We start from the raw sequence: 144,179 nt of genomic DNA, 5'->3' as shown, positions 1-144,179 counted from the left end.
GATGAGTGGATACAGCACCATAAATTCTTACCAGGGATAGCACCCACAACCCTCACATGGGCAGTCATTAATAAATGCAATTCTGGGTACTGACTAGGGTGTCTATGGTATGAAACAAATAGGCTTGAAATGGTCTCTTGGTTGATAGCCTAGTAATCTCCTATGATCCTATGTGTTGGCTACTATCAAGCCATTTGGCAAACAGAAGTCTAGAATGGCTAGTCCTTCTTTATTCCTGTTGCTCCATCCACATGGACCCAGGCAGTCCAGATATCCTGTTCTGTCTCTCCCGATATGTGCATTTAGGTCACCCATAATAGACACTATTTCCTGTTGTCCTGCTTTATCTAGTAGGTTCTGCAACTGCTATTTGAATGTACTCATCTCTTCACTATCACAACCATGCTGTGAGGCGTAAACAGAGATTATAAATGCTGTTCTGTTATTAGACTGGAGTCTGATTGCCATGAGTCTGTCACTAATTCTGATGACATCCCGTACTGCCTTCTGGAGCCTATCTCTCATCACAATTCCCACATAATTTTTACCCTGTTCTTCTCCTGAGTAGTAGACACTGGATCCCATGCCAAGCGGCTTCATTGCACTGCTCTTCCATTTTGTCTCTTGGATACTTAGGATGTCCATCATGTCATCCACTTCCAAGATCTGGTCTGCCAGTGAACTTACATTGAGTGTAACAGTTCATAGTTTTTGTTTGGTGCATTGAGTGGTTTTATGTCTAGCTTTTTCTCAACAGAGCTATCCCAGGTAACCCAGGCTGGACAACTGGACACTAGCTGGCCAGTAGGTTATTGATCCAGGGCTGCTGGGCTTTATGGGAGAAACACTGCCCAATAGGGGCACGTATACCCCTCCCACCATTGGCATGGGTCCATGGTGTAGGCTTGAGTAGGCCAGGTCCTCAACCCACTTATCACCAGCAAATACCCATGCCCATTTGGAGACATTAACCAACATGACAGAATCACCTAAAATCATATTTTACACCATTGAGTGTCAAGCCCTGCCACATGCATAGTCTGTGATCTATGTTCTCTTATTTTGAGGATACTGCACACCATAGTAGATGCCTCAAAGCAGTTGGTCTGCACAATTTATTTATTTATTTATTTGACATTTGTTGACTGGGTTAGTCCAGCTGGGACAAAGCCCTTTTTCAGTGGATACCCAGGGAGAAAAGCTCCACAGTAATTACATACAATATGCTGAATAATTATCAAGTTAATAAAACAAGAATAAAGTACATAGAATAAGTAAAGCAGATTAAGCATGCATGGCAATTAGAATCAACAGTATAGCACATGTAGTACCAAACCGTATCATATTACTCAGTAAAAACCAAGTTTGTGGTCCAAATAATGGGGTGCCATGATTCCCGAGTGGCACCCCTTAATTCCCAATTTCCTGGCACTTTTATTTTAAAAATGTAAATCCCAGCTTTTTGAGCTGACATCATTGCATACCCCAGCTTTTTTGAGCGGACATCATTGTACACATAATGATGTCAGCCAGCCTGTCAGAATCAAGCTCAAAGGCTCAACGTGCATCCATTTCTGGTTGCTCAACATGCATCCCTTTCCAAATAGTGGGAACGCCGTGCGAGTCTGGTGGTGGATATTATATGACCTTGAGCTGCAAGACTGGAATGGAGAGATGTGAGGCTGATTGGTGCTACTGCAGAAGGGTGTGTGTGAAGAGCTGCCTTTTCATATGTGAGGAATGGAAGCTGCCTTTTTCTTGTGTGTGTGTTCATATGTGAGAAATGGAAGCTGCTGTTTTTGTGTTCATATGCGAGGAATGGAAGCTGCCATTTTTGTGTGTTCATATGCGAGGAATGGAAGCTGCCATTTTTGTGTGTTCATGTGCAAGGAATGGAAGCTGGTGTGTGTGTGTGTGTGTGTGTGTGTGTGTGTGTGTGTGTGTGTGTGTGTGTGTGTGTGTGTGTGTGTGTGTGTGTGTGTGTGTGTGTGTGAGTATGTGTGTGTGTGTGTGTATGTGTGAAATGCCCCAGGTGAATATGTCTGGTGGCTAGAGAAGGTACTCAGGCTCAAACCTTGTACCTTTGGTACAAGTGACAAGAGCCTAAAGTCCCTACCCACCACCCATTGTGAAAACTCTCCAGATTTATGCCTCATATTGTTTTGTTCTGCTGTTGTTATGGCTTTTTGTGGCAACTCAGTGAAGGACTGAATTCAGTAAATGACAAACATTTGAATTTCAGACTTCACATTCTTAAGAAAATAAATGGTAACACAAAACCTTTTATTCTAACAATTTTCTAAGTTTATAAGGTCAGTATCTGAAATATGTCCCTATTTTGAGGCTGTAATGTATTCCCCTATTATTGGCTTTGTCCAGTTTTTTTGTGCTAAGAAGTTCAGAGCTATGGTGAGAAGTGAGAACTGAATTCTGTATTCCCCATTATTGGCATTGTCCATGTTTTTGTGCTAAGAGGTTGAAAGCTATGGTAAGAAGTGAGAACTGAATTCACTAAATAATAGCCATTTAAGTTCAGGAAACTGCTGATTTTGCATTGTGGTATGTTGCTCTGACTGTAGTGCACAGGGTCCTGGGTTCAAGACTTGGCAGTGAAAGGCATGGTGGTAACACAAAATTTTATTCTAGTAACCTTCCAAAATGATACAAGCAATGTTTCAAATGTGTCCCTAGTTTTGGGGCTTTTGTTCCTCCCTCAATAAATTTTTGCTTTTTCCAGATTCCTTGTGCTGCAAAGTTGAGAGATACAGTTGAGTGTCGAGTGGATTTTACATGGAGCTGATAGCTTCAGGGGAAGAGAAGTTTAGTGTTACTTATGCTGAATCTGCTTGCATTGTTAATAGCATAACAGGTTACATGCTTGCTTTTGATGCAGAAGTCTGTGGGTTCTACTCCCACAGTACGTAGATGCATTGCTAATATTATACTGTGTTGTTGCACTTTTAAAGGGGGTGGGTGTAACAAGTCAAGGGTGTAGCTACAGATACAGCAGAAGTGAAAAATGTCATGCACAAGGGCATTTGTGCCTCAGTGGAAAGCGTAAAAAATATTATTGACCCAAATTCAGGAACAGAAAATCACAATTATGTTCTGTGCTGCATTTAAACAAGTACAGTACATTTTGTAGCATTCAAGATAAAATGCACATTTTTCCAATGCAAACAGTGGAGAAGCAAGAGTGGCCATTTAACAGCACCTGGATTACAATTATAGTTTTGATGCTTCAGGATGAATGTAGGAGAGGGTCTGTCAGTACTTGGACTAAAAATTGGAAGTCTTAAAACTTGCAGTTCACCTAATTTATTTTGTTGTGCATTTACAGCTATTGAGTTGGTTTGATACAAATCAGAGTACTTCAAGCAAAAAACTGAAATTGAAAATAAGTTCGAGAAGCTGTGCAAGATGCCTGTGGCTTACACTACTGTTATATGTATGTGTGTGTGTGTGTGTGTGTGTGTGTGTGTGTGTGTGTGTGTGTGTGTGTGTGTGTGTGTGTGTATTAAACTAATGTCTTAATGTCTTTTGGCTTTTCCCGGTTAGGGGTCGCCACAGCGGAACTCCGATCCTCTAATGATTGGCAGTGGATTTTTACGGTGCCAAGTTGCCAGCCCGATGCCCAGCCTTCAAAGTAGGCACACCCATTTACGCACAGACCTACCTGCATGTCTTTAACATCACTCAACCACGGGGAGGACATGCAGACTCCACACAGAAGGCACTCCAGACGAGAATCAAATGGGAGAACCTCTTGCTGTGAGGTGACAACACTAACCGCTGCACCACTGTGGCTTGTGTGTGTGTGTGTGTGTGTGTGTGTATATATATATATATATATATATATATATATATATATATATATATATATGTGTGTGTGTGTGTGTGTGTGTGTGTGTGTGTGTGTGCGTGTGTGTGTAAGTAGACTTTTATGATTGAAATGTATTTAATAAAATCAGAAAGATGCATCAAAGAACACATGTATGTTTCTTGTTTTGTGTGCAAGGGGCTTATGATTTGAAAACAGCCCAAAGGTAATCTTTATCCACCGCTGACCAGATACAGTTTCTTTGGATGTGGTGTGGGTTTCAAAGATGTTTCAATGAATGTGAGTTTCAAGGGCAGAGTAGTTTTAATGCTAAGTCTGTTTTCATTGTGAGATAGTATTGCATTGTTTAGCAGATGTCTGTTAGTGTTTGTGCATTGTGCTATAAAATGTAAAAATAAAATCCAAATAATCATTGTAGAAGTAAAGCAGTATGCACATTAGTGTGTATGGTAAATGGGGTGAAATAGCCAGGTAATAGGACATTGGAATGGCTGCAAGGGGACTCTGGTGCCATATTTTGGCTGCCTGTTTTTCAATTTGCGTTTGAAAGTTGGTATCCCACAATTCCATTGGAGTGGGTGGGGTTACGTAATTGTGTTTGCAAATGTTATGTTAATCAGCATACAGATTTGTACCTATTTTTCATGGGCCTTGTCCAGATTTTTGATGTTTCCAGGTTGAGAGGTATGGTAGGTACAATGCAGAGTTCAGAAATACAAATGGTTATAATTATAAGGAATACAAGATTGTAGTTACAAATAAGAAAGTAAGAATTTCTAAGCTTAATATTTAACAAATCATATACAAAAACATAAAAGATATATATAGATAGATATAGATAGAGTTGTATGTGTGGGTGTGTGTGTGTGTGTGTGTGTATATATATATACACACACACACACACACACACACACACACACACACACACACACACATATATATATATATTTATGTATGGATTTGTATCACTTCACTGAAAGACCATTTCACTGAAACCCATTTCACTGAGACCAAATCACCTAAAGTTCATTTCACTGAAAGTTCATTTCACCTAAAACTCATTTCACTGACAAGTAGTACTGTAAGGCAAGTCAAAGGTATATGTCCTTTTCCCCACTGTAGTGCGGTCCTGGTGTTAGTATATATAGTTGGGGGGGCACAGCCCCCTACTTTGGTTTTCTGTTGTCTGGTTTTGTTTTACATTATTTGGTAAAACTGAACTAGGTGGGGGGCTGTGCCCCCCACATCCTCCCTAATTATATATACTAACACCAGGATCGCACTACAGTGTGGAAAAGGACATATACCTTTGACTTGCCTTACAGTACTTGTCAGTGAAATGAGTTTTAGGTGAAATGAACTTTGGGCGATTTGGTCTCAGTGAAATGGGTTTCAGTGAAATGGTCTTTCAGTGAAGTGATACGAATCTATATATATATAAAAGAATATTTGCAGCTGAAGAAACTACTTACCACATTGTGTTTAAAATATGACAAAGAAGACAAACCAGTGAATGTCAGTATAAGAAAGTATCACACTTAGTCCAGAGATTCTGAAGAAAAGCAGTTTTGTTGAGTACAGCATTCTAGGTAAATGCAGAGAATTTATACAAGAGTATAGGACTCAGCAATTCCATTTTTGAGGACACAATAAATATTACTAGAAAGAGAAAGCTCACTGGAAAAACAAAATCGTATCACTATGCCCTCTTCTATTTGGGCATTTTGGGTTTGAACAAAATAAAATTATCAATAATTACTTGTAGTGCCACAATGACATTAGTATGCCCTGAATAATCAATATAAAGTAAAAGTATATATTTTTAGTTAATGTCCGTATTTGTGCTATAAGCAGGCTCCCTGTTCAGTACATGAGAGTGCAAAGTAAAGTATGACTAGTAAAAAACAGCACATTCTGAAACTCACCCATTACAGCTTTAAAACGTTTTTTGTAGCGGGCAAACCTTGCATCACATGACATGAGGGACACAGGCCTTCACACCAGTGTTACTTATATATATATATATATATATATATATATATATATATATATTGTATAGAAGTACAAGGTTATTGCAAATTTGAGTAAGAGAATGCTTTGAGACAGTGCAGTGTTAAAGTCAGTATATATTCCCTCACTCACACCTAAATCACTACTAAAGATCACCGCTTCAGTCCTCAGGCATTCAAAAGGCACCCTTTAAGCAGCTGATGTTTAACATTTGCATACTGAGCTCTGGTTGGGAGAAGTTTGTTTAAATCTGAGTAACATTTGATTGTGTTTAGATCATATAAGTACTATAGGTGGTAAATGTGCAATTAAAAATGACAAACATAAGGGATGCCGAAATTGCCATGAATGTTGACTTTGCTATTAAAGAAATAGAAGGCTTCTCCAACAAAAGACACTTAAGGGAATGATGCATCAACTCATACAGCAGAAGAATCCAAACAGTTAATATATAAATGCTCTAATGCTTGGAAATAGATCTACATGTCTGCCATGGGCAAGAAAGTGTAGTGGAACAATGGGATGAAAAATATTTTGCATAGATTTCTTATAGCTGTATAAAGCATTTAGAACTGTTTTCCCCAAACTGATTTGCCCTTTGATATCATAGGACAGAGCACATCTGTATAACTACAACTTTTTTACTTTGACTAAAAGCAATGGACCTACTTATGACTTGTTCATTCTTATGGTGATTTTGGTACTCATATCCTAACTTACAATCTGAAGTTGTTAATCTTCTTCCATTCCTCACTGATGGGTATGGTTCCGAACCCGTGGAACCGAGTCGGCCAAATGCCAAGCTAGCGTACACCAAACTCTCGAGCCACACTACTACCCACAATGCCCTTCATCCCATACCCCAGATCTTGTTTGCTGCGCAGCCATATAGCAGTGTTTTCACCGAACTCTCCAGCTAAGTAGTTTTGAATTATTCAAAAGTGTATTTCTTTCAAAAATTTTTCTTATAGTGTCTTCTTATAGTCTAGCTCTACCCACTGGTATTCCTTTTCTTACCGTTGTTGGTATTTTCTTGCCTTTTTCTTTACTTTTACCACCCTCGTGGTAACTCTTCTTACCATTGCTGGTAGTCTGGCTCTTCTTCTTCTTCCTTTCTCCGTTTGAGCGAGTGTTAGTATGTCTGAGAAAAAGGGTACTTCAGGTTTTAAACATTGCACGTTGTACAGTGGTAAATTAACAGTGACTTGCATTTTAAATGCGTTTATTGTTTGGGCATCTTGCATCTTTCTGCGACTCCCCCATGTGATATTTGTGCGAGTTTTAATCAACAGACGTTGAATGAACAGCGCAACACATTGATTTTGAAAGGATTGCTTTCCCCTCCTTTCTCTGAGGCTATTTTTGTGGCGGTCTCAACCCCTCCAGGCAAGGATAAGAAGTGTCCTCACTCAGACCATTCTTCACCGGCTGGTGAGAGGGGCAAAAATCATCGATCTAAGACTGGTAGATCTTCCTCTGAGCATCGACTCGCTGTCTCGGTGCCACCGATTTCGGCACCTAGCACAGTTTCTGGGAAGTCTGAATTGTCGGTGCCGGGCTCGGCACCGACGACTACTGAGCCGATTGTTTCTTCGGTTCTGACCAGTCTGGTTCAGGACACTTGAGCACTGACCTCGCCTTTACAGGCTTCGGCTCTGATGACCTCGGATTCGATTTTGACTATTACCCCGATTGTGACTTCGGCTCCGAGTTCCATCTTGGTGCCGACTTTACCGTTTACGTATTGCAAATCAGAATCCTCGGCTCCATTGAGTTCATTACCATGGACCAGATATTTGTTTTCTGTGGACCCGTTTGCCGGGCAACCCTACAGTCCTTTTCTGGATTGGCCTGAATCCCCTTCTGGGATATCGATTAGGTCTGCCAGGGGCGTGTCCTAAATAGACATTGTCTGTCTTGTGGATCAGGTATTGACTGCAAGAGGAAACTCCAGACCCTATTCCATTATGGGTGTTGGGATTTTTCCTCCTTTGACTCCTTTGTATTCTCCTGATGGGGATCTTTTGGTCCCAAGGCTCCCTTGCCCATTGCTTTCTACGGGACCCCTTCCTTCGGTGCCAACTGCTTTGATGCCTGGAGCATCCAAGTCCTGGTGGACTTCAGTTCCAACGACAGCTCACCTTACTCAACCCCTTGCTTTGGGGTGGAATATTCAGTTCCGGCCCCAGCACCGACACCCTTCTCGGATCCGAGAGTTATTTCCGCACTGAACCCATCTCAAGCATCAGTCTTGGAGGTGGACCATTCAGAGTGGGGTGTGACCCCGGTTCCAATTCAGTCCTCTTCGGTTCCGGGCTCCCATCCCTCTTCGGGTGGGCCTGCCTTCTGGATTATGGAGAGGGCGCTGGCGGCTAACAATCCTCCTCCATCAGCTCCCCCTTTAGTTCCCCCCCTTACTCAGCCATCGCCAGCCCTTGGCAGGGGACTACTAATCCAAAGCACTCCCCTTTCTGAGGCTTCTTCGGACATTCCCACCGAAGAGCCCCCTCGGAAGAGGTTGTGCAAAAGAAAACACATGGACTCACCTGAAGAGTCCCTTACTGAGGATACGGATTATGATGATGGGGAAGGTTCCCCTAGATCACCCCCCTGACGATGTTTCCTTTGGGGACATCTTGGAGATTTTGAGTTAGCGGGGTGACTGGAAGTCTTCCACCCCTTCCCCGGAGGAATCCGTATTCTTACAAGCTTTCCGTTTCCGGCCCACTATGTCCTGGGTGACCCTGCCTGCAGATGAGTTGGTCAAATTCATCGTGCAGTGAGCATGGAAGAGTCTGAATTCAGTAGAAGCTATCCCCAGGAGATCAGCCAAAGTATTTTCTCCTCCAGAGGATCAACCCCATTGGTTGAAAGGCTTGCCAGTAGATGCTGTGGTGGTGGCGGCGGCCACAAAGAAGGACTTGGCAGAAGAGAGTCCAGCTGTTCACCCGCCCAACAGGGAGTCCTGCGTGGTGGACAGGCTAGGGAAGTGAGTCTTTGCTGCAGCGACCTTTGCCATGCATTTGCTGAATTTCTTGGCACACTTTACGAGACTCCAGAGAGATCTTATTTCTGAACTCTCTGGTAGCCTCGCAGGTCAAGTGTTGGATGGAGCACGTGACAGAGTGGCCTCCCAACTTGCCACCCTTGAAGCAATTTCGAATTCCTCCATAAGGTTGCTCTCCCACACAACCGAAGGAGCAGCTAGAGCAGCAGGTGCTGGTGTGGTTGTCCGATGTCATGCCTGGATGCGCATTTCTGACCTACTGGATCCATTCAAGTCTTCCTTTTTGAATGCCTCTATTGAGCCCTCTGCGCTCTTTGGTTCTAAGATCAAGGATACTTTGGCCAGGTGCGAGCAGGACGGAAAGACCTTGTCTGCCGTGGGCCTGCACTTCTCCAAACCTCAGCGTTCCTTCTCCAGGAATCAGAGGAGTGGGAAGTTGTGGCACAAGAAGTCGTAAGGTTTCTTTTGTGACGCAAGTGGCGAGGACTCCTCCAGAGACAGAGGAGGGTCCGATGGTGGAAGACATCTCTTTATGGGTAGAGGGGGTTTCTGGAATCAGGGCTCCAGAGATTATTTCTCCGGTAGGCCCTGTCAGCGCTTCTGAAGCGTTGCCCGATTGCTTTCCTCTGGAAGCAGTCGGGGCGCGTTTCTCTCTGCACCAAGCAGCCTGGTCCTCCGTTACCGACAATCTATGGGTGCAGAGAATTATCACCAGAGGCTATCACATTCCCCTCAAATCCTTTCCAAGACCTCAATTCTCCCTTCCCAATGTTCCACCCAGTCAAAGGGAGGAGGCAGCTTCTGAAATCAAGAAGCTTCTTTTAAAGCCAGTCATCCAAAAGGTTCCCCCAGATCAATGCGGATTAGGGTTCTACTCCAGACTCTTTTTGGTGCCAAAAAAGACAGGGGACTGGAGGCCCATTCTGGATCTCAGTCGTTTGAATGAGTCAGTTATACAGACCAAGTTCCGCATGGTCACTATTCAATCCATCCTTCCATGTCTTTGGGAGGGTGTGTGGATGTGCTCTCTAGATCTCCGGGATGCGTATTACCACATCAAAATGGACAAATGCTCCAGGAGGCTTTTGCACTTCTGGCTGGGAGCCAATCATTTTCAATTCAGAGCCCCACCTTTCAGTCTCTCGATGGCCCCCAGAGTGTTCACAAAATGTCTAGCAGTGGTGACAGCTCACTTGAGACTGCACGGATTCCAGGTGTTTCCTTATCTGGGTGATCGGCTCCCCTCTGCCCCCACCGAGCGTCTACTGACCAAGGCACTGCGACACACTCTGTCTCTGGTGGAGTCTCTGGGTATTACTATCAATTGGGAAAAATCAAACCTTCAGCCCTCACAACAATTGGAATTTATAGGGGCTATGTTTAACACTCAACTTGGTCTAATATCTCTTCCTCATCACAGGCTCTTAAGACTGATCACACAAGTGCAATTGATACTTGACCACAGGAAAGTGTCTGCAAGGGCAGTTCTGCAGGCTCTGGGTTCCATGGCGGCAGCCATTCCCATTGTTCCATTGGCCAGACTTCATATGCGCCTGTTACAGTGGCTTCTACAAACTCAATGGATATACAGTCATCATCCCTTGAATGCACTAATCCTCATCACTGATCTTCGCAAGCAAGATCTCCTCTGGTGAATGTGAATGGATGAAAGTCTGTGGTGTCACCCCTTTCAACCTTTTCAGCCCAGCGCCACTGTGACTACGGATGCTTCCCTGATAGGGTGGGAGGGCCATTTTCAGGGAAGATCTGTTCAAGGCACGCGGTCTCCTTTAGAAGTCGACTTACACATCAACGTTCTAGAGCTCAGAGCTGTGTTACAAGCTCTCCACCCTCTTCTTCCTCTCGGACCGATTGCTATCCAGTCCGACAACATGTCTGTGGTCTGGTACATCAACAAGCAGGGAAGGACCAGATCTTACCCCCTTTGCCGCGAAGCCATGAGAATTTGGCAGTGGGCGATAGCTACCAACCGTTTCCTGATTGCTACACACATCCCGGGGAGTTCCAGTATGATTGCGGACAGGCTGAGCAGATGCATCCTGCTTCCTCACAAATGGTCTCTCAACCCATAAGTGGTGGAGGAAATTTTCAGCCGCAGGGGCCGGCCTTGCTGCAATCTGTTTGCCTCCCCCTCCAATGTGAAGTGCAGCAGCTATTTTGCCCTTTTTCCTTTGCAGGGGGAGTCCACAAGAGATGCTCTGACTCTCGATTGGCCCACGGGTCTCCTGTACGCTTATCCTCCCATTCCCTTAATACCGTTGGTATTAAGGAAAGCTACTCAGTTGAGAAGCAGAATGATTCTCATTGCCCTGTTCTGGCCTCGTCAGGTTTGGTTTCCCTTCCTTCAGCCACACCTGCTCTGACACCCTTGGATTCTAGACTTCCATCAGGATCTCATATCTCACCCCCAAGGGTTGTCGTCTCCAAATCTGGCCACTCTCAAACTGACAGCTTGGTTGCTCCAGTTCTGTTAGTAGCCAGGCTTGAGTCGCTTCATTCTCCAGTACGGAATATTATTTTGGCCTCCCACAAGCCTTCTACCAGAAAACTTTATAAAGACAAGTGGAAACATTTTCCTTGTGGGCACAAGAACTGTCTCTGGATCCTGTTTCTGTTCCACTAGCTACGGTTCCTCAATACCTGACCAAGCTTTTCCTTAACGGAGCTTCTGCATCCACGATTCAGGTGCATCTTGCTGCCATCTCCAATTTCGATGATGGTTCAGACGGAATTCCTGTTATTTCTTCCCGTCTGTGTAAGACTTTCTTGAAGGGGATTTTTCATTCTAGACCTCCCATTAGGCAACCTGTGGAATCATGGTATCTGTCTAGGGTGCTTCAAACTTTGACACTACCTCCCTTCGAGCCGGCTGCAACCTGTGATGTGAAGTTTCTGCCCTGGAAGACTTTGTTTCTGGTGGCGGTTACTTAAGCCAGACATGTATCAGAGCTATCAGAGCTGCAAGCATTATGCATCAAACGTCCTTATTTGATTTTCCATAAGGATAGAGTATCACTTCGCACCAATCCCACTTTCTTTCCCACTTTCTTACCCAAGGTGGTTTCGGAATTCTCTATTAATCGGTCCATTGAGTTGCTCGTGTTTTTCCCTAATTATACCAACAAAGGGGAATACTGTCTCCATTCCTTGGATGTCCACAGACAGTTGCGGTTTTATTTGGACAGGACAAAGTCTTTTCGAAAGTCAGATCAGCTTTTTGTTGCCTTTGCGGGCTCTAGAAAGGGATCGGCAGTATCTAAGATTGCCTTGTTTAAATGGCTTAGGGATTGCAACTCCTTTGTTTATTCTCCTGGCCCTCATTCCACTAGAGCTGTAGCTGCTTCTGTCACCTTTCATGCTAGGGCTTCCATGGATGATATTTGTGCAGCTGCCACCTGGGCTAAACCCCATACCTTTACCAAGCATTACAAATTGGATCTGATCTCCAGGGTAGAGCTGCCTTTGGTTCTATGGTTCTCCGGAATGTTCTTCCATGAGGGCCACCCAGATTCTGTAGTAGCTAGGTACTCAGTCCCATCAGTGAGGAATGGAAGAAGATTAATAACTTCAGATAAAGAAGTTATGTCTTACCATAACTTTCCATCTGAGTTGTTGATTTTCTACCATTCATCACACCCTCCCACCTTCCCCCACCAAAGCTCCTGGTGGATCTTTGGGTCATTTTGGTGTGTTAGGGTGTTTGTGCAGAGATGGCCTCTGCCTCTGTTTCCTTTCTTTTTCTGTTCTTGTATATATATATATATATATATATATATATATATATATATATATATATATATATGTTGCTACTATGGTTCTGCAAACTCGATCTGAGGTATGGGATGAAGGGCATTGTGGGTGGTAGCATGGCTCGAGAGTTTGGTGTACGCTAGCTTGGCATTTGGCCGACTCGGTTCAGAGGGTTCGGAACCGTACCCATCAGTGATGAATGGAAGAAGATCAACAACTCAGATGGAATGTTATGGTAAGACATAACTTGTTTTTTTGTTTAAAGGGTGCTGAATTTAGTATAGCAGTAGCAGTATTTTTTTATCTGCTTATGCCAAAATTGTGTGGAACTTGTCAACAGTGGGCTATCCGTCTGGAATGAAATGACAGGAACATGGAACTAAAAAGAATGCTTCCAGGTATGTGATGTGACATGCATGGAACTTAATAATTTACACAGTACACTTGGTAAAGCATGCTATTAGGTAAGGGGTTGTGGGTAACCACACTGTAATTAGAAAGATCCAATTTGCTTCATGGAAAACAGGAAATTGTAAAATCTTTCACTGCTACCATTGCATTTTCTGACAAACTACTTCAGTGGAATCTTGATGAAATAGCAAGTATTTCTTACTTGCTTCCTTTTTTTAAAGTGACCCATGTTCAAAATATTAAAATACACTTTTTGATGGTGTGGGCCACATTCTTCAAGCAAAAACTTGGACTCAACCACACTAATTTTAGATGTGCTATTTTAATATCCCACAAATATGTAATATATTTTTCTAAACATCTTGTGGTGAGACTGTTTGTTGTAAACTTTAATTTAAAAGTAAATGTGATTTAATCTTATGACTGCAAAGTTGATTTGTCATTATTAGTTTAAACTGCACATGGAATTAGCATTTGTAAGCAAAACCAAGCAAAATGTAACTTTAATGAATTTTATTTTTATCAGATAAAAGTTTATGAGCTCATTGCCCTGTATGAAGAAGCAGATAAGAATGATCTGTTTCTTATAATAAATTGTTGGTTGTCTAACCTTCAGAGGTGTGCTGTGGGCAATACATTTTTATGACTCAGCAGAAGACTGAATATGTTTCCATTACGGTGAAACAAATAAGAAAAGGACAGGCAGCATGGGGAGAATTTGAAGACCAGAAGTCAAGTATAACTGATAACACACGTTGACATTTCTCACTTATTTTACATGGTCTGAAGAAAGTTAAGTGTAAAGCCAATAGCAATGAGCCATGTGAAGGTTCGTGTCAGCAAAGCATATGAAAGAAGGATGCTAGGTGATCTGAGAAGAAGAGCTCACAGTAAAAATGAAGCATTGAAAATGGTAATCCACATTAAATGGCTGAGGTAAATATAATGAAGAGGAGAAAAGTAATACATGTTTGCTAGGAAAAATCACATATTCATTTTCCAAGGGTCTGAAGTAACAGGTTAAGAAGCTGCCATGGTCCCAGAAAAAGGCTGACTTTTATGATCCAATTACTTTTTTGAAACTTGGACATCATAGACTCATAGGTTCATAGGTAGGTACTAGGCTATTGGCCCTAGGGCTTATATAAGCCTAGCCAAAAAGGTACCCTGGCTTTCTCCACCCAAGAAAATTATTTTCCTGTGCCCCTGTTGAGCAGAGCCACATAGGTGATCTTCGGGGTGAATTTCCTAACTCCCATCCAATCATCAAGATTTTTCTTGAAGAGTGCTAATGAGGAGCTTTGTTTGATATAGATAGGTAGTTTGTTCCAGAATATGAGAAGTCTCTGGGACAGGAATCTATCTGTCCAGCATGTTCTGTTTATTGTGGTGACAAGGTTTAGGTCCCTAGAGCATGTAGCTCGGAGGGACTGGGATTTCTTTAAGTGGAGCATGTCCAACAGCTCTGCTTTTGACATAGCTTTGTATGTTAGGTAGAGATCACCTCTGAGTAGGCGATATGCGACTGAGTAAAGCTGGAGTTTTTTGAGACGGTCTGCATAGGGCATCTGTTTGAAGCCAGTAATCCTCTTTGTGAGGTATTTCTGCGGCCATTCCAGTTGTTGTAGAGGTTTTGTGAGGTTCATACCAAAAGGAGCATTGCACTCTATAATGAGTCTAATGAGTGATGAGTAGAGGGGAACAATGACATCTTTTTTCCTGGATGAGAAATCTTTTGTGATGAGGGAAGGATTTCCTGACTACTGTGGCGATGTGATTATCAAAGGAGAGACTACTGTCCACCTGTGTCCCAAGGTCTGTTATCACACTTTCGGTGTTAAGTAGACTACCACCTATGTAGTAGCTCATGGGTACAGACATTTTACCAAAGGGGATGACAGTGCAATTTTTGGTATTGACCTTGAGGCCATGGCTTTGACACCAGGCATCTGTCTCAGTGAGGCCCTTTTGTAGGATGTCCACATCGTTAGGAGTTTCGATTATGGCTCCTAGTTTGCAGTCATCTGCAAACTTCATTAGCCAAAGACCTTCTGAATTAGCCTGTACTTCAATAAAGTAGATACCAAACAGGAGAGGACCCAGGACTGAACCCTGTGGTACTCCACTTGTCACTGGTCTGAAGTCAGATTTGGAGTCTGCTACTTTCACAGTGTGGGTTCTGTCAGTGAGCCAGTTGGCAACCCATCTTGTGACATAGGGATTTATACCTATTTTAGTGTGTTTATCTATAATTCCAGAGTGGAGAATGGTGTCAAATGCCTTGGCAAGTTCTAGATAGGCTGTGTGAACCACCTTACCCTTGTCTACAGCTTTGGTGACTGCTTCAAAGAAGTCTATCAGGTTTCGGAGACATGATCTACCTTTTACAAACCTGAACTGGGTGGGGTCCAGAGTTTGGAGATTACCAATGTCTTTGTTTATAAGTTCCATGATGATACTTTCCTTGGCCTTGCAGACCAGGCTCATTAGGCTAATGGGGTGGTAGTTCCTGGGGTCCATGGTGGCACCCCCTTTGTGGAGTGTGATAACCATCACTGTGCACCATTCAGTGGGAACAAAGCCTGAGGTGAGGCAATGATTGAACATGGTGCTTAGGTGGGGCACCAGTTCATTCTGTAGTTCATGTAGAATGCAGCCTGGGATGTTGTCAGATCCCATGGATGCTGTGTTCTTGGCTTTGTGAGCAGAGCTGTTGGACATGCTCCACATAAAGAAATACCAATCCCTCTGAGCTACACGCTCTAGAGACCTAAACCTTGTCACCACAATAAACAGAACATGCTGGAGGGGTAGATTCCTGTCTCAAGAGACTTCCCATACTCTGGAACAAACTACCTATCTATACCAAACAAAGCTCTTCATTCTTAATGATTGGATGGGAGATAGGAAATTCACCCCGGGCATCACTTTTGTGGCTCTGCTTGACAGGGGCACAGGAAAATAATTTTCTTGGGTGGCAAAAGCCAGGGTACCGTTTGGCTAGGCTTATATAGGCCCTAGGGCTAATAGCCTAGTACCTACCTATGAACCTATTTAATACTATATAACTCAATGGCAGTTTCCACAACAGACTTATTGGAGCCAACATATATAGTATCCCAGTTTTATTTTTTCATAAGGATGTCTTTTATTTTATATCATAATTTCCACTGATAAAATATAAGAATGATAATTTGTTTATGGCTTACTTTGATTTTACTCTTATGTGTGATGCATAAAAGAAAATGTACATGCCAAGTAACTTGTAAAAGGGCAAAAGTCACAATGTAGTGCCACAACACAACATAAAACAAAGTACTGATGAGCATACATGGCTTTTGAGTGCTGTACCCTTCTGCGGTACGGGGTAAGACACAGCACAGGGAGTAATACCTTGAAAAATAGTATGTTTGTTAACATGTTCCAGTTGAGTTTGTGCCGATCAAATATAGTTTTGAGTCCTCAGTGGTTTCACTGATCAGCAGAACCTGAAGTGGGCACTAAATACCAGCCAGAATGGCTTTGCTAATGCACAATACCCTCTTTTTGATGGATCAGGCAAAACCAGCATTCCTTACTGCTGCACACCAAGGGAATATTAATTGTTATGCATTGCACACCAATAGAGTATTAATTATTATGGCATTGCACACCAGGGGAGTATTAATTGTTATGGCAGTACACACCAAGGGAGTATCAATTGTTATTCCACATCAAGGGAGTATTAATTGCTATGGCATTTCACAGCAAGAGCATATTAATTGTTATGGCATTGCACACCAGGGGAGTATTAATTGTTATGGCATTGCACACCGAGAGAGTATTAATTGTCCTGATGGTGTTGCAGTTTTATCAATAAAAATATATTTATTGGTTTGTGTAAGGGATGGGTGAATACCCAGAGTTTAACAGTGGTCATTGAAACAGTGGTACATTTATTTATTTATTTTTATTTATTTAACATTTGTTTACTGGGAAAGTCTGACTGGGACAGAGCCCATTTTCAGCAGAAGCCCAAGGAGAAATGCTCCAGATGCATGTCTTTGGATGTGGGAGAAAACCGGAGCACCTAGAGGAAACCCATGCAAATGCAAACAAAGACTAACTAAAGTCTTGCAGTTACCTCAACACTGACTGGCATATTGTTCACATTATTTTATTTTTGTTTTTGCTTTGTTGCTATTTTATGTAATGTTGGTGTTTTTCACATTTGAAGAGATATTGGATTACATTTGCAGTAATTTGTTTTCTTATTTTACTAGGTTAACTAGTTGTTGTTGTATAATTTTATTTGGTTTACTCATAGCAATCTTCTTACTATAATTTTTATTTCTGTGGTTAATGCTTGATTCACAATGCAGCTGACTGCTGTGTCCAATCCAAATGTATGTTTTTAAATGTTAAGTAGCCTTTATTGTATTACTTGCCTTATCCTTCAGTCCATTAATTGATTTTTGTTTTATTTCAAAGAATCAAGCCTACAAAATAACCCTTCACCTTCTTCTTGTAGACAATTTGAAACTGTATAGCACCTCTGACAAATAACCGAAAGAGTAACTTCAAATGGTTAAAACTTTTTTCTGTAATATAATAATGACATTTGGCCTTGACAGATACATACATTAACATTTTTAGCAGGAAAACTGAAGCATTGGAAAAATATCAACCCAGGAGTAGAATAAAATATAAATCAACTGGAACAACTAATGTAGAAATATTTAGGGATACTTGAATGGTGATCGATACACCATGAGCAAATTTGAGTAAAGCCTTATGAGGACAATTTTAGAAGAAGAACTACATTGGCATTTATGAATAAAGTTCTGTCTTAAATCATCCTCCCTGTTCTAATGTATGGCTTTATAGTGGTTTATTTATTCATTAATTTGTAGTTTTGTACATGGACCTTTCTCAGATTCTGCCTGGGAACACTGTCTGGTTATGTGACTGGCTTAAAGTTACACAATATGGAAACTAAGGCTGTAGGAATTGAAATGTGGGATAAACAACTGGCTTATTAACAGCCCATTGCCTTAATCCTCTGTACTGACAGACTGATCAGCTGGATCCAAAAAGTGTATCATTTGGATGTAAAACAAGAAAACTGCTTTATGCCTATCAAATGATATGTAAAAAAAAAATATGATGTTCTCTTCTTATTGTAATTATTGTTACCATGTTCTACTTTATGTATTCTGAACTTTTCTCCCCGGGTCTCCGTTGAAAATGGGCCCCGTGCCCAGCCAGACATTACCCTGTTAACAAAAATAAATAAATAAAATAATAAATAAATAGAATCCAAAAATCCTTCCAGTTTTGTAATGTGAATGTCAAAGAAAATCCAAATTAACCATCAAACACTCCTTGGAGGAACCACTGGAGACACAACCTATTTAGTTCTTTCATCTTTTATTGTCATGACTTCTTCAGTGTGAACACCCATTAAAATATGTCTATTTATAGCTTAGCTTACAGTCACATGATCACATGCAAAACCAATAGGTGGGGTTTATAAAACCTGTCCTCAAAACAGGAGAAAAATGTATATCACTTTGATGACTTCTGGAGAAATATTAATCAGTGTGTTCTTAGGATAACCTTTGTCAATAAAACATTTCAATGATATTGCTAATTTTCTTTAAAAACTCAACATATTTACTTATAATCCTAGAACCCCAAATCATTTGGCTTTTGGCTACATTAAACTTCATAAAGTTTGAATGACAGCTAGAATGGACATAATTAGTGAAACTGCCCTTCCTTTGCAATGTGCTAGATTTTTTATTGTTATTTAAAGTAACTGCCACATCCAAACAAATTGACATGGGTACTAAAATCACCTACTGTAAACCACAATAAATTAAAAGTATTTTTAAGGTTGGTAGAATGGTTGTTAAAAGTATCACTGTCACTAGTTCTTTAAAAACATAAGTATCTTCAATAAATTGTGATAGATTGAAAGGGGGAGGGTTCATAGTAACTTTATGCATTTTGGGTATACCAAACAGACCCTTCATCCTCACTAATACATTAATGTCTTCTAAATTATCTATCTGGGGGCAATATCTCTGATTAGACTGAAGCTGTTAATGAATGACAAAGACACTTCACAATAACTACTGACATCATTCAAAAGCTCTTCTGTTTGAGAAATGTTTCCTGTTAGTGTTCATAACTACTATACTGTTCCCCTTATCTGCTTTATTGTATCTCAGATCAGACATTGCTCAAACTTCATTTAAAACTCTTTTTTTCTTTTACCTTTGGATTGAACACCCTCTTTTCTTGTTTATTGTTAAACAGTTCTCCTGACTCAGCTTCACAGACTTCTACAAATGTAACAAAGGTGGTAATAATTCATGATTGTAAATACTGCATTTTTAAACCTGTTTAAATAGATACCAAACAAAGCTCACTTTTGTAAGATTGAAAAGATTGAGTGTTTTTGATTTTTCTATGGTCTTAAATATTTCATTTTCTGGTACTTTTATCTGGTTATAATCATCTTTCTGTAGTAATCATAAGAGGTGACCTTATATCATTAAATAACTCAGTGCATTTGTTATATAATTGGTCACTAGTAGTTATACCAGTTGGAAATGTATACGTTTGTAATCCCGTTGGGACTTTACTGGCTCTTATGCATTTATAAAAATATACCCCGGGATTCATGAAGCTCGGCGCAAGGCCGGCGTAAGGCCTGCGCCGGCGGTGCATGGAATATCCGGCGCAGTAGCGCCATATACATAATAATGAGAGTGCACCGGAATCACAGACACGTGCATAGTGTACGTGAGCGAGCCCAGGTAGGATGCGTCTGGAGGCGTGTCTAAGCCAGCATGAGGTGAGCAACCTAATGTGCTGACAGCCATGGTCCGCCCACAATAGTAATGGCAGCAGCCAGGTCCTGTGCAGAATGAAACGCATGTACAGTATGCAACATAGTCCCGTCCCAAATTAATGGAGAAGCAAATAGAAGCCACGAAGGCATAACTGTACCCGTCCAAGGAGTAAAGGATACGCATAAGACCGCGTTAGTCCCGCAATGCACTGTCAGTGTTTACACTCAGAGAAGGCGTACAGCCGCATGTCAGCGCCGCACCGACATAGGAGCAGCGACTAAGGTCACCACCTGTCCCACTTTGGTTGGCGCAGTCACTCCATGGACAGTTGTGTCTCGAAAGAGCCTATTAGAAATTGCTGGCGTGCTACGATTGTAGGACACAATGATATCCCGTATTTAATGTAATGGTAGCATGAATTGGTTATTTCTGTAACAGAAATACCTAAATGACACAAAAACAGAATAAGCAAGGAAATTGCCACAATAATAAGCATATTATTTAGGCAAGCAAGTGAATTTCCATGCTATATAGTGACCGTTTGTATGTGTCGGCCTGTAAAGTCAGATGTGAGTCCCGGAAATATCCCATATCGGAAAATGGAAAAGGTGGAAACCCCAGTAGCGACATGGGCATGGTCACCAGGGTTACCTGCTGTCCCAATGTGCCATGGACAGTCCCTGATTGGACAGTCGTGTCCCTGCAACAATCGTAAAAATGGAAAATGACCTCCGATCCTGCCACGCAAATTCCGCAATATACATGGAAATAGTAGCATCAAACATATACATTACGATATGGGACACAGGCCTGGCATAACAAAATAAATAAGGAACCCAAGCGCTTACAGAATAAGCTCATAGTATGGCAAACAAGTGAAGTTCTGTCAACTGCACTAGCCCTGAGTATCTGTAGTCCTGCAAATTCGAAGTGCCCACATAACATGCCCCACTATGGGCATTGGAAAAGGTGCCAACCATAATGGTCACAAGCAGTAGTGACAGTACATAGCCGGGTAGCTGTGCTGACATAACAACAGTAAGGAAGCAAGATACCTCAAACACAGGCAAACATGTGCATAGCAACATATCCCAGACCCAGCAACGTCTCTGTTGCATACACTGGATGGTGTATGATGAAGTGTAATATCCAGAAACAGAACCCATGCATTCGGATGTACCACACAATAGCCTCATTGTACATGTCAGTCACACCCATGTATACCCCTGCACCCAAACCTGCTAGCATCCGTGTGCAGCTATACAACCACACACAATGTGCATACCTGAACTGTGTTAAGATGTTTGTGTTAGGCAATGCCACGCGGGCAAATCATTACCCACATGTCCCCAACCCACCGCAGGTACAGATATGTAAATGGCTGCATGTGAATGTGTCAGCAGAATGTGTACATCCGGCATGTAGTATGTACCCGTCCAAACCATCTAGGTTTGCATACGACACGGTGCACATAACTGTACACATGTGGACAAGTCGGTCGTTGGACCACCGCATCGATGATTATCTTTGCTGTGAAGTCGATCACATATAGCGGAACAGGTGCCTAACAAACAGGGCGTCCTAACAGGGTGCTACAGGCAAAGAAGGAAACTGGGACATCACATGTGGACATTAAGCGTAGCTGGACGGACAAATACACACGGTCAAGGTAAAGGGCGGAACAACATGCATATGGCGGATGGATGTTGTTAAGTAAAATATATAGAAACACATATGAAGTTCCAGTTTACACTCGAAATACTATATAATGTATTGAATTGTACCGTACAATATGGCAGTAGAACTAAGCCTGCATGTAATTGGTGAAGCTAAGCTGTACTGTGATGGAATTCTGAACCTGGCAGTAAGCAGTACAGCAGGCTCATGTCTGTCATCATTAATTATTTGCTGGGTTACAGAACAATAAATGTATGTACATGCATAACAGCACTCCTTCCCCAGAGGAGGATGGCCTTGTGAGCTCTACCGAAGATAGCAGTACAACTCCTTACCAGAGAGACAAAGCAACGTATTAAGAAATTAACTGTCCACTGTATCGTAACAGTCTAGGGTCCTTGAAACAGCTACAATCACAAAAGGATCCTGTAATGTACAAGGTGCCTTGCAAGGCTGTGTTATTCCCATGAGAAAACAAGTTAAGAGCACGACCCCAGCACCCACGTATGTATAGACTATTGCGGACCATAGTGATGGAAATGCCCTGTGACCGACCACGTCAGTAAGGTGGGCAAAAGCTGATTGTAAACACTATATAAAGAAACTGCTTACTGTATAGAGTCAGACAAAACTCACATACTTGGACTGTATATTATTTAGCCTGCCTGTGTACAGTACTAAAACTTTCGAACCCGAGCCTCCTGTGTTATCGGCTGTCACTTAGAAAAGCCTACTGATAACTACAGTCTGGTTTTAACAACTTATTTCACATTGTGATCCTTGTAATCCGAATTCCCTTGGTAAGCTACAGGTCAGAGTGCATGGCTGGTTAGACATATGCGCTGGAGAATATGCAGAAATGGTTCTTCTTGAATGAAAAGACCTCCGACTGAATTGTTGTGTGTAAAGAGGCTGTTTACTGTCTGATCTGTGGCTGAAAAGCGGAAAACTGGATCCCAAGAAGAAAACGTGCAGCCTTAAACAGGAGGCCCAGGTAAGGAGTGTCTGCCTTTTTGTGTCTATTGTAGATCAGGGACCAGACTACATTGTGTTTCTGTTAACAGTAGTGATATCGAGTCGAAGACCTACCCACATACTGTTAAATCTGAACATAGGTCAGGGGAACACACAGCAGAGTAAATAGTGATTATAGACACTACAGTGGATACAGGGAAGGAGACACACGTGTTATGACAGAAGGGTGCAGTAGCAGTCGTGTAGAGGATATGGGAGATTATTGAAGCAACAGATCATGTGATCCGCGTTTGACGGGTGGCGTGAAGAATATGCAATCGCAGAGAGCACATAATGTGAGTTACGCAGCAAAATGGGCTAATAAATATGACATTGATGGTATATTAGGCAACATATCGTTACTGAAACATTGTAATCCCTGAAAATTTGATGCATATGTTCCAAGGTAAACACCTGTTCCACCCTGAGAGGATATGCCCTCTCTGGCCAGCCGTGTCCTGTAAATAAACCGAACAAATGTCAAATGTCCTGATATCTCAGGACAAACATTTCCCAGATATATATCAAAATGGTAGCATAAAACAGTAAATTTGTATGTGGAACAGCAAAATATAATAATAAACAGAATAAGCAACTGAAATGCTACAACAATTGTTAAGCTCTCCTGGCAAAACGTGAATACCTGTCGTATGTACTGGCCGTGGGTATGCATTTCCCAGGCAAATTACACGTTCCGAACACTAATGTCCCACATTGTGCATTGGAAAAGGTGGCAGCCCTAAGATGTGCAGGCGACAAAACAGCGACAATTGGGTATCCGTCATGCACATCGGTGGACTGAGGTAGTGTACCGAAGGAAATAGAACACTACAAATGGCTAAGCATCATACATACACAGAGAAGATCATAATACAGTAGTACCGATCGCCCCCCCCCCACAACACCCTACCACCGCAGATACCACATGCAGGATATTAGCGGGAGGGCAGGCTAGTCCCCACACGGTATCCTGTGGCAACAGAGGTAGCACAACGAACAAATGTAATAGAAGCTATTGAAACCACATCCCGAACACGTAACATACCTAGGGACACCCGGTAAGAACACAGTACTAAAACAGAGTGAGGATATCTGTCAATTAATTGAAGTACCGAACCATCAGGCAGGACAGGAAGGCCAGGACCCAACCCCGTGGCGTATAGACCGTGGACACCAGAAGATATCTGCAAAGTCATAGAGAATTCCCCATCCACAAAGTAATCGCTATTCACCATGCAATACCCTGTATCTCCTGATCTGAAACCAAAAGGGAATGGCGGATGGTACAGTATGTATAAGCTGTAAATCATGTAAGAATCGTAGGGTAGCGTTGGTGCCAGACCCACACACTATATTCAATGCTATGAACATGCCACAGAAGTATCTTACCGTGGTACATATAAGCTATGCTTACTTTGCAATACCTATACATCCACATAGTCCGTATTGCTTTGCTTGTACAGTCAGGGTGACAGATACAGCCATACCCGGCTATCGCGGGGCTACTGTGAAAGTACAGCGATATTCTCACAGGGGATGGCCAGCTACAGGTCGGTGTCAACTCCACCCGGGGCCAGTCAAGCTCCACTTTAATTGGATGATATTCTGCTTGCGGCCCCTACCCAGCAGCAATGTAAGGAAGATACAATAGCATTAATGAGATTATCAGCAGAACAGGGACATAAAGTAAGCAAGCATAAATTGCAACTACAGAGAATACAGGTCAATTACCAAGTAGGGTAGAACATCACATGGCGATAGGAAGGTAGCAATATAATAAGCACCCAAGCCAACTAACAAGAAGGGAATGATGTAGGTGTCTGGCCCGACTAACACATGTTAAATCTGGATACCAAACAATGCTGTGGAATCCGCTGTATTGTTTGCCTTAACCTTTAATACACTTATGGCAGCACAACACATAGTACACGGATTACAGTAGCAGAAACAGTGTTATGCAGACTAGAGCGATTGATAGCCTCAACAGCTGTAGTAGGTCTCGTGAATAATCATAACACATGTTGTCAGACCGTAGATTGTAAGCGGAGATATATGACGTCAGTCGTGATGCAACAACAGGGAAGTAAGCAACGCTAAATAGCTGACTACTCACTGCAGTTGGACACTGTGGCATGGTCAGTGCCACATTGTGTACAGGCAGTTGTTGTAGCACCCATGGCAGTACAGGGCCCGGCCGTAATGTTACTACACCACCCTCTCACTGTGAGAATGTGTCATGCAGTTGCGATCAATCCGCTGCAAGAGAAGATAGAATTCCTGACTCGTGCTAGACATTTGTCATGTCTGACCATACCACTGAGTCAACCTCACATGGTGATTGACCGTTGTACAACATGAAACCTATCAACGTCACGTCTGACACCTGTGTATGGCACACCACACAGTTGCCTATACGATATGGATCAAATAACTACACACAGACATGATAACACTGGTATACCCTTAGATGATGCAGAGGTGACAGTTAATGTGTACGGATCATGTAGACAGAGTCCTACAGGAATGAATGAAGTAGTTTATGCAGTAGTTATTGATAATGACATTGTAGGCGGCCAAACCCTGCAGCATAACGTGTCTGCTCAAGCAGCAGAATAGATAGCTTTAACACGTGTTTGTACTGTAGCGGAAAAATGATGTGTGGACATATGTCCCAATAGTCATTCTGTTGTCTGTGCAGTGTATGTTTATGAGCAGCAGTGGAAGAATAGGTGAATGATAACATCCACGGTAAATCGATTAATCATGCGCATACGAACCTGAATGCATTAGACTACATGCAGTTACCCACTGAAGTAGGTAATTGTAAATGTGCAGGGCATAGAAAGCAACAGGATAACAGTAGGAAAGTTGAGGCATGAGCTCATGCACCTGCAAAACAAGCAGCGTCACAGTTGGAAAGTGTCTGTGTGAATGAGGAATGACAAACCTCAGACTGTTTAGATGTAGAAACTGTACAAACAATGCAAACAGCAACTACGAAAGCAGAAAAGCCGACGTGGTTATGACGAGGAGCAATCCTTGAACACGGACTGCACATATCCACACTGATAAAGCCAATATTAACGTCTAATATATTCAGATATGCGGCTTTGTGGAGCCATGGGTAGAGACATGTCTCAACAGGGGGGATGGTACATTTGGTTAACAGAATACCCCTAACATACGGAATTACGAACCACATACAAACCTCATCAGCAGCGTGTCACGTTTGCCGTAGATATCATGCACAGGGAGTATTAAAACCGAAGGGAGTGAGTTTACCCACACCACACTAACCGTTCCGTACTATTTGTATGGAATTCATACATCTGCATCAATGTGAAGGGAACAAATACTGTTTAGCGATTACACATATATATAATCAAAATGGGTAGAAGCATTCCCAACCAGTAATCCGGATGCAGCAGCAGTGGCAAAGGTGCCAGTAAAATTAAGTATCCCTAGATCTGGCATGCTGTAAAGAAGCTACAGTGACAATAGAACACATGTAGTTAACCAGACAATCACGCTACCTGGGGGATTACCCATTATATTACCATGAATGTCAATTGCATGTACAACCCACCCTCAACACGACTGCTGCCGCCGTAGAATGGGATCGAGAAATAAGTAGAGGAGTTTGGTGGGTGACATCCAGGCGAGTTACATGAGCTGTCTACCTCTAGCATTGCTGAGCATGACAACAGTTCCAAATGTAAAGTGCTGCACCCACTTGAAGTAGTATGTGGAATGGCATATCATGTGCCAGAGTGGAAAGCTGTCATGCCTGCAGAGCGGTCGATGACTCAGTAGTAGGTGACATGACAGGATTGTTAAGTAGTAACAGTGTTCATCAGATGAAGTCTGTTACAGATAAGAGCAAGCGAAGACGGAAGCATACCTGACACCAGTATCCTGTGTGTATGTAATTGTTATCCAATGAACATTATTGCCATGTGGACAGTCGCGAATGTCTGTACCGGGTACTGTTCGCAGCGCCTACCGCAGTAAAGTTTGCAGAGAGGTCGTCCTGGGTCCAGCTCACATTTCTCAAACTGGTAAAGGATATCAAGTCTGATTGACATCTTGTAGCTGATATACCAAAGAGCCCGAATCACCCGGCGAAGAATGTATAACAATACAAAGCAACCCCAAAGACATTTATGTTTGCTGTCCTAATGATTATACACCTATTAACCATGTTTGTGTTTACGTTACAATTTCCGGGACCTTACCTGCATATAACTACACGGATACAAATACTGATACGTGATGAACTGGCCACAGAGTGTCTTCCACACTTCAACAGATACCTAGGCATGATGCGTGTGCATATAGAGACTAGGAACACATGAAATTGCTGTGTTTGTACTGCCATACCTACATCATATGGAGGACTTCCGATGCATGTTGTCCCCTCGGGGATAGATTGAGACTTGTGAATATCTACACTTTGATACAGGTTCTGTGAGATCACAGGACAACGTGGCAATGTACTTACCTGTTACACAAAAAGGAATTGTATGTTATCATAAACATGGTACAGTTTCAGTTGGTGGGAGTATTTGTAACATAACTGTGTCTTACGAATGTCATATAACAGCCAAAGATCACAGTACTACTTGTAGCACCATTCCTAATTTGTATTGAAACATCATGAGAACAATGTTGAAGGATGTGCAGAAACATCCTGAATTGTAAAACAGTCCTCTGTTCGAGACAGGAATTTGTTACATGCAGAGGTAACCCGCATCAGTAATAAAGTAGAATATAGTAATGTTGTTTGTGGGAAATAAGCATAGCAATGGTTACCTGGGAATTGGTCCGGCAGTTGTTATTTGGGTTATCTGGCTCCAGTCACATGACATACTGTACAATTGCCTGTGGGTGCGAAAGGAACTATAACACATATAGCTGAAAGAACTGGGAACACAGTCGAGACACCTAGTAAGCCAGTGGGTGAAATGGAAGCTGTTCTGACATGTCAGTCCTCTGCAAGAGATAAAGGAATACCGATTCATATGGACTTCAGTGACAGCGTCACAACATGGGCTGGAACACCCCCAGCTTCTGGAGTAGTGAAATCAATCAGGGAACAGAGGAAGTTATCAAAAACTGTCGGAGGAAGGATGAATGTGACTTCACGCTCCTGAACATGTGACTGATGAACTGGATGCAATGAGAACTGTTGTGTCACAAAATGTAATAGTGCACGACTGCACCGTGGCGCTGAGAATTGAGTGCGTGGCGCTTACTGAAGAAGATCGCTGTGTCCAACTACCACATGAAGAGACCAAAAGCAACGCCCACCTACAGGTAATATAGCAGGTGTCATCCATGGCGGAACCAGGCCCAAACCCACTGCCGAACCATTTCCACAAACCATTGGGTGGATGGGGTCAGTCATACTGAATATCATGATTGCCATTTGTGTTGTTCTGCTCATATTGGGAGCATGTGTCTAGTCGGGATACTGTGCATGTAAGTATTAGTCAGGGACTCTGGCAACATACCTGTACCGAGACTATGTATCAAGACCTGTAGTGGTATTTGTCAATAGAAAATGCAATCCTACTTGGAATGAACATCAAATTAGTTGGCTACTTAAGCGTTCCACAGAGGAAGGCGCCAGTTAATGAAAGAATGTTGTATATGTCTCTGGATAGAGTAGAAGCAATCAAAGGAGGAGAATGTTAGCAAAATACATATTTAAACATAATATGACGTGCAAATTTAGAAGCTAATAGTGTATAATGCATATTATTCTACCTGACAATATAGCAGTACAGCTTCTCATGCATGTAATTGCTTGTAGTGTAGCTGCAGTGTGATTGAACCCAACCCTAGCAGTAACCAGTGCAGCAGGTGTATGTCAGTCAGCATTAGTCATCTGCTCGGTCAGAGAATAATACATGTATGTACAGGTATATCTGTCATCCCTCTACTGAGGAGGATAGGCTTGTGAGCTGTAACACAGAGTACAGCTGCTCAGCAGAGAGACACAGGAACCTAGTAGGACACGGGTGAGGACTGAATATGAACAGTGTTGGAACCGTGTCAGAGCAGAACTTACCAAAGTACAGTCTAACTGAATATGTGGCTTGCAAGGTTGGGCTATCCTCATGGGAAAACATGTAATAAGCATTACCTGAGCACTGTTGTAGGAATACAATGTTCTGTACTCTAGCAATGTAAATGCCTTGTGACTGACAACATCATTAATGTGTGCAAAGGATGATAGTATACAGAATGCTCATACAGATGTAACATGTATAGAGTTGAACAAATGTCTAAACTTTGACTGCATACTCCTTTGCCTCCTGCTGCACAGCAATAAAATGTTATTAATCCCAGCGTCCTGTGTTAATGAGTGTCATGTTGAAAATACGAATGAGTGTTACAGTTTGATTTAAAAGACGTAATTGACAGATGTTTACGTTCTAGCATTGGAATAGGTCAAGACAAACATCACAATGTCCATGTGTACCACATACACACAGCCAGTAACACGCAGTAGTAGTGCATGAAGGCATACACGACTGTGGGAATAGTACAGGACATATGGCACGTGCCAAGTGCAGATGCATGACACAAACACCAGGATGGGTGTCCCTGCAAAGAGGAACATGTGCCAACTACACCTCCCACAGATGTACTGGCAATAAAAACACATGGCAAACACACAGACACACTACTGTCCAACACATGACTGCAGCGGAGCCTGGTCAAACACCAACATGAAGCATGCACAAACAGGGACTTGAGTAATGTTTGCCTTAACACCCCCCCCATAGGCCAAAGAAGAATAGAATGGACATATGCATGTAATGCTGTGAAGGATGTGTGGTAGTCCTCAGTATCACAGTGTTAGGGACACAGATACACTGTCATCAACTGTGACGTATGTGCAGCGTACACAGCATACCTGCATGTAATACAGAGGACAATCATGTGCCACAGAAATATACAGTGGCGAAAGACTATAGTGGACAGACAATTGTACATGTGACAAACTATGAATATAGGTTCACACGGCCATATGTACAGGGTAGGCCATCGTCCCAGGCCCAGCCATAATACTACACCATAGTTAGGATGACTTTGCCAACCTTCTGTGCCTCAGATGAAATACCCATGATATTGCTGTATCTCCGTCAAGCAGTGATAATGATGTAATCCCTGGCCTATACCTGCAATTCTCCATCCAATGGACAACATAGCTGCGAACAAGGCTAGGAAGGATGTTTGTCTCACATGTACTGTGATGTAGATCCACAGCATAATGATTGTCTGGGTGATATATGTGTCACCCAAACACATCCCATGAATGACCGTGACAAGGTAAATGTCACCTGCCCTACTGATTCTGAGGGATGTGGATACAGTAGGTGAAGCATACACATGACATATGGGTTGACATGGCCTTGTATGTCAGGCACAGGTCAACACCAAACAGCAGGTATGTGACATGATGTGGCAGGGGTCCTACATGTGGGGCAGCATTACACAAAATGGTGTCATCCTGCATCTGTACAACGATCAACCTATGTGGGCTTCCCAGCTGCTGTAGGTGTATGGTCAGACACAGTCTGAATGGGGCAACGTAGTAGATCATAGGTGTAACACGTAATGGGTACAAGGGAACAATGACCTAGCCTGATGTAGATGTGAATCCCTGCACCAACAGGTGGGCAATGTAGAAGACCCACACAACCACGATAGCAGCGTGTGTGTGGAATGAATGGTGACCATCAACACTGTCCCCTGATTCCTGGTAAACACCCCTGTGCTGAGTGGACAGCCACCTATATGCTGGACAGGGGTGACCTAGTACTTCTCCACAGGTATGATGTTGCATGACGTTGCATTTAGCTGTGGGACATGTCCCTGACAGCAGATATGCATACCTGGGAGGCCCCTTCAAAGGATATCTGTGTCAGATGTCTGTCCCACTATGGCACCTGTTATGCAGTCATCTACAAACACTGTTGCCCATAGCACCCCTGTGTGTGCCTGTACCATGAAGATGTAGGTGTATGACAGGAGTGCACACATGGAAGGGCCCCATGGGACACCACTTCTGACAGGCAGTAGGTCTGATATGCTGCCAGCAACTATGACCGTGTGGGTTGTGTCACATAGACAGTTTACAACACATTCTGTGATGTGCGTGTTCACATCAGCCAATGGGTTTATCAGCGATACCTGAGGGGTAATGTGATGAAGGGCTTTGCCAGGTTGAGGTAGGCTGTATGGACTGCAACACCCCCATCAGTGGCCTCGGCGACTGTCCTGAAAATGTCAACCATGCTTTAAAGGCATGAACCGCCCCTGAACAAGACAAACCGTGTGTGAGGCAAAGTAAGTATGTCCCCTATGCAGTCAGGTACGAGCCACAGTATGATCCCTCCCCATGTCTTTGCAGATGGTTCCCCCAGGGTAATGAGACAGTAATAACCAGCCTCAGTGGAGGTATTGGCCTTCTGGCGTGGGACTACAGTTGCCATGTGACACAACCTGGGTACCCTACCTGAGGTGAGGCTACAAAGAAATAGCTGTCCTAACTGTGGGTCTAATTCATAACCGAGATAGTGGAGTACACAGCGGGGTCACCAGCTGGTCTCATCGATGCTATGTCCACTACCCTGGAGAGAGCATGTCCCACCTGTGTGTCACAGAACATTAGGTGACCACAAACCAGTGGTACACACATCTCCTCATGTGTGGGGAGGGTGTGGAGATGTCCTCACTGGACTTGTCAGCCTGTATGTTGGCAATGTGTGTATGTTGAGTAAACCCCACCTCTATGTGAACCCAGTCAGAGCATATGTGGGACTGAGCTCCCAGGTGTCCAGCATAGCAACTGAAGGTGGTATGATTGTTAGCCAGGTCCATGTAGGTATATCTGTGGAATGTGCCCTGGACTATTTCATGACAGTGTGTAAGTCTACACATATGATGACCAAGGGTGTCACACCTCACAAGGTGTCTGCTCCACCTTGTAGTAGCCACCTCCTCGTGTTGTACATTTTGTGTATGGCTGGGGTACACCACACTGGATGCTTGGCATTGGTACAGTGAACCACAGTTGGGTAAGTGAATGACTGGCTCATGCAGTCCTGTAGGTACTGGTAGATGGCAAATGTGATTTATGCAGTGGCTGCTGTACCATTGACCACTGGCTCAGGGTCCTTAAAGGAGACCACAGTACTGCGCAGTAGTGTGTAGTCTGCCTCTGAGCAAGCAATGTGTATGTTAACTGGCAACACTCACAGCAACGGATGCCAAAAGCAGAAGCCAATGTCCAAATAACATAGATCAACTTCTGCATGACAATATGTGTTATCATACATGTATTGACATGTGTCTGCCAATTACAATTGGAAATGGCGGTAAGACTGGCCTAAAGTTCCCATGATGTACACAGTCTGGGGGTGTTGTTCCGATAATAAAGTGGCAATACCTCCCAATCGTGACCTCTGGGTATGGTATGAAAGTGGTTGTTAACCTGCAACAATGGATGTATAGCATTGGTTTCTGGTGTCGGAAGACATGTTTCCTGTAGCACAACACAGTATGGGTAGTCAAGCACACATACACAATTGCTGAACACACAGCATCAGTGAAACCCACTGCTCACAAGGACACAGTCCGACAAGCTCTACACTTTACATATGCACAGTGGTGTCCATTGTAAGACCCAAAATTGTGGAAAGAATCGAATAATGTGTTATTCCACCGCGTACCTGAACTCATTGTCGTCACAGGTACACATATGCACATAAGCGTGTTTAATGTTGCTGATAGCTGTCCATGTAATGCAGCACAGATGCACAGAAATACCCAGGGTACCGGGTCCATACAACTGCATCCACATCACACCTCCGCACACATGACGGATGTGTAATGGGTACTCTCAATTCTTGCACTCAAGGGATTCTGGGTATGTAGACTCTGTGCTTTCGGTGTTGTTTCGCAGGCAATCCTTCCTCCGCCCTGTGGGAGGGATGTGTCGTAGCACCTGCCTTACTCCCGCTAATAATGCAAAACATACTCCGGAGAATGCTAAATGTAGGTGTGGAATGTGTACAGCCCTATACTAGTGTCCAGTAGGCAATTGTCATGGATGGACACCCGTATGTCAGGATGGCACCCACAACTGCAAACCGGGTAAATGACATAGCAGCGGTAAGGCATGACACAGGAAATACACATAGGGACCACAGTTGACATTCCACATACAGAGCGGACTCGTGCCAACACCGGCGTACACAGCACTCAGTCTGCCAGCAACAGACTGAGGAGCACCCGCTACCGTACAGCGGAACAGATGTACGACCTGTGGAACACATACTAATGGCACACACACAGCGTCAAGTAGGATATGTAAGCTATGGCATTCCCACCTATGAAGACAACATGGTTAAATGAATGCATAGGTAAGCAACATGTTCGGTGGTGTTATATTGGAAATACAGTGACGGATATGTCCCATTGGGATGTCTGCGGTTTATATGAAGCAGTTGGTAACCAGCATCTTTGGATGTATGTCAATTGTTCACAGTACTAAATCAGCTGGTTATGTAGCACCATGTGGAATGGGTAGTCAAACAGACATCCGCGATACCTGAACACACAGTATCAGTGAAATCCAATGCTCACAAGGACACAGTCCGACAAGCTCTACACTTTACATATGCACAGTGGTGTCCATTGTAGGACCCAAAAATTTGTCTAAAGACAGCTCTTCCGCCTTCTTTAATCACCTAACGGAACTCATTGTAGTCACAGGTACACATATGCACATAGCGTGTTTAATGTTGCTGATAGCTCTCCATGTAATGCAGCACAGATGCACAGAAATACCCAGGGTACCGGGTCCATAGAACTGCATCCACATCACACTTCCGCACACATGACGGATGTGTAATGGGTACTAGCAATTGTTGCGGTCAAGGGATTCTGGGTATGTAGACTCTGTGCTCGGTGTTGTTTCGCAGGCAATCATTCTACCCGCCCTGTGGGAGGGATTTCTGCGTAGCACCTGCCTTACTCTCCGCTAATAATGCAAACCATACTCCGGAGAATGCTAAATGTAGGTGTGGAATGTGTACAGCCCTATAGTAGTGTCCAGTAGGCAATTGTCATGGATGGACACCCGTATGGCCAGAATGGCACCCACAACTGCAGACACGGGTAAATGACATAGCTGCGGGAAGGCATAACACAGGAAATACACATAGGGACTACAGTTGACATTCCACATACAAAGCAGGACCGTCGTGCCAACACCGGCGTACACAGCACTCAATCTGCCAGCAACAGACTGAGGAGCACCCGCTACCGTGCAAGCGTAACAGATGTGCGACCTGTGGAACACATACTAATGGCACACACACAGCGTCAAGTAGGATATGTAAACTATGGCTTTCCCACCTATGAAGACAACATGGTTAAATGAATGCATAGGTAAGCAACATGTTCTGGTGGTGTTATAGTGGAAATACAGTGACGGATATGTCCCATTGGGGCGTCTGCGGTTTAAATTGAGTATTTGCTAACCAGCATCGTTGGATGTATGTAATTTGTCCACAGTACTACATCACCTGGTTATGTAGCACCATGTGGAATGGGTAGTCCAACAGACATCCGCGATTCCTGAACACACAGTATCAGTGAAACCCACTGCTCACAAGGACACAGTCCGACAAGCTCTACACTTTACATATGCACAGTGGTGTCCAATGTAGGACCCAGAATATTGTCTAAAGACATGAAAGCCGCATTCATTCAACACTTAAGTGAACTCATTGGCGTCACAGGTACACATATGCACATAAGCGTGTTTAATGTTGCTGATAGCTGTCCATGTAATGCAGCACAGATGCACAGAATTACACAGGGTACCGGGTCCATAGCACTGCATCCACATCACACTTCCGCACAGGACGGATGTGTAATGGGTACTGTCAATTATCGCGGTCAAGGGATTCTGGGTATGTAGACTCTGTGCTCGGTGTTGTTTCGCAGGCAATCCTTCCTCCCGCCCTGTGGGAGGGATGTGTCTTGTAACACCTGCCTTACTCCCGCTAATAATGCAAAACATACTCCGGAGAATGCTAAATGTAGGTGTGGAATGTGTACAGCCCTATACTAGTGTCCAGTAGGCAATTGTCATGGATGGACACCCGTATGGCCAGGATGGCACCCACAACTGCAAACCCGGGTAAATGACATAGCCGCGGTAAGGCATGACACAGGAAATACACATAGGGACCACAGTTGACATTCCACATACAGAGCTGGACTCTCGTGCCAACACCGGCGTACACAGCACTCAGTCTGCCAGCAACAGACTGAGGAGCACCCGCTACCGTACAGCGGAACAGATGTGCGACCTGTGGAACACATACTAATGGCACACACACATCGTCACGTAGGATGTGTAAACTATGGCATTCCCACCTACGAAGACAACATGGTTACATGAATGCATAGGTAAGCAACATGTTCTGGTGGTGTTATATTGGAAATATAGTGACGGATATGTCCCATTGGGATGTCTGAGGTTTATATGAAGCAGTTGGTAACCACCATCTTTGGATGTATGTCATTTGTTCACAGTACTAACGCAGGCGGTTATGTAGCACCATGTGGAATGGGTAGTCAAACAGACATCCGCGATTGGGGAACATACACCAGCAGTGAAAAGCACTGGGCAGGTGGACACAGTCCAGCAACATCTAACTTGACAAATGCACATCGGTGTCCATTGTAGGACCCAAAATTCTGTTCAGAGCATGCCTGCTAGCTTCCTGCATTACTCATGTGATCTAATTGTCGTCACCACGTCACAGGTACACATAGCGCATAGCGTGTTCAATGTTGATGATAGCTGTCCATGAACTGCAGCACACATGCACAGAAATACCCAGGGTATCGGGTCCATACAGCTGCGTCCACATCACACTGCAGCACACATGAAGGATGTGTAATGGGTACTGTCCACTGTTGCAGTCAAGGGAGTCTGGGTATGTAGAATCTGGCCTCGGTGTTGATTAGCAGGCATTCCTTTGTCCGCCCGTGGGAGGGGCGTGTCGTAACACATCGTCACTCTCCGCTAATAATGCACACCATACTCCGGGGAATGCAAAATGCAGGTGTGAAATGTGTACAGCCCCATACCAGTGTATAGTAGGCAATTCACATGGATGGACAAGCGTATGACTAAGATGGCACACATAAATGCAAACCGGTGGAATTACACTGCCGTAGTAAAGCATTACACAACTCATACACATAGGGACTACAGTTGACATTCTCCATACAAGAAACACAGACAACCAGCCGATGAAGTCCAAAGCAAAGGCGAGGTACTGTAGGGACCGTCAGTGACCAACCAGAGCACACCAAGAATTAAAGGCAGTCACCATAGTGTATTGGAGCACACTTCGTCTGCTTCATAAGCAGACTTATTCAGACTACATACAATGTAGTCCAACCTACTAAATTTACAAGCATTAATTGGTTGGTACATTAGATGTGCTAGGTACTAATTACATGCCTTAAAGGCAGACAAGCGAACAAACCTTACTTGGGTTACACATCCCACACAGTGAGGACAACAGACATTGCTTTGAAAGGTACAGTATTCATCGGAAAATGGAAATATATGTACATATATGAAACATGAACCAACATAAAATGTTTTCCAAATGTCTGACTGTGTAAGCTACATGTATATGTCCTACGGATTGTGCCAATATATTAACAGAACTGCAGACACCTAGTAATATGAATGAACCATAATATATACACATAAACCGTATGAATATGAGTACTGTAAAATAGACCAACGAAATGTAAAGATTCACAATGTGCTAATGTAACATTCATTTACAAGGTTACAGAAAGAAATCAATGCAGACATCCATGTGTAAATACTAACAGAAGGCCAGCGAGGTGCTTGCCCTCACATGTACTGGGATGTCGTTCCACAGCATAGTGAGTGTCTGGGTGATGAATCCGTCCCAACAACACGTTCGATTAATGACAGTGTCAAGGTGTCGTCAGCTGCCCTTGTGGTTCTGAGGATCTACCTTATTTCGTGAAGCATAGTCATCAGATCTGGGTTCGACCTAGCCGTGCATGCCAGGCACGGGTCACCTCTGGGCAAGTGGTATGCAACTGTATACAGCTGGAATCCTTTCAGTCGGTCAGTATAACACATATACCTGAGACCCTGCATCCGTTTGTCGAAGAACTGTTGGTGCCTTTCCAGCTGCTGCAGGTGTTGGGTCAGATACATTCTGAGCGGGGCATTGTACCCAATCATAGGTCTATTGAGTGATGAGTACAAGGGGACAATGACCTCCCTGATCTAGATGTGAATCCCTTCATGATGATGTGGCCAATGTGGAAGGTCTACCCAACTATGTTAGCAACATGTGTGTCTAACGAACGGTTAACAACAACACGTGTCCCCAGATCACTGGTAACCCCCTCCGTGTTCAGTGGACTGCCACCTATATGGTAGCTCGGGGTAACCTTGTTCATCCCGAAGGGTATGCCTATGCATTTCCTGGCATTTAGCTGTAGGACATGTCTCTGGTACCACTTATCCACATCTGTGAGGCACTCCTGAAGGATATCTGTGTCAGATGTGTGTCTGACCTTGGCATCCGGTTTGCAGTCGTATGCAAACATTGTCACCCATAACCCGACTCTGTGTGAGTGTACATTGGAAGCGTAGATGCTGGAAATAGTGGACCCAGGACTGAGCCCCATGGGACACCACCTGTGACTGGCTGTGAGTATGACATGGCGCCAGCAACTATGGCCATGTGTGTTCTGTGACCTAGCCCGTTTGCAACCCATAGGGCGATGTATGGATTTACATTCAAGATGACGGGTTTATCAAGTATACCCGAGGGGGGTATTGTGTCGGCGGCCTCTGCGGGTTGAGGTAGGCTGTATGGACTGGTTTACCCTCAGCAATGGCCTTGGTGACTGATTCTACAAAGTGAAACACGTGTAAAGGGCATGATCTGACTATGACCAAGCTAAACTGGGTTGTATCCAAAGTATGCGGGTCCCCTATGTCCTCATCTATGTGTCCCATTATGATCCATCTCCATGGCTTTGCAGATAAGGCTTGTCAAACTAATGGTATGGTAATACCCAGGGTCAGTGGAGGCACCATCTATGTGGAGTGTGACTACAGTCGCCCTGTGCTACTACTCAGGTTCGTATCCTGAGGTGAGGCTAGGATTACACAGCTGTCCGAAGTGTGGGTTAAATTCCCCATAGAGTTCCCGGAGTGCACAGCTGGGACACCATGTGGACCCATGGATGTTGTGTTAACTGCCTTGGGGCTGGATGTGGGTAATGCTGGACATACCAGCGGCAGGCGTGCCACGTTCGAGTCCGATGCCCAAGGGACCACACACATAGCCGGCCTTAGGCATAGGCCAAGTAGGTAGCCGTCTAGGGTGTTGCTCTACTCGGGGCACCTTTCCAGACTCTATTTGGTGTAGGTAGACCAGGAGGGTAGCGGGTGGCGTGTATCGGTGGCAACCTCTGCCTAGGTCACCACTTACCCTAAGGCCACTCTTCTGCGTGGGTAATACAGCAGTACCCACAGGCAGACGCGGGTGATGGCTAGGGTCATTGCTAGTATGGCACATCATCTACGTGGAAGGAAACCATATATCCCCACACATATTGGCACAGCATAATCGCTGTTCCCCGGCCAAAGGCAGACATCGTCACCAGCGTCGGTGCGGGCGTACTGCGCGAGATGTCCGTTAACAATGCCGACAATGTCGCTTTGTGAAACAAACTCCACAGAGACATTCAATAATAGACAGCGACGGACAACCCGATGTCCTCGTGTCTGAGCTATTCAACCTGTTACGCCATGTTAAATGTGTGTAGCACAGCGGAACCGGCCAAAAAAGCAGCGGACATGTCTGGGGCTCAGTGAGCGTCGTCACGCAATGTTAAACCCTTGTAATATTGCGACACAGCCCATACATACGGAGGGTTAGTAATGGCAGTAGGTTAGTTCGATCAGACCGTGTGCAATTAGTATAACTTGAGATCTACAGCGGATACACGGACAATCGGCGCACACGGTTAAGACTAATTGGGGGGCGTGACATGGTACCATGGACACGGACAAAAGCGTGCCCATGTGACTCATCTAACATTCGTACAGGGTCAGGGCGGTCCCGTACAGTGGGCGGACAAGACCAAACCCAAAGCACCACAGCAACACCCTGACAATCGAAGGCCTGTATGCATATGGGATATAAGCAGCTGTCATCTGAACAGCCCTGTGGTGACGACACATGCATCCTGGGCCATGAGCGAGGGAATTAGGAATGTTCAACATGCAGTACCGCCCCTCTCCCAGCAGGGGATTGATTGCCTGTGACGTGATGTTGTGCGGGGGGGGCGTGATATGTAAATGTACATAGGTACCACGGGTATGCATATTAATGACAACGAACAGCTAACGTGCACCGGTCACAGTAACTCTCAAACGTGACTGCAGTCACGTTGGAATCATGACTATAGAACATATAGATGTGCACGTGTACGTAAAGCGTCCATGCTGCAAAGACTGTTACATATATAAAGCTGTAAGTGCTTTCTGCACCGTCCGTCAACGGATCAGACATATGTTACGGAATAGTCACAAGTAGCATAAAACACGTAACCACACAGACACTGTAAACATATATAAGCGGAATACGGATATGCGTAATGCGGCGTGCGGCGTAACACACAATCCGGACATGCGGTGTGCGTGTGCGTGTGTGATCCAGTGGAACCAGGGAAGGTTACGGATGTCTCCTCCACACGTTTACATTCATAATTGTGAAATATATGCTTAAATAGTACCTATTGATTCCATGCTTTGTTATCGTAATGCTACTAATATACACATCGATATACAATAACCTGATCAACACACTACATCCTAAGGTGCACTCTCACCAATTATCAACTATGTGTCCGGATACTGATTGTATTTACCAATATTGTAGATATATTAACACATTGTTGCCGTATTATTGTTTCCATGAAGTAAGGCATGCAACACTGATATGTATATGTCACGTTATAATCAAGACTTGGAGCACTGTCCACCTAACTATGAGCAGGTTTATTGATTAATTCGCTTTAAACCGACCCTGAAGGAAGTGAATTAGGGGCGGCTATGTCATGACATCCGTACTCCGCCGGTGCCCCATGTTAGTAGTTGAGACAGCTCAGTATCCTTTCACTGTGGAGTCTATCGTATTTGACAGTGTCTGTTTCAGCCGATATATGTTCCATAATGTCGTTTATGAAGATGGGCAGGGCCAAGGTTTGCTGTATTTACGCATACTAACGCGTGGATATAGATAGGCCATGTCATACAAACGATGGGTAGTCAAGCAGACATCCACGACTGGGGAACATACAGCGGCAGTCAATACCACTGGCCAGATGGGGACAGTCAAACACGTTCTACACTTTACAAATGCACATCGGTGTCCATTGTAGGACTCCAAAAATTCTGACTGTTTTGCCAGTATGCCAGAAAAAGCCAATCCGGTACATACCGTGACTACGGCACCGCTGAACATATGCACCACCAGCGTGTTTAAGGTTGATGATACCTGCCCATGACATGCAGGACATATGAACAGAGGTCCCCAGACTGCCGTGTCCATACATGTGCGTCCATATCCCAGTTCCGCACACATGAAGGATGTGTCATGCGTGCCGTGGGGGTTGCAGCCCTGGTATCCTGGGTATGCAAAATGGGTCTCGGTGTTGTTTGGCTGATAATCCGTTGTCCGCCCGTGGGAGGGCTGCGGGTACAGGACGTGCCTTAGTCCCCAGTAAGGATGCAAAGCACCCATAGGGTAATGCTAAAGGCATGTGTGAAATGTGTTCAGCCCTACATCAGTGTCAGTAGGCATTTCCCAAGGATGGACAAGCGTCACGGACAAGCTGCCACGCATAATAGCAAGCCTGGTGGAATCACACAGCCGTAGTAGGGCATGACACAGGACATAAACATGGAAACAGCAGTACATACACGCCGTAGACATCCATCCTGCCATGCGAATCCCAGCGTACACAGCAGCGAAGGTGCTATCCAGTATGTGGGGATCACCCGCCTCCACTCGGCGGAACATACCTGCGACCTGCGGAACACATATTAATGGCACACCAACACCGTGAAGTAGGAAGGCCATACTATCGCTAAAATATGGAGTTCACACACATAACCGACATACTGTCATGAATTCATAGGTTCTACATGTACCGGCTGTGTTATACTGACAATTCAGTGGCGGATAGTTCACAATGGTACCTGTGAGGATTATGTAAAGCTGTTGCCAACCTGCAGGACTACAGTAACACCCTATGGGTAGATTGTGGAAGGACACGGGTTACGTAGCACTACATAATATGGGTAGGCGGACAGACATCCGGGAATGGGGAACATATGGCGGCAGTCAAACCCACTGGTGGAATGGACACAGTCCAACATGTGCTAAACTTTACATATGCACATCGGTGTCCATTGCAGGACCCAAATATAACTCCTTAAGTGAGTGTGAGCAACATAGTGTGAACCGGAAGAGGTGACAGCCGTTACTACGGCACAGGTAGATATGTGCACCACAGGTGTCTTCAAGGGTGATGACAGCCGTCCATGAAATGCAGGACATATGAATAGGACTCCCCAGGCTGCTGCATCCATACACGTACGTCCACATCCCATTTCTGCACACATGAAGGGTGTGCAAGGGTACTGTCGACGGTTGCAGACATGGGATCGTGGGTATGCATATATGGGTGTCGGTGTGGATTGGCAGATGATTCACCGTCCGCCCGTGTGCGGGGCGTGGCCATAACATATCGTTACTCCGCAATACTAATACCGATCATCCACGGAAATGGAGAATGCAGCTGTGAAATGTTGACAGCCCGATACTAGTGTCCAGTAGGCAGTTCCCATGGATGGACAAGCGTCGGCCAAGATGGCACCCATAGCTGCCAACCTGGGGTAATCCTACAGCTGTTGCAAGGCATAACCCAGGGAATACAGATACGGTGTACAGTACACACACCCCATTCAAAGAAAGACCGCTGGGCAGATACCGGCGTACACAACACACCATGTGCCAGCACATGTATGGGGATCCTGCGGCTTCCATACAGTGGAACAGATGGGTCACCTGTGTAAAGATACCAATGGCACAATCTCCACGTCTGCTGGGAATGACATAGGAAGGTCAAACTATGGCGTTGACACCAAAGAAACACATCCTTCGGTGAATTAATAGGATTGATGTCAATACAACATGGCAAACACCCAATGAACAGGGAAGACTTGCTGGCACCCTATGGCCCCAAACAATGTCACACATAGGTAGATGGAACAGTCAACATAAACATTTCGTCCACGACAGGTGCATATGGTATCCAAAGGTACTTCATAGACATGTATGCGCTATCACCCGTTGGCCCCGTGAGACTTACACATAACATGGAAGTATCCAGGCTTTAAATGTCCACCCTTACACTTCCATTTGTCACTTTCTATGCGAGCAATGGGGATGTAGCCACAGCATAGAAAGCAGAGACGTACTGCTAACGAAACACACACATGTCGCCATCACACAAAGCATACTATGAACACCGTATTACATGATATTGTACTATGCAACACAAACAAACCCGGAAACATGCAGCAAGAATAGTCACCGTAGTTCGACACAACCCAAGTCTTCGTAACATTTGAACAGTTCATGAAAACATGCAGCGTTTTCGTTGTTTCCACAATGTGTGCAGGACATATGCTATGTCTACGAATGTTCACAAACAACAATGTGAGTCCTAACATGATTTTAAATATCACACTGTTGATCGTGAACACTGTAACAATTTGCTTATTCAGATGTATGGTGAAAGCAGCGGAAACACACACACACACGGAAGGGACGGAGATGAACCTCGCCTATTTACATGAACTCAGTACAGTATGAATCAATTACACAGCGCTACCGAGTTAACTGGCGTGGCGCTGTCGAAGGCATACATGTAGGCTGCTGGCGTCACCCGCAAGACAATAGTTGGCAATAGCCAAGGCATGTGTTGCGGGCGTCTAAAAGCATAATCAGTCGCAGAGGCAGCTGGAAACACACACACACACGCACACGGAAGGGGCGGGGGCGAACCTACGACTATCTACATGAACACACTACTGTATGAAGCATTTACAGAGCAGCTACCGAGTTTGCTAAACAGAGCGCTGTCACAGGCATACTTGTAGGCTGCTGGCGTCAGCCGCAAGACAATAGTTGGCAATAGCCAAGGCATGTGTTGCGGGCGTCTAAAAGCATAATCAGTCGCAGAGGCAGCTGGAAACACACACACACACGCACACGGAAGGGACGGGGGCGAACCTCGACTATCTACATGAACACACTACTGTATGAAGCATTTACAGAGCAGCTACCGAGTTTGCTAAACAGGCGCTGTCACAGGCATACTTGTAGGCTGCTGGCGTCAGCCGCAAGACAATAGTTGGCAATAGCCAAGGCATGTGTTGCGGGCGTCTAAAAGCATAATCAGTCGCAGAGGCAGCTGGAAACACACACACACACACACGGAAGGGGCGGGGGCGAACCTACGACTATCTACATGAACACACTACTGTATGAAGCATTTACAGAGCAGCTACCGAGTTTGCTAAACAGAGCGCTGTCACAGGCATACTTGTAGGCTGCTGGCGTCAACCGCAAGACAATAGTTGGCAATAGCCAAGGCATGTGTTGCGGGCGTCTAAAAGCATAATCAGTCGCAGAGGCAGCTGGAAACACACACACACACACACACACGGAAGGGGCGGGGGCGAACCTCGACTATCTACATGAACACACTACTGTATGAAGCATTTACAGAGCAGCTACCGAGTTTGCTAAACAGAGCGCTGTCACAGGCATACTTGTAGGCTGCTGGCGTCAGCCGCCAAGACAATAGTTGGCAATAGCCAAGGCATGTGTTGCGGGCGTCTAAAAGCATAATCAGTCGCAGAGGCAGCTGGAAACACACACACACACACACACACGGAAGGGGCGGGGGCGAACCTCGACTATCTACATGAACACACTACTGTATGAAGCATTTACAGAGCAGCTACCGAGTTTGCTAAACAGAGCGCTGTCACAGGCATACTTGTAGGCTGCTGGCGTCAGCCGCAAGACAATAGTTGGCAATAGCCAAGGCATGTGTTGCGGGCGTCTAAAAGCATAATCAGTCGCAGAGGCAGCTGGAAACACACACACACACGCACCACGGAAGGGGCGGGGGCGAACCTCGACTATCTACATGAACACACTACTGTATGAAGCATTTACAGAGCAGCTACCGAGTTTGCTAAACAGAGCGCTGTCACAGGCATACTTGTAGGCTGCTGGCGTCAACCGCCAAGACAATAGTTGGCAATAGCCAAGGCATGTGTTGCGGGCGTCTAAAAGCATAATCAGTCGCAGAGGCAGCTGGAAACACACACACACACGCACACGGAAGGGGCGGGGGCGAACCTCGACTATCTACATGAACACACTACTGTATGAAGCATTTACAGAGCAGCTACCGTGTTTGCTAAACAGTGCGCTGTCACAGGCATACTTGTAGGCTGCTGGCGTCAGCCGCAAGACAATAGTTGGCAATAGCCAAGGCATGTGTTGCGGGCGTCTAAAAGCATAATCAGTCGCAGAGGCAGCTGGAAACACACACACACACGGAAGGGACGGGGGCGAACCTACGACTATCTACATGAACACACTACTGTATGAAGCATTTACAGAGCAGCTACGAGTTTGCTAAACAGAAGCTGTCACAGGCATACTTGTAGGCTGCTGGCGTCAGCCGCCAAGACAATAGTTGGCAATAGCCAAGGCATGTGTTGCGGAGCATCTAAAAGCATAATCAGTCGCAGAGGCAGCTGGAAACACACACACACACACACACACACGGAAGGGACGGGGGACGAACCTACGACTATCTACATGAACACACTACTGTATGAAGCATTTACAGAGCAGCTACCGAGTTTGCTAAACAGAGCGCTGTCACAGGCATACTTGTAGGCTGCTGGCGTCAGCCGCAAGACAATAGTTGGCAATAGCCAAGGCATGTGTTGCGGGCGTCTAAAAGCATAATCAGTCGCAGAGGCAGCTGGAAACACACACACACACGCTGCGGAAGGGACGGGGGCGAACCTCGACTATCTACATGAACACACTACTGTATGAAGCATTTACAGAGCAGCGCTACCGAGTTTGCTAAACAGAGCGCTGTCACAGGCATACTTGTAGGCTGCTGGCGTCAGCCGCCAAGACAATAGTTGGCAATAGCCAAGGCATGTGTTGCGGGCGTCTAAAAGCATAATCAGTCGCAGAGGCAGCTGGAAACACACACACACACACGGAAGGGACGGGGGCGAACCTACGACTATCTACATGAACACACTACTGTATGAAGCATTTACAGAGCAGCTACGAGTTTGCTAAACAGGCGCTGTCACAGGCATACTTGTAGGCTGCTGGCGTCAACCGCCAAGACAATAGTTGGCAATAGCCAAGGCATGTGTTGCGCGGGCGTCTAAAAGCATGATCAGTCGCAGAGGCAGATGGAAACACACACACACACACACACACACACACACACACACACACACACACACACACACACACGGAAAGGGCGGGGGCGAACCTCGCCTATCTACATGAACACACTACAGTATGAAGCATTTACAGAGCAGCTACCGAGTTTACTGAGCAGAGGCTGTCAGGAGGCATACCCCTCGTGAGTGGTATCATTTGCAAAGGCAATCGCCCGCTCGGGTGTTCGGACAGAGTCGCGATCACGCAGTCTGTTACCATCCCAAAGTCGCGTGTACACTAACACGTTAGTGCTGCAGTCGAGAATAACAAGTAACTACTGATCAGTACATCACTGCATACTGGGCATGCTCAGACACTTAGACTCGGCACAGGGCAGACATGCATACACATGTTGCGGCGGCATGGGTGGCGTCATGTGGACCGTCGTGTGTGTGCAGCCACACAACAGAAACCTGGCCATGCCACAGACGTGGCCGTAGCGTAGGGAATAGAGGCATGAAACCGGGGTATTACATCATACGGCTGCGGTGTGCACTGTGCTGTGTGTCTATCTACACAGCTGCCTACTGGGCATGCTCAGACACTTAGAGTCGGCACAGATCAGACATGCATACACATGGTGCGCCGGCATGGGTGGCGGAATCACGGACCATCCTGTGTGTCCGGCCCACAACAGTAACCGGTCATGCCACAGGCGTTGTTGTTGCTGCGGGGAATATGTAGGTGCAATTAACCATGTGTAGGACTGGCCTACAGTTTGTTGCATGCTACAGACAACCCTCACAAACACAGGATACCTTCACAGATGTCCTGAGGACACTGGTGAGTGGGCATGCTCTCACAACAGCACCGTTTGTGTGACATGAACCACCCATACATAGCCTGGGAACATTACCCATGGCGCAACACAATCGCCAGCAGTCCCAGGTGTTCACACACCTGGCCACTGTTAAACAGCCATGCACCATACATACCAGGGGGATGTCTGACAGTTCTGCCCATCACGCATGGTGAGGATAGGCCCCACACAGGATGTACAGCCCTCAATGGTGATGCAAGACCGTATAGTGGATCCACTGGTCATCCACTCACTGTAACCAACACCAGCATGGGGACCTCAGTGATGACCTCTCCACAGAAAACCACACACATCATATGACCGGTGTGGTACCCTACATGTCCTCCATGCCAATGTTGAACAGAGGCCAGACCGGAAAACGCCTACCGAATGCCTTGCCCGACCACCCACATGCATGTCTGCAACAGGCAAACATGATGACATCAGGACCTTGTCCACCACAGGTAGGCACATGGTGTGGTGGACCGCAGCCACTGACTACCTGTACATCAACAGTTGGAGCTACTACATGGCAGGGCAATGACAGTACCAGGAAACCATCACCCCTTCATACCGGCGTCACCATACGGCCCCACATACCAACATCCAGGTCCGCTCGTGGGAGTGGTACTGCAGAGGGCACATGAGACAACCACAGGGCCTTCCCTAACTGTGGTAAGGACATGGTTGGGGGCACACAGACCTGCCTGGAAATGGTCCAGAATGGTACAACAGTCACTGCACCCACAGACATTGTCTGCATACCACAGGACATGTTCCATGCATACATCCCCAACAGGGAACATATCCATCCGACCAGAGTGTATCCACCAAAACAAGTCAAAAGGCCAGGGGTGATCCCATATCTCTATGGCGTTTGACCGTCAGCAATGGGCACCGATGGTTTCCCTGGCTGTGTGCTACCCATCCTCTTTGAGGCCCTCGGCCCACACATGCGACCACTGTGTCATGTTAGCCTTACTATGGGCTATGTCCCCAATGGATGCCATATGGCATCTGTGGTCCCACTATGCCAGGGTAGTGCTCCTATGGACTGTCAACAGCCACACCCTATCGCTTGACAAGTGTTGTCTGCAAAGCTGTGTGGAGGTCCATACAGGTGGTCATGGTTACAGATAGCGGTGTACAGCCAATGCGGAACATACCCACAACTACATAGTCAAGGCGGATCCTGCCTCCCGAACCTGCTCGTCCAGTCTGGAGTGTTCACCAAGGCCATTGATGGGGATATGTGGGTTTGCACACAGTACCATGACCTGGTGGGGCGTTCAGAGCACACTACACATGGGACCCATGTAAAGGCTCGCCAGCATACATGTGGGGACATATGTCACCCGATGCTTCTCACACAGGTTGGAGGTCACACCACACAGGGTTGGTGCTGAAGGTGCTTTGTCACACTCATATCTGGACCCAGTGGAGGCCACAGGGCTCACTCCTGTGCACCCTGCCAGATGGCATCCGACCTTCCAATGTGCATGCAATCATAGGGGATTGTAGCAGACAAGGTATGCAGATGACTACGCACCGGCCGACATACCCAGCACACCATGTTACACGTACATCCACCTAGGGCGTCATAGACATGGCTGACTGGTGCCAGAGCCATGGCCTGCTAACAAATGCCAGAGAAGGTGCAGCCCTACCCAGTGTGAAGAACATGTTCGTCCCAATGTCACATGTAGGTGATGCGCCATTGAAGATGGTGGACATGTTCAGGGTAATGGCTACCACACCTGTTGGCAACCTCTGTCAACACACACAATGGCAATGTGGGTGTGAAGACATTCCATTGTGGCCTCCTGGTCTGGATGGAATGGCAACCACATCAGGGGTGTTCATTGTACCCCTGTACACATCACACACCAGTGCAATGACTGCGTACAATGGCACATGTGGCCTGTAGCTAACCTGACGCCTGCAGCACTCGGAAGGACCATAAGCGTTCCACAAGGCGGGGATGGCGCTGCTAGGACATGTGTCACAAGGTGCGGCCAAGGGGACACTGGCTGTGGATCTGCACAGCACAGCTGCTCCGTGGTGATCTGTGCCCGACATACCCGGCCATGTCTGACCTGGGTGACATGGGCACATTCCACCTCCCAGGCCCCATGCGAACACGGGCACAGAAGCGACTGTCAGACACCTCAACCCAAAGATGAGTGGGACGTGCTGGGGGAACAGGGTAACAGCCAGACACACACTACAACACGGGGAGGAGTGCCAGGCCATGTGAAGGAAGGCCCTGACTGCCTTTGTCCAGGACTGCTACTGACGTGTGGATGTGTGACTATAGTTATGTGCCAGTCAACCTCTGTGTGTCACTGCTAGACCAGGGACTGGGGACTGATGGATATGGCATCACCATCCTGAGGGGTGTTAGATGCCACACACAGTAATGCTAGGTCCACACATGTCGTAGGGCACATATCCTGTCACGTTCATGTGTGCCTATGTACCTATGTAGGGGTCCATGCCAGATGTGGGTAACTGTGCTATGCTGATTTTGCCAGACATGCCTGTGGGTACCACGACTACACGTGGGGAACTAATTACAGTGCTCCCAGTAGGCACGTGCAAGTACACCATCAGTATCATGCGGGTTAACTGCACCGACATGGTGCTACACATGTAACCACCACACATACTGTGTACACATATCAATGAATGGTGCACCTGTCCTGCATGGTATGTCTGCTGCATGATGTCCGTGCAGAACACACATCACATACACACCTGTCACCAGCCATACACACACACCACAACATACACAGCACGTACTATGCGGACACAGGTATCACATACACCTCTCACTATCGTGTCCACCCTGTGCATCATAATATGTCAGCTTAACCGTGCATTGATGGTGTGGCTCACAGTTATCGGCAGAGACTTAATCATTTGCACAGGGTGATATGTGTGCCACAGGCATGGGCTGTACCAATGGATGACATCATGTGTGTGTGTAAGGGCCAGTGCATTGAGTGGGCATGACTATGTAGATTGCATGTGGGTGTGGTGGAGCCCTACAGTTGTGTCTGCTGTGTGTGGGTGTGTGTGTACACAGTTCAGTCATCTGTGATGCCTACACGGGTATGCTTGGCAGCCCCTGACTGTACAGTGCAGGTGTTACGGCACACTGTGTCTGCCGGCGAAGTGACCAGCGCCTGCCTGGGGTCGCCGCAGACGCGACCGGGTGGAGGTACAGACTGTCCACTCTCCGATGTCACATGTCCGCTGGAAGCGTGCCCGACGGGGCCGTCCAGGGCCACGTCCACGTGGCCTGCTCTGTCAGGTGTGGATGGTGTGGTAGCAGCTGCAGTGCTACTGCTACCATCACTGTCTGTGTGGGCATGGGAGGTGGCGCACACGCTGACCTGCAGCAGGTGGTGTTGCTGGCACACGCCCACGTGCCCTATGCCTCACCCCTACCTGGTGTTCCTGCACGCAGTGCTGCGCTCAGGATGGCCAAGCCTCGGTCGATGAGACCAGCCATATCGCCCAATCTCCTATCCAGAACATCGGCAAGATGCTGTTGTGCATTCGCCAATGCCTGGATGCTGTCATTTAAGTGCGGATTGCAGACCTCTGCAGCCTCTGCCCCTCCTGGTTCTGCCGTTCGACGCGTGCCTGCGCCGCCATTACAGTCTGGAACATGCGTCTGGTTATACCAGCTGCTGCACCTGGGCGGCAGGTGTATGTCTAGCGGTGCTCCCCTACGGGCAGCACCTGCCACATGCCTGCGTGGCACTGCACCAGTCCTTACACTGGCAACATCGTGTGTCCCACACCTTCTGCAGCCACCACACATTCCTGCTCGGGGACAACAGACGCTGACTGACCGTCATCTATGGGCAACGGTGTTGGGGTATGTGTCGGCATCTGAACTGTGTGCAGGGATGAAAGGGACGTATGTGTGATGTTCTCCAGTGGCACAGTCTCTGCCTGTGACGACCCTGCCCGTGCCTCATGCACATGCTCATCACCACTAGTATCTGTGGGGACACTAGGATCAGATTGACCGCAGGAGGTAGCGCACCTACAGCACCTGTCAATACAAAGACATACCATCGGTTACAATACAGACACACACACACACACACACACACACACACACACACACACACACACACACACAAACACACACACAGACACACACACACACACACACACACACACAGCATGCATGTGATTATGCAGGTGGCATGCAGCATTCACACAACACAGACCAGTGAATGCAGACCAGACATTCTTAGTGGCAGTATGTACACTGCCCTGGTGGGGACAGTACAACAGGCAGGTGTCATTTAGTAGGCATGCAGTACACACATTCATGGTAGTTTGCATGCATCAGCGTGATACACCGTGTGGCCACGGGCAGGTTGGGAGTACACATGGCTGGCAACAGTATGTAATGTACACCGCAAACGTAATGCGGTATCATGTGGACGTGTGAAGATGGTGTCCCACCACATGCACCACATCATGATGGCTGTCATGGTGCAGTGTGATGTGTACAGTGTACAGATACAATGTATGTGTAACAGTGATGTCTGTGTAGATGCGTTGCTGTGGGCTGTGTGCATAGCTGTGCGGTGTGTGGTGCGGGCTCTGTGCCACTGCACAGTAGCAGGACACAGCTATGTGTCTGTGCGATGCGTGACCTGGGCGCATTACATTGCCATGTCTGTAAGCCAGTTCAGCTGCTCAGCAGCACATATATGGTGGACATTGGAGGCACCTGTAGTAGCTGTGGAGAGGAATGTCATGTCACTGGTGTACTACATCAGATGTCCAGGGGTCCACTACATTGATGAACCCACTATGTGTGTACAGGGTGCAATGGTGAGTACCCACTGTGGATGTGCTGTGTGGCAACACGCCTGTAGGTATCAACCATGGCCTTGTCTGTCTGACTCATTGACAATTGTGTGTGGTAGACATTGTGCACACGGCCCTGTGGTGGCCCATGTGACATACACCCATACTAGTGTGTCGTGTCACATTCTCTGGATATGCTGACAGTGTGTATGTCTGCTATGTTGTGCATAGGTCATATCATGGTGTGACAATGCTGCAGCCAGACATCCACGTGCATGGGACATGGCATGCGCCATGTCACAGCGTGTGCACCCGATGCAGGGGCATGGGTCACATTGGTAACACCTGTGCTCTGGCCAGATCACAGCTCACTCTGTGGTACTGTGTCCATACTGCACTGGCATACCAATGCATACTACACATGCAGCCATTGTGTAACACATACACCATTGTATGCATAGCTGAATGCACGTAACACACCAATTGGTTGTGTGGTGTCATACCACTCTGATAGCAGGTGTATCTACTGTACATGGGTGGTGTGTATGTCGGGTGGTGCGAGCTGTATACCGTGACGGGGGCACACACAGGTGAGCATGTCATGCCTAGACACATGGGGAATATCAATACAGCAGAACATGCGTTTGACTGGCAACAGACTTACCTGCAACAGACCCTTGGCCTTGCGACCGCCAGACGTACCTGTAAAGGCATTACACAAAGGTATACACATTAGCCATTACTATATCCACGGTCAGCACTGTGCATGACACATCATGCATGTGTGTGGTTGCATGTGCTATGCACATGTCTGCTAACACAACATAGCATACAATGGTTTGCATGTTGTGTGGCCATATACCTGGCATGTATTGCTATATCATGTGTTGTACTATGACACCCACACCCGTCGCCTATCATACAAACATGCAACACTGACTTACCATGCAGCTCCAGGCTCATAGCTCGGGAGACCCCCACCTCCACGATGGACGCAGGTGTTTCTGCGTGTTGTTCCGTGGGTGTCCCCAGACTAGCCAGGAGCTCCTCCGTAGCTGTGAGTGGGGGCTGTGTTGGTGGCCCACCACCTGTCCCACGTTGTTGCCTGGCGATTGCAGCGGCACGCTGTCTTGCATGCGGATCAGGTCTGTGCAGTGCCTGCGGTTGTTGGTAGCTGCGGTTGGTTCCGCCCACGCTGTTCACCCTCCTGCACAACTCATCCCACATCTCCTGCCGTTCTTGTGCCTGCTGTGGCACATGGCTAAACAGGGCGTTGTAGTTACTCTGGAGGTATGGTATGATGACCTCCTCCTCCTGTCGGCTAAATGGTGGAAGCCGGGAACGTGGCATTATCTGGAAGACATAATGATGGTGGCAGGTCACATTCACACTGCTGTGCTGGCATACTGTTGGAAATGCATTGCTATGACATGTAGTACATCTGCACAGTGATCTGTGAAGGGCATCATGGCGGTGACACAGCCGATGTTGTGGCTTCACACCATTGAGCACTGGGTGTCACATCATATCTGTGTGCCACCCCATCACACTGTGCACGCACCATGTAGATGTTAGCCTGCCATGGACATGTGTACCTGGCTGCACCTATGTCCATATCAGTTGGCATATGTCCCCATGTGACGTCTGTGCTACTGTTCACCTGTACACTGTGTATATGTCAGTACACATCACGTCTGTGTCCATTGTGAACGTCAGCAGCGGCACTGTACATACACATGGACACCTGCACATGCATGTGTTGTACCATGTACTTCCACACAGCACTGTACCGGTGCTGGACAACTTGCCCCAGCTCACCTGTGTTACGTATGTGATACACATGGAGCAATGTGTAACCATGACACATTGGCAGGAAAGGCCATGCATAAGCGTGTACCGCACACATTGTGCAGAGCATCACACAGCACCTGTAACATGACAGGGTGCATCGCCACCACATTACTACTGTGTATGGTTGATAGTGAGAGTGCCTTTTGTCCATTGCACCATGTGGGACCGTGATAGCTCATGCAGCCTTGCTGGCCATCTCTGCATGATATGGCAGGGTATGCCACATACATGGCAATGGGTGTGACCCACTCAGGGGCTGGCCGGTATTGGCAGGGTGGCTGTCCATTGCTTTTGTCATAGCTGTGTGAAAATGGACATTCCACATGTTTATCACCATGGTGTGGACACTGTCCTCCAGCGAGGTATGCTGTCCGCTGCTTGTTGAGGGTGTGTGTGGTGCATGCAGGTATCACACATCCATGCATACACTGTAGCCCTGGCAGGTGCTATGTGCTGGGATGTTGATCGACACAGTGCTGTATGTGTACACACACCGCTATCCCATGCACATGGATATCTGCCTGAACTGATGTGGGTAACACATATGTGTACATACATTGCCCGCTGCCACCCACATGTCTGCTGCTGCACTACACACTGCCATCCCTCCCTGTGTGAATGTGGTGTTGGCCTCAGCAGAGGTATCCGTGTATGGGGACATGGATGTTCACATAGCAGGCCCACTGATGGTATCGTCGATCTGACCATACACATATGATGCACCCCTCACATACGACCCATTCATATTGTAGTTCACAATGGTGACACGGCTATATTGCTATGCGGAGCCATTCACAGACATACATACACAGAGGCATGCACGCCCATCTGTGTCATTGGCTGGACTATTGGTGTGGTTTGGCACCTAACGTGTTTGACTGCAGGTGGCGCAGACCTACTGTGCACATGTCTACATGGTAGGCCTGTTCTCACGGTAGGCATCTGTGATGTGCTGTGCACATCTCATACCTGCACATTTGCTTGTTGTCCATCGGTCCACAGGCCAGTGGTGGGACATACAGGGATGTTGCGGAACATATGTACATGCGACCCTGTACAACTGTGGCGCTAGCCTCTCAGATGCTCATGTGTCGTGGGCGTGAACACCGTACACACACATGTGGTTGTGGCCGCCGTCCATACCCATCTCCACCTGTGGGTTGCTATCATCCCACACACTCCTTGTACTGTATGTTCGGGCTATGCAGCTATGTGGGGCTTGTGTGCATACAATACGATACTATGTGCCTTTGCACCCATCACGAACATTGTCACACAGGTACACGGCAGCCATACACATCGCAGATTGTTGTCAGCATGTCACATGTGGTACACACCTAACACATCTCCTGCGGGACATGGTACTCTGTATGGGCATGTCCAGTAGTGACATACCACAGCTACCCCTACATGCCGGCTATGCAGGACATGTCTGTGTACATCTACTGTGACATATACACAAGCAATGGCCCCCTACCGACATCACATGGTACTACCTGTGGAGTATGTGTGTCTGCATCCATGCTATGGCCATAGATGACAATTGTACATCTATATGTGCAACATACCTCAGTGGGGGTTGTCATGAGCACATGTTCCATGTGTCAATGCATTGTTTGTGTCTGTTGGGCAGTCATTGTTGTGCATGGTTTACATGGCTGACATAGTGTACTGTGTCTGATTCCAGGTACTTCATTGGGCTACCAGCATTGTACATTTCTACAGCACATTCCAGCCATCATGTAGCCAGCTTAGATGACAGTGGGAGGTGTTCCGCCATGTGCACATATGTCACACGGTGCAAGGGTGACTGACACACATTGTCGGGACTGGGTTCTGACTGCTGTGGATGTGTGTGCGGTGTTGACAACCATGACTGCACCAGATGGTGTCTTCTGCATGTGTGACATTCACAACAAACACCCACATTCACATAGCAGCACATCGTCCACGACAATTGACATTCCTGCCTGAACACTGTATGCGGTATGTTTGTATGACCACTGCATATATCACTGGTGGCCACCAGCATGGCTGCCTACAACAGCAGTGTGTATCCTGTGCAAACATGGGTTACACCAGTCACACCACACCTGTGCCAGCTGGCCCTGTAGTGGGTGACAGTGCAGTTCCATTCATCATGTAACAGTATACATCGTGCACCAGTATGTTGCAGACATGTGAGCGGCTGTGCTACTCAACATATGCACACATGACACATCACCTGGTACACCGTGTCTGCCTTGCCACCTGCTATTGTGACCACCCTGTGATGACATTATGCGGCCCACATGGGCGTGGACATGTGATGGCTCAATGGTGAATTAACCGTCCAGGTGTGTGTCTAGCCAGGTGTCCAGTAGCCACTGGTCTGCATGCAGGGATAGTCTACATTGGCCTACTCTGTCACTGGGACTGTTGACTATGGTCATACTGTTGTTATGCAGGCATGTGCTGTTTGTCCAGTCTGATAGTCGTGTTGAACCACACTACCGTGGCACACATGGCGTGTGGACATCTGGCTAAGGTGTGCAGCCCACATGTACATCTTCTCATGCTATGCTGCCTGTGCAGCGGTGTCACATGTCTGCCTCTGGCAGAGCTGTCACAGGTGGGCACAGCATGCAGTGATGTGTGACAATGCTTACACCCTCCACTGTGCTGTACAGTAGCACTGCACACACAGTACAGCACACATGTCATTTATCTACGGTGCCTGGGACATGCCTCCATGCCCTACACGGCACACCTGCCAGTCAGATTGTACACAGATCATACCTCCCAGTCACATACCTGGACTGCAACACACACAGGTGGGTGGTTCCCACACCACACCGTGATTTACACACATACTGTATTTTCCCATGACACATTGCATCATAGGTAGTCCATGTTCAGATACCCATGTTTGTGGCCAGTACACACATTGTGACAAGCGACAGTGCAGACACTGTACACCACAGGTTACATGCCAGTCGGGTTGGCATGCTGTACATTGCACCTGGGACAGTTGCTACTGCTATGTATTGCGGGCAACAGGACCTTCCCTAGTATGGACTCCCACGTGCCACACATGCTTGGCCATGCAGTCGCATAGCTGGGTGACACATTACGACACATACCATACCTGCAATACCCTCAGCATGCACCAAACCTCCATGTGTCTGTATGCTAGGCCTACACACCTCCCCTCTGTTTGCTGAACATCCATGCTTACCATCCCTGCTAGCCACACCTAAGCACACAACCATAGCAGCATGCATGGTACATACACACTACAGCCGGTATTACTGACATCCACTGACAGAGGTAGTTGAGGGCATGGCACCCGTCCGATGGACAGTCTATGTGCCTATGCCAACAGTGATCACAGTGCACTTCTGCTACATTTACACACTGGTAGGGACCATGCTATCCCACACTGAGACATGGTGGTGCTGGCACTTTCACAGGCGCCACAGTGGTATTCCTGTTCCATGCACACCGTGCTGTATGGGCACATGTGCAGGCTGTTGCACGGTAGTTTTGTTCACCTGTGTGTTGTGTGTCACTTGACAGTCATGGTGTGTCCTGCTGGTGCATGACATACTCCACAGCTAGCTACCTACACATGACTGCCAGACATTGCAGTGTGGGCCCTCACGCGGTGTGGTGGTATGTCTCTGCTGTTTGACTACATCCACATTCAATGCAGCATACCACGGTCATGCAGGCATTGGCGACACAGATGTTGCTGGCATCCTGCCTGCCAATGGGGTACCTACCAACAATACACACTCTCACTCACTACAGGGTTCCAATCCTTGGCTGGACATTGTATTAACCCTGTGGACACATACATAGTACTGTCATGCACATGTTATGTCTGGGAACACAGTCCCAATGTCACCTCCAACCGCCGTAGTTGTTGTATCCCGCCAACCTGGCTGTTACATGTCTCTGCAGCAGCACCGTCAGTGACTGCTAGCCCATTCATGTCGTTGTGCACCCTGACCACCACACTACCACATCTATCACACTACACATGGATGGTACTGCATTGCACGTATGGGGCTGCATCTCTACACCCATGACTGGGCCATTCAGTATGGCACTGGGCCACATCTTGACATACATGCTTCACACACTCAATGACTACCTGCATGCCTTTCCTGGCACCCTTGTTGGGCTTCTGTGCGCCACAGCACACCACATCCCATGCTGGCCACCTGTCATATTATTGCATGGGTGGTTGGGGTGCTACAGAGGGTATCACATCAGACATGATCCGCTCTTTGCCCTTCAGCACCATTCCACTTTATGCTATTGACAGTGTACACATCCTGCATCACATCGTGCCGTATGTTTCGGCATGTTCGCCATGTGCCTTCTGTACAGTTCACACAGTGGTGCAGGCATATCATGCTGCCTCCAACCTTTCAGGGGCGTGTGGCATTGCACATTCCCCAGACATGTGGCCCCTCATGCTCAGTATTTCTATACGTACACTACCTGCTGTCACACAGTACTGTACATGCCTACATGTACCACTTCTACATACCTGGCAGCATTCTAGCTCATCCTGCTCATGTTGCTGACACCCATACAGGTGTCAGTGTGGCAGATATATCATGTAGATATCATTGCATCAGTTACATCACACATAGTGCATACACATCACATTTGCATACTGACAGTCATGCGGTGTGTATCACATGGATACTGTCCGTATACAGGCATATCACGTTGTACATGGTTGATGTACACACACATCCCCCACATGGTGCTGTGGTTGCCATATTACACCATAAGCGTGGGTACACATGTGCAGGACTACACATTTCTGGACCGTATGTCTAGCTGATACCTTGGGTGCCCTTGTACCTGTGCCATACACACATGTACCGCAGGCCGTGTTACAATGACACATGTGTGGTGTACCTTACACAATGGATACAACGTTACATGTCTCAGTATAGTCATGCTGTGCTGTCTACCCAGCTCAGACAGTTGACATATGCAAATGACAGTCATGTAACACATCTGTGCTCACCTGCATGCCACGAACACAGGGGTGTAATGTACTCTGCCATGGGCCATGTTCTCCACAGTACTGATGCATGTAGTACTCCTACATGGCGTTTGCTGTGGGCAGGGGAGTAGCAGTCCTGCATGTGTGCACACATGCCACATTGCTCAGCCAGGCGTCTGTGTGACATCCACAGACTGGACACACACCATGCTGTGGGACATAGGTCCTGTGCACATCCCACAGGGGCACACTGTGTCACTAGTCGTGTGATAGCTGCCTTGCTGGTGGGTGACACACACCCATGGTACCACCACAGCGGACGTATTGTATAGACATGACAGTTGACATCCAGTTCTGCCGTTCAGTGGACACTACCATGGGGGGGGGTGTCAGTACTGTGTACATTGCACATGTGTTTACACACGGCCCTGCTGGACATCATTGTGGCACACATTGCACCTGCTATGGAGCGTTTGGACATGGTCACTTGCTGTTACCTCCATTTTGGGTACCTATTCTGCTACTACATTGTCCCATATGTGCAGGCCATACATATCTTGTGTATGTATATAACATTAGCCCATCGCTCCATCATGCATGCTATGCCTGTGATACTGTCTATGATTTGTGAACATATCCATCATGCCAGCTTTGCATTACACATAATTGACATAGTCGCCTACTGCGTGGGATAGGTGCACGTCGTGCGCACATTCCGTATGACATCGACGGTATATGCCCATGCACATGTGTGCTGTGACACTATACATAAATGTCCTATCCTGCTGTGGCACTTCAGTGTTGGATATCCACTGCCAACATCGGCGTGGGTGGTGGCATTGTTCTGTGTTTGCAACCCCTATGGCAGACCTGGGGTAGGGTTACCACCTGTGCCTCTTTGCAAGGGACAGTCCCTCCTTGGGCAGTTGTGTCCTGACAAATGTATCACAAATGGCAAATGTCCTGAGATTGTGGGACATCACTATATCCCATTCTTATGTAGGAGTTGCATAACATACTTGTTTATGTATGTACATTCCTAACTGTTACAAGACACACAATAAGCAACTGACCTGCTACAAGACTACACATTTCATTATGCAAAAGAGTAGAGTTCTAACCTTTGTACTGACCATGGGTATGTGTCCACCTGTAACATCTGAAGTGTGTCCCGATTTCCCACTTTGGCCTTTTGAAAGGGTGGCAAGCCGGCCCTGGGGTTATCGCGGGTGTTTACATGTTGTCCCACTGCTGTGCACACGTTGTCCACAGTTGTTGGTATGCTGCACGTTTAGCATTACATATCAACCTTAGCCTCTCTCTGCCTGATGGACAGGTATCTTTACCTACACACACCGTTCACATACTGTACAGATTCATCATCATACGTATCGCGTTACACACCAGTACATGTCGTGGGTTCGACATACCTTTCGACCTTTTGTTCTGCGTTCGTCTCTATTCCCTTGTTTCTCTTGTTTCTCTTTCTCTGTTTGGATTAGTTCGGTATGAACATACGGTTTGAATATCCAGGAGGTCTTCCTTATATTAAGTCGCGCCTGATGCATGTGGGTTAATCAAGCCAATAGCTGTTCCTCGGTGTGTACTTATGCGCATATCAGCGGTGATCCCCTTCCTTTCGTTAGATTCTGGCGTCGGCACTAGGCCATGGTTCTTTCCTCGTGTGGCCGTTGGTTATTTGCAATACCTTCGTGAGGATGGTATGTATTGTATCATGTTTGTGTGACTGCATCCGCTATGTGTGTTGTCGGGTACATTTCGCTGTGGTGTTAGCCGTGGATTGTGTGTGTTGGGTATGGTATTGTGTTCGACATGTGGGTCCCGTGTCCTGGCGGCGTCTGTCGATGGCGTTGTGCATTCAAATGTGTTACCTGGCTGTTATTTTCCTGTACATAGCGAATGCATGGATGCATGAGCCGCTGCTAGTGTTTCCCAGGAGCTTGTTGTGGGTATGCCGCTGTCATTCACTGCCTGTATGTGTTTGCTACTGTTTTAGCTGTTATCCCTTTGATATGTGCAATGGGGTATATCTGCGGATGTGGGTGAGGGGCGGTGTGAGTCTTGCATTTATACATACCAGATATGCTTGTGTGTGTGCTCCATCCGTGCTTAGGGAGCTGCGGGTTACCTGTGTGTTGTGCCGGGAATATTTGTTTTGTTGATGTCGTCTGCTGTCGGTATCGCCTGCATGTGTGCTTCCTGCACGTATTCCTCCTTCACATCGGTTATATATCTGCGGATGTTAGTCCGTGCCTACCATCCATTGGCATTTTGTCGCTGATAGTTCACGGTGATTGTGGTCCTATACTTGGGGCGGACTGTATGCTACCGGTAGCCTCCTATTCGTGTGCGCTTGCTTACGTCACGGTCGTGGAACACACCGCGGTATTTACGGACCGTGACTGTTCACGATCGGTGCGGGATGGCACATTCGTATTTTCGCCGTACATGCCTGATGCTGTGTAACGTTGCCGACGGACCGTGTGGAGTGTGCGTTATGGCGCCATACCTACGGTCGTGGTTTGTACATCGTCCTTTGCATCTCCTGTTTGCTATGGCCCTGTGGTACACTTTGGGACATTTGCACTTTGCATCATTTTACGTCGCCACGTGCATAGCCACTGAGGAGATGTCGGTACTACTTTGTGGGTACTGCTGTACATACGCCTATGGTTCCTGTACTGTATGCCTACGCCTATTATTACACTCCGGCTGTGACATGTCACCTTCATACACAGTTTACACTGGCACACACATTACACACACAGCGGAACACACGACAACCTCACCTCACACATACACATATTGCCGCCATGGCTGTCAACCTTCTATTGCGGTGGGGAACACACAGTAGTAATGTGAAACACATGGGCATAATGTGGAACACATAGTAATGGCATAGTGACAACTTCAGCTAAGTAGGTCATAGGTTGATTATGATATGATGATTTACTTACAGTGAAGAACCTTTACTAACTTACTATGAGTACATTGTATTTACCAGGGTGTCATTTATATACATTCCTAACAATGGTTGTTTGAGAGACATTTTCAATGTGGAACTTGGAGGAACTGCGAGGAACATGCACTGTTTTACACCCCAGATGAGGTACGTTCCTCATAATGTCGTACACTTCACTGGTATGCTTTCCGCTTTCGCACCGACGGTTGGACACAATACCTCGTTGGTCGCATCGGCGGTGGCGGCGTGTATCTCCGCACTCATGTCCTATGGATATGACACGCACATATGTAGGGTTGCCACCTTTTCAAATGGCCAAGGTGGGACATTTTAGTAATCGTCGTCAGGTTTTGCATGCCAACACATACCCACGGCCAGTACAGAGGACAGCGATTCACTTTTTGACGGAATACAAAGCTGTAGCATTACAGTTGCTTATTCTGTTTATTATCATATTTAGATGTTTCTTCTACAAAATAACTGTTTTCTGCAACTGATAGCGTAATTATGGGAAATGGTTTTGTCCTACAATCTCAGGACATTTGCCATTTTGTCATTGTTTTGCAGGACACAACTGCCCAGCGGTGGACTGTCCCTCACAACGTGGGACAGGTGGTGACCCTACACATATCCCGTTACTGTACCGTGGACGGTGACCATCCCGACAGCGGATATGTATTGCTGCAGGTTAACATTTCCATGGCTGGCGTTACCTGCCCTGCCCACCCTCCAGGATGATCGGGTTGTCGGTCACTATGTTTAATATGTGGTGATTTCGCGTCTTACTTATCTGTGACCTTGCATCCCTGGGTTCCATATTACCCTGTTGTCCTTTCTATCTGTGTATGCGTACATATGTTTCTACATGTGTACTGATATGTATTCGGTATCTGTGTATGCAAATGCGTACATGTGTGGTCGACTTGCGCCCGATAGTGGCAGCATATGGCTCGCCGTGTGCTGTTGAACCGGCGTGCGTTGAGGTGTTGGCGTTCCATGCTCTGCTGACTATTGGGTGTGCAGTGTTTGGCGGTGCCTTTGTTGGAGTCACACATCGTCCGCTATACGGTACACATTACGGGCGGACATGTTTGTGTGGCGTCCATTTTACTGTGTGTGCAGGTCAGGAGGTGTCAGTCCATGGGGCCTACACTGTCAAAGTATGTGCTATCGTTCCCTCTTTGCCAGGGCGTAGGCATATTGGATGCGCCTCTGTCTACCTACTGGGGCTGGCTCAGTGTGTCCGTGGCGGCGCACGCCCTGTGCCTGTGCTTGCCCTGGCAGTTGTGGCGGGCTTGGTGGCCCTCCGGCATTATGTCCCTGCAGCAGCTGTTTCCGCAGAATCATATTGTGTAGCATACAACATACTATGAATATGTGGGCACTTGTGCCTGGAGAGTACTGCAAGGCTCCACGGATGTATCCAAGCACGGAACCGTGATTTCAACATCGAACACACGCTCTATGATTATTCTCGTTTGTGCGTGTGCCTCATTATGGCGTTCTTGCATGTGTGTGTGTGCATTTCTGATGGGTGTCATCAACCACGGCTCCAGTTCGTAGCCAGCATCCCCCACAAGGTGACCTTGTGTGATGTCCCCACTGGCGAATACCTGATACAGCTGTGAGGCATGCCAGATATGGGAGTCGTGGTAGCTTCCAGGGCTGCCAGCACACACATCCATGATAATGCCCTGCGCATTGCACCCGACCTGGCAATTGATGGAGGAGTATCCCTTGCGGTTTATGTAGCGTCTACCCTGCTCCCCAGGTGGTGACTTGATTTCTATGTGCGTACAGTCTATCGCACCCAGGACCTCCGGGTATTGTGCCACCACGGTGGAAGCGGCGCATATTGCTAGCCAACTCCTCCTGAGATGTGGGGAACTTTATGTGCTCATGGGCATGTGGTAACATGGCATCCAGGAACTGGTGTAGTACCCTGGATGCTGATGCCTGTGAGATGCCCATTATTTCCAGGGTGGGCCTTTGAAAGGTACCTGTAGCCAGTATTCGCAAGCTCACACATACCTTTGTGTCCACTGTGATGGGCTCCCCTCTGTTGTCTCTTGTTCTCAGGCGGCGGCACAGCTCCACTATTTGCTGTAACGTGTCCCTGTCCACCCTGTAGCGCTCTACTATCTCCAGGTCTCGCAGCCCCTGGTAGGTCACCCTTGGTCTGAACACTCTCCTTCTCCTGTGAGGCCTATGGTAGTTTTTGGCACCATGCTCCGCAACTCCGTCTGTCTCTGCCACATACCTATGGATCACGCCACGGCGGCACCCAGCATATACATGTTAAAAGTTCCCCGTCTGTTTACACCCTACGGTGCGGCGTTTGGGAAATCGCGCTGTGTGTTGTGCGCATTCCCATTTAGTACTGTTGTGCTGTATACCCGGTGATGTCATTGGGTGTGTCTGTGCGGCCGTATCCATGGATTATTTCCGTGGTTTTACGCTTGCAGCTGCAGCGGTACTGCCTGTAGTGTAACATTACAGTTGCCTGCATTGCCTTCGCCTGGCATCTTACATTACTGCATCCTGCACGCATGGCATATGATGCATTTTATCTGCGACGCAGTTATGCTACATCTGTACTTGGCTGTGCTATTTCGGTTCTTTGCTCTTTGCATTTCTACTACATCCCTATTATCTTTGCTCTCATATGCCTCCCCTTTCCCGTTCTGCAGGAGTCTGCATGCAGACTTATCAGCTGCCGGCGTTTGCCCTTCCTGCATTGATTGGTGTTAATTGCTCGTTACGGATACATTTACACTGCTTCCGCATTTCCTCGTATTCTCAGCATTACCTTCCTATATCCCTGGTTGTTGCCGGTGAGGCCGTCACATGACTGGTTTCGGGAGCGTAGTCGTCCTCGTGCACATGCATTTGTCGCGCATTCGGTACTGTCAGCGCATCTATTTCCTAACACGCCAGTCATGATGCTGTAATATGCATTGTACAGCCCAGGTTTGCTGTCCTTCAATATCCTTCCTCCTACAGTGGCACACCCTGTGTGGTTGACATGTATCTGGTGTAGGCCACTCCTCGGTGTAGTACCGCTCGCGTTTGCTCCATCCTTACGCTGGCGCCGTTTTGCGATTCACTATTATCTGCCTCATTTGCATGGAATTGACTACTAATACCTGGTTACGGCGGACACCGCCTCCACTCCTTGACAACCATTGCGCTGGGGTTGCAGCTTTACATACATACTATGGTGTGTGGTGGCTGTGCAGCTGATTTGTGTTCTAATGCTCTTTTCGGACATTATCATATTATTTCATTGCTTTACAACTTCTGTGCACACATCCCGGGGTCTGCTGTTCTTTCTACGTCGTGCCATTTATGTCATTTTTACATTTTTGCATATTTTCTTTGGACATTCTCGGTGCCTTTCCACATTGGCATATTGCACCTATATGATACCTGACTTTGACAGCCTTCCGTTACTCCTCCGGTATGTTTGGGTAAATGTAAACCGTTTTTGGTTTACATTGCCGTGCCCTTACGCTACGCCTGCGCCACTTCGTGGATCGCTATTGCCCTCATTTGCATGGTGCAATACCACACACAGTGTGTTTTGCATACCTACGCCGGGGGCGGGGACCGTCCGGCGCACGCCGGTAGTGCACGTGGAATTCATTCATACCTGAATCGCTAAGCAGCCATATTTGGCGTTATAACGCCGACGCTATGCTGGCGCCTGGCGCAAGGTTCATGAATCCCGGGGATAGATTATCATAAAGAAAGGATGCATGCTAAGTAACTTCTCAAATTCACAAATAAGGTCCTTGATGTTATCATCATTAACTAGGGAGCTGCTAACAGAATTCTGGGAGTTGTAATCCCCTCCAGTGTCAAAAAATGTCTTACAATTCTAAAAAAAAAGACAGGTTCTTAGTGGCTGTTGCAGTGGGAATGAAATGTCCTTGATTTATTATTCTTGATTCATTGGTTTCTTAAGATGTACCTTCAAATAAATCAGTGCATATACTGACTTGTGAGGTTATTCCAAGTGCAGCAATGGAATAATGCACTTGATCAGTACATTTATTGTAATGCTGTAGAATACATCTGTAGTGATCCAAGAATGAATCCAGACAAATCTGCTGAAGAACTGTTTGCATCACATTGCATACTTTGCTGTGATGAAACTGAAAAAAATGCACTAAAACTCTAACAACTGTTTACAGCTCAGCTAAATGTTCAACACTAAATTTTCCCAAAAACAATGCATGCCTAAATCTGCCATGAAAACAGATATACAGATAATGCACTTTTAAGTATAGTTAAGATGCGTTAATATTAAGAACATTTACTCATCATGTTTGATTATTTGTATGATGAAGTGAGGAGAGGTGACTTCAAATTTAATTAAAAATAAGAGGTTAGATGGCAGTTGTCCGGGGCAGCAGACAAGTTTCTAGGGTTAAATGAATGTATAAATATTAAATAATATTTAAAGTCTTTACAAGCAATTTAGTTTGCATTGCTTGTGTGTCTAGTCGTTTAAAACAAGGTACTTATGTGAGTTCTTAAGATATGAAAGTCATGTTTTTTATCTTATTTGAATTTGTTAAATAGAGTAGAGCAATGCTTACAAAAGACCAATTTCAGTCTCAGCCTGGACGGTGTAAGTAAGGAAAGCAAAGAAACAAAAATATGTACGTACATTTCAGTAATTAATAATTAATAATAATTAGTAGTAAGGTAATTATGATGAGTATACACCGGAGACAGAAGTAACTATATGCAATATGGAGAGGAGCAATCACACAAGAGTAGGAATATACAAAAAGTGTATGTGTATGTCTGTGTGTGTGTGTGTGTGTGTGTGTGTGTGTGTGTGTGTGTGTGTGTGTGTGTATATATATATATATATATATATATATATATATATATATATATATATATATTTATTTATTTATTTCATAATATTAAAGTATTAATAAAGTGAACAGCAAAATATTGCTCCCAAAGGATCAAAACTCAAAATAATTAAACAATAGAAACACAACTCATATTTTTTTTTCCAGAGGAGAAGTCCCCTTGCACTCCCCATTTGTGGGGCAGTGCCTCCCATACGTCTTGATGATTATATATACCAACTCTGACATGGAACAAGAATGGGAAAAGGAAACATTCCCCCTCCCTGCTGTTCCGTGACCTCCTGTAAAATAATGCCGCCAAAAGCAATCATATGATTATTTGATCATTTCTGCTGGCATTAAAATGTTCAATTTCACAGTTGTGTGACTGTATGGAATATTTCCATATATTTCTATCTATATATCCATATTTATCTACCTATCTAAAGATTAAGATACAGATATAAACACATTTATATACAGTGTAATCAGAGTGACTCGAGTCAGCTTCATTTGCAAGTGATGTCATTACATTTGTAAATGATGTCATACAAACTTGTTTGGAAGTAGAGTGATGGAGAAGAACAAAACTCTTTTAGGTAATGTGTCCAGAGTGGTGACATTTGTAGGAAATGTTATTGTGAAGACAGTGTTTCAAAAGTATGTGGAATGTTGGGGAAAAATATGTTTCTTTGAGATCAGCAGAGATAGATTTTCATACTTTAAAGCAGAAGTAACGAAAAAGCAATGATTCATGCATTGTAGTTTAGTTACATTTTAACAACTATTTAAGGCAGGTTTGAATTTGATTGTTTTAGTTCTGAAGAAGTTACTTTAAATTTGGAAGAAATTTGTTTTTAGTTTATTGATGGATGCTTAGCAGGGCTGTAACGAGTTTTTTGAGTTAAATACAATATATATCTAAACAACAAGCTTTGAAAAATTGAGGAGACGCTATATTAAAAAAACATCCAAAATAAATTAGTCTACTGGATGGAACAATTGCAAGAATGAAAATATGCTAAAGTGGCTTACCTATCAGCTCACTATTATTGATACTATCAAACATACTACTAAAGTCATTTACATTCCTATGCTAACCAGCTCTCAACTACTACAAAATATAGTGTATGACATCATAAATATTACCAGGAAATGAAATCTCATAACCATGGGAAAATTTACATGGATCTTCTAGGCCTAAAAAAAGATTCACTCCCAGCAGTGTCCACCTTAACATTTTCTATCACAAAACCACCGCAGTCATAAGTAAAGTACAAGTGAATCCAAGGTAAAACCGACTATGCAAGACCTAAATGCCCCAATCACACCAATATTCTTCTCAATGTCCCACATATGCCTTAATAGTATTCAGATCAATGGACAGAGTCAGTATTAGATAAAACATGCTCCACTACAACAAACCATCTCTGAGGTAATACTTCTTTTTTAATTTCACCAAGTGTCTTGGGATTCTAAAACCATGGAACCCACATCATGAATACCAGGAATGGATCCCATTCCTAAATCAGGGTATGATTAGAGTTTATGAAATTAGTATAGTTTCAATCTTTGATGTTAGCCAAGAGGGCTCTTCTCACCACCCACAATGCGTCCAGAAAGGCCTCCTTCTGTAATTCATATGGGGTTACATGTATTAGTAATGTATTTATTGTGAATGTAAATTCTTTTTTATTGGTCCTGATGCTCCTACTGCTGGTGAAGCTGTCTGTGTAACTGTTATCCAAACTGCTTTCATTACTGTAGCAGTTTCAATGGTCAGTGCTACTATTGTTTTTTCCCCTTTGAACTGCTGTACATGGTTTGCTTGCATCTTTTTTTGAACTGTTGTTAATGGGTGATATCATATGATATAACCTTCATCATTCTGTATAATGCTTTGTTTGCCTTGTTTGCAGTGCTTCTCAGCTACTTCTGGATTGCAGTTTTTGCATGCTCCCCAGTGCAGCAGTCTGGCCACATTATTGTGTCTGTCACTCTACAGACTCTCAGCCATGTCTTTATTACACCAGGCAACAAGATGTGCAACTGTTTCCAGTTCTGTTTTACAGAACATATGTTTGTCTGGTTCAAATACTTGAGCTAAACACTTTGTAAACCAATGTGTACGTAGACCACTGTTTGGGGCAGCCATTATTAGCCTTTCACCTTTTTGCTTCAATTCACTTCTCCTTAGTAATTATTGCATCAAGTCTTTGTCAGCATGATGATGTTCCATAAGATATTCCAGGGTGACTGTCTGTCACCACTGCTAGTCTGCCTTGCCATTAACCCATTAAGCTGTCTACTTAACAGCTTAGGTCATGGCTATAATTTGGCTCCTAGAAAACAACAAAGTGCAAAGACTTCTCATCTTCTCTTTGTTGATGATTTGAAATTGTATAGCTCATCAGATGAGGAACTGAAAGCACAACTTCAAGTTGTCAAAACTTTTTCAGATGATATAAGAATGTCATTTGGTCTTGATAAATGTGCAAAAGCAACCTCATTACAGCCAAGTGCGCCTCCAGGCATTTCTGCAGTTACCTCCTGCTGCGCCTCTAGGGGTCAAATATTGCTTGCTCATATTTACATTAATAATTCCAAAACCGTGCTAAATACAAGATATCGGAATATTTTATCTTGAAGCATTAAAGATGGCAAACACAAGTGCATTGATATTTGATCTCTGTCAATGAATATTTGTTAGAACTGCAATGTGATAAGTTCATTTTTTTAAAGCCTCAAGCCACACCTACTGGGAGTTAAAGGTATACACTCAGTAGAGCTGTACTGGAGGGAATGATTTGAAGCAGGAAAACTGCAGCACCAGGAAAACATCAGTTTGGGACAAGAATGTGATATAAAAGAACTTGAGCAAGAGGGAGTGTATAAATATTTGGGAATTGATGAAGGATCAACAGTGAAACATGAACAAATGCGAATAAAACTTAGTAAGTAGTACTTCAGAAGACTTAAATTAATCCTGAAAACAGCATTGACATCTAGGAACAAAATCCAAGCTGTAAATCAATTTGCTGTTCCTGTCCTAACCTACAGTTTTGGAGTGATTGACTGGCCCTGAAAGGTGCTGGATAGTTTAGATAGGAAAACAAGAAGGATGCTTCATGCTTACCAAATGATTTATTAAAATCTGCATATCAAGATGATATATTCCCCGTTCTGATGGAGGGATGAACCTCCTTGAAATTGATTACATGCATAGATCTGCAATCGTGGGACTCCACACATATCTGCTGACCTAACAAGACCCAAATGTAGTGAAAGTTTTGAAACATGAGGAGAATAAATCTAAGATGACTTCTCTGCTTAATCTAGCAGAAGCATATCGGTGTCAAGCAGGAATGGAAATTAAACCAGAAGTAAATAAAAATCAGGCAGCAACTGAATGTGCCAAAAACAAAATAAAGAATATAATGTGAAGGAGCAGATGAGAAGGCACGTAATTTGGAAAAAAGTATAAATATTTGTGCAAGTATAGAAAGCTTCTGGAGGAACCTCATGTTGATCATGAACAAATGCAGGAATGGTTAAGGAGAGGTGAATTTAAATCAAGAGATGAACGGTTAACATTGGCGGCCCAAGATAGTGAGCTACATACACGTTGGTTTACAAAGTCTATTGAACATGTGGGAGAAACAGACAAATGTAGGATGTTCTTCATCCCACATTGCTGCAGTCCTAACACTTGGGTAGTCCGCTGTCCCAGTCGGCCCGAATACCAAAGTATAAGGCTGACGTCGGTCAAGGCGCATTAGTCTGACGTCAGGACGCCAGGGAACAAATGCGCATGACCGACGTCATATCCTCAGTCTTTTTTGCCGCATGGTCCGATGCAGAAGCAGTATTGCGAGTGCAGGTTGGCGTTCTGAAATTTTCTGAAGTCGGAGTTTCAGACCGAATCAAAGTTGGCTAAGTACCCGCTGGGGAATATTTTGGTTTTTCTTGCCTCAGTATTTAACCGGATGTCAGAAAAAGTGAATAACTGTATTTTGTGGGAAACAGATACCTCATAGGGATTACCATACCTTGTGTATACCTTGCTTAGGGCCTGAGCACGACGTTGTTGGATGTCGCCTTGTGCTAGATTTAACAAACGCACTATAAAGAGAAGATTAGACTGTGCCAGGTTAGTTTTGGGAAGCGTTGTAATTATAAAATGCCGCCGGATGCTCCGGCCCGCTTCGTGCCTAAAAAGCGCAAGGACAAAGCAGCAAAGTTTAGGTTGGAAGAACCGCCTGTCCCGGACGCCGGTTCTTTAGAGGGCTCGGTGGAGCCGGAGGTTCTGCCAGAAGTTTCTTTGGAGTCTCAGGGAGAGACTTTACTGTTACAAGATGTGTCCTCTCAGGAGGTAGGCCAGGCTGAGGGGGCTTCTCAGGTAGCTGTTCTCCCTCCCTTCCTAAGGTGGTTAGGCCCTCCTCTTCTGTTTCCAAGGCTTCTTCGAGAGGCAGGCCAGGTTTAACTTCAGTGGGTGTTTCTCCTAGTTCTTCAGGGTCTCTGCCTAAGAAACATATGCTTAAAATGGCAGAAGATTTGATTACTATGATTAGAGGTTCTATGCCCCCTCCTGATAAGAGGCCTAGGGTGGAACCTGAGCTTGAGAGTGTTGAGCAGTGTTCGAGGCTTCTGAGTCTTCGGTTGAAGACTTGCAGGAGTATCCTCCTTATTCTGATTCTGATGTAGATGATTCTACCCCTTCGGCTTCTCCTCCTGAGGATTTTTCTTTTCAGAGACTCTTCATTCCATGAGGGAGCATTTTAAATGGGAAGGTCAAGATTTCTCTGATTCCAGGAAAAGGCTTAGGGAATTTTTGTTTCTACCCCAGCATAGGCCTTTGGCTATACCTCCTGTTCTGGATGTGGTGGAAGATGTTTTTGCAGAGGCTTCCTGAACCCTGATTCTTTGCCTCCTGCCCCAGTTAAACCGGATAGGTATTATAGGGTGCCTGAAGCTCATAAGTATCTTTTAAGAGTCCTAGGGCAGACCCAGAAACTGTTTCTCAGGGGCCTAAAGGTGTTAAGGCTTCTGTTGTTAAAAATCCTGTTCCTCCTGATAAAGAGGCAAGGGCTTTGGATAGATGGGGAAAGAAGGTGTATACTTCTTCCACTTTAGCCATGAGGGCTTTGAATTGCCAGTTCCACATGTTAAAATACCAAAATTATCTCCTTTCACAATTGAAATCTAAGGTGGATGCTCTGGCGGAAGGTATTGAGTGTAAAGAGTTGCAGGATTTAGTTCATGTTTCTGAACAGGTGGGTAAGCATTCTTTGCAATGTGGTTTTGATGTTGTACAGGCCTCTTCGAGGGTGGCTGCCACTGGTTCTGTTCTTCGCAGGCACGCCTGGCTGAGGGATCAGAATTTGGCTGAGCATGTTAAGACAAGGATTTTAGATGCTCCGTTACAGTCTGATGTGTTGTTTGGTTCGCCTGTGGAAGCAGTTTTAAAGAAAATGGAGGACAAGGCTAAGTCTATGCAGACTGTTAAAGATTTTTGCAGGTTCAGCCTCCAAGTTTAGTAGAAATTGGCCTACTAAGGTGGACATATCCTTCTTATGATTCCCAGTCTAGGGGTAGGTCTAGACGTGGTAGGGGCAGAGCTCAAGGTTCTTTAGGCCTAGAACAGGGAGTTCACCTGCTCAGTCTTCTGGTGAGGGCAGGGGTCAGTCCTTTCAGAACAGACCCAATGACCTGCCTTTTCAGCTGCCAGAACCTTCTCGCCTGGCAGCACCTTTGGGAGGAAGGCTGGCACTTTTCAAAGAAAATTGGAGTTTAATTACCCAAGACAGATGGGTATTGGATATCATTCACCACGGTTACAGGTTTTATTTCCATACCTTGCCTCCTTTCAAAGGCATGCCAGACATTCCTCCTCTACAAAGAAAAGAGGCTCACAAGCAAATTTCTCTGTTACTCCAAATAGGGGCCATTCAGCCGGTTCCTGTGCCAGAAAGAGGCCTAGGATTTTATTCTCGCCTGTTCCTAGTACCAAAAAAGGGGAACACGTGGAGACCAATTTTGGATTTATCTATCCTCAACACTTATCTGGACATTCCCAAGTTCAAAATGTTGACGTTACAACAGCTTTTACCTCTGCTGGGAAAAGATCACTGGATGGTAACTTTAGATCTCAAGGAGGCTTACCTTCATGTGCCTATCAGACTAAGTTGCAGGAAGTATCTGCGCTTCGAGCTGGGAATTCCCATTATCAGTTCTCTGCATTGCCCTTTGGCTTATCTACTGCCCAGAGTATTCACAAAAGTTCTGGCTCCAGTGATAGCTTACTTCAGGCTAAAAGGAATACAAATCTATCCTTACTTGGACGACTGCCTGATTCTGGCTCAAGAAAAGGAAGACCTGTTTCAGCATTTGGAATATGTGATAGCAGTGCTAAGATGCCTAGGGTATTCTGTGAACGAAATAAAGTCCAGTCTAGTACCCTCTCAAGACATGTGCTTTCTGGGTGTGAGACTGAATACAGCAACCCAGATGGCCTTTTAACCCCGGACAAACAAAAGAATCTTTCCCTTTACTTTCATCAACTATCTCTTCAGTCCGGGCTGACTGCAAGGACAGTCCTTCAAGCCTTAGGGTTCATGGCATCTTGTATTCTGGTGCTTCCCAATGCCAAACTGCATATGAGGAAGCTACAATGGTATCTCAAAATGTATGGACACAGCACTGCCAGGATTTGGACACTGTCATTCAAATAATACCTTGCATTCAAAAGGAATTTTTGTGGTGGGCTCAGGAATGTCACCTAAACAAGGACTCTCTGTGACCCGGCCAGAGGCGAGTCGGATCTTAACGACAGATGCCTCAGACAAAGCTTGGGAGCTCATCTGAATGGAAAGTGGATACAAGACAAGTGGCCTGCCAGACTACAGCATCTACATATCAACATGAAGGAGATGTTAGCAGTCCAGTTTGCATTAATGGCTTTCAAGGAGTTACTTCTTCCAGGGCAGGTGTTGATTCTAACAGACAACACAACTGTCATGTGGTACATCAACAAACAAGGGGGAACACATTCTTATCCTCTATGCAGGCAAGCAATGATTTTGTGGGAGACTGCGCTCAGCTTGCAACTAAATCTTCAGGCAAGGTTTCTGCCGGGAGCACAGAACTCCTTAGCAGATGTGTTAAGCAGGCAAATCATGGATCCCCACGAGTGGAAACTGGATCTTCATGTATTTCAGAAATTGACAGTGTCATGGGGAACTCCAGACATAGATCTGTTCGCTTCTCCGTTAAACCACCAGCTGCCAAAGTTTTGCACCTAAAAGGTTTCATCACACAGCTTGGAAAGTGGATGCTCTTTCTTTCAGTTGGAAAAATCTTCATGTGTATGCCTTTCCACCTCTGCCTCTCCTCCCAAAGGTACTCCTAAAGGTCAGACAAGACAAGCCAAGGATGATTTTAATAGCTCCAGATTGGCCTCGCAACACTGGTACCCATTACTGAGGAGTCTGGTAAGGAAGCCTCCATGGCCTTTACCTTTGATTCCACACCTATTGTCTCAGAGGGACGGTCATCTACTCAATGTCAAGCTTCACTCTCTTCATCTAACAGCCTGGCATATTCTGTTTTGAACCACAGCAGGTCTCAACTTCCTCAACAAGTTTTGAATGTGATTATGGAAGCCAGAAGACCTAGTACAAGGAAAGTGTACGCAGAAAAATGGAAGAGATTTTTATTTTGGAGTGCAGCAAAGGATTTGGAGGTTTCTGAGCCTAATTTGAGTGTGGCTCTTCAATATCTTACTGAGTTATTGGACAAAGGTTTGTCTTTCTCTTCCATTAAGATTCATGCTGCAGCAATTTCAGCTCACTATGATTGTGACCCACCATTGTTTTCTCATCCTTTGTTCAAGCAATTTCTTAGAGGAGCAAAGAATATAAGACCCCCACGTAGAGCTCCTACTCCTGCTTGGGACCTCAATTTTGTGTTGGAGAAACTTACTCTACAACCTTTTGAGCCTCGGCTACTGCTGAATTGAAATACTTGTCATGGAAGATCATGCTTTTGTTGGCCATTACTTCTGCAAGAAGGGTTTCTGAATTGCAGGCCCTTATGGCGGTTGAGCCTTTTTTGATTTTCCATAAGGATAGGGTATCATTACGTACTAATCCTTCCTTTATGCCTAAGGTGGTCTCTAGTGTGGCTCTAAACCAAACTATTCATTTGCCTACTTTTTATGCAGATCCCCAAAATAAGGGGAAAAGATTTTGCACACTTTAGATGTACACAGGCAGTTGCTATTATTTAAGCAGGACTAAGGATTTTAGGCAGTCTCAGCAGTTGTTTGTTTCTTTTGCTTTGAGTTCTCAGGGCAAGCCTGTGTCAAAACAAACTATTTCTAAGTGGATTGGGTTTTGCATTGCATTTTGTTATTCCCATCATGGCAAGGAGATTCCAGCTGGGATTAGGCCTCATTCCACTAGGGCTACTGCCACTTCAACAGCATTTCTAAGGGGGGTGGCAACTAAGGATATTTTGGAGGCAGCTACTTGGAGTTCAGTGCATACTTTCTCTAAGCATTACCACCTTCCTCTCTACTCTAAATCTAGGGCTGGTTTTGCCACGGCTATTTTGCAGGGCATGTTGACAGCTCCAGCTTCTTTATGATTTTCCAGCCTCCCTTACCTCTGCTTTGGGATTCTACCCAAGTGTTAGGACTGCAGCAATGTGGGATGAAGAACATAGTACAGTTTTGTACCTACCATAAATGTAGATGTTCAAGATCCACATTGCTGCAGTCCAATTTACCTCCCTCCTTCCCTCTGTGTTTAGGGGTGGTTGTGTGGGTGGGTTGTACTTTTGTAAATTTGTATATATTGTACATATATTTGGTACAGGAGTGTTTGGTGTTTTTGGTTTTGGCCTTATCTTTTTAGGGTCTTCTGACATCTGGGGCAAGAAAAGGCTGAGGATATGACGTCGGTCATGCGCATTTGTACCCTGACGTCCTGACGTCAGACTAATGCGCCTTGACCGACGTCAGCCTTATACTTTGGTATTCGGGCCGACTGGGACAGCGGACTACCCAAGTGTTAGGACTGCAGCAATGTGGATCTTCGAACATCTACATTTATGGTAGGTACAAAACTGTACTTTTTGCAAAACGGAATTGGAAACAATTGCACACCTCATTGCTGGATGCAACATACTAATGGCAGAAGCACTGTATACTGAAAGGCATAATAATGTGGCGAGACTGCTGCACTGGGGATTCTGCAAACATTATGGTACTGAAGTGGCTGAAAAACACTGGAAACATGAGCCACAAAGCATCATAGAAAATGATGAAGTTTACATCACATGGGATCATCCATTACCAACAGTTCAGAAGATAGATGCTAGAAAACCGGGTGTAGTGGTCCAAATAAAGAAGACAAAAGTAACATTGATCATTGAAATTGCCACACCCAGTGCCTACAGTGTCATGTGCACAGAGAGACACAAAGTCATAAAATATCGGGATTTGCAAGCAGAAATGAGAGCAATGTGGAAGAAAGATGCCCAGATAGTTCCAATAGTAGTAGGAGCAATGGGTCTTATAAAAAAGAGTCTACAGTCATATTTAGAGGGCCTATATTAGAACAACTTTGAATGTTCTAATATCGACCCCTATTCAGCAAAAGCTGACAACATCAAACATGCAGAACAGCAAATTTTTTCCTAGGGAAAAAATACACACAACACAAGCACACCAAACAAACAGCAATCCACATACATATACCTAAAATCTTACATCTAACCCTACACTAAACTGTACAAACACCACTAACTATCCACTTACCTTAACCCAAACCCTAACCATAAGGTCCATCACTATCGCACACTCACCTCATCTGCGCCCTAACCCTAGCTCACCTACCCTGCCCTAACCCTCACGTCCACACAATCACACACGTACCTGACCGGCGCCCTAACCCTAACTCACCTAACTCACCTTAACCCTCACGTCCACACAATCGCATACATACTTAACCCGCTCCCTAACCCTAACTTACCTAACCCGCGCCCAATCACACACTTACTTGAACCCGACCCATAACTTTCTGCCACAGCACTGAAAATAGTGAAGTGACAGAAACGGACAACCAAATTCTTTCCCTAGGAAAAATTTTGGTTTTCTGTCGTTTCGCTATTTTCAGAATTCGCTGAATAGGGGTTGATATTAGAACATTCAAAGTTGTGAAACTTCGATGTTCTAATATAGACCCATATTTAGATATGCTACCAATACATGTAACTCCGTACAAATTACAGGAGACATTACTGGGCACATTGCGGGTGCTGCGAAGAGCACGTTTGGCTGACATCAAAGAGTGAAACAATACTAATTTCATGAACGTTAATCATAGTTTGACTTAGGAATGGGGTCCATTCCCATCATGCTATTAGAAACCCAAAAGATTTGGAGAAATTAAAAAAAATAAGGAACTTAATGGTTAATGGCAAGACAAAATAGTGCTGAAAAAGAATCACCATGGAATATACCTCTTTAAATTTATATCCCTGGGATAATAATTTGCCTTTTATCATGGCTTAGCTGCAAAGTGGTTAGCCACTGTTTCATAGTCACTGCATGTAACTGATCAGTGTAGAGTGTATCTTACATATATGTAGACACTCCATTATCCATTAATGTGGGATGCTGTCAAATGACTCTTTGTAATCTATCAATGCCATACTTAGATTCTTCCCATTTTTATAACAGTAGTGGCTTTTGTTTAGTAAAAAGATCCTTTTTTCCATATGACTCTTTCATTACCTTTTTGTTCACAATGCTTGCCATAATTGAATATTTTTCTAAATGACTATAAACTCTGTCTGTACCAATTCCAATGTCTAAGCTGTATATTGTCAGAAGGCAAGTTATTCATCTATAGTTTTTAGGATGTCAAAATCCAAAACAAGACAAACCACAAACGACAAACCAACACGCTGGAATTAAAAAATGGGAAGGGTTTACAGTGTATTTAAACCAAGTGCATTATGTAATCTGTATTCTGATGAAGTCCATATTACCGAGGACAAACGCACTAAATGGTTGAGTAAAAATGCTATTTTATTGCTACTCTACTGTGTCCTGTGTGTTTCCTTCTAGTGTGTTGCTTTATAGTTTTTAGAATAACTTGCAGGTTCACTCAAAAGGAGGAATATCATTTTTCATGTTGTAAACCAAGTCCGTGTCTGCTTAGGTTGAGCATATAAGTAATTCTTACTCAAGGATAGATTACTGTGCAAAGATGTTAATACATTCAGCCAGAAGTTAGGGCTGAGTCTGAGCCTGAGGTTTTCTTTTTAGGAGCTTTTCCTACTTTTTCCTCACTTTCTCATATATTCATGTATTCTTTCAAAAGTGATACTTTGTATCTTAGTTGCTCTGTAGTTTTCTCTGTTTGATGCTTCCATGTTGGCATGCTGCCGGTTCCCTTTTTTCCCATTGTTATACTATATTTTTGTTGTAGCACTTTATCCTTGTTAGAAAAATCTATACATGCTGCTTAGAAAATATATTTACATACATGCTGCCTAGAAAAATATATTTACAATGTGTGCTGCTTAGGAAGATGTGTATTTAAACATTTAAACATATATAAGTTGTGTGATCAAATATATAGAGAAATGTGTGCTTTAGTTAGGAATAAATGTACTTAAATTCATAATAGAGAACAAAGTTTATGTAATGCATTTAATTTTGTTTTACTAGAATAATAGTAGAAATAAACCTGCATATTATTGCTTGAAGCACAAGCTGCAGTGTAATCAGAAATTTGACCTTGGCAGCTTGCAAACACAGCCTGGCTCATGTCTTTTAAGTAAAGATTATTTTGCAAAGTTAGAAAATAATAAATCTGTTCGCATGTGTGTCCTCTTTTTTGCCTCCACCAGGAGAGTAGCCTTGTGCGCACTATCTCTGATAGTACGCAGCTGGGTACGAGGAAGACAAAGAAAGGCATTAAGGAAGACATACATCTATTGTATTTGAACTAATCAGAAAACCTTGAATTGGCTACATCCTCAGGAGGTCATCGTGACTGACCAGGTGTTTGCAAGGCTGTAATATTCTCATGGGAAAAAGACTTTTTAAAAAACACAAATTCAGCACTTTTTATGAATTACTATGATGTAAAGACCCTGTCACTGACCACGCCAGTGAGGTGGGCAAAACTGATAATGACATGTATAAAAAATAGTGTCCTCTGTGAATAAACTAGTCAAAATTCTATACAAACTTTGTGTATGGTTTTTTGCCTCCTAATGTACATTAAAAAATAAGATATCTGAGTTCTCCTGCATTATTGTTTGTTATTGATTGACATTGTTTTTGAATAACTCAATAATTTTTACAGTCCGATTCTAACAAATTTATTTAACATTTTGGTCCTAATCGTGCCGGAATTCCCTTGGTAAGCTGCAGGTCACAGAGTGCATAAGTGCTAATAAATCTGCGCAGGAAAAGCTGCCGAAAAGAATGGTTCTTCTTAAAGTAAAAAGACCTCCGACTGAATTGTTGTGTGTAAAGAGGCTGTCCACTTTCTGATCTGTGGCTAAAAAGCGGAAGACTGGGCCCCAAGGAGAAACAATAAGAGCAGGAGGCTCAGGTAAAAAGAATTTCCCTCTTTGTCTTTGTTTTAGATCAGGGACCAGGTTACACTGTGCTATTGCTAAGGTTTGTGATAGCAGGGAGAGAGTCAAGTATTGTATCTTGAGTCATAGATCAGGGAATAACAAAACAAAGTAAACAGTCATTCTAGACACTACTGTGGATATGGGGAAATAAGATACCACGTGGTACAAGAGAAGGGTTACGTAACAGTCTTTTAAGACATGGGAAATCAGTGCACTAAGAGATCACGAGATCCGCCCCTAACGGATAATGTGAAGCATATGCAATTACAGTAAGCAAATAATGTGAGATATTTTGCAAAATGTGTTAACAACTATAAATTTGATAGTAAACTAGATAAACTTTCACTAGTTAAACTCCTTAAACAAGCTTTAATCTGATGCAGGGCGTCAGGCAAAAGAAAAACAGAAGCTTAAAAAATTCTAAAACATTTTTAGACAACAGAGTAAAAGGTCTAACAGACAAAATCTCTGAAAAATAAAAACTTAGAGCAGACTGGACTTGCATTAATTAATGCATACAACAGAAAAATGAGACAGTAGATGGATATTATGCTAGATTATTAAAATGCTTAAAATAACAATTAAAAAAAATATATATATACATTTTTAAAAGGTTGCATTGCCTCTGTTAGTAGTTTTATTACAAGGCATATGATAAATCACTGAACAAGCAGGCTGCAAGCCTTACTTGAGTATGCTAGACGTACTGAAAGACACTTTAATAGTAAAAAGAAAAAAAAGGGCACAAGTCTTCACTGCTGAAGACGGAGCTGAAGTATTTGTATTACAGTCAGGTAAAAAGGGCATCTAGCTAGGGACTATAAACAAAATAAAAAAGCAATAACAGAAGATAAAGGAAATGTGGACTGACTATATAATAGTAATAATAACCAAAAATCATCAGGAAAGGTTAATAAACAAAAAGAAAATGTGAATGTAGTAGAGGAAATAGAGGAAGTACAAACAGATGTAGAAAATAAAAATAAAAATAAAATTTTAGATTTAGCATTGTTGAGCCTGGAGCTCTACCTAGCAAATACAAAACCAGAAGTAACACTTCTGGTGGAGGGAAGAAAGGTCAAATTCCTGTGTGACTCAGGAGCGTCACGGACTTTGATACACCCCTCCAAGTTACCAAAACATTCTAAATCACCTGATTATATATTAGTAAAAGCAGCAAATGGACAGCTATACAGGGAACCACTTTCCCATAATATAGCAATAACTGACCCTGTTTCAGGTATGACTCAAAAAAGTAAAATTGTAGTTTCTGCAAAAATATCCAGTAAACTTACTGGAAAAAGACCTTGTGCAGATATTTGGCATAGCAGTAGTTCCTACCATGCAGGGTATGGAAGCACAAAGACAAGTGAATGCTCTTGTGGTGTGATCAGAGGGTAAAGCCTATTATTGGTACAGCCAGGACCTAGTTATAATTGGTCCAGGGGCAGTAACCAAAGAACTGATAAACGTAGCCATCAGTAAGGTACCCTCCCTTGACACTGATCAGCAGCACTTGTTACATTGTACTCCATACTACTGTAGCACACCAGGACCTAATAAAAAATATAAGTAAAAATCCTGCTGACAAATTAATATTACAAACTTTATGCTGGGATACTGAGGGAAACAGTGTAGTAAGCTGTTCATTACCTCAGGAGTTCATGAGATTGTATAAGTCCAATAGACTGCCACATGTCAGCTTGACAAAAACAAAAGTTTTAAATGGGCAGACTTAAAAAAAAGGTAACAAAATGGGAAAACAGACTGATTTAAAAATGTCAGGACAAGGGATATAAAAACAAAACTGAATTGGTTGACACAGACACATACAGCTGTACACTTGCAATCTAGTAAGGACAGCTGATTAGCATTTTTATTAAAAGAAAAAGAAAAGGTCTTGTGTAAAATTCCAACAACTCTGTGGTCAACAGGCAAGTTAAATGTAGGGCTTATTCAAGCAGCAGGACCAGTTACAATTACCCCAAAGTCAGCTTTTAAACCACAAAAAAAAAAACAATACATTTAAAAAAAAAATGCAAAAGTAAAAATTAAGCCTATAATAAGCAGCATTACTCAAAAAAGGAGTACTGGTAGAATCTCCTGATTCACCATGTGATACACCCCTATTTCCTGTTAAAAAAAAAAAGCAAACGGGAAATGGCAGATGGTACAAGATTTATAAGCTGTAAATAATGCAGTAATACCTAAAGCACCTACGGTGCCAGACCCACATACCTTGTTAAATTATTTAAAGCCACAACAAAAGTATTTTACTGTGGTAGATATAAGCAATGCTTTCTTTTCAATACCTATACATCCTGATAGTCAATATTGGTTTGCATTTACATTTCAGGGTAAAAGGTATACATATACTCGACTACCACAGGGATATTGTAAAAGCCCAATAATATTTGCACAAAAAATGGCTAGCAATCTGGCAGGGTCTACCCCACCAGAAGGTAGTCAAATTTTACTTTATGTAAATGACATCTTGCTAGCAGCACCCAGCAGCAGTGCAGGGTAAATACAGTAGCATTGTTAAAATTTTTAGTAATACAAGGACACAAAGTAAACAAAAGTAAGTTACAAACTTTAAAAAAAAAACACAGGTTAAATACCTGAAATATGTGATATTCAGTAAAGGTAAAATACTAAATAGTGAAAAAAAAAAAAGGAAAAAAAAACAGCAATTTTGCAAGCACCCAAACCAACAACTAAAAAAAAAATAATGTCTTTCCTAGGTACAACTAATTTTTGTTAAAACTGGGTACCAAATTATTTTACAATAAAAAACAAAAGCAAAAATGGCTTTCTGCAGGTTAAAGCAGTTAATAGCTTCTTCATTAGTTTTAAGACTTCCAAGTTATCACAAACGTTTTTTTTAGACCATAAATTGTAAGCAATGGTACATAACATCAGTATTAAAGCAACAACATGGGGATAAGCAATGCCCCATAGCTTACTATTCATTACAGTTAGACCCAGTGGTGCAATCTTTGCCTCACTGTGTACAAGCAGTAGTTGCAGCAGCAATGGCAGTACAGGCTTCAGCCTCAATGGTGTTATTCCACCCTCTCACATTAAAAATGCCTCATGCAGTTGCAATAATTCTGCCACAAAAAAAAGTTGCATACCTTTCTCCTGCTAGACATCTTTCATGTATGACCATACTGCTGAGTCAACCTCATATAAACAGTTAGCTTTACCTAAACAAAATCTTACAAATATGCCCTTAGATAATGCTGAGGTGACATATTACGTAAATGGCTCATGCAGAAGGGGTCCTACAAAAAAAAATCTGGTGGGGTATACAGTAGTTACAGACACTAAAAATTTAAAAGCACAAACTTTGCCACACAACTTGTATGCTCAAGCAGCAAAACTGGTAGTTTTGACAAAAGCATGTATTTTAGTAAAAGGCAAAAAAAAAGTAAACATATATACTAATAATCAGTATGCTTTTTCTACAGTGCATGTGTTTGCACAATAATAAAAAAATAAAAAAATGATTACATCCAGTAAAAAATCTATTAATCATGCGCAATTTATTTTAGAGCTATTAAAATCTATTCAGTTGCCTACCAAAATAGCTATTTGTAAATGTGTAGCTCATACAAAACAATAAAATAAGATTTCAAAAGGTAATGCACGAGCTGATGCAGCTGCAAAGCAAGCAGCCTCAGACTCAAAAACTTTATTTTTAAATGAAAAATTACAACCCTTTAAAATTTTAAATTTAGACATGTTAAAAATAATGCAAACTCTTACTACAAAAGCAAAAAAACAAAACTGGGTAAAACAAGGTGCAATTTTTAAAAATGGACTGTACATTTCCAAAAAAAAAAAAAACAATATTACCGTCTAATTTATTTAAATATGCAGCTTTGTTGAGCCATGGGCAAAGCCATGTCTCAACAGGGGGGATGGTACAGTTAGTAAATAAAATATTCCAAACATATGGATACATAAATTATACAATAAAATTTTGTGCAGCTTGTCATACTTGTAACAAGCACCATGCACAAGGAGCATTTAAAACAAGCAAGGAGTTTCCTACACCACCATATCCATTCCATACTATTTGTATGGACTTCATAGAGTTGAATAAATGTGAAGGAAAGAAATACTGTTTAGTGATCATAGATATGTTTTCAAAATGGGTAGAAGCTTTTCCAACCAGGAATCCGAATGCAGCAACAGTGGCAAAGGCCCTAGTAAAGGAAATAATTCCTAGATTTGGCATACCGGAAAGAATCTATAGTGGCAATGGGACACATTTTGTCAATTCAACAACTTGGGAGACTTTTTTGGAATTTCCTTAAGGAATCACTGTGCTTACCACCCACAGTCAGCAGGACTGGTGGAGAGGTACAATGGGATTTAAAAAAAAAAAAAACAAGTTAAGAAAGTTGATGAGTAAGACTCAGAAGAATTGGATTTGCTGTTTACCTCTAGCATTGCTGAGCATGAAAATAGTAACAAATGTAAAGGGTTTGATCCCCTTTAAAGTAGTATTTGGAAGGGCATATTATGTGCCTCAGTAAAAGCTCTCATACCTGCAGGGCTGGAGGCTGACAGTTCACTAGCTAATTAAATAAAGAAACTGTTATGAATAAATCTGTTTTGCAGTTTAACTCTTTTTCAGACAAAAAAACTTTCAGCTGAATAAAAACTTTGTGACTGATACACAAGGGCAAAATGGCCAAGAGTAAAGAAGACAAAAAAGCAGAGCAACCCAAGAACTATTGCATAATTATTTTAACTATGTATTTGTTAACTATAAGTGTGACAATTTTTCTCTTATTGTGGTTTTTCCCTGCACTCAACCACACAAGTGAAAGTGAAAAGACGTGATGAACTGTTTATAGACTGGCATCCAAATTTAACACGTACCTGGCCATGAAGCAAGTGTATACAGAAACTATGCACATTTCAAATTGCTGAGTTTGTACAGCTATACCAACAAAATATAATAGACTTTAACGTCCTCTGTCCCTCTGGGGATAAAATAAGACTTTGGAAAGTTTTTTTTATACAGAAACTGTGAAATCACAGGACAAAATTGCTTTATTTATACCTGTTCACACAAAAAGGAGTTGTATGTCTCTACAAAAGTAATACCCTCCAGGTGGGCTGGAGTAATGGTAATATAACAATGTCTTATAAATGTTACATTAAAGTCAAAAGTGGGGTACTGTTTGTAATACTAACCATGATTCATATCTGAGTTCCATGAAAACTACATTAAATGCAGTATGTGACAATCCAGTCTTAACTAAGCAATTGTCTATTAAGAATAGAAAAATGTTTCATGCAGGGATAACACGTATCAGTACCAAAGTAATGATTTTATTTGTGGGAAAAAGGCATATAAATGGTTACCTGAGAATTGGTCCGGCAGTTGTTTTTTGGGTTATCTGGTTTCAGCAATAAGACATACTGCAAAATTACCTTTGGGTAAAATACAAAACGTAAGGAAAACAGCTCGAGAATCTGAAGGTCCAGTGAGAAAAAAACCCTGTGAATCCAGTTGGTAAAATTGAAGCTGGTTGAAAAGGCCATAATTCAGTGAAAGACAAAAGTAAATTGACTCATATAAACTTGGGCAACAGTGTTATATCCAGGGCAGGAATGCCACCAGCCTATGGAGCAGTCAAATCGATCTGGGAGCTGAGGAAGCTGTCAAAAAGTCATGAGCAATGCAACTTTTTCCACCCTAGAATTGGTGACTAATGAACTGAATGCAATAAAAACTGTTGTGCTACAAAATCGAATGGCTCTTTACTTCACCCTAGCGGCAAGAGGTGGTACACAAGAAGAATGCTGTGCGTACATTCCAGACAACCAACATGAAATCAATGACCACCTAGAGGTAATTCAGCAAGTATCAGCAATGACTAAACCAGGCCCAAACCCACTGACGGACTTTTTCCAGAATCTGTTTGGGGGGGTGGGGTTCCATCCTATTAAACATTTAATTGCTATTTGTGTGGGTATACTCCTAATAGGAGCATGTGTTTACTGTAAAATTCCCTGCATGAAAAGATTAATCAAAAATTTGTTGATATATCTGCTACTGAAACTCTTTACCAAAGTGTTGAAATTAAAAGATTAATTTCAAATGATGCTTTTTCTAAAATATAAAACCAATGACTTACTTAGCTGAAAGCCCTTGAAAGGGAAAGGCTGAGAAATAAAATAATATTGTTTATGTTTTAAACAGAATAAAATGCATTAACAGGAGGAAGAATGTTAGAAAAATCTATACATGCTGCTTAGAAAATATATTTACATACATGCTGCCTAGAAAAATATATTTACAATGTGTGCTGCTTAGGAAGATGTGTATTTAAACATTCAAACATATATAAGTTGTGTGATCAAATATATAGAGAAATGTGTGCTTTAGTTAGGAATAAATGTACTTAAATCCATAATAGAGAACAAAGTTTATGTAATGCATTTAATTCTGTCTTACTAGAATAATAGTAGAAATAAACCTGCATATTATTGCTTGAAGCACAAGCTGCAGTGTAATCAGAAATTTGACCTTGGCAGCTTGCAAACACAGCCTGGCTCATGTCTTTCAAGTAAAGATTATTTTGCAAAGTTAGAAAATAATAAATCTGTTCGCATGTGTGTCCTCTTTCCTGCCTCCACCAGGAGAGTAGCCTTGTGGGCACTATCTCTGATAGTGCAGCTGGCTGGGAGGGAAGACAAAGAAAGGCATTAAGGAAGACATACATCTATTGTATTTGAACTAATCAGAGAACCTTGAATTGGCTACATCCTCAGGAGGTCATCGTGACTGACCAGGTGTTTGCAAGGCTGTAATATTCTCATGGGAAAAAGACTTTTTAAAAAACACAAATTCAGCACTTTTTATGAATTACTATGATGTAAAGACCCTGTCACTGACCACGCCAGTGAGGTGGGCAAAACTGATAATGACATGTATAAAAAATAGTGTCCTCTGTAAATAAACTAGTCAAAATTCTATACAAACTTTGTGTATGGTTTTTTGCCTCCTAATGTACATTAAAAAATAAGATATCTGAGTTCTCCTGCATTATTGTTTGTTATTGATTGACATTGTTTTTAAATAACTCAATAATTTTTACAGTCCGATTCTAACAAATTTATTTAACAATCCTTTATTAGTTTAGCTGAGTAACTGTGTATCCTATTTATTTCTGTTATATCACAGGAATTTCTTTTGTGCTTATTACATCATCTCTCTTACCAGTCTTCTGCCATTTTGTGTCTTATTTCTTTACTGTAATCTATCTCTTTCATCTATCTCAATATGTCCATCTCTGTTAGGTCAAGAAAGTCTTCCCTTAGACCATTTTCTGCTGGATTGAGAGCATCTTTTGTTCTGTATCCTGTGAGTTTTCTAGAGAAAGCTCTTGAACATACGTCAGGGTTACCATTGTTTTGTAGTCCTGAATTACTCCACGTTAGATCACAGTAAAAATGAAATATAGCATGGAACAGGGAGGACACAAATAAATTAATGGCCATTTTTGTTGCAACACTTACTTAAAAATTAGAAAGGAAAGGAAATGACTGTTAAAGAAGGAAAGTCTGATACTGTAAGAGCAGACAAATAGCAGCGGCTTCCCAGCCCAAACTGCAAATATATATAATCCACATTGTGATAACAGTCTACCACTGAAAGATAAAAATAACCTCAAAAATTTAAACCACGTATCTCTGCTCCCACAACTAGCCTAACAATTCTCAGGCCCCCATCCAATCATGACAACACAGACAACTCAACTTCCACCCCTTTTTCACAGGTCACTTCTCAAGATTATATCCCTAACTTTTACTTTAAATGCATCAATCCCAAACCAGTGGTAAAACTACTGTCAATTTTATTTATTTATTGCTATTTATTTGCACTTTGATACTCACCTTTGATGCTGGAAGACCTGAAGGCCATAGGCTTTTAGGGTGGAAGCTTGGCTTACTGGTTAAGGTGTTTACCTTATGAACAAAAGGTGCTGTGTTTGATTCTCAGAAGGAGTGATTAGCTAGGCTTCAGTTAGCTTAGTACTAAAATATGAACGTATGAACCTATAAGTGAAATACTGCGTTGAGCCACTAGGTGGTGATGAAGAGTTACTACTGCAGTTCCAAGTATTCCAATATGGAGGAAGAGTGCAGCAGAGCTGGAGAGAAGAGGAGGAGGACACCTACTGAAGGAAGGAGAAGGAGATGAAATAACTGTTATAGAGGTGGAACGCTGAGGACCGGAGACATGTTTGCTGGTAGATGTGATGAACCAAAAGGGTATTACAGGAGGAAGAAACTGAAAAGTTGGAAGCACAAGCAGCAGCATATGACGGGAAAACAATGGAGATATTCTAAGCTGGTGGAGTAGCCAGTTTTCAGGGTTTGCCTCTGCAACAAGTTTTTTTTTGTTACAAGAAAGCTGAAAATATGCAGATGCAGCAAGGCTATGGGAGAAATAAAGAAAAATGGCAGCACCCTGTGCATTATTTGTCTTGTTTTATGTCAAAATCATCAAAAAGAACAGAATCTGGGCGAATACAGAAGGAAAACTAAGTTACGACAGAGATAGCTTACTGGAAATTTGACACCTAAGCTCAGAGTGCAGAATTAGTGATGGCTGCTGTCTGCAGGGCCTGTGAGGCCTACAACACTGTAGAATATAGAAGGAAAACTAAGTTACGACAGAGACAGCTTACTGGAAATTTGACATCCAAGCTCACAGTGCAGAAGAATTGATGAGCTGCTGTCTGCAGGGCCTGTGAGGTCTACAACAGTCCACAAACTACAGGAACTGGGAATTACACTCAAACACGGTCCAAATTTCCTTGATTACTACCACATACAGGAACTGGAAAAGAAGAAAAAGATGTGAAAGAACAAGGAAGTGCAGATCTCGTGCTGGACTCTCTGCCAGGTTAAAGGTTAATCCATACAGGCCTGTACTCCCATCCTTGCTACTGGCCAATGTTCGCTCCTTGGATAGCAAAATGGACTACATAAGACTGGAGTTATCCACTCATAGTAAGGTGAGAAACAGCTGTGTACTTATGTTTACTGAGACATGGTTAAAAAAATAATATAAATGATAGTGCAGTCTGTGTAGAAGAGCTTCCATTATTTGGAACAGACAGAAACCAGGCACTCTGTAGAAAAACAAGGGGAGGGGGTGACTGTATCTATGTAAGCATTAACTGGTGCACCGACTGTGAGTTGGTTACTAAACACTGCTTTGAAAATATCGAGTTTATGTCACTGAAATACAGACCTTTCTATCTGCCAAGGGAGTTCAATGGTGTGAGCATCACAGTGGTGTACCCCCCCGTGCCAGTACCAACAAGGCACTGAATACACTTTACCAGTCAATCAGTGAGCTACAAAACCAGAATCCAGAGTTTGCTGATGTAATAGGAGGTGATTTTAATCAAACAAATCTGAAAACAGTTTTAGCTCATTACTTCCAACATGTGATCTTTGCAACAAGGGGAGAAAACATTCTGGATAAGGTCTACACCAATGTCAAGCTAGCATATAAGGCAGTACCTCATCCACATCCAGGTAACGCAGATCATCTCTCCATTATGCTACTACCAACATATAGGCCATTGTTAACCAGAGGAAAGCCATCCAGGAAACAAACAAGGGTATGGCCAGAGAGAGCAGTCTGAGCACTCCAGGACTGCTTTGAAAGCACGGAGTGGAATATATTCAAAGTGGTGGCTACTATGGACCAGAAAATTAATCTGGATGAGTACATGGAATCCGTGATGGCCTATATATCAAAGTGTGTGGATGATGTGACAGTCAACAAGAGCATCATCACATGAGCAAATCAAAAACCTTGACTCACAAGTAGAGTGTACGAGCTCTTAAAGGCACACAATGCTGCCTTTAAGTCTAAAGCCAAAGATGCCCTTAGGGAAGCCAGAGTGAAACTAAGTAGAGGAAAAAGAGAGGCTTAGCGGGCCTATGGACAGAAAATTTAGGGTCACTTCTCAAACCTGAGAGACTCCCGGGATCTGTGGCAAGGTATACATTCTGTCTCAGACTACCGACCCCTGCCTTCTCAGTGTGATGATAACATGGAGTTTCTGAATGAGCTCAACACCTACTTCAGCAGGTTTGAGAAGGGAAACAATACAATGGGAATGAAACTGCCCACCAACCAAGAAGATGAAGTGCGCCGCCTTCACCCAGCAGATGTTCAAAGGGTGCTGTGATGAGTAAACCCAAGAAAGGTAGCTGATCCTGGCAGTATTCTGGGGTGGGTGCTCAGGGACTGTGCTGACCAATTAACTACTGTTCTCAGCGACACATTCAACATCTCTCTCCATCAAGCCACAATACCCAAGTGCTTCAAGAATACAACCATTGTACCACTGCCCAAGAAGTCTCCACCCTCAAGCCTGAATGACTACCATCTAGTAGCTCTCACCTACACTGTAATAAAGTCCACTGGATCCACTCCAATTTGCTTATAGATCCAATTGCTCTACGGCAGATGCCATCTCACTGGTGCTTCACTTATCCTTGGCACACCTGGAGAACAAAAACTGCTAAGTATGCATGTTATTTATTGACTTCAGCTTGGCCTTCAACATGGTCATCCCCAAACATTTGATTGAGAAACTGGCCCATCTGGGTGTCAGCACTCCTTTATGCAACTGGATTCTGGACTTTCTTATTGACAGACCACAAAAGGTATGCATAGGCAACAACACTTCAATAAGCATCACAATGAACACTGGAGTACCTCAAGGATGTGTTCTGAGTTCCCTGCTGTTCACCATGCTGACACATGACTGCATAGCTAGGTACAACACAAAACACATTATTAAGTTTGTGGATGATACTACAGTGATGGGTCTCATCAGCAATGGTGATGAGAAAGCCTACAGAGAGGAGGTAAACCAACTGATTGTCTGGTGTGACAACAACAACCTGACTGTCAATGTGAATAAAACAAAGGTGATAATAGTAGACTTCAGGAAGAGATGTAAGGCTCATTCTCCACTCACAATCAAAGGAGAAACAGTGGAAAGGGTGAAGAGCACCAAGTTGCTGGGGGTGCATATTGCTGAAGAATTGTCTTGGTCAATAAACACTAATCACATTGTCAAGAAGGCTCAACAGGGTCTACACTTTCTAAGAAGGTTGAGAACAAAACTACCACCTTCAGTTCTCACAACCTTCTACAGGGTACCATCAAAATCATCCTGACTAGTAATCCCTCAGTGTGGTATGGAAACTGCATGGTTTCAGATTGCAGATCTCTCCAGAGGGTGGTGAAAGTAGTGGAGAGAATTAGGTCCATGCTCCCATCTATCCAGGACTTGCACTCTGCTCTGTGCCTCAGCAAAGCCATGAAAATAGTCAAAGACTGCACTCACCCTGCCCATGGTCTGTTCTCATGTTTGTCTTCAGGCAGGAGATACCATAGCTTACATTGCAAAACCACCAGATTTAACAGAAGCTTTTTTCCACAAGCCATCAGACTTCTGACCTCCAGTAATAACATACAGCATGCTAGCCATGGAGGTGTGGAGTTACAATGCTGAAATAATTCACAGACATATGCAATAACTGTATGAAAGTACAATCTTATATCTTATGTGTAATATTAATGATGTCAAGTTAGCATTCTGTGCAATTTGAAATCTGTCTGATTTTGATCTGTGCAATATATTATCTGTACAATATTTTGGGTACTGATGAAGACATGTAAGTGGAATAGTCTTGGTCCATGTCATTGTACTTGTTACTGCACTGCATAAATGTCTTACTGTTGTTATTGTTGGATTAGCTTTAGTATATGTGTTATTGTTGTATTAATATCAGTATATGTTGTATGCACATTGAGTTTGAAGCAGCGCAATTTCATTCAGTTGCACTCTGGTGTGGTCTGAATGACAATAAAGTTCACTTTGACTTTGAAGTAACTGAAGGGGACAGGTATGTGCAGTTTTTCAACAGCCACAAAGAAGATGGCCAGTGGTAAGAATGAAAAGTAAAAGTGATGGCAGTGTGAACAGATATGACATTATCAATAGTATTATTTTGCCAGAAAGGTTTAACATTAAAGCTATATGAGCATTAGTTCATTTGGAAGCCATACATTTTTGTGAAACTTTAATCTTGCTGGAAACATTTATGACTGAGTCGGAAGAAAAAAATGCAGACGCTCCATGGAAAGACCATGCATTTTAGAGCGCTTGGGACTACCACTAAAAAAGAAACCAAATGTGCAATTTAAGACTTCAACTTGAGTTAAAACTGTTTTTTTCTTTCACTATGTAGTAAAGTACATGAACATAAAAAAAATGTGAGGAAAGAAACGTGCAGACTAGGGTTTGGAAAGTGTGAGTAACCCATTTTTAAGATGGGAAAATTCAGTATATTTCAAAAGAATAATTGCTAATGGTAAGAAAGGATTTTTTAGGTACTGGGGCCAACTCAACCCATGTTATTCTGTGGGGATGAAAACTGCTTAGTACAAGACTGTAACAAATGAGGGTGTGGCCAATATGAGTAGAGGGGGGACACACAGGAAAAAACTGTAAGTCTTTTTTTTTTTTGCAGCAAATGTAAAGCATTTGGACATTTCTGGTTTGACTGTCCTGTATTAGAAAAGGGAAAAAAATAGATGAAGAAGAAAGCTCAGAAAAAAGCCCCCCCCCAAAAAAAAAAACAAACAAAAAAATGAACTTGACATGATGACAAAATGATTTCCAAATAACAGAAACACCCCAGAGAGAGACACTAAACCAGCTCACAAATGTATTATTAAATTTTATTATAAATAACACTACACCATGCAAAAAGTTAAGCCCTTTTGTACCACATTTAGGAACTTCATCATAATCAAAACCATCCCCATTTAATCACTAAATTTAAAACATACACCAGTAATCACATGACCCATTAAAAACAATCAAAATACATATTCCATCATTATAAGCAATTAATTTAACAACAATTAACTAATTCATTGTTTAAATATTTGAACACTTAACCTGAAAAATTGTATGCATTGTTTTAAATGTATACAAATTTCCAGGATTGAATGACAAATGGTGTCCTTGTCTCTTATTTTAAAATTGTGTTCATATATTTTTAAGTGAACCTCTGAAGTTTTTAGGTTATATTTTCTTGGTGGAAAAGTTTTTATTTATCATTTCAAAAAAGACACATATGCTGATTATTTATGTTTTAGGAAAAATAGCATGTTTTGTGGATATATATATATATATATATGTTTCCCATTCAAATGGATAAAGAGTTATTAGAAATAGTTTAGCTTAAATTAGGATTCAAGTCAAAACCAGCAAGAAAAGGAATAATTTATAATAAAGAGAAGAAGATAGTTTGAATTTAAAATATCCTGTGGTGCATTTAACATCTATGTATTTATTTTGGGTAATGAGAAAGGTAAAAGAAATACAAGAAAGAAATTATAAGTAAGATGCTATATGAAAAATGTAAAAATGTATGGGAAGAAAAAAAAGGAAAAGAAAAAGGGATATTATTGCAGATTCTGTAAGACAATAAAATGAAATTATGGAAATTACAAGTAAGTAAACTTATCTGGAAAAGAAAACAATGGCTTAATATGATATTAGGAATTTTTGGTGTGCCCATAGAAGGATTTAAAAGAAGATAAAAAAAGAAATAAAATACATAAAAAAGGTTTAAAAATTTTATTAAGGATGTTTTTATTTTGTGTGTAGAATGTTATTAGACAAGTTACCTGTGAAAGGAAATATGAAATATAAGGAGACGGAGAAAAGAAAATGTGTTGAATGTAGTGAAGATGAAACAGCAAGACTGTTTTTTGGATTACAAAAAGAATAAAGAACTTTGGGAAAAGTTTAGAAATTAATGTAGTTGCAAAGGATTTAAATGTATAAATATGAATATGATATTATATGAACAGTATGATAAAGTATAGAAATGTGATATTGCTAAATGTAATAAGGTACTGTTTGTGACAATATGGGGGCTGTGGAAAAATGATGTGAGGATTTCTTATATAACAAAAAAATGGAAGAGGATTTAAAAGAAGATAAAAAAAGAAATAAAATACATAAAAAAGGTTTAAAAATTTTATTAAGGATTTTTTTTGTGTGTAGAATGTTGTTAGACAAGTTACCTGTGAAAAGGAATATGAAATATAAGAAGATGGAGAAAAGAAAATGTGTTGAATGTAATGAAGATGAAACAGCAAGACTTTTTTGGATTACAAAAAGAATAAAGAACTTTGGGATATGTTTAGAAATGAATATAAATGCAAAGGATTTAATGTATAAATATGAATATGATATATGAACAATATGATAAAGTATAGAAATGTGATATTGATAAATGTAATAAGGTACTGTTTGTGACAATATGGGTGCTGTGGAAAAATTATGTGAGAATTTCTTATATAAAATAAAAATGGAAGAGGATGATCTTTTAGCCTAAATAAGGAGATGGTTGTGGCAGAAATGGTGTGGGATAGAGGGTAAATATAAAAGAAAAATGAATGAAAGAAACAGAATTTGTTAGTTAACTTATTTTGTGGTGATAACTTATAACAAATTTTAAGTATGAATGTAAAAAATGACTTTATAAGTAATTGATGTAATGTTTTTAATATGGTTTAAATGAATGTAAATGTCAATAAAGTACCCATACTCTTTTTGACCACAAATGGCAGCAGAATATTGATGTTGAGGTCAAAGTTTTTTTGTGATGGAGGAGGAAATGTGGAGTGCTGCACAATACTGAATTATTACTGATTCTGTAAGAGTGAAGGTTGCTGCTACAGAGTTGGAGGAAGGAGGTTTTGAAACTGGTTTTGATGAAGCTAACAGATCAAGATGATCTGATTGCTGATGAGGAAGTAGGTGGGAATACTATGGTGGATTTCATACTGGGAGAGCTAACAGAAGAGGCACTGCCAGATGAATCTGGAAAAGGTGCTGAATTACCACAACGTGCTGACTATAACTTGGGGGTGTTCTTGGCTAGTGGAATAGCTGGCTTTAAAAGCATTCCCCTGAAATAGGGTGTTGTTGTGGGGTTTATATAGCTTCACTGTTTTCAGAAACTAAAAATAATAAAAAGAAAAATCTGCATTTTTGTGGGGGGGGGACAGGGAGGCAAGTCCCCTATCCCCTAACTTCCTGCAAATGATATATACTAACTCTGAGATCACACTACAGTGGGGAAAAGAGTAAATTCCCTGATTCCCACTGTACTGCGATCAACATAGAACTGCTTCAAAGGTGAATTTACCCTTTTCCTCACTGTACTGTGATCTCAGAGTTGGTATATATCATTTTTCAGTGGGGGTGTGGGGTGCATGGGGGCTTGCCCTTTATAAAAATATAGATTTTTTTTTATTTCAAGTTTTCAAAAACTCAATCATGTGGCCTCGACTATATGAATTTTGAGTTTCCAAAAACTCAATGACATCATATAAACCCAGTGTTTTGAGCAATAGGAAAACTTTTTCATATGCAGAAATAGGTGGTTGAAGATGAAAGAAGATTTGACCTGATGCAAGGACAATAAATCCAGAAGGGAAGACCAATGATAAGAATCAAAACGATGGCACTATTAACAGGTATAAAATTAGGGTTGGTATTATTTTACCTTTGGGGTTTAAAGTACACGACATAAGAACATTAACACACTTAGGAACAGAAGACTTTTGTGAGGATATTTTGGAAACCTTACTTTACTTGAAATATTTATGAATAAAGTGCAGTAAAAGACCTCATTCGCACCATGGAATTTGTATACTTTTCAGAATTTGGGACTGCAGTTAAGGAGGAAAAAAATTTGCATTTCAGATATCTGGCATAGAAAACCGTGAAAGACCTTTTTGTCTGTTTGTAATAAGGTGCATGAGTTATGGGTGACACTGGTTTGCATGAAGGAAAAATGCAGTATATTTCAAATGTTATAACTAGAAAAGGAAAAGTTAGAAGAAGAAGGGAATATGTCAGATGAAAGACAATCTGATGAAAACATAACTGAAGATATTAGTGGAGAAGGTATTTTGGGGAGATAACTGAAGAAGAAAATCTAACTAATATGGAGAAGGGTGATGAGACAAGGTTGGAAATCTTTTACAAAGAGAAAGTATTACAGTGCAAGATAAAAACAACTATGCGGTACTATAAATATAAGGGGAAAATGTGAATTTGAAACAGGAGAAGAGCAAGAAGAAAATGATAATATATCAGTTAGGGGGCGGTGTACAGAACAAAAAGCTAAATAAAAGTAAAACCTGAAAATAAGAAAAAAATGCAAAAATAGAAATGAATGACTTAGGAAAATTAACACTAAATGCAAATATTTAAATTTTACTAGAGGTGTGGTAGTGACCAAATGGTGTAACAAAAATAAATATGAGGGTTATATGTTTATTAGATATGAGATGTATGAACAAAGAGAAAATGAATAGAATGGATGCAATATGTGGTAAAAAGATAATTTGGTCATCAGGAAGTGATGCGTGTTCAGGAACAGCAATTTTCTTTAGCACTGAAGAATTAAAGTTGATGTGGCGGTAGTTGTACCTGGATGACTAGTGGTATGGGTTATAAGGAAAAAGGGAAAGATGTGTAAGGATAATTGCAGTTTGTATCTACATCAATATGACAGAGAAGAGAAAGGTGTTTTTGAAACCTGACAACTTTGTCCTATTAACTATATGAGTTATTATGGTGGGTGATTTTAAATTGTAATTTGAGAAATGAGAGGGGGAATAACACATGACATTAAAGTAATAAGAAAAGTTATAAGACACAGACAGAGTTGAAAATGTGAAAAATAGAGAATGGACATAGAAGGGGGATGTTTTAAACTCGAAAGGATTATGTGATATATTCCAGAGATATGAAAGAAATAACAGGTGAGGGTAGAAATGGTTGTATGGGCTAGAATAGGGGATCACCGATCTTCTTCTTCTTTCGGCTGCTCCCGTTAGGGGTCGCCACAGCAGATCAACTGTTTCCATTTCCTCCTGTCCTCTGCATCTTGGTCTGTCACACCAACCACCTGCATGTCTTCTCTCACCACATTCATAAACCTTATCTTAGGCCTTCCTCTTTTCCTGTTACCTGGCAGCTTCATCCTTCGCATCTTTTTCCCAATATACTCTGCATCCCTCCTCCGCACATATCCAAACCAACGTAATCGTGCCTCTCTGGCTTTGTCTCCAAACCTTCCAACCTGGGCTGACCCTCTAATATACTTATTCCTATTCCTGTCCATCCTCGTCACACCCAGTGCAAATCTTAACATCTTCAACTCTGCCACGTCAAGCTCTGACTCCTGCCTTTTTGTCAATGCCACTGTCTCCAACCCATATAACATAGCTGGTCTCACTACCCTCTTGTAGACCTTCCCTTTCACTCTTACTGGTACTCGTCTGTCACAAATCACTCCTGACACCCTTCTCCACCCACTCCATCCTGCCTGTACTCTCTTCTTCACCTCTCTTCCACACTCACCATTACTCTGAACTGTTGATCTCAAGTACTTAAACTCATTCACCTTCACCACCTCTACTCCCTGCATCCTCACCATTCCTCTATCCTTCCTCTCATTCACACACATATATTCTGTCTTAGTCCTGCTGACCTTCATTCCTCTTCTCTCTAGAGCATATCTCCACCTCTCCAGGGTCTCCTCCACCTGTTCCCTACTCTCACTACACATCACAATGTCATCTGCAAACATCATAGTCCACGGGGATTCCTGTATGATCTCATCTGTCAACCTGTCCATCACCATTGCAAATAAGAAAGGGCTCAGAGCTGATCCTTGATGTAATCCCTCCTCCACCTTAAACGCATCTGTCACTCCCACCACAGACCTCACAACTGTCACACTACCCTCGTACATATCTTGTACCACTCTTACATACTTCTCTGACACTCCCGACTTCCTCATAAAATACCACAACTCCTCTCTAGGCACCCTGTCATATGCTTTCTCTAAATCCACAAAGACACAATGTAACTCCTTCTGACCTTCTCTGTACTTATCCAGCAACACTCTCAGAGCAAACATCACATCTGTAGTGCTCTTTCCTGGCATGAAACCATACTGCTGATCACTAATCATCACCACCCTTCTTAAACTAGCTTCCACTACTCTTTCCCATAACCTCATGCTGTGACTGATCAGTTTAATCCCTCTGTAGTTACTACAGCTCTGCACATCACCCTTATTCTTAAAAATCGATACCAAAATACTTTTTCTCCATTCCTCAGGCATCCTCTCACTTTCCAAGATTTCATTAAACAACCTAGTTAAAAACTCTACTGCCATTTTACCTAAACACCTCCATGCTTCCACAGGTATGTCATCTGGACCAACAGCCTTTCCGTTCATCCTCTTCATAGCTATCCTTACTTCCTCCTTGCTAATCCACTGCACTTCATGATTCACTATCCTCACATCAACCAACCTTCTCTCCCTCTCATTCTCTTCATTCATCAACCCCTCAAAGTACTCTTTCCATCTGCTCAACACACTCTCCTCGCTTGTGAGTACGTTTCCCTCATTATCCTTTATCACACTTACCTGCTGCACATCTTTACTAGCTCGAACCCTCTGTCTAGCCAATTGGTACAGGTCCTTTTCTCCCTCTTTAGTGTCCAGTCTTTCATACAACTCTTCATACGCCTTATCCTTAGCCTTCGCCACCTCTCTCTTTGCCATGCACCTCATCTCCTTATACTCTTGTCTACTTTCTTCATCTCTTTGACAATCCCACTTCTTCTTCGCCAACCTCTTTCTCTGTATACTCTCCTGTACTTCTTCATTCGACCACCAGGTCTCCTTGTCCTCCTTCCTCTTTCCAGATGTCACACCAAGCACCCTTTTAGCCATCTCTCTTACTAGCTCTGCTGTAGTTATCCAGCTATTCGGTAACTTTTCACTGCCACCCAGTGCCTGTCTTAACTCATCCCTGAGCTCCACCTCACAGTTACCTTTTTCAATTTCCACCATTTGATCCTTGGTGCTGCCCTCACACTCATCCTCCTCTTCTTGATCACCAATGTCATCCTACAAACCACCATCCTATGCTGCCTAACTACACTTTCCACTGCCACCACTTTACAGTCTCCAACACATCACACATGCAGAAAACTGTAGGGGATCACAGATAAGTACTATAATAAAGAAAATTAATAAAAAGATTGACTGGAGAGATTTCTAAAACAAATTAGATGAAAAGGAACATAACATTTTGTGGGAACAGGATGTGACAATGAGAGTACATTATGAAAACTGGACAGATGGTGGAATGGTTATAAAGAAAAATACAAGAAAATAATTTTGATAATAGAAAAAGAGTGGAGCAAAGGATTAGACGAATACATAATGAAATTATAAAAATACAGAGAAATAGAGCAATGTGATGAAAAACTAAGAGGAATAGAAGAAGCTATATGAAAAATAGTGAAAAGTTAAAATATGTTGTTCCCACAACAATTTCTTTAAAGAAAAATGAGGGAATTTCATCATTCTTTGTAAAAAGAGGTATGAATAAGAGAAGGAAGAATGGATTCATTGTATGATGAAGAAGAAAATATTAGATTTTATTTATTTTATTTTTATTTTATTTCACATTTGTTAACCAGGATAGTCCAACTGGACACAGGTCCATTTTCAGCGGAGGCCCGGGGAGAAAAGCTCCACATGTGGATAGTTACATAAGAGTTAAACAGTAGCAGTTTTATACAGTCAGATATAGATACCAGTACAGAATTATAGGATTATATGCATACTTGGAATACATACATACTTAAACTTAACATTGTAGTTTTCTTGCTCGAACTTAGACATTTTTAGTGGTACAAGGCTGAAAAAGGTAGCATGTCATTCAGTAGTACAATACATATGAGAATGAGACTACGTCTGAAACATTGACTATTTTCCAGATAGCCAGGTAGTGAAGAGAGTGGTAAGCTGGTTAGTCAGGGTTGGTACAGGGGCACAGCCAGTGACTTTTTAGGAATGGTTTGAGAGATGTTTTAAATTGGTTAATAGTCTGGTTTGCTGTAAGTTCGACATGGAGCCGATTCCAGATTGTTCCAACAGAGTTGCAAAACAACGAGTCACCTGCTCAGTTTTTAGATTTAACAGTTTGTGCCAGTATTTTGTCAGAAGACCAGAGAGTTTTTAGGTTACTGTAAGGGGTAATTATATTTTTGAGTATGGGTGTGCTTTCGGGCTGATGGAGGACTTTGTGGGCTGTTACTAATTGATTATACTGGATTTGAGAGGGAAACTCTATCCAGCCTAGCGATCGTTGGTTAATACAGTACTGGAAGGGAGAGATGTTCATAAACTGTGATAAAATGCATAATTATCAGCATGGGTAAAAGGTAGTAGGAGGGCTTTGAATTGAAAGGTGGGGTTGAGGCTTGTAGAGGCATTGAAGAGGTTTTGCAACTTACAATTGTTTAAGAATGGGGGTGGGAGGGTAGTAGATGAGGGTAGAGTAGAGAAATAGGGAGGGTATTGTGGTTAGGGTGGGTCTAACAATTACTGATTGGTTCTATAATTAAGGGAGTGGCAGTTGTGGCTATAAATTTAGCACATCTAGGGATGGGAGGAATTTGGGGGCAGGGTCGGATGCAGAGCGAGCCCGAGCAGAGGGAGGGCAAGTGTAGCGGGGCTAATGCAAAGAAACCAGCCAAACCAGAGAGGCTAGCAGTGGAAAACTATCAACACATTAAGTACAATGAGGCTTTTTTATTTGTAGATGTAGTACAAAAATAAGTATATCTCATAAAAATCTGAAAATGTTAAGAATTCTCTAGAAAAGGAGACTGATTTTTGTGAGAGAAATAGAAGAAATAATAAAACAAGGAAGTGAATAATCAGCAACAGGAATAGATGGATTGGGTTATGAATATCATAAAGAGATAAAAATGAGACACTAATATTCTACAAAATATTAAATGAATGAATAGAGAAATGAATAACACATGAAGGGATTTATGGTAGAGTAATTAAGTTTATATGGAAAAAAGATAAAAAGAAATATATACAAATTGCAGATAGATGACACTGGAAATACACATTATAAAATCTTTATGAAAATAATCCAAAAATGGATGCAGAAAGTTTTGAGTGTAGTTATAAGAGAATGGGATTTTGGCATTGAGGGGAATGGTGTTAAGGAATTGTTCATTATAGTAAAATAAGTAACAGATATAATTGTGAAAGAAAATAAGGAAATAAGGCTAATGACATGTAATGTGCTAAAGGCTTTCATAAGGTTAGTCATGAAGTGATATGGATGATTCTAAAAATATATTATATTGTAAAATATGCTGTAAATGTCATGTATGAAAGTTATGGTAAATGGATGTATGGAAAAAAAGATAAAAATTACAAGAGGAGTTAAACAGTAGTCTCCATTCGATATGTGTATCGCTATACTACTAATGGAAGTAGTATTTCAAATGTATGTATGAAATTACATGTATGTATAAAATGACATGTATGTATGAAATGACATGTATGTATGAAATGAAAGAAGCAACATGTGAAATGGGAAAAGGAGTTTAGTCTAAAAATACTATAGTATTCTTAGCATCTGTGCATTTTTCTGGATAATATTGATGGTGAAAGAGAAAGAATTGCAAATAATAGGAAATGCTATATATAAGGTATGAAGAAATATGTAATTATCAAGCAAGAAAAATAAGTGGTAAACAAGAAAAAGAAAGAAGGAAAACAATATGAAAATAAAATAAAATGACAGAAGGTAAAAATGAATGATATTGATGAAAACAGGAAATTATGGTATAACAATATTATGGAGAAATACTATGTGGTTTATACTTGGAAGGAATTAAAAGAAGATGCAAAAATTGCTATAAAGAATAGAAGGAAAATCTTTTAAAAAATATGAAGGAGGGGATTTCCTGTGGAGAATTTTGTTAGACAAGTTACCAGTTAAGCATAATAAGAAATATAAGGTGCTTTGACAAAATAAATTGTTCAGAGGCTAAGGAGGAAGAAGTAACAGAATTGTACTTTTTAAAATGTAAAAAATTAAGAGTTTTGAAGAAGTTTTATGAAGGAATAAAAATGGGAAGGATTTAAAATATAATAATGGGTATGCTACATAGAAAATATGAGAAAGAAAAAATGGGACATAATATTTTATAGCAATCTGGTGATTATGGAAAGACGATATAAGGAATTATGGAATAATAACAACAGAGATGATAAAGATGTGCTAAATGAAATAAAATGATTTGAGAAGAAATGATGGGGACAAATAAATTGTAAAGAATAGTTGATGCTATCTAGAAAAATCTAGAATTTTTTTGTTTTTTTTTCTTTAAACTGTTGAAAATGTTAATATTTTTTTTTTCTGTACAGATTACTGTCCAAGAAATATGGAAAGAAATGACAAGATGTTTGCTATGAATGTAAATGTCTAAATAATGTAAAGAAGGGTAAATAAGAAAATACATTAATAAAGCATCTCTACTTTTTCACTAGGTGTCATGGGATTTTTTTTTCATCCATTTGAGCTACCACCAACACAGGCATATGGGGACTAAGTTTAACATGTCATCCAAAGGATGACACACTCAAGAGTACAAAACCCCTTATGCTGCACTGCAGTGTCAGTACTGAAAAATCTATACACCTGTGTGGTGTGAGAATAAAACCTACAGCATTCTGATCATCCAGAAACAAAGGCACGTGTGCTATCTGTTGAGCTACTGAGACTGCACAAACAAAGGACTACCACTACGTATTCCCCCAAAATTCCTAATACTAGATGCTTAGGCCATATCAAGACCATTACCACTTACATTATGCATGGAGTGATGCAATAGTGCTCCAAATTAAGGGAAAAGCCAACTTTGTTAAACATCTTTCTGACATAAGAAAGAAACAACATACAGGATTGGGTATCCGATCATAACCTGTTTTGTTATGTAGAAAAGAAAACTGCCCAGATGTCTCAAGTTTGTGTAATGTAACACAAATCCAAACAAAAACACAAGAAAAAGTGGAATCACGGAATCTTTTGCATGAACCTTTAATACCACAGGTTAAGTGCTTTCAGCCAAAAACTTTGGCCTTCTTCAGAACAAACAACTCAATGAATACAACCCTCTTATATAAATGGTTAGAAATGTTAACCAATCACATCTCAATTCCAATTAATAAATCACAAAAACATTTACCTAAAACCATTCACTTAAAAAATTCACATAAACAATTCAAGTAAAAAGGGGGGGGCAACCATATGACAACATATTACTTAAATAAAATGTTAACATAAAACATTTAAAATGTACATTCTATTTGCATTTGTTGTAATGTGCCTTTCTTTTTAGGACTGCTTGTTTTATGTTAACATTTTATTTAAGTAATATGTTGTTATGTGGTTGCCCCCCCTTTTTTACTTGCATTTACAAGCCTAGCCCATAGGATTACCCTAGCATTGTGCCACCCGACCTTAGTTCCCAGTGCCTCTGTCAAGCAGAGCCACTGGAGTGATCTTTGGGGTGAATTTTCTATTTCCCATCCACTCATCAAGATTTCTCTTGAAGAAGCCCAGTGAGGTGCTCTACTTGACATGTATGGGAAGTCTGTTCCAGAGCATGGGCAGTCTCTGGGTTATGAACCTGTCCCTCCAGCATGTTCTGTTGATTGTGGTAATGGGGTTGAGGTCTCTGGAGCATGTGGTGCACAGGGATTGGGATTTCTTTAGATGTAGCATTTCTAACAGAGCTGGGTCAGGCATGGCTTTGTAAGTCAAGCAGAGATCGCCTCTAAGTAGGTGATATGAGACAGAGAATAGTTGGAGTTTTTTTAGTCTATCCATATAGGACAAGTGTTTAAGGCCTAGGATCCTCTTTGTGAGGTACGTTTGCAGGTATTTAGTGAGGTACATACAAATGAGGCATTGTACTCAATGAATGGCCTAATGATGGAAGAGTAGAGGGAGACAATGACCTCTTTCTTCCTGGATGCAAAACCCTTAGTAATGAGATGTGCCACATAGAAGGACTTTCTGACCACAGTGGCATTGTGGTGGTCAAAAGAGAGGTTGCTGTCAACCTGTGTTCCCAGATCTCTTATAACGTCTTCTGTGTTCAGTGGACTACCTTAGATATGGTAATTCATGGGAACCAGGTTTTTTCCAAAGATGACGAAGACATATGCCATAGTATGGTCATACTCAAATGCAGCTCCTACCACTCTGCAACCTAAACTCATCTGAATACATCCCTTAACCTTTGGCTCCTCAAACATGAATTACTACTTAACCTATAAAAAATAATGCTCTTTGGTACAGCTTACAAATTTACAAAATCCCTTAACTCTCAAAATACCACAGACATCGACAATACTCCAGTAAAAACAAAAAAAACCTCCTTAAAATACCTTAGGATCTGGCTAAATCAAACAACTTTTACACACTCATAGAAAAACAATTACTAACTTTCCTCTCTTTTGAGACAGGAATATCTCTCCCTATCTAGCAACTCCAGCTAGAGCAGCAGTTGGCAAATGTCTTCTTCTAGCTTAGCTCAAATATGGACTTCCCATTTTAGTTGCTATCTCCAAAAAAAGCTCATCCTGTCTGCAAACCATCTCAGTAAAATGTGCTATTTTACCACAAATTCTTCCTCACATGAGCACCAGAGCCTCACTCTCTCCAAAGCCAGCTGGCTACCCATCAGAAACAGAGCTAGCCTACTACTAGGATAAGTACTATTCAATCTCCTCCAGCTGGACTCTTCTGTGTGTCTTCAAATGTAAACTTTCTTCAAAATCCACTACATCTTAGACGTTTTCCAAAATTTGCCCTCCTTGCAAAAACTACAAACAAAACTTCACTTCACCAATCATGCTTTCTCAGTTTTTATCACAAAACTATGGGAATCCCTAACATCATACCTAAGCGACCTGCCCTCCTATTTTAAATTCTGAACACTGCTGAAGAACAAACTCATAGCCTAACCTACTAAATGGGTAAAACATTATTTATGTGCAATCTGTCATTGTTACTTATATAACTCTCTGCATAGCTCACTTTATACATCTCTAGCTGCACTATGAAAACTATAAACTGTAAGTTTATAGCATATATTGGTGGTGGGTAGGTTTTACATGTGTGCCTCTTTTTATTTATTTACAGTACAGTTTTTATATATCCTTATAGGTCTACTGAGTCTGTTCCTGTTGTTATTGTATTTGTTTTGTTTCTGCTGTAAAAAACTTTCAATTTATTACTTTATTTATTTTTAGTATCTTATTTTTATTTTTATTTTTAGTATTTTTAAATTATTATTAATTTAATCTATCTGCCTTCTGTAAAGTCATTCTTATGGTACGAGTCTGAGTATCAAAATTCCATACAGTGATAAGCACTTTTTCCTCTGTGTTGATCTGTAGGACAATAAAGTTGACTTTGACAATTCAGATCATATCCCTGCAACAAAGCTCTCTACAAGTGCTTTCCTGGGGGCCACATCACCTAACCACTTACACCCTGTTCTAACTGTTGCTTACCGTCTCCATAACCATTTCCTATCTTTTATTCCTCCTTGTACATAGCATTAAAACATGTTCAAATAATGCATCTTCTGCCTAAGCTATTATTTTATGTATTTGCATCATTCACTGTGGTGTGTGCTGTAATACTGTTGATAGCTAGCAGTATATTTATAATTGTATTTTTTTTAATTGTATTAATCTCGGCTGTGTCTGCAATTGGTCATTTGTGATCATTGTACTACAGAGGTGAGATGAAATACTTCATAAAAGTTCTCCCATATAAATAACTTGATTTATGATAATATAAGAAGATGTAAAATGAAATATGCAGTACATGCTGTTAAAACATATCATCTTATGAAAAATAGTGATCTATTTTGTAAAACAACACTGAACTGTAATAATAGCATAACCACATTAGCCTGCAGTTCCCTGTTCTGTTTAAATAGCTAACATGTTATATTATATAAAAGAATGCATATGCAAAAATCATTATGTCAGACTGTTAAATTGTTATATTACTGTGTTGTCTTTTGTCTGGAACGTCTGAAAAGAGTGTTCAGACCAACTCACTCACCTAGTTATCAAAATGAGTAAGTGAAATAAAAACAGATAAACGTCATCACTGGGACAGTGCCTAATTACCACTTGATGGCGTGTTGCCAAATATTTCAGTCCTTGGGTTGATTGTGCAACAGGTGGGTCCGCTGTGGTGCTCTTACACAGATTATGCCTCAGTGACCCATATATCTTTTCTAACTTTAGCACCGGTAAATGCTTCACTGCTGCAATTCCCAGTAAAGCTTGAACAGTCTTTTATCTTAGCTTTCACATGATCCATGAATTCAGTCCCTTTATCACTTTTTAACACTCCAAACATTATCAGATTTTGCTGTATTGCCTTATCCTCCATTCTGATCAGTTGAAGCTCCAACTGCTAAACTTGTTTTGCTATCTCAACTGATTTATCTCAGATTTCATTACTTGATATTTAAAACCGGCCCCCAGGATACTTGTTAATTGTGGAAGAACTCTGAATATTTCACTCCCACCACCTTCAGATTCTTTAGATATGCAGTAAACAGTCTTTTAACATTCATTAATATGAGTCTCATCATTTCTAACCTGTTTGGCTCTTACACAAAAATTCAGCCATCTCAATGTTCTTGGGCACTTACACAAAAAGTCAGCCATGCAATGTTCTTGGGCACTTACACAAAAATTCAGCCATGTCAATGTTCTTGGCTTTCTTGGTATTCTAGTGAACAATTATGAAGAAGAGTGAGGGGCTGGCATAACGATTAAGGTAGTTATTTATATATATATATATATATATATATATATATATATATATATATATATATATATATATGTATATGGAGAGAGAGAGTTACATATATATATATATATGTGTGTGTGTGTGTGTGTGTGTGTACAGTGGAGTGCTTCACATTTGGGGCTGCAGGAGGGGCTAAAAAAAGCTTTTGTGCATAATTTGTTACTTTTGAATACATAATTGCTATTTTGTGAGACAAATACAAAACCATATCAGACTTTCATTAGGAAACCATGTGTGTGTATATATATATATATATATATATAGAGAGAGAGAGAGAGAGAGATATACACACACACATATTTTTTTTTGTTTCAAATTTTCCTTAGAATGGGCAGCTTGTCTATCCTCTGTCAGACTGTGCAATTACAATAGTTTTAATACAAAAAATGTTTCATGTACATTATATATATATATATATATATATATATATATATATATATATATATATATATAAATAGATAGGTATAGATAGATACACATACACACACACAAACATACACACACACACACACACACACACATCTATATATCTAGCTATATATATATATATATATATATAGAGAGAGAGAGAGAGAGAGAGAGTATATGCACTTACATATAGAAAATGAATGCAGGTTGGACAGCAGTCTTTTTACAATAATGTAGTTTTGTTATGTACATGCAAACTCAAATGCAGATTCTTTAATAGACTCACCTACAGTGCTATTAGAGACCATGTTGTCCTTGCTCACTTATATTCTTCAAGTCTGATAGCTTAGTAAATACCAGAACCAGGGAAATAGAATGCAATGGAGAAATTGCTGGCACAAAACCTTCCATTTCTGTGGAATAAGTTGCATCTGCAGATTAAGCTGTGTGATATGTTACCATGTTTCAAACAGAACCTGGATGACTAGATGGGTAACCTCTAACTTACCAAGGGACTAACTGGCCTAGCCCTCTTTGAGAAAGGGGGGTACAACTTGAAGATATTGATAGGTGCAAGACTGAAGTGCTGTGAAACTCTTATGATTCCCATGAAAACATTTCTCACACACCACAACAGTAGCTTAAACACATTTAAGATGCTGGGAACAGTCTCCGAAGCAAAATCCCTTCTGGAGTTTTTAGGTACAAAAGTTTCCAGCCTCCTCTGTCAAATCCTCTTACACAATTGATGGTGTCACTCCCTGAGCCACTGTTCTGGACGTTGAGCTTCTTACTAAGGGGGGGGGGGCTCTTTTTCCTAGCTTTCCTCAGCCTTCTTTTTACCCCTCCATAATTGCGTCATTCAGCAGAAGTATTCTGCCTAAAACAAGTTTGCTCTTTGTCTAAAAGTGAGCTGTATGGTAACAGAAGAAAGCAATCAGCACAATAGCTCCAATTAATAGCTCTCACAAACTAATTACGGTATTATTTCCATACTGTGCTACAATGATCCCCTCCTCCCAGCCTGAAACCATCAGTTTCATACCTAGTGCATGATCAGTATGCCTTAAACAAACCATCTACTTTGTGGAGGGATGAGCCAGGCATGAGCCAGGCCCATGTAACACATCATCCTCAAAAGGCTGTAGCCCACCTGGTGCAGTCATCTTCTATATTAGTTTCTCCACTTCCGGTTCCAGACTAGAAGACATCACAAATGACCAGCTTCGGTCTCAGTCCATAACTGACAATTATGAAGATATAAATTCTGTCCTACAAGCTCACATGCCTTTGTCAGGTTGATAAAGATGGCAGCTATGAACTGGTTTTGTCTATCCCTCGTAGGATATCATTAGTTAGGATCCATAGGGCTGTTGAGGTACTCCAGCCAAACCAAAATCCATATTGATTGTAAGAGAGGAGGTTATAGTCTGATATATATTTTGTTACTTGGGTACGAATAATTTTTTTTTCAAGGATTTTTGCCAGAATGGGAAGAGTACAGATTAAATGGTAGTGTGAGAGTTTAATGGGGTTGGGGTCTTTTGGGATTGGGTTTATTAGTGCAAGTTTCCATATGACTGTGTGACATTTTGTTAGATATAGATTGACTATCTGCTAGGGAGGTATGTGATGTCATCCCTTCAGAAGTAGATGAACCATGGGAGGATGCCATCTGATGGACTGCCTAATTTTAGGTTTTTGAAGATTGGAACTATGCCTTCTATTTTAATATGTTGAAAGTAAAATTGGGGAATGTAGGGTGCAGGTTCTAGAGTTGGGGGTATGCTTGTTCTGGTCAAATGGGCTGTAGTTAGGTTGCTGAATTGCAATAGGGAGTCTGATGGGCAGAATATGTGTGATGTTTTATGCGACTGTGTTTTGTTTCTACCTGTGAGTATGTTTATTTCTTTCCAGAACTGTTTTGTCAATTGTTTTATGATATATTTTATTTAACATTTGTTTACTGGAAAACTCCAACTGGGACAGACCCCATTTTCAGCAGAGGCCCGAGGAGAAACACTCCAGATGCATGTCTTTGAAATGTGAGAGGAAACCGAAGAAGCTGGAGGGAGCCCATGCAAATGCAGGGAGGACATGTAGACTCTGCACAGAAGGCACCGCAGCTGAGAATTGAACCAGAGAACCTGCTGCTGTAAGGTAACAACGCTAACCGCTATACCTCTATATTATTCATTGTTCTGCTTCTTACAGACACACTGACTCTGAATTGTTCCTACAGGTTTGGGGACTGATGCTATGGGATTAATGCACTCATTTCTTGTGCCCCCTATATTACACCTGTTTTAAGCCACCTCTGTACTAATTCTTGTATAGCTTTTCTTCAGGGCTGCAATATTACTTACAGATGTATACCAATGTCATTCCCTGGAATAGTCTTAACCAGGCTTTGAACCAGAATTGTTTTGCCAAACAGTTCTGACAACACTTCCTTTCTCCCTAACAGAAACTTCCTTACTGTGGCTTAACATCATTATCATCAGTGGGGTCAGAGTGTTGTGTCAATTGTCACTGCCGCTGTTGAGTCAGTGCAATTCTCCTTCCTTCTTTGATATTCATGCCTAACTGTGGCAGGTCTTCTGTCATACAATCCATCTATCTCTTACCTGGATATCCTTCTCTTCTCTTGTTTTCTTCCTCTTTCTCCCAAATCTTCTTCATCAGATTGTCTTCTGATTTCCAGCACATGCCTGAACCACTGTAATCTGTTCTGTTTGACCTTTGCTGTGATTGGGGCTATTTGGGCTTCTGCTGTGATGCTCTCATGTCTTCATCTGTCCCACAGTGTGCATCCCACCACCCCTATCAGGCACTTCATCTCCAGCACCTCTAGATTCCTCAACTGCTCTGCCTTAAATGCCCAGGTTTCTGTACCATACAGTAATACTGGTCATACCACAGGTTTGTACACCTTACTTTTCAGATTTTTTGGCATTCTTCTGTCATACACTACCCATGACACTCAGTGCCAGCTAGCTGCAGTCCTCTGATTCTAGCTTTGACCTCCTTATTCAGATTTCATTTCTCAGCAAACACCCCTCTCAGATACTTAAAGCTGTTAATCTGTTTGACTATTTTCTGTTCTGTCTCAATTTTCGGCTTGTTCTGATTTCCCCCATTTGCTGACAGGACAATTGTTTTATCTCTATTTTCTGGCCATGTACCTTCGGTTTTGCATTTCATCACCCAGTTATATGCTGAAGTTCCTGTTCAGAATCTGCTTGCAGTACCACAGTCTGCATACAGCACATTTGGCGATTTGTTCCCTCCAACCTATTTGCTAATGTATGGCTTAGATGGGATGTTATTTATCTGAACTGCAGACAGAGGACAGTTTACTTTTTATACTACAGCCACTAATCTCTGCTTCTAAGCTAACTACAGAGGATAATGTTTCCTTTCATCAGAACATTGATATGGCATGTGTGTTCTGTCCCTCTTCTATCACTTTGTCTAACTCTGTAGTTGACTAATTTGTTCTTTCTTTTACTTTATATGGACTCTACCCTTTAGTCAAACATTTGTTTTCTGTTGAAGGAACCAAAACTAATACCTGTTCTCCAACTTTAAATTGTCTGGTCCTTGGATTTCTGTTATACACTTTTTTTTGTGTGCTTAAGACATGACACAGTGAAACAATCAATCAATCAATCAATCAATCAAGTAAAACTTAATTGTCATTCAGACCATACAACCACATGTGTACAGCTGAATGAAATTATGTTTCTTCAAGCTCATAAATACACAAAACACATAACTATTTCAACAAAAAGACATAAGCACATAAACACATAAACAATACACACACACACACACACACACACACACACACACACACACACACACACACACACACACACACACACACAATACAGAGTCCAAGCCAACCAAAGCTCCATCTCCACACTGGCAATCTCAGTCCAGTTCCAACGAGCCAACAAAAAACAAAAATCAAAAATCCAGATCATCCAGCAGACAGTCGGGTCTCCACTGCCTCATCCAGATAAACAATCACAGTATCCATCTTCCTCCACTATCACAATCCACTATCCACTCCACCACCAACCTCGTCTCCACATCAGCAACAGCTCAGCTTCCTCCATCAAAATCAACTCCGGATCCAGCACAACACCATCCATCACTTGGGTCTCTACCATCCGCTCCACTCGGTGCAACACTCCACATGTAGGCCCAAACAGCCATGATCAGACCAACCACTCCTGCCACTCCAAGCTACCCAAGCTAATCCGAATGGTTCACCAACACCATCTGACACCACGGCAGCATCCCACTCTATACTCGGTCACAAGCAACTTCAAAAAACAATGGACACATACCGACAATTTCTACAAGAACATGAGATGACAATGGGAGCTGAAGAGGCTGCTGCTGCATAAGACGCCTCCATCTTGCATTCTACCACCCTGGTCTTCCAGAAAGTGAGGTTTATTTCCTTGTTACTTGGAAAACTGCCAGGCATTTTCTGTTTGCTGAAATCATTCAGCTTCACAAAGATAGTTTCTTTATTAGTATCACAAATTTCTACAGAGAATGCTGTACACACACTGCATTTTGCACTGCAAACTACTTTCACTGTTTGAACATTTGTTTGTGTGTTGAGCGTCTGGCTAATCTTTGCTAGCATGACTAAATGTTCTGTCTGCAATGCTTTGCCTTAGTCATACTGTCTGCTTTTCTCAGTAACTTTGGTGTACTGAGCTGTTCAGGAAGGCAAAACTGTTGGCTATTCTTTTTATTACACACAGTGCGTAATCATTTTGGCTTTTACTTACACTCTTTAAAGCATTATTCTTTCTTCCCAGCACTAATAGTTTCAGTTTTGATACAGGTGTCATAATACTTAACCTCGGTACTTTTTTGTTCGACTTCACAGATGCTGTTTTGCTCAGAGTATGCAAACACACTCCCTAAAGTTTTTACGCTATTTTTGTCATTCTGTTTTTGTTAAATGTCTTGCTTTATCATAAGTGCATTCTGGATATATAGGGTCCTCATACTGTATTTGTCACTAATTTTCAGGTTTATTACATAACACTAGTAATTCAGGGCTGCTATTCATTTTGGATTCCTCAGTTTTCTGTTCCTCCATTCCTTTGTTGTGATTCTGACTTGCTACTCTGAGTAACATATCACCCTGACTGCACAGACAGTCTGACTTTTCTGTACTTTGACCAAAGCATAACATATTTAGAACCCTGCTGTGGTCTTTTTCTGCAGGGTTACTTACTCTGTGAATCAAGAGACTTGTCCACTCAAAGTATAGACAAGAGGTAGAAACATCCTGTTCAACTACTCTTACAGCTATATTTATATTTTACCTTGCCCTGTTTAATCATTTTCCCACTCTGCAGTCTTAAAATTTAAGCATCTTAGCTGAAGGTCAGCCAGCTCTGGAGTTCCCTCATAAACAGCCTTTTGTGAGTTAGCGGGACTGCATCCTCACTTATTAACACAGGCACTTGGGTCTCAGTGTCTTAACTCTTCTCCTAGAAAAGAGAACTCATATCAGAATGCTTTAATGTTGCTTGCTTTCTCTGCCTTATTAATTTTTCTTGTTTCCTTTCTTTACAGACTGAATGCATACAACCCCCTTTTTGCATAAAGCTCTTGTATTTTGCTGCATCAGGGATGTCATTATTGCGTTCAGTCTTGTCTTTCAGTACACATTGCCTTGTTTTCTCATTATTTCTCAGTCTGTATTGCTCATTTGTGAGGTTCACCCTCTTTTTCAGAATAACTGAATGCTACCCTCTCAACTTCGTCTCAGTCTGACTGAGTAGTACCCTCTCAATTTCCTTTTTCTTCTCTGGCTTGCTTTGTCTCTGTTTACACGTAGCATGCCACCATGCACCATTATGCGCTACTGCACAGTGGGGGTAACCATTGGGGTTGTAGATGCTAAAATATTTGTAGATAAATTTTTCCATAGTAGCTGCCCGTGATCCGGCCAAGAAGTCTTTAAATTGCACTTAGCTGCTCAAAGAGCACCTCAGCTGTGCTGTTGCCCCTTAAGCAGTCCCAAAACCACCAAATCTAAAATAGATTCATACCATTTAGAGAACCCCCACTAGTATAGACCCTTTATAGAGCACCCCATTAGTATAGACCATGCTTGGAGCTGCCAGTTATACCATACCCCTCCATTTTCTCTCCACACTGTGAAAACAGGATTTAACCTACCATTATGGATAGTCAGTTTCCCTCCATTTCTGCTACCAGCCTGATTGACATGGGTTTCCTGAGGCAGTGTAGCAACTGCCTCATGTACACTGACAACCCTCTACTTCTAAATCACCCAAGTAAAATTTGTGAGGAATGCATCTACACTAAGAATCTGGAGTCCTTGCTCTCTCGTGCACAGAACAGTAATACTGAACAGGCTGTCAGCTTATGTACTACACCTCTTATGCAAACCAATGTCTGCTGTGGTAAGGAAAGCATTCTACATTGCACACCTTATTAGCAAAGGCATTGCCTCAAGAATGAAAGAGGTTATAACTCCGCTGTACTCGACCCTCATCAGGCCAATAATTGAGTACAATCCTCCCATTGGTATGTACCTTACCAGGCACATGCAGCAACTTGAGAGACCTCAGAGATTTCTAACTAAGAAAATTCAGGGTCTCCAGCACAAGTCATACATTGACAGACTGAAGTCACTGTCACTGTGCTCATTAGTGTACAGACTGCTTAGAGGAGACTTGTGCCTGGCCTAATGAGCAATCTTGGACCCAAACCCAATGAAATGCTGCACATCTGCAAGTCAAAGGGGACAAGGGTCACCTGATCCAGGGACCTTAACCTGGCCTGGAACATAAATAGGACCTGCTGGAGAGACAGATATGTCTCTCAGAGGTTGCTACTCCTCTGGGATAGGTTACCAATTCACATCAAATAGAGCCCCTATATGACCCTGTTTAAGTGTAGCCTGGATGACTGAATGGGAAACCGTAGATTCTTGCTGGGAATTTCTCTTGTGACCGTCCTAGATATGGGCAGTTGTTCCTAACTAAGATCTCGAGTTTTGGCAATATCCTTTATATTGGGTTTCTCTAGTATTATATTGGGTACACATGCCTAGGTTTATAATGACCTTTGGGTCAATAGCCCAGTAACCACCTATGAGCCCATGAACCTAGAATACTCTGAATAACAGTCAACACACTGCAGAAAGTTGAGTTTATTATGCTGGACAAATCGGCTACTGCTTTTAGCTAAGGCAATGTCAGAATTTCATGAGGCATCAGTTCCTCTTTATTGTTTTGACTCTGTATATGCTGCACACTAACCAGTTTTGCAGAATTTCCTCTTTTTGTGTTGCTATGTGTATGACAGCATTTATTTCTACTGTTTTCTTTGCACTGAGATATTTCCAAATGAGATGTAGCTGTTTTCAGAACCATTTGGTATTTTAAGTATGATGAAATTATGACTTTCTCACCTTTCAGCAATAAACCTTGAATATACAATAGTTCCTCTCCAAAGGTATAGTATGACTGAATGAATGAATGTAGCTGCTTCACATGGGCTGGCCACATTGATATGATAGCTTTCCTTAACTGCTGCATTTCCATATCTTCTGTGCTCATCAGTTCCTGTAGTTTTCAGGAGTTACTAGAATTTGTTTCATAGCCCACATAACTTCTACATCTTCTTCCAGCAAAATCTCTTACATTCACCAGGTAAGCCTTGTTTAACGTGTCAGAAACATATGTCAGTTTTGTTGGCTTGCTTTGAAGCATCAGCAACGTCCTTTCCAATCTTGCTAGTGCTTTACAAAGTGATTTTCTGAATATGCTTTTGAAAGGTTTTTGGGCTATCTCTACTTTACTGTCTTCCATACAAGTAATTGTGGGACTTCTAGCATCTCAAATCTATGACTAACTATGACTAATAAAATAAAATAAAATAAATAAAATAAATAATAAAATGTAAAATAAATGACTAACATTACATTTTGTCTGTGCTCATATGGTGTCTGCATCTATCAGTGCTCTTCCCATAAGCAGGTCTGCCGTTTTGTAGTAATACTGTTTCTAGCTCTTTCTAGTCTGCATCCACTTAATGCATCATAAGTAATTCTGCATCAAAATATTTGTGTGTTTTTGTGTACAGATGTAGTAGTTATTATTTATTTTTGAAATAAAATTTTTTTGTTAACATCTGCAGACTGTATCCTATTCAAGTAGGTTTCTTAAGAGGTACAGTTATATCTGACAGATGAGCTGTGAACTAACCCTAACCCACAAACACTCGCATATACACTAAATCTATCCCCTTACCTAACCCTTACCCTAACCCACAAACACTAGTAGATATACTAAAGCTATCCCCTTATCTAACACTTCCTCTAAGCCTAACCACACGTACTCACACACACACACACACACACACACACACACACACTAAACCTATGCATTTACTTAACCCTACTCTACCCCAAATCCAGAAACACAGTCCCACCACTTATGCACCACCACTTACTTTTGTCAGTAGACAAGACATTCGACTAAACTGGCATTTGCTTAATATGGCAGTTGCACAAACTAACCTGCAATATACTCTGTCAACCAAAGAAGCATTTGAGAAAGTGTAGTACACATGCACACACAAATGTATATATAATTATATCTCTATATATATATATATATAGATATATATATATATATATCTATATATATATATATATATGTATATATATATATATATATATATATATATGTTTATTTATTTATGTTACATTTGTTGACCGGGATTATCCAACTGGATGCATGTCCATTTTCAGTGGAGGCCCAGGGAGAAAAGCTCCACAGTAAAATTCAGACAATCATTACAAGAAATACAGAGGTGTTCAATTCATAGAAATCATCAGTCTTAACACAGACAAGCAACATATTATACATGTTTAGTTCAAGTTAACACATCAGGTATGAGGGTGATGTAGGTGAGTCAGGTTTAACAGTACTGTATAGAGCACACAAATATAATCAGTCTATGGATTAGATATTCCATAGTGGTGAGGTAGTGTAGGATAGTGTAGTGGAGAAGCTGGACAGGTAGGTAGGTAGAGGGAAAGAAGGTAACAGGGGGTATATAGAGGGGAATGCTAACAGGGGAGAGAGAGGGGAGGTTGAGCGGATGATAAGATAGGTATGAGAGACAAGAAAGTGAGGTATTAATATATGAAGTAGATGTAGGGGTATAGAGTGTGTGAAGTAGTTAGTGGATAGGTAATTTAGAAATCTGACAATGGTATAAGTGTGAAAAAAGACGATGGGTGGTATAGTGTATGGGGTTTGAGGAAGCTAGAGTGGCTGTCAGTGTAGGATATGAGGCTGTAGTAGTGGTCAGGGGAAGCACGGGGGGTATTAGCCAGGTGGGGAACATGTGCATAGCCATGAGCGCATTAGGTGTTCCTTCAGGAGTCTTTTAAATGTGGCCTTTGAGACAGCTGAGGTAATACAGGTGGGTAGGGAGTTCCAGATTTTGCCAATGTAGCTGTGGAAGAGGGAGTCCCCTGCTGTGTTGTTGGTTTTTGTGATCTTAATTAATTTTTTTATTGCTAGAGAGGAGTTGCCTGGTATTAGCTTGGGGAACTAACAGGTTAGCCAGTGATGGGGTTTTGTCTGGTAATAATAGGAGTTTGTGGGCAGAGGATAGTTGATGATAGTTCAGGAGATTAGGGAATTCAAGCCAGTTAAGTTGTTTTAAGGATAGGCAGTGCTAGGCACGATAGGGAGCACCTGTTGGGAATTTTGCAATTTGATTTTAGCAAGTTTTGAGTTTGGCAATTTCGGTTTTGGGCAGGTTGATGAGAATGGGTGAGGAGTAGAATAGTGTAGAGAGAGAAGGTGAATCTGAGCAATTGTTATCCTAGCGGGTTATGTTAGGAAGGGTTTATTTTTATATAGACTGCCCAGTTTTTTGTGAACATTTAATGGTTTGGTTAATGTAATGATTAAATTTGAGGTTGTTATCGATGGTAACGCCTAGCAGTTTGGTGTGAATGTCTGGGGAGATGATGGTGCCATCTCTGGAGACTATGTTAAATGGAATGTGTGTGGTGGTAGATTTGTTGGGTGAGAAAAGTAATAGTTTGATTTTTTTTTGGGGGGGTTGAATTAGGTGTTTGCTAAGAAACCAGTTTTCTGCAGTATGGAAGGCTTGTTGGGTTATAGAGAGAAGTGTCTGAGGGTCATTGGCTGAACAGACAAGTGTAGAGTCATCAGCATATTGTATAATTGCTGCATCCTGACAGTGTGAAGATTGCTGGTAAAAATGGAGAGTAGGAGGGGACCTAATATGGATCTTTGTGGGACCCCTGTGGTGATGGGTAGCAGTGAGGATTAGTTATTGTCCCACCATACTGCTTGTTGTCTTCCTTGTAGATAGTTCTCAAACTAAGCCAGGGTTTGGTTTATTAGGTTGAGGTCAGTAAGGGCGTGAATCAGTTTGGGGTGACTGACCATATCAAATGCCCTGGATAGGTCCAGAAATATGGCCGAGGTTAGTTTGCCTATGTGTTTGTTTTGATTGATGAGGTTTGTGAAGGAAAGTAGGGCAGTGGTAGTGCTATGAGCTGGTCTAAATCTGTGTTGTGTAGGAGAGAGAAGTTGGTTATTAAGCAGGTCTGGCATGAGTTGGTGGTGTATGCACTTCTCAAGTATTTTGGCCAGTGGAGACAGAATGGCTATGGTGCAATAGTTGGTGAGATCGGTGGAGGTTCTGCCTTTATGGAGTGGGATAATATAGGAGGTTTTCCAGATGGGTCTGATTGAGGTTTTTGAGACTGAGGTTGAGCAGGGTGGATATGGTAAAGGCAAGTTCATTGGCAGCCAGCTGAAGGAATTCAGCAGGTAGTCCATCAGCTGCTAGTGAGGTAGGTTTGAGTTTAAGTAGCAAGTTTTTGACATAGTTGGTTGGGATGGGTTGGAATTGGAAGGTAGTTTTAGGTTTGTCTATAGGCTGAGGGTAATTAGTGGTAGTGGTTGTAGGCTGTTTTTGAACAAGGTTACTTCACTGTAACAGGGAAAGCAGATTCTTCCATTGTCCTACTTATAAAGTTCCAGTTTACTCTCTAAAACGCTTGCTCTACATCAAGAATAGTTCTGGCATTTTCTTGCTTCGCTCTGGATCATCATTATTCTTTTAATGTTGTCAAATGTCTGTCTCCCCTCCACAAAACCACATTGATCCATATCTATCAATGTTGGTAACACCTTTGGGATTCTCTTAACTAGTATACACATAAACACTTTATAATCATGGTATAACATTAAAATGGGTCTATATGAAGCTGGGTCTGACAGGTTTATTTTCCCTCCTTGGGTAATATAGCCACCACAGCTTTTTAAGTTGCTGGTAGTTCCCCTCCTTTTAAAATGCTGTTAAACACAATCTTCACATTCTTTATCACTTTCATCCCCCTTGACTTTCAAACTTCCACTTGAATACAATCCAACTGAGACTTCCCTATTGATTGATTATACACTGCCATTTTATCTCATCTCTCCCTTCTCCCTTCCATAACTATCAGCTGCTGAGCTCCATCTTCCTCTAACCGTGGCATAATTAAATCTTCCGTAAATATTTCCACTTGTGTTCTTTATTGGTTTCAACATTCCTCTGCTTTATGCATATTTTTATGAAATTTCCAAATTGACTCTAATACCTTTATAGGATCTCTGATTATTTTCCTTGTCATAGTCTTGCTAAGTTTGGCAGTAACCCTACTTTCTGCTTCTTAAGTCATTGTGCTAAAATATTTTGTCCTATGGAGGTGTTAGCAAAAAGTAGTTGCTTAACAACAGTCTTTCTAAACTCATGCATATTATCCAGATACTCACTTATTTTCTGTTTAGCACTCAGCAGATATTCCTCTTTGTGTTCTGGGAGATTTCCTGTTTTGCAATACTTTAACCTTTGTGAGCCCCTTTAACCACTTCCTATTACTTCTTAACTATATCTCTTTTTTTTTATTTCTACCCTAACTTTAATCTCTATTTTCATTTTATCCCACTCACTAGCTATCCCTTCCGGAGAAATCCCTAGTGACTCTTGACTCATTTTCATTATCCATTCCTTACATTCCTCTCTTTTTAACAGATATATAGGAAACACTGATCTCTCATTTTAACTTCATTACCCTGTATTTTTTATCTTAGTGTTTATAGGTGCATGATCTGAACTAGTTATTGGGTGTGTGCCAAGGCTATCAATTAAGTGCACATGCTCCTGTGGAATATAATTTCTATTCAAGTTTGGTCAGTTATTGTCCAGTGGGGAATAATATGTAAATTCTGTCTGAGTTCTTACTTCTGAATTCAAATCTTCTATACCAAATATTTTTATAAAATTCTTCAGAGGTCTACCTTATTTTGTTATATTTCCCTTCTGGGTCCTCTGATATATTATCACTATTACAAATAGAGTTTTAGTCCCCACCTATAAATAATATTCCCTGATAAAAGTTGATTATTTCTCCCAAATTTTTCTTAAGCTCAATAATGGCAGTTTTGGGTGAAAAATAAAAATATTCCAGCATAATGCTTGCCAATATGCTACCTTTTCTGTCAATATTGGAGCCCCTCTAGCAATCATATTATTACTCCCCATTTCCTCCTTTTCACCTGACACCATGCTGAATCTCCATCCTGAAATCCTTTCATTGTCAAATTCATATGTTCATGTCTGTCTAAATGTATCTACTGCATTTTTACTTTTTGCACAATACATTTCTTAATATGATTCAGTACTCTTTCCCTTTTGTCTATACCTGTAAGACCAAAATAATATGAACAAAGTAGCCATTGTAATTGAAAGCTATTGCTCTACCTACTGTACAAGAGAGGTCATTTGAATGTATAATTCCAACTTTTATCTTACATGCACACACTATTTGCCTAGATGATCTTTTATACAGTTGCTTTTTCTCTCATCCATTTGAACCTATGTTACATTTTCAGGGCTTTTTGCTTTAATGAAAACCCTCAAATGAAAAAAAACTAAAGATATTTTCAGAATCCCCATCCCTATTAAGTTACAACAAGTACACAAAACTATATAAACTATGTTCAGCAAATGAAGTTGAACCCTCCAGATAAGAACAATTACTCCAATTGATGGCTGTATCCACTGGCATTACCTAACCTATAATTAAGAACATCCATGCTAAATTGCATGCTACAACCTATGTTCCCACTTATAATTGTCACTGTCTGTCCCTTTCTTATCTTTATTCCACTCCAGGATGTGAAAAACAGATTGCATGCTGTTAGAAAACATTAGCTTTTAGCCCTAAGAAGAGGTGCACTTGGCTGCAGTTAAATGACACTAAATTGAGTACTGTTTTGTTAAATACATTAAAGTATTAAGGCTCCTGGGGTGGCTACAATTTCTTATTCACTTCCCCTCAGTTTCAGACTTTATTTATTTATTTTTCACTGAAATGCTTCCAGTGTAACTTTACTCTCAGTGAAGAATGCTTAAACTCTAAAGATTAATTGCTTGCACTTGCATATCTCTGAGTAAAAGTCATCAATGAGAGAAAAAATAACTTTGAAGAGCTTGAAAGAATCTTTTGTAGAGTTCATTCAAATCACAATGTACAGACCCTCCTGGCTAGCTGACTTTAGCTACAGACCTCATGTTTCCCACAATGACAGAATCTTTCTAATAAAAAACAAGCTAATAATACTGCAGATACAATAAACTTTTTTCATGCCTTTCATCATTTTGTATTATTTGTCAAGCCTGTTTGCTTAAGAAAAAACTGCCTATAACTTAAGCCAAGGACATCACTCCATGCATCCATTCTTGTAAAAAGAAGAGAAGTTACCCTACTTCTACATATTGTACAACCAGAACACTTTTACACCTCCAGTAGCCCAATATTATATTATATTAACTTAAACTTGCTCTTGTATAACCTTCATTATCTTGTTACAGTGTAAAGCCTATATAGCTTATAACTAAGAAAAATGCTATTTTACTTTAATATCTTTAACATATTTGGCAGTCACTGAAAAGACTCACCCCACATTTAAGTTACCTTTGACTGCACATGATATGAAAGTGTTTATCATGAAATGTTTTATGTAAATATCAATAAGAACAAAAAAGGTTTTACTCATAGTTTTCCTTTAAGTGCCCTTCAAAATATTAATAGCATAAAGTCAGCTGTTTGCATTACAGCTCATCCATAAGTTTGACACGGTCAACAAAATTCAAATCATTCATAGCTACTCTTCTTTTGCAAAGCCATATTTCACAAATGTGATTGATGCTTTATAGTCTTACACTTATTCACTAAGTTAAGTGCTGCTGTTTTCTTCCTGATTATTTCCATCTTCCATCACCAGACTCTTGCTTATGTCCAAGGTACTACTGATTCTTCTGGTCAAGCTTTTTTTTGTCTCTGAAGCATTTTCCTTTGGAACACTGGAAAGGATTTCACTGACAAAGTCTTTCTATGAGCTTTGCTGTCAGAAGAATGAGAAGCATTGTCGCCTTCTGCTTGCTGGCTCACTCTTTGCTGGATAAACTTTTTTCATTTCTTTCTAATACTGTTGTGCATCAAACATGTCTTTGATCCTCCAGGAAAAATATTCCGAAGTCAGCTGGATACAGTAGTTTTAATCTCTCACCTGCAGCTGAACACTCCCTGATTGGCTGGATAAATTTGCTTCTTTTCTACCTGGCATACAGTGAATAATCATTTTCCACAAAAACTCTGTTAGCTCCAATTTTTAATACTGCCACAATTTTGTCTGGATCAACTCTTTATGTAGGTATGATTGCATCTTTACTAATATATATCTTGACTGCTTTCAAGTGGCCATATTTGGCACATACACACAATGTGTCTTCTCAATTAACAAATCTTGCTGTTGAACATCAGTCCAGCTGCTTATTTGTACTTTCATAAAAGTAATACAGACTGTTCTTTCCAGTTTCCCTGGTACAGCAGAAAATCTCATCTTTTCTCGGTGAACTCTGTCTTCTAACTCTACTAGTTTTAAACAGCTCTGCTTGAGAAGTCTCATGCTCAGCCAGCCTTTTCTTCATTTAATTTTCTGATTTTTGCAGTTTTATCAGCTCATCTGAATAGCTAGTTAAAGAAAGCTTCTTCTATTTTTGCAACCTTTTGTTACTTGAATTGATGTATTCATTCCATGTTTCATTTATTTTAAACATGTCAGCATGGATTTGGTTTATTTTTTCCTGCAAATTACAGGAAGCCATCTCATGTAACAAAGCAGAAATCTGAACTGCTTTTTGCTGAACAGATGCAGGACTCCCACAAGTTATAGTTTTCTCTTCTAATTTTCTAGTTGTTTTCATCTCAGATTCTCAAAGTTTCTTGTTTGTTCACATCCAGTGTATTAATAGCCAGTAAATGAATTTTACCCATACATTAATGCTAGCCCTTTTTTAATAATGTTGTCCTTACACTGGGAGAGATAAGACAAACCTGTTGATCAGTGTGCATCCATCTTGGAAGTCCCTGATAATGCATTTTCTGATGATTTTTGCTTGCTTGGTTTCTTACAAGTTTCAGCAAGCTAATAGAGTGATGCTGTATACAGCCAACACTATTCACAGAATTTTCAAGACAAAGGGATGGGGAACCGAAATATGTTGTCAGGTTATTCTTCTGTGTCACACACACATGCACTCACACCTACAATTTAGAGTTCCCAGTATATGTTTTTAGAATGTGGAAGGAAGTTGGAGCGACTGGAGAAAACCCATACAAATGCAGGGAGGACATGCAGACTCTACACAGAAGGCACTCCAGGTGAGAAATGAGGAGGAGAAGCTATTGCTATGAGGAAGCAACACTACCTGTTTCACCACTGCGACACCCCTCATGATTGTAACTGACCTAAATATCTTCTTTGTCAAGGTACATACAGTAAGAGACATGCTTGGATTTGCTATGTAATTTCATTTCACACATTTGTTCTGTGCTGTTGTTGCTGCAGTTTTCATCCTTTTTTATAAAAGTATCTGTGTGGGTATAATAATTTCATCAGCTGTGTGATGCAAAAATTGGGAGAGGAAGCAAAATAAAAATACGCAATATTATGAACAGGTAAAAATAAAAAGTAATTCATGTATTTGTCTTTAGTTAATTCTGTTTGGTTGGTTTACAGTTATGTGTGTTTCTGTTTGCCTAAGCGATTCCTGTTTAATCAGTCAGTCAAACAGGATTAGTCTTACCTATGTGTTGGAGGAACACCAAGGGATACCAGGGTGATGAGGGCCCAATGGAGACATTTGCTATAGCTTCATTTCACCTAAAGCTGCCCTGGACTTGACATAAAAGGCAAATATTTAAAAGAAATGATATTTTTGCTATTTTGATTTCTTGGCAGATTTCTTCCATTATAGTCACTATGCTTTAGGTCAGTGAATACATGTAAGTTTATATTACTAACTGCTTAATAGCAAATGCAGATGTGGGGTCTGCTTACCCTTTATAGTAGACGTTGTTTCTGGCCCACTAAGATATTTGGCTGATTTTTTTTTGAGTCAGAAGACTAAGTTACTTGTTTTACAAAAATCTGCTTCTGTTGGAAGGACAAAGAGGAAATTTAAAAGGAACATTTTGACAGGATGCTGTGTTTCTGACTTCTATACAGTCTAAGGCCAAGGCATTTGATTTACTTAATCATGGTAGTGTCCTAGATACAGAAGATGGTGGGAGTACATCAATAATTGTTATCTGTTCCATATCACCCAGTTTCACCTTTGCTTGGCAGTGTCCTGCAGATGTTTCTGGCTGGATTATTTTTTTAATAACGTGTTGCCATGCTCTGAGTAGATATTATTAAGTCATTCATTGCACTCAGTAATTACAAATAGTTTCTTATTTTATCAGATTTTGTATGGGTACTTGGAATGCATTTTTATGACTTTTGCAATGCTTAAATTAGATGTGTTACGATTTAAAATTTCTATAATGCACCCATGTGTGTTGATAAGCTTGCTTACTATAATACATTGTTTTCTTTTCTCATAAAGTTAAGGTACTTTCCCATGCAGATTACTTTACTCTATACTAATATGTAACTGCTTAATCTAGTATACCGGAATGTTTTAAGAGTTTTATGTTGCTAAGTGTTTACCTAAAGAAAGTTAGGTGTTTTCCAGCAAACAGTATTTTATTTGCTGAAATGTTGGTAACTCTGTTTATTAGACTTGTAAAATGTAGCCTAACAAATTGTACTGTGACCTGAATATATTTAAAAACCTACAACATGGCCCGAACAGTAATGCTAACTGATTTAAATTCGTCACATATAAGACTGTAGTCCAGGATCAGTAAATTGGCACTAAAAAGTGATAATTCCCACTCCAGCATGTTGAAGGAGTTATCTCTGAGCCTTATTTTAGAGTTAGATCTCATCTTTCATGAATATATGCTGTATAATTGCTGTAAGCAGTAAAGCAACACATAACACTCATAAATTCAACTTTTCTTTCATATTGAGCCTTCATTAACCTTTTTCCCTTCTCTTGGCCTCATTACTCCATTGTTTTTTTTCTTTTTCAAGGTATCATCTTAACTGACTGTCCACGAAATTTAGCCCCCTGATACACGATAATATTCATTTTACTCTACCTGCCCACTTGCGTCATTTATACCTCTCTTCGTTTTCCAGACTAAACAGTAAAACTCTTGACTGCAGTTCTACTTTCTACTTTCTGATGACCAGCAAACTTAAGACCCACTTGAGCTATAGACATGCCCATTAGGTTACTGTTATTGGTCCTGAATTGCAATATCACAGGGGGCCCAACCTTCCTTCTTTACATCTGTCCACGGTGTAGCTAGTTTGTGTTCTCTTTATAGGTAAAAAACGTCTCACTTTCTGACAAACTGCCTTCCCTCTCCTGTCTCATACCTGTGGCATTTATTTTCCAGTCACTAAGTTTCCTCAAAACCCCCTCATAGTACATCGGCATAATGGCAAAATCACTGAGATATAAGACTGTATCTCCTACTTATTGTAAGCTTCTTCTGTCTCACTTGACAGTATTTATCAGTAAGTATCTGCACCCGTCTTTTCCTGTCATGAGCTCAACAACAGTCATGATTTCCCTATTAACCCCTCAGTAGTTGATGTACTGTTACGTTTTCTATTTTCCTCTGTACCTTTCCTGCAAATAAAGGTGTCTCAGCTACTGTGTTAGTAATTATTCTCTGATGCCCTAAGTATTTGCTTGCACTACTATTTCCTGCAGGAAATACTTTAATTATACCTAGAAATGCAGTTTTGTTTCTTTGCTTATTTATTAATTTTTGAATCTGTTAACTGGGTGGTCTCACTGTGCCACAAGCCCTGTCAGAGCAGACCTGAGTATGACAATAAAATTCCAGACAAAGATCAATAAACAGTATTAGCTCAGCATACAGCTAGTACACCAGTAAATGCAAATGCAAGCAAAATACAAACTATTTGCATTGTTTACAGAAAAACATATATTGATGTTCATCTGTGGTACATAGTTATACAAATGTTTACATTGTTCAGAAAGAAGAACACAATGTAGTTCAAGGCCCATCAAGTCTTGGAAGTAATCTACAAATGTAACTGTTTGCATTTTAGTAAAGAACAAAATGAATAAGGCTGGAGATGCATGTGACTTGTGTGTGGACATCATGTGCATACAGTTCAGAATGATTTAAACTTGCTGCAGAGATTTAAGGATTGTAGAAAGAGGTGCTCGAAGATGCTGAAGGTGGGGGGGGGGGGGTAGAGGGGCAAGTAGTGACCTGAAAAGGGCATTTTTTAACTTGTTCTTCTACTGTTAACTGTGATAAAGGCTGTACACATGTGATATATGTTGAATAGCTGGATATATTCCACATAAATTTTATAGTACATTATAAATTAAACTATTGTCTCTCATCACCCCATTCCAAGTGTGAATGGGATATATAATTTCACCTGAATGCCTGGCCTTATACCATTCAGAAAGACAGCCTGTGTGCTAAAAACCTGAATGAGTAAATGAAAGGAGGGCATAAGTTTTAACAAGCAACATTAAACTCTGGCATTTGTGTGTTATTTGGCCATTGCAACACTTAAACTGCATAGTGGTAAACAACAATTAAAATTGCTATATGACATGGACTCTATGGTTTCCATCTCTTTCTGGTCATAGTCCAGACAGCCTAATGTACACTTTATATTGTGAAAGTGGATATAGTGAAGACAGCTTAGCAATTTCAAAATTCAGAATAAAAATTATACACTGAGCTATCAGCACTATAGACAGAAATAAACTAAAACAAGAGTCCATGCTTCCGTTTCTTCTGGTATGTCCTAGAGTGCTGGGGACAATAAATGTTGTGTATTGAGTTTGATACACACATAGACAGAGCCACAGACTTTGCTACTCAAGTCTGCATTATAAGTTTTCAGTCCAAGTAGTACTTCAACTGTAGAAAATAATATTAAAATAAAATCCAAATTTGTATGCAATCATTTTGAGTTGTAGAAAAGTACAGTTGTGTAGGTAAATTTACTATAACAGTAGATGTCTAAATGATCCCTGCTGCAGTAGCCTAAGCTATGCGTTTTATATCCTGCAAAGCATTAGGGCACCTTCTACTAACCCAAACCATTAGCTTGAGCTGCGCTGGCTAAAAAGACAGGTTTGGATGCCAAGACCTTCAGAGCTTTCATGTCAGCTGAGAGAGGCAGACTGAGCGCTGAGAAAACATTTCTAGGAATAACAAAAAAAAAATGCCCACACACTGCATAAGTGTGTGTGTGGGGGGGGGGGGAGTGGGTGGATGGTGGGAGTGGCTACTGCAGCAGTGATCATTCGAACATCTACTGCCATGGTAAATTTATTTACACAACTGTACTATGTTCTTCATTTAGATCATTGCTATGATAGCCTAAGCTATGCTGGTAGATTACCGTAGCTTAGAACAACTGGTAGGTAGAAGAAGAAGGGTCTAGGAAGCCCTGGACAACGGTCCTAGCAATACTTGACCTAGACCTGGAGAAAGAATCTGGCTTATTGTGCTTTGTAAAAGTATGTACAGAGGACCAAGTTGCTCCTTATAGAATATTTCTATATTTTAACCCTTCCCAAAAAGGCATAGATGAAACCAAGGCATGATAGAATATGGCTTAACCCTACCTGGAATAGTTTTGTTGCAGTGGGAATAACAAAAGGTAATATCCTGAGATATCCATTTGGAAATAGTCTGCTTTGACACAGGTTCACCCTTCTCCTTACCTTAACAAGAAATGAACAACTGAGTAGAAGTTCTGAAAAATGTTGAGGTTGTACCAGAACTATCTGGACATCCATTGTATGAAGTACCCCTTCTCCCTCAAGTTGAGGGTCAGGGAATAACACATGGATATGGATAGTTTGGCTTTATGTAAATTCAAATCCCACTTTAAACATAAAAGAAATAATTAGTTCATAGGTTCATAGGCTGGTATTAGGCTAACTGCCTTTGCAGGCCATTTTTAAGCCTAGCCACTTACCCCATGTGAGAATCAAACTCTGCACCTTCTGTTTGTAAGGCAAACACCTTCACCATTATGCCATCCTTTGCCTATGCCATTTGTCCAGGATAAATTGCAAAATTTTCAAAAACCGCCCGGACAAGAGCCCAAAAAAGAGGACATGTCTGGGGAAACCCGGATGTATGGTAATCTTAGAGGGAAGTAAACTGTATCTGTTCCATCACATTGCTCTCTGGATTTAACTTCTTGAATCTCTTCAGGAAAAGAGGAATCATGTTTTCTTTTACCAGAAAACACCTGATAAGGAAGGTCAGTAACCCATACAAGGCCATGAGCCAGATTTAATAAACTACTCCTGTCCAGTGAAATTGGAGCAGGAGAAGCTATAAGTTTAGTTTTCTGTTTCTTTTTAACAGGAAAATTAAGGCAAACATATATTTAATTACAGCAATAGCTTCGTCAGGGATGGGCGCAACATTTTGGTTAAGCAGGGGTACTTTCCCTGCCCCTTCTTGCAATACCAACAAAACTGGTTGTCCCTTGCCCACTAAGGGGAGTCCAACAGCTGCAGAGGACATTGCTAACCCCCGGTGCATAGTGGCTGCATTTGTACACAGAGAGCTCTATCGAAAAAGGAGAGTGGTCTGAGGAACCAGCTTGACCACAGTGAAGTCTCTCACCTGCACCTGAGGCAAATTACCAGCCTGCTGTGGTAGCAAACACCTTTATTGAATTATCACTTAAGACACAGGCAAAGATACATTTATATAAAAGAAAAACGATGTGAGTAACTTCTACTAGCTAAGAGTTATGAGTAATATATCTTTGAGATATAACAAAATATTATCCACAATTTCTCAAATAAAAATGTGTCACCTGAGCAGCACTAAACACACCAAAATATTCTTTCTTTGTGGTCAAAGCCACCACACCTCCCATGCAGTGGTATATTACAATCACTTGAAGTTGCTTCACAATAAAAAAGAGCTGGTTTCCTAATAGGATGAATTTGCACAGAAATGCCTCCTGCTTCAATAAAATAGCTAAATGTGACACCAATCTCCCTCATAGGGCCCACCATTGTCATAGCTTAAAGCAACTAAACTGTCTTGAACTGCACAACTACCTAACATTCTCACAACTAACTACAGCACACAACTTCATTCATCATCCAGAAAAATGCTTTGCACTACATAACTTATTACTTCCCTAGTGTCCAGCAAGGGACTTCCATTCTAGTAACAAATTCTTATTACTTACAAATAAGTCAAATAATGTTGCAGGAGACTCGCTCTACTCCCACTACATTGCTAAACTCTGGAATATTATCCCCACACAAATAAAACTGTCTGACAAACTCAATAGTTACAAACCACTGCTTAAATAACATCTTAACCAGTCCTGGTCCTGCACATGCTAACCTATACTTCAGTGTCACTGCTTGACAGAGGCACAGCAAAATAATAGGCATAGTTTTATTCAAACTAAAGGGGTGGCGAAAGCCAAATAACTATGGGCTAGGCTTATAAATGCCCTTGGGCAGATAGCCTAGTATGAACCTATGAACCTAAGACTCTGTGGTCATCATATGATACTCTCCAAATACATACTCTCAACCTCTCACTGAAATGACAAAATTTATGTACATAACTGCTGCCTGTACAATCCACTAAGCTGCACATGGGCTTTTTCTTTAGTAACTTCCACCCCTGTAAAGTCTTAGAATGTATAAATGTGACTATTGTTTGTTTATAAATGTAAATAAAAATGTAATTACTCTGTGTTTAACTGGAACTTGGTATAATACAATGTAAGCAAATGGAACTTTTCTCCCCAGGCCTCCACTGAAAATGGGTATTACCCTGTTGGACTTTCAGTAAACAATGACAAATAAATAAATGCATTTGTTGAGTAATATTTGCTGTATTTTACATTGCCAGCTTTTTTTTTAACTGAAAAGGGAATATTGCAGTAAAATGAATAATTATTTCCCCTGAATATCTGTGAATATTTCTTAGCCTTTTAGTGCAATAAATCGTTAAAGCCTGAATAATGGTGGACAAAGGGCCAAAAGCAGGGACACATTTTAAATATTCTCTTATAAACTTAAAAAGTTGCTAGAATAACAGGATTTGTGTTAGCATGCATTTTCCGAAGGAAGTGAAGTCTGAAGCTCAAATGCATGAAATTATTGAGGGATTTCAATACTCAGTGGTTTGCCAGAAAACTACAAATTTTATGAGGAGAACAAACCAAAAAAATATGACGCAAAAATCTGGACATTCTGCAAAAATATGTGCAGTTGAGTGGTATACATGCTTCAAAGTTTACAAAAATACTGTTTTCTGGAGAAACCTCCCTTATGTAGGAGTCTGATTCTGAATCCTCTACACACTTATGCATGCGGACACATACTCATACATACTCGCATACAGGCACTTACTCATACTCACATATAAACATGCACTTGCACACCCAGTCATATACATGTAATCACACACTCGCATATACACATGCACTAATGGACACCCGCATATAGACATGCAGTCGTGTGCAGTCACATACACACACTTGCAAACACTGGCGTACATGCACTCATGGTTACTCGCAGATAACTGGACACACACACACACACACACACACACACACACACACACACACACACACACACACACACACACATGTGAACACACACACACACACACACACACACACACACACACACACACACTCACACACATGCGAACACACACACTTTCTGTTTTTCTAATTTCCCTTTTCACTTTTCTCTGGCACAGCTTTATTTATTTAAAAAAATCTGAACCAAGAGCTGGGGGCACAGTTCATGACTTTATTTAAAATGGGGGGGCTCAAACCCCTACCTTATGGTTCCAGCACCCTTGATTATAGAGGTTAGTTGAGGGCATTATTGAAGATTATACAGCGACTGGTCATTAACATTCCAAAACAAGCATGCTAATTGATCAGCCCAACCAGTGTGCCTGTTGTAAATCGAGCATACACCAGTGAAAAAAAGTCTGGTCGCCCGGATATTCTTCCATTAATATATGCTATTAAAATTTAACTTTTCTTTCATTTTTTAAATAAACTTACAAAAACTGCAGACTTAAAATGAACAAGAGATAATACAGAGACAAATGCAAGGATAATCAGGTATGTTACACAAAACGAGAAAACAATACCTGATTATCGTGTGTCTATATTACATAATTCAACTTTTAAAAGTTCGAGCGTCGTATGGTCGACACCATATGATTGAACTTTTAAAAGTTCGAAAATGTAATAAAAAATAAATAAACCACAGGAAAAAACCTACCTGAACGTTTTAAGCAGGGGGGAAATCCCTCCTGCTCCCCACACCCCCGATCTTTAAATATACCAAGTCCGAGATCGCACTGCAGTACAGATAAGGGAATTCTTCCCATTCCACACTGTACAGAGATCTCCTTTGAAACATTCAAACTTTTAAAAGTTCAATCGTATGGTGTTGACCATATGACGTTCGAACTTTTAAGAGTTTGACAACATGATATAGACCCATTATCCTTATATTTTCTCTCTCCCATCTCGTCCATTTGTTTGAAATCTTCAGATTTCATTGTTTTAATTAAAAACAAATTAACTAAAAAAAGCAACAGAGATCTTCCTTTCCCCACTGCTTCCTTTAAACAGCACTGATATACTGTTTAAGCATGGGAACGTAAATCCCATATAAGTGGGCAGTACATCAGGAAAGCCCCAGGATATTGGGGAAAATGTGGAACAGCACCATGCGCCGTTATACGAGGACATTATTTAAGAAAAGTATGCATTTTTCTTAAATACTGTCATTGTATAATAGCAATACCCCATGGCTGAGTGTGAGTAATGCTGGATTTACCCACCTCCAGCCGTGGGTTCATAGGTTCATAGGTTGGTACTAGGCTATCAGCCCTAGGGCCTATACAAGCCTAGCCATAACAATTCCCTGGCTATTTCTTCCCACACTATTTACTTCCCTGGACCCCCTGTCTAGCAGGGTGACTGACGTGATCCCTGGGGTGAATTTCCTTTCTCCCATCCAATCGTCAAGGTTCCTTTTGAAGAGGGCCAAAGAGGCACTCTGCTTGACATGTATGGCTAATCTATTCCAGAGTCTGGGGAGTCTCTGGGTCAGGAACCTATCCCTCCAGCATGTTTTGTTTATTGTGATGACAAGGTTTAGATCCCTGGAGCGTGTGGCTCTGAGGGATTGTGATTTCATTAAGTGTAGCATGTCCAACAGGTCTGGGTTTAACATGGCCTTGTATGTTAAGCAGAGATCGCCTCTGAGTAGACGATATGCGACAGAGTATAGCTGGAGTTTTTTAAGGCGGTCAGCATAGGGCATCTGCTTTAGGCCTGTGATTCTTTTAGTGAGGTATTTCTGCAGCCTTTCCAGTTGTTGCAGATGTCTTGAGAGGTACATACCAAACGGGGCGTTGTATTGTATAATGGGTCTAATGAGTGATGAGTACAGTGGGACAATGACCTCCTATTTTCTGGATGAAAAGCCCTTAGTGATGAGGTGTGCCACATAGAAGAATTTAGTGACTGTTGTGGCGATGTGGTTATCAAAGGTGAGATCACTGTCCACCTGTTTCCCTAAGTCTCTTATCACACTTTCGGTGTTTTGTATACTGCCACCTATGTGGTAATTCATGTGTACATGTTTTTTCCCAAAGGGGATAACTATACATTTCTTGGCATTGAGCCTGAGCCCATGGCTCTGGCACCAAGCATCTGTTTCTGTAAGTCCATTTTGTAGAGTATCCACATCATTTGGGGATTGAATAATGGCTCCCAGTTTGCAGTCATCTGCAAACTTTGTTAGCCAGAGTCCCTTAGTGTTGGCCTGTACTTCAGAGAAGTAGATGCAAACAAGAGCAGTCCCAGGACTGAACCATGAGGTACTCCACTTGTCACTTGTCTGGAGCTGGATTTGGAGTCAGCTACTTTTACAGTGTGGGTTCTATCAGTAAGCCAGTTAGCAACCCATTGGGTGACATAGGGATTAATGCCCAGCTTAGTAATTTTATCTATGATTCCAGAGTGGGGGATGGTGTCAAAGGCCTTGGTAAGGTCTAGAAAGGCTCTGTGGGCCACCTTACCCTTGTCCATGGCTCTGGAGACTGAGTCAAAGAAGTCAATCAGGTTCAGGAGACAAGATCGTCCCTTCAAGAACCCAAACTGGGTGGGGTTCAGTGTTTGAAGGTTGCCAATGTCTTTGTTTATAAGTTCCATGATAATACACTCCATGGCCTTGCAGATAAGGCTTGCCACACTGATGGGATGGTAGTTTCTGGGATGCAAGGTGGATCTCCCCTTGTGGAGTGGGATAACTGTAGCTGTGCATCACTCAGTGGGCATGAAACCTGAAGTGAGGCTATGATTAAACATGACACTTAGGTGAGGTGCCAGTTCATATTGTAGTTCATGTAGTACACAGCCCAGGATGTCATCTGGTCCCATGGATACTGTATTTTTAGCTTTGGAGAGTGCGTTTTTTTACCTGTGTGGCCGTTATTACTGGAGTTTGGCAATCTTCCGGTATTGAGATGGGCCATTTAGGGGGTGAGAGGGGGGTGAAGTTGGCACTGAATCGGTCTGCCAGGATATTGGCAATATCCTTGGGATCAGTATATTTAATGTCATTCTGTTGTAGCTCAGAGCAGATCTGAGCATTGCCATTTAGATTCTTGACATAGCTATAGAATGCCTTGTGGTTGTCTTTGGAATCTTTGGCATTTTTATTTTCATAACTAGCTTTGGAGGATTTTATGAGGGATCTCAGCTTCTTACTGAGGCTGGTAAGGGAGTTTTTTGCTTCCTGTGATTTTCCTCTTTTCTGCAACAGTTTCTTCCTTTTGTTGTAAAGTTTGTTTATGGCAGGGGACCACCAGATTGGCTTCCTTTTTTTGGAAGAGAGTATCTTGGTTCTATTTGGGATGGCACGATTCATGCATGAGTGGATGTGCTCATACAGTGCCTTAGTGTAGGATTCAGCAGTCGAACTTTCATTTTCCGTCTGCATGGGTATTATGAAGTTTGTCACTTCTGATTTGATTAGCGTAAAGTTGGCTTTGTAGAAGTTTTTTATGGAGGTTTCCTTACTGGGGGGTGGGATGTTGATGTTAAGGGTGATTAGCTTATGGTCAGACCTGACTAACGAGGGGGGCGACCATAGGTGTGGAGTATCGATTTCCCATGTTGGTAATGACCAGGTCTAAGATGTTGGAGCCCCTGGTGGGACTATGGATTAGTTGATCCAGGGCATTGGAATTTATGAATTCCAAGAACCGTTGGGCAAAGGTGTTGGTACATGAGTAGTTTTCCCAGTTAATGGCAGGGTAGTTAAAATCACCCAGTATTAGGGTGTTTGGTTCTATCTTAATATTTTCCAGTATGTTTAGAAAGGTGTAGTGAGAATCTTGGGGTATGTTGGGGGATCTGTAGCAAGCTACAATTTGGATTGCAGTCTTACCTAGTGTTAGTTGCATATGGAGAATTTCAGACGTTGTACTCCTATGCTATACTAACATAGAAAAAGCAGATCTTATACATTTTGTTAGTTTGTCTCAGAGATGAGAGCTATGAATACTAAGGGCCCTATGCCTACCCTTTTGCTAGTAGAAAATGTACTTAAAAGCAAAGCTTCAGTGGATTTCAGATTCCTTGCCGGGATGACACAAACCAGAATGTTGGTAAAAAGTAATAGTAAGAAAAGAGTTTGTTTTTAGTAGTGCATGGCTTAACCGAAGCTGCGGATAAGTTAGGCTGTTCTGCAGTGGCCTGCAGTCTAAATGATTAAGTATTCTGAAATGTTTTCTTTTTGTAGCAAGAATAAATTCTGTGACCATCTTATGAAAAGATAAAAGATTGCATTGGTCAGAGTGCCTTAAACCAGTGAAAATAATGATTACAGAAGCTAATGCTATGATAAAGGTAACCATGACCAAAGTGATCTTTGAGAAGGGGGTTCGAGACTCCTGTGGGCTTTCTTAGCTGCTATTTAAACCTGCTCTGAATAGGTGAGTGAACTGCTTAGCAGACACCCTAGTTACTTAAAAGTATTAGTTTGAGCCCCATTTCTGGAGTTAGTCTGAACTGGTACTCAAACATCTCCTGTGTATTAGCATGGACTTGGTTTGAGAGGACCTAAGCTTTACTAAGTCAAAAGATATCCATAGCTATCATTGCTAAACGATCAGTTTTAGTTTTATAACTCACTGTGAGCATAGGAGTACATCTGCTGTGTGACAATGTTGCTACCTGTCATTTACAAACAGGTTAAATAATAGAGGCCAAAGAGCATATTCTTGTGAAATAGAGTAAACAATAATGGCCGAGGATACTCTTCCTGTTTTACATAGTGAACTTTGTTAGTCTGCATTGAATTGTCTATCTGTCTTTGAGTGTTTGGTAACTAAGTCCATGTTGTCTGTGTAGGAATAAGGGATGCAGAATGGCATCAAAAGCTATACTAAAGTCTGAGTTATATCCCAGTGCATTTTTCTTTAAACATGGTCATCAAAATGAGTTAATATGTCCATGGTGAAATCCATATTGGTCTATTGGATGGCAACTTGTAATCTTGCAGAAAGTATGATGATTCTGCTTAGAGAATGGTAGAACTGTATATTGCCACTCTGATTGGAGAACAAATGTTTTCCAGCAGGGTGTTAATGTACAGATAATGCCCACTGAAAAACAAGTCTGCTGCTTCATGGCAGCATATTAAGCTGTTGAGAAGCTTGGACCATAGTGAAGCTAATGACCACCATTATTTTACATATGGCAAGCAGTGCTTTTGGTGTTTAGTGAGTGTAAAATTAAAAAAAAAAGTAGAAAACTCTATGTGTGCATGTCTATGGCATCAGGCCTCAAAACACCCCTGGGCAGGTAGTATTTACACAATAAGACACCCTGGAGGGCATTATTGCTTGTGTGTTTTACAGCACAGAACTAAAAGAGGAAATGGGACAGAAATTAGAAACCCTATATGTTTATCTCCATTCTTGAATTGAAGACCATGTCAGTTGTTTTCTATAGCCTGGGTGCAACTCCATCAGCTAGATATATGTTTGTAGTCACCTTGGTGCAAGCCAAGTTTCAAAACTGTAGTGTGAGAGTATTAGCACATGCAGATCCATGACTTCTGATACCTTGCAGTAGTTTACTAAGCTTACACCAAGACACCTGTTTTAAAGTGCAACTTGTGAATGACTATGAGGTGGACTGATGGCCATGGTTAGTGTTTGTTTTAGGGGAGATATGTGGGTTTCCAGAAAAAAATATCAGCAAAATTGTCAACCTTCAAAAAAAAAATTTCTGATTGCAGTTTTGTGAGATCCCTTAAGTATACTCTGGTGATGTTGTGGTGCATGTCCACATGTCTTGCAGTCTGAGGCTCCTTAAGTATACTCTGATGATGTTATGGTGCACATCCACATATCTTGCAGGGTGAGGCCCCTTAAGCATCCTCTGGTGATGTTGTGGTGCACGTCCACATGTCTTGCAGGGTGAGGCCCCTTAAGCATCCTCTGGTGATGTTGTGGTGCACGTCCACATGTCTTGCAGGTATTTATTCCTTCGGGTATGAACACCTGTTTTGTACTTGCTTCTGATGTTTCCTAGAAGATCACAAGTTGCTATCCAATGCAAAAACATGGTTTCCTTCAGTGTGTAGTAGTAATTGTAGAAAGCTGTTTGTTGCAATTGTAGTTCTAGGAAGCAGCTTACTATAGCTGCAGACTGAAGAAGGGCTTTATTTGGATCTTCAACTCATCGGTTCATAGGTTAGTACTAGGCTAACTTCCCTCGGAGGCCATTTTAAGTCTAGCTAAAATTTTCATTTGGTGCTAGGAATTACATGTCCCATTTATTCTTTAGATTAACATTACCTCTTCATGAACTAAGTTTATATTACCTCTCTTGTTAATAACTAGGGTCATGCCATAGATATTTGGAAATACCCCACATGTGGGTTAAAATCCCATCAGAGTTCCCCAACCCGAAGTACAACTTGGATCAGTGAATGGCTAATCAGAAATTTACCCTTGGTCTGACACCTAAGTCTTTGATGGGCAGAGGCAGTCAGTAAATCATTCCATATAAAAATCAAATTTATGGGTCACATTTATTGCACAGCTAAGCTTATAAGGCATATAGGGTTTTTAGCCTAATATACAAATATGAACTATTGAAAAATATTTAGGAGCGGCCATTAGTAGTACAGGGATGAACCCTGGAATAAAGTTTCTATTTCCCATCCATAGATCCAAGTTGAGCTTGAAGTTGGACAGGGAGAGTTTTGTTTTATGTGGATGTAAAGTCTGTTCCAGAGCAGTTGTGAGATATACTTGTCCTTCCAAACCATTCTGTTGATGTTATACAAAAGGTTTAGTTTCCTGGACTGAGTATGTCTGATACCATATGACTTACTGACTTGTAGTAGATCCATCAGTACTGGGTCAGAAGAGGCCTAGTATGCTAAATGCAGGTAACCTCTGAGGAGTCTGCAAGAGACAGTAAAGCAACAGACCTCAGAGTGTAGTATCCTTTTTATAAGGTATCTCTCTGGGCATTCCAGCTGTTGCATGTGTCTGGATAAATATATGCCAAAGGGGGCATTATACTCAATGACTGGCCTTATGAGGGCTGAGCAAAGGAGAACAATGGCATCCTTGGACCTAGAAGCATTTGTTAATGACCTGCCCAGTATAGTAGGATTTTCTAACCACAGTGGACACATGTTGTTTGAAATATAGGTTACTGTTCACAAAGGCTCCTACATCCCTGTGATCACCCACCACTGGACCAGTAATCAAGGAGCTTTAATCCTCACTACTGGCACCACTGGGGGGCGTACACTGAGAGGATAACAGGTACACACACAGTATTTCCAGATGCAGCCCTCTGCATCAAGTGCAATTTTCCTTAAGAGCACACAGTCAGTCTGGGGCTGATTTCTCCCTCTTTCTTCAGATCCCCAGTAAGACTCCCCACTGGCTCAGCTATAGAGTTGAGATCTCAGCTGAGTGGCCAAACCAAGACCTCCAGCATCCTCTCTGTCCAACCAGTTATTTGTATTCTGATACACACATTCTTTGAGGTTTGATTTACACACCACGCACACACACACACACACACACACACACAGACACACACAGACACACACAGACACACACAGACACACACACACACACACACACACACACACACACACACACACACACACACACACACACACCTGGAAAATGCTGGTATAGGTTTATTAGCTATGCCCCCTTTTACCCAGACCATAAGGTAGTTATCACTGCCACCAGACAACTTTTTATCAGCTGCTTTAAGGTCCTTAACAAAGGGTGTCCATTCTTACTATGTAATATTAATATTAATACAAATGGTAGCTTGACCAAGAGCGATGCTATTAGGAGTGGCCGAAACAGTGTCACCAAATAAACATGCAAGTACTTTCAAAACTTAAACATCTCTAGACAGATCAGCCACAATGAGAGGTTTAACTATGTTTAATAATAAATAATAAAAGAACGAAAAAATACTCAGTATATAATCACAGTGACATCAGAGTTCAAAATCACAGGAAATATTTAAAACAACATTGCAGGACATTCTGAAATATATAAAGAAAAATATCTAAACTAAGCTTTGCTATATTCCTGACTATATCCAAGAGAATTGTACTGTTCCCTAGAAACTTAGTTCATCAGAGCAAGGCATATGTGGTGAATATTTCTTGTCAGGGCCAAGATAGAGTACAGCACCTTCTCAAATTAATATCTCAAATATTACTGCTGGGATAGCTTGCAGGATGACATAATTTCTTGTCATCTGACTCTATCCCAGGTGAAATACCCACTGCTGAAATCTGGCAGTATTTAGCATCTACCTGCGAAAATACATAGACCTCAGATATTTGGCAGATGCTGGAAGTCATAAAACAATTACATTCCTTCACATTTCAAGACTAGTAATTATTTCACCCTAGAGACAATACAGAAATCTCCCTAGTTTCAGACATTGTGTCTCCCTGCTACATTGAAACTGAAAGATAACATATTTTATGACGTAGTGATAAAGTGATTTAATTTCAATTATTTTTCTGAAGTTAACATCCTGTATTCCAGTTTCAGCTGTTAAATTATATACATTTAAACAGTTACAATAATGCATGCATATTTCTGTTCTCTTCCAGTAGGGCACGCTGTGGTTACATTTTAAGCACAAGCACTTTATAAAATACCTATTTAACACGTCTGTACAAATCAGTTTGATGTAAACATGACATACAGTTCTAATACAGTTGTAACACAAGTATCTTATATAAATCATGTTGATATTCACAAATGACATACAATTAATTACAAAATTCTAGTTAGCTGTGCTGGCAGTATCTCTCTTTGTCACACCTATATAAATCAGGTCTATATTACATCGTCGAACTTCCAAAATTTCGAATGATGTAATATCGAACTTAAACGTCCGAAACATTAAAATAGCAAACAGAAAAAACAGCAATTTTTTTCCCAGGGGAAAAAAATCGCTGTTCCCTAACAAAAAAAAACCCCTCCAACCTAAAACTTAAACTAAAGTGGTGGGCTTCACCCCCCCAACTCGTCCACACCCCCTACTTAAATATACCAACTTTGAGATCGCACCACAGTGGAAGAAACAGCAAAGCCCCGAAAACGGCCCACCGATTTTTTTCCCTGGGAAAAAAATCGATGTGCCATGGCTTCACTATTTTCAGGTTTCGGACGTTTAAGTTCAATATTGCATTGTTCGAACTTTTTGAAGTTCGACGATGTAATATAGATCCTATAAATCATGTTGATATTCACAAATGACATATAATTATTTACAAAATTCCAACTAGCTTTGCTGGCAGTATCTCCTTTTGTCACAATTCCAAACAACTGGGTCAACTGTTAGATTTAGATATTATCAGTGTGGTAGTTTCCCAGGATAGATGACTTCCAAAAGGATGTGATAATGCATCTTTTGGTATTAAGCTTTAATCCATGCTTCCAGTATCAGCTATTTATTTGCGGCAAGCCTTCTTGCAGGATATCTAAGTATTTGGGGGATTTGATAAATGCACCTAGCTTGCAGTCATCTGCAGACTTAGTCAGCTGGAGACCTTTAGTATTATCTTTAACTTCCAAGAGGTAAATGTCAAGCAGGAGAGGTCCCAACACTGAGACCTGGGGGGCTCCACTGGTGACTGACCTTTTAGTAGAGGCAGCTTCCCTATTTTAATCTCCTGTGTTCTATATGTGAGTCAGTTGTAATCCAGCAAGTGACATACACATTTAGTCATAGTGTATTAAGCTATACTATGCCTGAGTGGGGGATAGTGTTAAAAGCCTTGACCAGGTTGAGGTAGGGGGTGTGCACCATTTGACCTTCTTCAATTGTTTTGGTGAATTCCCTGAATAAGCATGCCCTGATTTTAACAAATACAAACTGAGATTGATCCAGTGTTTAGAGAGTCCCCATCTCATTATTGATTAATTCCATGATAATTCCTTCCATAGCATATGAGGCTGGTCATGCTTATGGGCCAATATTTACCTGGGTCTGTAGAAGGTTCTCCCTTATGCAGGGTAATAACTGTTGCTGTTCCCCATTCACTTGGTGCAAAACTCATATGGAGGACAAGAATGGACAGTGTTATTAGGAGTGTGGCGTGGCTAAATCTTGAGTCATGCTGTTCAATATATATCCAGAGATATTGTCAGGAGCCATCAATGCAGTATTTTTTGCTTTTGAAAGTGCTTTTAGGACTTGGTCTTGTGTGATAACTGGGGGGTTCCTTTTCAGGTATTTTGTGTGGGATAGACTTGGGGAGAGGGGTAAGGTTTGAGCTAAATTTATTGCCCAGTAGGATAGCTACATCTTAGCAATACCCTTCTTTATCATGAATTTGCTGTATCAGTAAGGCTATTTTTGTTTGTTTCTCCCATAGTACTAGTCATCTCACTTTTTATGGCTCAGGCAATTGCCATGTGACAAGACAGTCTGACAAGTCATTGTCTGATTTAAGTTAAATATATCTCTACAAAATGCAACAACAACAACTCTACATCATTTAGGTTAAACTAACAGTATTTGGGAACTGACCTGTGTTTCATTGATTGCTTTTTGCTGCATTTCAGAGGTCCAGGCTCAACCCGCTCCATTCACCCTCGCTGCACTCGGGCTCACTCTGCTCCCCTAGCCTACTCCCAATTCCCATCCACCTCCAGTAGATCTACATTTGTTATCATCTAGACACTCCCACCCCACATAGACAGGCTATGAACACACTGCACCCATTATATCACCTCATCACACTATCCAACCACTAACTACTCAACAATACAACTCTATCTCACACTCAACAAATCCATCTTTAACGCACATATCCTTTCACTCACTTAGCCTTACCACCTGCTAGTAAGCCTAAATTAACATACCCTTTACATTCACTTTCAGTCTACCACCTGAAATTTCAGTTCAGAAATTTTAACCTTACCTCATAGTTCATCACATCCCAATATATCCACTCCTCAACAACATAAAATGTTACGCCTGTATACTGTAATGCTGACAATTCTTTCCCAAGTTGCTCACCTAACTATCTACTCGCACCTAACCATATCTTGACCTAACTGTAATAGAACATCCCCCTACCCACATCAAACAATACCTGTAAGCTTTGAAAATTCCCCAGAAATTTTCAATGCCACTTTCATTGATCAACTTACGTACAACATACATACACCTAGTGGTTCATTTCATATCTCCTTTAGAGTTCATAAAGCCTTAACTAAATACATTAACATTATTGTAAACATAGTATCACAACTTATAATAAATGGTGATATCCACCCAAACCCAGGCCCTAATACTACCCCATTGTTACCCAGCAACATAACTACTCAACTCCAGAATACATTAAATCTATCTCAGAAAGGATCAGAACTGTTACTTATAAACATAAAACTTAGAAGTCTTATTAATAAGGTTCAGGAACTGCATGACATCCTCTTACTCTACTCACCAGATATAGCTCTACTAACAGAAACCTGGCTGAAGCCACACATAGATGACAATGAGATTATCCACCCTGGTTATAATATATCAGGTTGGACAGAAAAAGCAAATGAGGGGTAGTGGTAGCCATTGTATTTAAAGGTTCCCTATTAGAAAACCAAAGACGCATTCTTTCGAATGCGTCTTGGTTGAACTCAAAAGCCTGAAATGGTAAAATATCAAACCAGCTTTTAAGCAAATTCTTTCCCTGGGAAAGAATTCACTTGGCCGCTTCATTACTTTGCCATTTTCGACACTGTAGTGTGGTCTCAGGGTTGGTATATTTAAGTAGAATGTGTGTGGGGGGGTGAAGTACCCCACTTAATGTAATGTTTAAAGTGTTTTATTTTATTTGTTTGTTGTTGGAACAGTGATTTTTTTCCCTAGGAAAAAAATCACTGTTCTGACAGTTCGAAATTGTAAGCTTTCGCTTACATAGGGTCGATTAATCACCATCCACTTTTTTAAACGTTCAGTGATCTAATATAGACAGTATTTAAAAATAACCTTACATCACATTCTCTAGACAATGACACTCCAACTTTCAATAATGTGGAGATCTAATTCACTAAATTAAAAATAAACTTTCCAACCTATCTATTTAGGCATTGGACTAATCCTCTTAAACATGTCATATACCGCTAAATCCATAACAAGAAAAACTTCAACTCCCAAACATTGGTATCCACCCTCAACTAATGTAATTGTAGCTGGACCTCAATAAAGTACTTGCCCCTAGATTCTGCTGTAGAATATTTTAACAACACATTCTTCAATATCCTTAATAAAGTAGCCCCTACAAGGATAATTAGAGCAAAGTCAGTTTATACCCCATAGTTAGCTAAAGAAACAAGAACCCTTCTTAAACTAAGGGACAAAGCTTGGGAACTATAGTCTGCTTCTTTTTTTTTTCACCTGTTGCCATTAGGGGTCACCACAGCGGATCATCTGTTTCCATTTCTTCCTGTCGTCTGCATCTTGCTCTGTCACATCAACCACCTGCATGTGCTCTCTATCCACATCCATAAATCTTATCTTAGGGCTTCCTGTTTACCTGTTACCTGGTAGCTTCATCCTTAGCATCTTTTTCCCAATATACCCAGAATCCCTCCTCAGCACATGTTCAAACCAACACAATCTCACCTCTCTGGCTTTGTCTCCAAACCATCCAACCTGAGCCGACCCTCTAATATACTCATTTCTAATCCTGTCCATCCTCTCCACACTCAGTGCAAATCTTAATATCTTTAACTTTGCCAGCTCCAGCTCTGCCTCTTGCCTTTTCATCAAAGCAACCATCTCCAACCCATATAACACAGCTAGTTTCACTACCATCTTCTTCCCTTTCACTCTTATTGTTACCAGTCTGTCACAAATCATCCCTGACACTCTACTCTACCCACTCCACCCTGCTTGGACTCTCTTCTTCACCTCTCTTCCACACACACTATTACTCTGAACTGTTGATCCCAAGTATTTAAACTCATCCACCTTCACCACCTCTACTCCTTGCATCCTCACCATTCCTCTATCCCCCCTCTCATTCACACACATATATTCTGTGTTAGTCCTGTTGACCTTCATTCCTCTCCTCTCAAGAGCATATCTCCACCTCTCCAGGGTCTCCTCAACCTGTTCCCCACTCTCACTACAGATCACAATGTCATCTGCAAACATCATAGTCCATGGGGACTCCTGTCTGATCTTATCTGTCAACCTGTCCATCACCATTGCAAATAAGAAAGGGCTCAGAGCTGATCCTTGATGTAATCCCACCTCCACCTTGAATGCATCTGTCACTCCTGCAGCAGACCTCACCACTGTCACACTGCCCTAGTACATATCTTTCACCACACTTACATACTTCTCTGCCACTCCCGACTTCCTCACACAATACCTCTCTCTAGGTACCCTGGCATATGCTTTCTCAAGTCCAAAAAGATACAATGCAACTACTTTTGACCTTCTCTATACTTCTCCATCAACACCCTCAGAGCAAACATTGCATCTGTAGTTCCCTTTCCTGGCATGAAACCGTACTGCTGCTCACTAATCATCACCTCCCTTCTTAACCTAGCCTCCTCTACATTTTCCCATAACTTCATGCTGTGGTTGATCAATTTTATCCCTCTGTAGTTACTACAGCTCTGCACATCACCCTTATTCTTAACTACAGTATGAAAATAAATCCCAGTCAAATCAACTAGCATATCAAGAACTAAGAAACAAAATCAAAAGTCAAATAAACCAAGATATAATAAATCACTACACCCATTTGCAACAACATCAAAGAAACCCGCAACAATTCTAGTTTATTTATTTATTTGTCTTTTGTTAACCTGGTTTGTCCACTGGGCTGGGGGCCCATTTTCAGTGGAGACCCGAGGAGAAAAGCTCCACAAACACATGATAAAAAAGATGACGCTAAAAAATAATACACATATGTATATCATAACAAAACTAAGTTATACTGCAAGTTTAAAAACATAAAAAAGGGCAAGATAAAGAGACATGTCAGCAACAATATTAATGCCTTGTAGAAATCATTAAGAGTATGCACTTTGAGCATGCACAATAACAAAATGATAGAGGTCGAGTTGGTGGAACTAAATAGAGAAGTAGTAAGTACAGTGCCAAGAAGAGTGAAGAATAACTGAAGAGACAGAGAATAGCAAAGAATGACAGCTGTGTCAGCTATAGTTGGTGGAGTGGAAGGAGACGTGGTAAAGTAAGAAAGAGTGTTGAGAGGGAAATGGGGAGGAAAGAGTTGGGGTGGCCAGGAAAATAAGAAGTAAAACGGGGGGCAAAGTTGGGAGGAATGTTTAGTTTTTAAGAGTGCTCAGTGGTGCAGCTACAGATCCACAGGATTGTAAGTATATATACGTAATGTATGAAGGGAATAGTTATGGGGTGGTGGCAGTTGCAGGAGGGAGAGTTGGCTAGGTATTTTTTCAGTTCTTTTTTGAAGAGGAACAAAGATTGGATATGTTGTATGTTAGATGGGAGTTTGTTTCAGGTTTGAGTTATGGAGCATTTATAAAGTAACTTGCCCATAGTTTTCTTGGACTTGTAGGTTTTTAGTAGTGCTTGGTCAGTGCTATGGAGTGATCATGCAAGTTTGTAGAGGGACAGGAGGGTGGACAGGGAGGGACAGTTTTCAGGTTTGTAGAAAAGAGAATGTGCAATTTGTAGCTGTGAAAGTTGGAGTAGTTGTGGGAACTCAAGCCAAGTGTTTTTTAGTGCAAGGCAGTAGTGGGATTTGTAGGGGAGATTACATGCAATTAGGATATTTGCTTTGATATATGTGAATATAGGGGAAGTTTAGAGTAGGCAGGGGAGGGGATAGGCTTGGGCAAGTGAGGTCCTAGCAGTTTTAGTTAAGAATATTTTTGTGTCTATATAGAAAACCTAGTTTTTGATTGGGCTTTTTGATGGACTGTAGGATGTGATGGTCAAATTTCAGTTGTGATTCCTAGAAGTTTTGTAGTGGAGTCTGCATAAATATTGGTGTTGTCTAGAGATGAAAGACCGAAAGAAGTTTTAAGATGGGATAAAGATTTTTGGAGGAAAAGGAGTCTGGTGTTCTTTGATTTAAGGATTAGTTGGCTGTCAGTTAGCCAGTGTCTGATGATATTAAAGGAAGTCTGTGTGAGGGAGTGTAAGTCAGTGGGGTTGTCAGAGAGGTTGATCAGGGTAGATTCATCAGCGTACTGGATTAGTGAGGATAAGGTGCAGACAGAGTGAAGATTGTTAGTGAAAATATTAAAGAGAAGGGTTCAAGGATGGATCCTTGGGGGACACCAGTTTGGATAGGGAAGAAGGCTGAGTAGGAAGTCT

The sequence above is a fragment of the Protopterus annectens genome, chromosome 3.part1 (assembly GCF_019279795.1).
Source record: "Protopterus annectens isolate FY-2018-M chromosome 3.part1, PAN1.0, whole genome shotgun sequence".
Lineage (NCBI taxonomy): Eukaryota > Metazoa > Chordata > Ceratodontiformes > Protopteridae > Protopterus > Protopterus annectens.
This window is presented reverse-complemented; position numbering follows the sequence as displayed.